At 41.9% G+C, this 144,179-nt stretch overlaps 1 protein-coding gene across 3 annotated transcripts; it reads right to left on the reverse strand.

The window, feature by feature from the left end:
* Positions 1 to 3,458: 3,458 nt before the first annotated feature.
* Positions 3,459 to 96,761, reverse strand: pdzrn3b (PDZ domain containing RING finger 3b). 3 transcript variants are annotated; one of them, XM_063911680.1, is made up of 10 exons: positions 95,929 to 96,761; positions 89,494 to 89,580; positions 87,176 to 87,283; positions 10,269 to 10,522; positions 8,842 to 8,926; positions 7,234 to 7,332; positions 7,014 to 7,076; positions 6,495 to 6,596; positions 6,243 to 6,359; positions 3,459 to 5,806 (listed from the first exon to the last, which is right to left on the reverse strand). In XM_063911680.1, exons 1-10 carry the CDS (start codon positions 96,640 to 96,642, stop codon positions 4,298 to 4,300), a joined length of 3,138 nt encoding a protein of 1,045 aa, XP_063767750.1. In that variant the 5' UTR covers positions 96,643 to 96,761; the 3' UTR covers positions 3,459 to 4,297. The 3 variants fall into 3 exon arrangements, with proteins under 3 accessions (XP_063767750.1, XP_063767751.1, XP_063767752.1); XM_063911681.1 differs by lacking the exon at positions 89,494 to 89,580; XM_063911682.1 differs by lacking the exons at positions 87,176 to 87,283; positions 89,494 to 89,580; positions 95,929 to 96,761 and adding an exon at positions 23,368 to 23,583.
* Positions 96,762 to 144,179: the final 47,418 nt, after the last annotated feature.

Genomic DNA, 144,179 nt, shown 5'->3' on the forward strand with positions numbered 1-144,179 from the left:
GAAGAAGAAGAAGAAGAAGAAGAAGAAGAAGAAGACATACTTTATTAATCCCTTACAGGGAAATTGCTTAACATCAGTGCTTCTCAGTCCGCACCGTGAAGCAGCATCAGGAGCAGCATCAGGATCAGCGGGAGCCGCCTCCTTATCAGTTAATGGATGAGTACACTGGAATGTCGGCCTGTTCCCCACGCTGACATTTAAAATGATGAGTCCCGCTCTCCAGCCCAAACACAGGACTGTCAGACGAGGCAGGGAGACAAACACTCTCATCCCCAGAGATAATAAAAAATACATGGGGGTGGTGGAGCCAAGTATGTGATCGACTAATCTCCCCAGCATTCAGTGGTGGGAGGGGGAGGGGGTTATCCCAGAATTGATTGCTAGAGCTTTTTGTTTGCCTTGCATGCCATATTGTTATCTCCCATTAAAAGAGTGTGTACAGAGACTTGTACCCAGACATAAATCACAGGGCTTGGGTTCGGTCAGGCCTTTCGGTGGAGTAATCAATTACTCTGCAGCAGACTCAAGAGGAAGAGGCTGAGCTTGCTCTCATTATCATAATTCCCCCCTTTAGAGCGGCAGAGTCAAAAATAGGAACAAGAGATAAATGCGTGAACTACCAGGTCAGACAAAAAATACAAAATGAAGAGTAGGACATCATAAAAAAGAGTCACAGACCTCTTACATTGTGTTTGTTGTAGACAAGATGAATAAGGGTGGTCTTTCAAGGTTGTGACCATGACCACTTCAAAGGTTTTACATGTCAACGTATATTTACTAGCAGTTATGGTGTGTCCATGTGAATCGGAAAGTCGGAATTTATAGGTTCCCAGTTGGAGATTTCAATATGAACGCCCCCTGAAATATCTCAGACTTGTAAAGTCGGTATAACCTCGTCAACCCCAACCTCAAAAGATGGCGGATCGCACATTGACAGAAGTCAAAGCTGTAGTATTAACCAGTTAATCAGCACATTCAGCTGTCTTCTCTGTGTATCATTTCATCAGTTGCATACATAGAAGGCTACTATCCACCTTCTATCTGTGGACATGTTGCTGCAGTGTTTCTATGCAAGAAATGTAGCGTTGTTGTCAACCGGTTCTTCTAACAAAGGCTAGTGTGTCTTCTTGAACTAGTAATGCTAACCTTTCTGTACTGAGCGATGTGGCTGTGACGTCATACTTTCCAAATTCTGAGGTCAATGGAGCGCAGCATATGTCAAAACACTTAATGAGGAAAAGGAAGTTCAATATTGATTCTCCTTAAGCTCTATTCTTGGTCTCCACCATCTCCCGGGAAAAAATGCTGGGATTTTGAGCAGCTAAACGCTTCATATTTACTAGCTCAGCGCTAACTTTGCTTGGTTCTGGCCAGATGGCATATAGTGGGTTGATCAAAGCCCGGTATAAGCTGAAAGGAGCTACCTGTTTGCTGTTTAAAGCTAGGTTGATGACAAAAGTGAGAACCAAAACAGGAAAGTGGACTTTAAATCCGAAACAATGAGCTAAAAGACACTAAGTGTACACCTTTCACCCTTATTGTACATATAATATCCTGCTTTAGAGTTTGTTTTTGTTTAGATTTTGTGTACATTCACTTTCTTTGTTAATTATTTCTTGTTTTATTGGAATTACATTACCTTGTTTTTATGCTGCTGCTCAAGAGCTCAAAGACACACCGTCAAGTGACCTATTAGTGTTTTATAAAATGTGCTTTATACTTAGAAAAGTGTGTCAACAAAGACTCTAAATGAATATTCATGCTGTCCTAATTTTGTTTACTATTCTTCAAAAAGAAAACAAAAGTTGTGTTTGATGGAGGTGAGACGACAAAAGCAGCGTATCAGCAGTCTGAGTCGCCTTTGTCCTCACTAATGAGGCACGGAGCAGTTAATTGAAGGATCATATGGGACTGAGGGGACATCTCCCTCTAACAGATGGTGGAGGTCTTGAGTCAGATAAATAAGCCATTAGCCCAGCGAGGAGATATCGCCATGTGAGGAAGCCTCATGTCAGCGTCACTAGCAATTGGTTCCAACATGTTTATTTTTAACTGATGGACCACTTTGTAAAAGCAATAAAAGCGGATGGAGGGATGCTACAACTGCTGTGAGGGAAAGACACAGTCATAATGAGAAAATAACCAAGAATACATTTTGTTTTTAGCCTTCAACCATCAGATCTGGACAGCAGGGATCTCTGCTGATCGGCTTGTTTGATGTCGATGCCAGTCTGACAGACTGTTGCCCATGGGCTCTGACAGAAAACACAGCCAATAGAACTGCTATCATTATGACAAGTTGGCACATTTTACATGAACAGAGTGCCTGATTCTGTGACTCCATTAAGAATGCATACCCTATCTTTAAAAATGCATTTAACAAGAGAGCAAGGAAGGCTCTGATTAGCCAGAGTAAACCCTACAACTGTAATGTTGAACAAGCACCAGATGGGAACATATTTCAAGCTGGATGGGAAGGAAATCTAACACTTATTTTCAAACCTCCTCTTGGGCATCTGGTCCCATGGACCCCGCTCTGATGGATTATTGGACTCGCCACGCTCAGTACTGCTCTATAAAACTCAAACATGGAGAGTTGTGTGGTGGCTTACAATATTAACAACCTCCCTGTGTGCATCCTCGCATTTATACAGAGCATCTGTAACACTGGGAATAGTAAATAGTAGATATTGAGGGTTTGATATGATACCGGTAGCTTTTGTAAACACACATTTGCAGATACAGGATTAAGTTATTAAAGTTTATTTTGAGGTCACACACACATGGGTGTCTACTTATTTGCCTGCCTGAACCACTTTCGGGGACTGTGGGGGCTTGTATGCACTTTAATGTTCATCTCTGCTTAAATGCACTCTGCTATCATCGTTATTGGCTCATGGAGTTTGGTGATATTACGCAATTCCAGAAAAAGAACTGGAAACATGTGCAACTATGGAAGCTCATGTCTGCCAATGTGAGGGGAAAAAGGAGAGGTTTTCATGTAGGTACCTTTATTGGGTTACTTAGTTATCTTCAGTCACTACTAACTTATCATTTTAGATACTAAGTCATTACTTTGGGATAGTCATTCAAGATTTTGAGATGCCAATACTTTTGAATTAAATCATTAGTCACTATTACACATTTTTTATATTTAAACTTGAATTTCTGTATTCAAAATCATAATTTTGGAAATACCAAGTCCTTATAATGACTAACAGGATATTTTTCGAACTTATTGTCAATCTTTTTAACTATTTAACTTCCTAAAATGAGCTCAGCAAGCAGTGTTTCTCTTGGATGAAAACCTTTCAGACTTCAGCAAAACAAAGTGTAACTCATCTCTATATAAAATACACTTATGTGCAGGGTGTAATTGGATCTATCTTTCTATTCAGCACTTTTGTTCCTCCCACAACTCTTACAAATGACAAATTCCAACCACATTTGAAAGCTCATCATATATAAAACAATAATTTATTATTTCTCTCATTTTACAAGACATCAAATTGTGTGGCTAACTAAGGATTTGTTCCACTGTTATTCTTTCCAATACATGAAACCCTAAGAAAGCAAAAGCGACTACAATGTGTGCTTTAACAAACACAGACATTTAAATTTTAGCGTGACAAACCGCTTTCTCTAAAGACACGTACATACACAATGATATCACGTCATGACGTCCTCTACCTAACAGATGGTACATCGCTGATGGTATTCACTTTGGGGAATCGGCACCATTAGAGAGAAATTCAAACTAAAAAAGTGGATTTGTTACAAAAATGTATTTTTTAATTTACAAAAGTCCTTTTGAAAAGGATTACGTTTTCTACCTTGCAGGAAAATAGCATTGTTTCCATAAAAGCATTACGTATGCATAACAGTAAAATACTGATAAGAGATATATAGTACAAACAAAATAATGTAATATAGTGTAAATGCTGGCTGTTTATTTATGTATGGCACACTGTCTTTACACACTTTCAAAACCCTCCAAAAAAAAGTCACATATTGTGTTTTTGTTACCAAAACTATTCAAAAGAGCAAGCACAAAGGTAGAAAAGGTTATTGTAAGAATTTGTTTCCAAAAACATCCTCATAGCCATATCCCATGTAATGTCAAGTCCAACCATCATCATAAAGAACTTCTCTTCAAGAACTTCTGAACTTCTGGTGGGAAATGTTCGTCCAGGAAAGGCGGGCCTTACTTCCTATTTACAAAACGTTGCCACATTGAACGAGGCAGGAATCTCTACACCAATCGGTAGTGTCCTATGTACAGTCCACCACTCAGGACTTAGACTGTGGTCACAGACAGAATCGAGTTGTAAACCCTTGTGCCATCTGGTGACTTGGTACCGTGGGTCAGCAGTTCTTGGATGGTCATCCAGTTGTCAAATATTTTCTTATTCCTCTTTTTCATCATCTTTTTGTGGCTGAGTTCGATGATGTTGGGCTCCTTTTTGTCCTCGGCTCCGGACTCCCCTTTCAGACAATCTGCTCGGCTCTGCTTCATGAACTCACGGCGCTGCCTCTGCTCTTTGGAGCGGACCGCGTGCTGCTTCCTCTCCTCCTTGCTCCAGTAGCGGCCCATCTTCAGCTCGCTTATGGCGTCGTCGTCCGTGGTCATGCCGCTTCGCTCCTCGTGGATGCGCAGCGCTCGCTCCCTCAGCAGCTTGTCGCGGACCGGCCTCTTAGTGATGTAGCGCGTACCGTCGCTGCGGATCTTCACCTTCCACTCCATCTTTGGATCCAGGTCGCCGGGGCTGATGGGGTCCCGGCACATGCTGACCAAACTCATCTGGCTCTGGGCGTACTCCACGGCTGATTTCTGCTGGATCAGCTGCATGTAGCTCTGGTAGTGCTGGGCGTGCGCAGGGATGTGGGCGTGCTTGTACGGCGAATGTGGCTGATGGCAGCTCCGTCCGGATTTACTGGACTCTTCCGACTTCCTCTCCTTGCTCTCGGCCTGCAGGGCTGCATCTGGATCTTTTGAGGAGCCTTTGCTTCTGCTGGGGCCAGAGGCTTCCTGCACTGGGGACTGAAGGGGTTTGACGACCCTATCATTGGAGCTGGTGGAGCTGGACGCCCCAGCCGGACCCTGATTTTCTGCGCATCTTCTGAGAGAGTTGTCTGGAGAAAGCTCCAACGTGAGCGGGGTGCTGCGGCAGCTCTCGCCGGTGTTGTAGGCGCTGGAGCTATCTTTGTCAGATTTTTCCGGGAGCTCCGTGATGTCTGAGAGCTCGTGGCGGCGCGCGTCGATGCTGGTGTTGTAGTTGCGGAAGCCGCTGTCGTGGAGCATCCAGGACTCGCGGCACTGCTCCCTCAGCTGCTGCATCTTGTGAGCGCGGACAATGTTCAGGCACTCCAGCTCGATGGTGCGCAGCTCCTCGTTGAGCATCTCCAGCTCTTTGTCCACACCGTCCTGGTCCTGACCGCCCTGGTAGTACAGTCCCTGGGCTCCGCTGTTCCTCATCTGGCACTTCAGCTCAAGGAGTTCCCTGAAGCGCTCGCACTCGTCCGCCGGGATACCCAGGAAGTCGGCGTCGTGGTAGTCCGCGGAGATGAACGACTCGCCGCTGAAGGGCAGGTCGGTGCTGCCGAGCGTGTCCTGGCTGTAGGTGAGCTTCCTGCAGCTGCCCAGCGTATTGGAGGCCGTGGTGTGGTCGTCGCCGAGGTTTTCCTGCTCCGAGCTCTCGTCGTTTCTCGTGCTCTCGTCCGTGCGACCGACCCCGCTGTCCTTCTCGTGGTGGTTGGACAGCAGCGTGGCCGTGTCTGTGGTGCCTCCGTCCTCCTCATGCTTCTTCTGAAGAAACACAAGACACATCGACTCAGAAATATAGCGTCATACCAAAGGAAAGAAAAGGCACTGATATAATGTTACCTCTACTATTAGTAAACATTTGACTTCTTAAGGAAACATATTAGTGTAAAATGGACACATTGGCAAGGCTTTACAGTTTTTTTCCTCATTCAATGAGCATGTGTTTTTCCATATGTCAGTCTCTAAAGAAAATTGTTGCCAAAAACCATCGACAACACCAGCTGGCAGTCTCTGCAAGATTGGCTCAACCAACTTAATCTATGAATGAAAGTATGTGTTGGTGCAGATTGAGTCTGCTAGTTTGTGTCTACATGCTGTGTGTGTGTGAGTGTGTGTGTGTGTGTGTGTGTGTGTGTGTGTGTGTGTGTGTGTGTGTGTGTGTGTGTGTGTGTGTGTGTGTGTGTGTGTGTGTGTGTACCTGCTGCAGCATGCTGGCGGTGAACTGCATGGCCTGATGGTGCTGCTGCTCCAGCATGTCCATGTGGAGGTCATCCAGGAAGTCGTTCCTATCATCATCCATCCAACCCTCGTCCAGCTGAGACGCAGCGAGGAGAAGAGACGCCTCATTAGATGCAGATATTTCAAACTTTTACTCAGCAATTGGAACATCAACTATTGGAAGTCCTAGATTTGTTTGTGGGCATAGAGGTTTTAACATGAGTAGTCTTACCTGGATCTCCGGTCGGGCCACCAGCAGAGTGATGTTCTGGTTCCCCTCACTGGTCAGCAGCACTACAGCATCCTCCCGGTTCTGGATCTCTACACCATTGATCTGGAGGGAAAGCAGGGAGTATTGAAATACCTTAGATTTTCAAAATAAAATACAGTCTGTACCCTCTGTAAATGTATGTTACATTTAATTCTAAGCACTTCCTCTTTAAGGTTAGTGTTTCATTTAAAAGCAAGCAATGGGGACCTAGAAATATACATTGAATAAACATCCAAGAGACACGGGAAACAAAGTAGGTCAATTACAAATCCCAATAATAGGTTTAAAATAAATAGAAAAAACAATAATATTCAAAGATTGAGAAAAAACCTAAATATCAAACATTTGAGGGAAAAAAACAAAACAATTCAAAGAGTATTTTGGACATTTTGTTCTGCTAAGTGTAAGACAATAGTAACACCATTTTTTATTCTGCAATATTACTTCCCTCCCCTCATTTTCATTTCATGAGACTCGTACCTGAATGATTTTGTCGCCTTCTCTAATTCTGCCGTCCTTTGCAGCAATGCTGTGCGGATCAATCTAAAGAAAATAAAACAAAGAAAAGATTATTGCTGACTTTCACTCTAAGATAAACATCTGCACTTCATATCTCATGACTTCATCACCGCTGACAGTCCTCGCAGCGGCTATCTACATCCTGTAGAAGTAGATTTGAGCGCTCCCCTGTAACACATACCTCACTAATGTAAATCCCAGCTTCGTCCTCATCATCAGTCCTGTAACAGATTGTCAGACCCAGCTTTTCTTGGATATTGGCTCGGTACAAATCCACTTCCTGGAAAGACATATGAACAAATAAATATCCCCTGAAAGTATAGGATTTTTTCATTTTTACAAGATTGAGTAGACAATGGTTGTATATCGGCCGTTGTTTTTTCTGGAATGGACGGAATTTATGGACTAGGGAATGGGATCACGGAGCAACAGAGATCCATTAATCACTGTAATGGATCTTTCAGCTGGACGCGGGGAGCTGTTGGCTTTCTCAGAGCGCCACTGACAGGATGAGAGATGATGCAGCGGACTGCAGATGGGCAGAGTGCCGTTTTTCACTTGTCAACACCTGTAATCTCACAGATACAGATAAAGATACGAGCGGGGCTGTTCTGGGAGGGCAGAGGACGGGCGCCGCGAGGGTGAACCGCCCTGAAAATACAGAATGCTTATCATTACCTCGGTGGATAGGTGGACATTTTCGGGGGTTTTTTGTTGGTTTTTATAAAGATATAAAAGTAATGCAGTTGTGTAATATTTTTACAGGGAGTTTCATCAGATCATGCAGTGGAGTGAGTTTCAAGGGTATAGTGTAGTTATTCCAATATAGTACAATTTGTTTTCCGTGTTCTGTATTGATTTAGGAAAAAGAAACCTATTTTAAAGACCGTGTCAACAGAGGAACATTTTGAATGTTATGTTTAAAAATGTGTAAATTTAAAATGATTAGAAAAAATATTATTTTAGTTTTATTTGAATCCTTTTATTTTTTAAAGCATTAAATTGTATCTTATAAGCTGCTTTGAGCTAGTAGTGACTTAAAATGCAGACAATTCCATCGCTGATATCCTTTGTATATTGCTCTGAAAACATCTCCTCAAAAACCAGATGGCATTAGAACACCTCATGATAATATCTCTGTTGATTTCTGTCCGTTTAATACCTACTGACACAGAAATAAATAAAACTCATCAAACATGATCAGAGCTTTTTTTTTCAGTCACTCTCATGACTTAAAGACTAAAAAATGTCATCATAGGAAAGGACACTCAGGGTTACCCATCTGCCGTTAGCCGCACAAAGCTTCACCTTTCTGATCTCAGCCTCAACGCTCCTTCATAAATATTGTCAACATCAAGCGGTAGGTGGCCAGGGGTTTGTGGTGAGGGGGTGTCCGGGTCGGCGGAGGTCATTAAAGGAGGCTTGATCATGGCCTCATCATGGCCTCATCCAGGGCATTGTTAGCGTGCATCATGTGATTCATCACCGCACAGCCCATTATCTGTGCCATGTAATTATCCACCGGGCCGGGGAAGACTTATTACGCCTTGTCACTAATAAGTAATGATGTCACCGTTGTGCATCTGCTGGAACAAACCGGCAACTCGATTCCTGTCTGGCCTACATGCGGAGAGAGAGTGCCCCATCAATAACTCTGATACATCGGGACTTGTGGCCAGCACGGCCATCGGGCTGGAGACACTGAGGCGACCTTGGGTCTGCTTATGAAGCAATGATGCACTGCTGTCTGGATGTAGATCTTCATTGAGAGGAGGAAGATGATGTTTACCTCGTATTCCAGCTCCTCGCGCTCTATGTCCTGCTGTATGACCTCCAGGAAGTCGTTGGGGTCGAAGTATGCGTGTTGAGGATGCCTGACAGAAAAGAGTGTAACATTTAAAAAACAGACACCAGTTTCTAAAGTCCTTGACTAACACATTTGTCAACCCAGATTTAATTTTGCCCCAGAGTTTGAAAAATCAATGAGAAGAAGTAATAAGAACTAAATGTAGAAATCAGTCTTGAATCAGATATATTGAAGCTACACCCCGAGGGTAATAGCAAATTAACATGCAGAGTTATTAATTTGACTCGGAAATCAATTATAGGCATCATAATCATTTGTTAAAAGGGCAACTGCTGCCGCCACGGGGTAGGAAATGCAGTCAGACTCTCCCTCCCTCTAGGGCCTAACACTAAGAAACAAAAGATGCAATTTAGGAATATGCAAATACGCATAAACCATCATTTCAATGCATCTGTGTGCCTCGGAGGAGCTGTCGTCTCCAGTCAGTGACAGGGACATTTTCCCTTCAAACTTCAGACACATTCTGCCTGATCACAGCTGTGTCGTCTGCAGAGGAAGATAAGATGTGGCTTTCTTAATCAATGTGAAATGTCTGGCTTTGAGTGAAGGGCACTTTAAACCTTGCCAAGTTTTTATGACACTTAAGAATTTTGAAGTCCTGTGCCACAAATAATGCCACATGTTTTGCATGTGTAGATTTGGGTTTGAATAGAGCAAAGAGAGTACTGGGAAGTAAGGCATGGGTGTCAAGGTGGTGACCATCGGTGGTGACGCACCGCTTCAAGTATGAATACAAATATGATATACAATCTATAAGTGCAATGATTAGTTCCTTAATTTATTAGTTTATCAACAAAAAAATTATTGGCCAACTTATAGAAATCAATCCAAAAACTAATTCATGGCAGAAAATGCAATTTCTAGCAAGATTTCCTGCTTTTTTTACGTGTTTTTTTAATCATATTAAGGTTTTCACTATTTTCTAACATTTAATATTTTAGAAAATCATTTGCAGATTCATAAGTATTGATTACAACCCTATTTTAAAGTTGAAAAGCTTACGAGACACCACAACACTACAACCTTTTTAGCTGTTATTGCAACTATTGCTGAATAAGGGGGATTTTTTTGCATGCATCACTTTTGTCTCTCTAACTAGTCTGGCAAGAAATGTCAGATTTAGGTCACAGTGGGGCCAACACACTTTGTCTACCTGAGCAATCATACATTACTATAGTAATAGAAGAGAATATTTCAGTTTTTAACCTAATTTCAAATACTTTAAAACCAATTTCAGGAAAACGTTAAACAGGACGTTTGTCTCTTCTGCCATGGCAACCCTAAATACACTTCCCCTATGCCTGGCGTAATGGTGCAGATTGGTACGTTTTAAAAGTGTTGTTACTTACTCCTCTGGTAGCAGATACTCCTCCAGCTCCGTCATGGGGGGTGAAGAAGGAGACAGCTTCGTAAGGGCCATGATGTGCTGCAGGGTGATGTCCGTCTGGGTGCTGTTGTCGGACACCTGGGAGTCGCCCGCCTGGCCGGACACTTTGGGATGCGGGGATCGGCGCAGAACCTGCACCATGATGGGATCCTTGGCGGCGCGGAAGGCCTCCACCGCCTGATCGTGGGTGGCCTTGGAGACGTCCTTGCCATTGACCTGGAAGAAAAAGCAAAAGGAGAAATGTTATAGCAACTTTGTTTAGGATATAGGACGGTTTGTTGACGGAGAAGAAACAGCAAGGTGTTGTAATCTGTGAAACTGAAGAGAAGGGTTCGGGTTAGGGTTCATTATTCCACACTGATGAAATCATTATCTCTGATTATTACTGCCTCACATGAAGCTCAGTGAGATATTCTGTCTGAGAGATGACTCATTACTGCCTCAGCTCATTTTACAGGGTGACAACCGGACCGAGTAGAATAAGACCCTTATTAGGATGAGTCTCTCTTTAATTAATCAAGGTCATTAGCAGAGGCTGCCAAAGGAGCCCTCATTTAGTTAAGTAATTTCTCAGCGGAGGATAAATCTGACCTTCCGTCAGAGACAGTAGAGAGGGTGCCGTGCGTTAATTTGAGCGAAAGGCCGCGGCGAGTCGAGCAGAAGGGGCTAATTAAGTTTGGTTGAGCCACTTAAGTCCACTGTGTGCCGATGGAGATGAGCCCAGTTCCAGCGCTGAATGGATTGTACAACGTTAAATAAAGGAGACTTTAAGTGTGCACACCGATCTATGCTGTTCAAAATGTCAGACTGAACAAGGGGGATTCAAATTTGATTTAGCTCTGGCCCAAATGTCACTATAAGTTTAACACGTACTGCGGCAAACCCAAAACAAGCATTGATCGAGAGTCTGCTGCAAGCATATTGCATCCTGGGTCATCAGACCAGCCCTCTGAATTTAAACAGGGTACACAGATCCACTGTTCCACTTTCAATCACCGCGTCGTATGGACTTTGTCGGTTTGTGGTTCCTGGATGTGTGGAAAGCTTTGATAGGATCTCAGCCTGGGGCTCTTCTCATTTCACACACACCTCCTTCAGGAACACACATTCTCAAAGCTTACTTTTAGTGTTACAGATCATTAGGCATGGCATAAATTGTGATCGACCCTCCCTCCTGACGTCGAACGTCCATGTTTTGAGGATTCATTTTCTGATAACCACGTTTCGCTTGCCTTCTGGCTACGGAGTCTCATTTTAATTCATGGCACACTTTGCAGACTTAACTGTGGTGGTGCACATAAGAGGCAGCAACAGTATTACGTTTCCTCCAGGGAATGAATGCTGTATCTCCGCACAACCTGACTTTGACCTGGACAACGTAAAAGCTGAGTACATATTTCTATAAAGGAGAGTATATAGGAACCAAAGTCTTTTGGCTCGTGTGTGTGAGTGCTAAGAGGAAGGACATGAAAAAAGAGGAAACTTACTTAAGGCACGAGTAAGAAGAGGCCCAGTAATAACCACAGCAGATTAATGCTAATCCTGGGCCTGCAGGATAATTGGATCATCTCAGAGGATTTAAACTTCCACTACTTCTTCTACATCAAACATGTATGGCTCATCGGTTTGCAGTGTGCTCCAAATAATACGACATTGAGAAAAAGTGCGTTATCATATAAAAATACTGCCTTTGATTATGAGCTGAAACAACATCACAAATCCAGACATCCAAATTCCTATCTAGCTGGTAACAAGCCTTCTTAAATCACACCGGGACCTCCCATCACCACCATCTTTGTTTCCCACAGCGAGCCACCGTGTTGTACATCAGCTGAGGAATACAAGCGCCATTGTGCTTTCTTCTCCCCGCATGCCGGCTCCAGCAGTCAAACCTGGTTGCCAGGAATCCCGAGGCTACTTGAAGGCAGTGAACCAGAGACAAAAGCCTTTAGCCCCCTTCTTGTTTGGACCGGAGCATTCTGCCTCAGTGCGCTCTATGGGGAGGGAGGGTAGGGGGAGTCTCCTCCAAGCTGTGGAGGGGGTCCCACGACCTCCATTCAACAAGCTCACCTCTGACACAGAGCGGCCCTTTGCAGCACACTGGGAAAAAACACACAACACTCCCCTGACACAACACACAATGCTCCACCACCACTGAGCTCTCCAACTATGCCATGTTAACCCTGGGCCGTAACACAGCCGCGGATCAGCTGCCTGCGAAGAACACTCATGTGCCAAAGACACCAGATTTGACCAGGTTTAGTACTTGGTAACTTCAGAAATCTTAACCTAGACCCTATTTCCCATGTTTCTTTGTCTTATTTACTAATGGGGACAACCATTAGATGACAGTGCTGAAGCAAATGAGCTATAATGTAGCGTTCGGCCAACCAAAAGTGCTGGTTTTGACCACCGACAGTCTCATTGTGATGAGAAAAGAATGCATGTTTGCTTCCATAATGTTGTCCAATATAATAGGAGCCAATCAGTGGCAAAAAGCACTTTTATTGGTTGACTGTGCTAGATAAGGCAGGATAATTACGCTCAATAATCACATGTATGTCCCCTATAAGTTAGACGACTCGAAAATAAAGTCCAGCTTAAAAATATCCTGAAGTTATAATTTAACTGTAAGAATTGATTTACCTTCGCAAACACTTCAGCTGCTGTTCATGTTGACACAACGCAATGATGACTGACACCCGGAAATGTCTCTTGCATCCTTAGAGAGGTCTCTGATAAACCCATTTTAATGACAAGAGGGCAACAGGGCCCTTCTTAAAGGAATACTAATTAGGTTTGAAATCACACAGCTGCTTTGTCGGTGTTTGGTGTGGAATCTACACAGCTGTGGCTTTTGTTATCCACGGCCTTTTTACTTTAATTCAAAAATCGCATTTGACCTCTAAAGCAACAGTGGAATGGGGAACCTGTATCTCTGCTCTGGGTTTTGTTTAAGTGTGTTTGAGGATTTCGGTTTTTATGACATATCTATGCCAGCCTTCAGCCTTCTGGGGGATAATTAGGGTCAGTACGGTTGAGTAGTGCAGCGAGCCACGGCACACTATCTTCCACAGAACGCAAATCAAGCTGGATTTTTGTGCTGAATTGGGAATCTGTATGTGTGTGTGTGTGTGTGTGTGTCTGTGTGTGTGTTCAGTGATTGCTAACCTGCTGCCAAAGATGCTTATCTGCCAGGCAGCGAGCCCCATCTCTTCTCTCATTATCGTCTTTGTATCATGGTAAATTGGGTGAGGCTGCCTCAGGTTTTCATTTATTCTTTATTTAATCAGGTAGTCTCATTGACATTCCACTTCTTATGCATGAGATGTCTGATTGCGAAAGAAAAAACAAATACAAATATCAGTCTCAGTTAAAATAGAAGGAGAATTGACTGTTCGCGAAGCCTTGCACCCCTTAGCTGCCGTTGCTATTTTTGTCAAGCTTTTGTTCATTAAGCAAAAATGCTGTTTCATTTTTGAGACAAAGGCTCCTAACTTTCCCACAGAGGTAATTAACAGAAGGTTACCTGCCAGTGTTGCTAGCTCACTAGCTATGTTTAGCTCCAGAGGTAGGTCAAAAAGCTAGTCTACAGTTGCATTACTTCCAGCTAACGTGGTTTTACAACTGCATGTAAACAATATAATGCTATACTAAAAGTCTGAACAGTTAAAGCTAATGTAGAAGGTCTATAGTTTAATTAATAGACATAATGTTACCGTGTTTGGCTGATTGCTAGTTGGACAAGCAAGTTTAGCTTTTGATATTAAAGTAGAAAAGTATTTTATGAATGGAACGTGTGTGTTCAGCTGGTAAACAGGGCTATTATGCAACCTGTAAACCCACAGAAAATCTCATAAAAGGCTTCATATCCTTAGAAGGAATGCTAGGTTACAACTCAAGGCATAGCACTAGTTAGCCAGACATGCTAACATGTGTTTAGCTGCAGTACCGCGGTTAGCCATTGGGATAAATTGGCAGCATATCCAGTTCAAGAAATAATAATCAATGTGCTTAACTATAGCAATCAATGAAATTCAGGGACGTAAATTAATCCAAAATATATTTGTGATACAGGGAAGCGGAAATGATAAACTACCATGACCTGTGACACCCCTAGTTCTGATCTCAATTTCCCTCGGGATAAATAAAGCTTCTTGAATCTTCTTGATCATTATGATATAGAAAAGCCCTAAAGATGTTTAGTCAATTCCCTGCCTGCGTTGTGTAATATTAGTCTTTGGTACGGCCATTCAACCACCACCTAATCCCTCAATAAAGAGGAGAAGAACATCATTAACGTGCCAGTGTTTCAGTTCCTCGGGGAGACGCAGTGATGTGAACAGACTGGAAACTCTGCCAGTGAGAGGCGGGCAAGAGGAAACCCTGGGAACTTCACTCTATAGACAAGTATTTTAAAGAGCCGCGCTCTCGCCTCCTCTTTCTGCTCCGATACACTTCTAAGACAAATTCTTCAAAGTCTGTATTTCGGAACAGAGAGAAGCGCTGACGTGATAGCTGGCATGAAGACTTGAAGGCTTATTTTCAGGGGGGCCTTTATAGCGTATGAGTGGCAGTCTGAATGTGGGTCATTCTGCTTGAAAAACACAGCTAATCCCTCTTTTATTTCACTTTTAACCATTTTCATAAGAAAGAAATAACATTCAAGGACCAGCCAATGATTTCTCAGTGTGTGAGTGAGTGTATGTGTGTGTGTGTGTGGCTGCGCATGCTTCCAAGTGTGTTGCAATCTGCACACGCTCCTTTTAATTGACTGGACAGGAAACTCTCCAAGGTTTGAGGCTTGAAAACACAGCAGTCTTTATTTGCCACAGTGTGCGAGCTTACTGAGGCTTACAGAACAAACAGCTCAATCTTAATGCGGACTGAAAAAGACACCACTGTTCACTGCTAATCAGATTTAGGCATTGTATTATCCACAGTTGATCATTTAAAAACCAGTGTGCTGTTCTGCTTCTTCTCTTGAACCTAATTTAAGGTGTGATGTCTGTCTCAGGGAGCAGCTGAACTTAACTTGGAACACCTTTTCTTTGTCTTTTAAGCCCCTTTACCATCTCCAGTTTCATGCATTGTGATTTTAAATAAGCTTAAAAAAGACGTACAAATCTTAAATGGTCAATTTTCTCTCTCTGAGGAACTTATCAGTAAAACCCACCAGGTAGTGAATGAATTAAAAACAGACAAAACCCCAAAATCTTAATTGGGTATGCCAATTAAAACCCCCGTAACCCTTGAATAAGATTTCAACAAATACAAATGTACGGTCCATAATATGGCCCTCATCAGTTGTCATGGCTACCATTGCAATTGAGATGAACTCAAAGCTTCTTAGCTTAATTTATACCGCTCCAAATGCTAAAGCATCATTGAAATACTTAGCAGCTTACTTATTATTGCATATAAATCCAGACTTTGTGCAGTACATTAGGCTACAATGATATTATCAGAACTAGACGTTTTGAAGATTTGGACTCCAGCAATAGGATTGGTTCCTGTATGTTTGTTACGTAACTTAAGCAACTTGCATAAGTTAATACGTACAGTATGAAACCAACAACAGTTTCCTGGGTTATCCTACCATCCAACCCCACTTCCTCCCATGTGTTTCACTCATTATATGTTCATTATATTATGTCTCCTCAGTTCTGCTCTCCTCACAATTAATACTGCAACTAAAGGACATGGCTAACTATTTTACACCTCCCTGAAGTGACCAGCTTACCAATACATGATACTGAGCCAAAGATAGGAGTAGGGCAGTTCCACCTTAAATCTATGCTCCGGATGGACATTGATAATGGCCACTGCATCAGCTGATAACATTTTGTCATTGGTGTAATTATCAACAGCTGAACATATTTGCAGCCTCCTCTAAAAGGCTACCTGAAGGACATGCCGTTCCAGCTGGAGACCATTATTTTCTGCCTCTTAACGTTTAATTTAAGGGAAGAGTTCAAGGGAAATCAGCAGGCTAAAATCTGTCTCTGTCCAGCAGCTACACACACACACACACACACACCCCCATACACACACACACACACACACACCCCCCCCACACACACACAGAGCTGATATACTCCACATTAAGAAGGGGGAGCACACATAAGTCAGGCATCAATTATGCACAAAAAAAACAACACAATAACTCTTGGTGTCCGATCTCCCTCGGAAATAACACAGCTCCTTCTATGCAGGGGGTGGGAGTGTAAATCACAGCGTTACTGACACACAATGCCAGACTTTAAATCAGAAGAGGGGCTCCTGGTCAACACACTGCTGGGAGAAGCTCCCATTTACAGCCTGGTAATGGGACATCCAGGCTCATCATCCTTAATCAGTCAAATGATGAATGCTCCGACGCCACACATGTTTTATTCACAACAGGGTGTATACAACACAGAACTAAAACACTAACAATGTGCAAATCTAATTTTATAATCAGCAAACATTAATTAGGTACCTACTGTGACACTCGAGTGAATGTACTGCTGCTCTTTGATAACAGCTAATTGATGCATATTAAGAGCATTGTACAACAGGAGACACAGCTCTCATTTGAGATAGAAAATCATCCCGACTCAAGCCTCCTTGGAATATTGAGCACCTGTGCGACAAACAGCCTGGTCTTTTAAAGATCATGCTCCAATTGAACTAAACTTTATTGTAAATATACATCGAGGGAAGCGTATTTTCTCCCAGATTACGTTTGTTTTTGACATATCACACATACCTTTCTAATCGGTCTGCAGAAGCACGTTTAGTGAGGAGGTTGGGTGAGTCACAGTGTACGTCTTACCCAGAAGACCACTGTTTGTGTCCCATGTGAAAATGAAAATGCAATGTATGTCCTTAATTTGATTGCAAACATACTTAGTTTAACCCAAACTATTTTTCTAAACAAAACCAAGAAGTGTTGTTGCACTTTTGACTTTTATCCAGGGGAAAATACTTTCTCCCTCAAAATGCAATTGAGAATTCAGTTAAAATATATGGGAACTTGACGTTTAGGAGACAGCGTGGGAGCAGATACTTGTCTAACTTACTCTTATATGGTTTTAGAGTTGCACTTATGCGTATAAGTTTGCCCTGCACATAGCAAATTAACCTGTCACTAACCTGACAGCTTGTTTGTGGAGCCTTCTCATTCAGACGATCATAAAGAGGTTATCTTTTCAATAAAGGGCCCATGGGACTTGATAATTAGGATCAAAATCCAATATAGGGACACTAAGCCATTTGTTATCGTTGGTCCATACATCTTTATGTATTGAGTGCAATGTGGGTGGGTGATGCAATCTAATGAGCCGCATCAATGTTACGTTTTCTATTTGCTCACTTATTGTTTAGCGTGCACATCCCTGCTGGTTTTTGTCAGTCCTGTCCTGCTGTACTGACGGGACGTTGTTATATCTCTGTAGTGCCTGTGATATCTCTTTGTCTGAGATCTGACGGTAAGTACACAGGCTCCTGTGACTGCTCCCCTGTGGCAGCCGGCCACCTGCTCCAGAGTTTAACAGATGTGACTGCACACCGGGGCCGATCTTAGCCGTTATTAAAAACACACACTGTCAGGCTGCGGTGGCCGCGTCGGAGCCTGTGATCCTGGCTTTGTCTCGGTACGCCTTCTGTGTCAAACCTCATTACCGGGGGCTCGGGCCGAAAATGCAAGTTCCCTCTTTTCTGGTGACATCTTTGATGATAGGGGTCTCTGACAGCGGGGGCAGAGGATTTGAAAGGATGACGGGCCGTCTTGTATAAATATTTTCATCTAATTTCTCTGTCCTCCTGACCCAGAAGATGTCACACTGAGACCATCTGGCGCTGTGTCAGCTTGGCTTCTTGAGTCAAGCAAGACATCTTTGCAGCCTTCAGATTCAGAAATAAGGCTAATTAGGGAGGGGCACTTGAGAATGGAAATGATCCAGAGAGTTCATTTGCAAACTATATTGCTCAGCAGATAAATCAATTTCGGTATAAGGGACCTGAGACACAAAGTCGAAGGTTGGCTGTAGGACAATATCAGTTAATTGGTGGGCGTCTATTGCCCTAGTTTTTGTTGTGTGTCCTGAACGGTCAGCTTTCAGCATTTTGAATCAATGGCAAAGCGAAGTAACAGAAATAACTCTGATTGGCTGTTCAGCTTAAGCTTATCAGTGCATTAGAATAGAAACTGAGGAGCAAAAAACAAGCAAACGACTCATTTCAAGAGCGACCACAGAGGATCTTTTCATGTTTCTTCCTTATCTCTTATTTACTTGGATATTTCACAATAACACCTGGAATAAAGAAGAAGTGGTGAGCTGGAGTTGTGTGAAAGATAACCCTTTTCCGATGACAAAGACAGACTTCTGCCACTTGCTGAGTCCTTTCCTCTCACACAGGTGCAGAACGTACACTTATGTAGTCTTTGTGGTGTGTTCTAGTGCAACTTTTTGGCTAAGATGCAGGCAATTTGAGGCAATGCAACAATTAGCCACCTTTCCCACCATTTCTTTAATTCAGGTTTGGTGTGTCTGGGAACAGAGAAAGATATCAAGAGAGAAAGACCTTGGAAAGCGAAGGACTTAGTAGACAAACAATAGTACAGATCAGTTGGACGTGGCTCAGCCAGCTTGTGCTGAGGCTCTAATTAAGCTTTGGGTCTAGTAGGAGCTGCTGCACGGCGCCACAGCCATTACAGAGCGCTTCTCGAGAGATTAAGAGCCCTAGGACTGTCAAACAGAGTTTCCAAGGCCTCTACCTTAAAGTCCCTGACAAAAGCAGCTGAGCTTACATCTCCACATGGTGCTTACCTTTGGCTTTGAAGAAAGCACCGAGGGGTTCGCTGCTGTCAGAAGGGTCAAGTTTAAAAGGGAGCGCTGAGCTTGCTGCTTCTCAGGCCTTTAATGATCATAACAAAAAGGGAAAACGCTTATCTAAAACGCCACGTTGGCTCTGTTTTCATAGACCTCAACACTCTTTGATCTCCAGGAAATCTCTATTGAAACTCCAAAATGTGCAAAAGAACAATTCCTCTTGAGAAAATCTTAATTAATTCTATCCAATAACACTAACGTTACCAAGTCACGTGAGTATTTATAATCCTGCCGGGACTTTTAATAAGCCTTCAGGTAAAAAATAAATAATGTGCAGTCTGTTGACTTTCACAAAATGATATAAAAGCACATTTCTCATGCTTCCAACATGGGATTTTGGAGCTTAGGTGTTTAATGAACTGGAAAGATTTCAAGTGTTGGCGGATTATCAAGTCCTCAGAGATATGAAGGGGGAGCACAGAGTGGGCGCTGTGCCAGGCTCACTATACAAGAGGATCTGCCTGTAATATCGGTAAGACCCCCAGAGGTACAAGCAAAGGATGTGCTCACATAGATTTCATTCAACACCATCTGTACCATGCACAAACATGCTTAATACAGTAAAGAAAAGGATACGCAGAGTCCTTTGGCCACAACTAAAAAAAAAGCCCATACCCTAAAATGCTTTATTATCATCAAGGCCTGATGATAGAGCTGTTTCACATCTGTCAGAGCAAGACTCAAGATACAAGTCCTTGAGGGTGAGTCTGATGCATGCAAGCCTTTTACTGCAGCTGACCATGACCGTGACTACTAAATCGCAGCACTTTGACTTTGAACATTTTTCCTTTGAGAGTGTTTCGCACCCAAAGCTGAGACCAATCGTTCCTTAGCAAACCATAAAACCATTAAAACATAGAAAAGGTTGTGCACAAATGCTTGACCAATGACAAGTGACCCTAACCCGAGTTGTACATTATGAATGCACCTTGCAGACAGAGGTATGTAATGATTAAACAAAGAGTGTCAAAGGGTTGGAGAAGTTGCATCAGCTCTGTAATGTTAGCTGTCCTAGATAGATCATTGTGGTGTAATTGGCCAAACAGCATGAAGAACTCAGCAGTTCTCATAATTCTCCAAGTAGACAAACTATTAAAGATGTTTGTTTTATTATATTTTACTGTAATTCAGTCACTCTTTGGGGTAAAGGCAAATAATTACATTTGCAACATGATCCCTAAGAACTCATCCAGGCCATGAATGATCAAGGGGTCTTTGCTTTCAAGTCTAAGTGAGTCAAGTGTTCAAGCTTCAGGTCTACAGTGCTGCCTGATGAGTTTTAAAGACATCCATACTAAAGCAGCTGACAAGAGGGGAACCTTTGCTCTATATACCTTTCTCGTACAGTTTGACACAGTAGAAGAAACACTGGCTGTCAAATTAAAAAAGGAAAGACAGAAAAAAAGAATTGATTGTTGAACCAAAAATAATTGACTCTTTATCCATTATTCAATTCATTATTACGCCATTTAATTATATGTTTTCAGTTGGGTGTGTTGGGTCATTGGTCCATTGGTTCAGTTGTCTATATTTCCAGCAAGATTACAGAAGAATCACTCGCCGTAATTTCAGGAAATTTGGTGGAAGGGTGATACATGGACCAAAAAAGAACCCATTCATCTCTGGAGCGGATCTGAAACACAAGTCTTCCCTTTTGAAAACTATGTTACTGTGCCCTTTAACTTGTGATACCTTACAAGCGAATTTGCCAGACAAGGTTTTAATGTGCTAGTATTTTATGTTAGTAAGACAAAACAAGAAATCTGAAGCCATCTCCTTAGCTGGGTTGGAAATTCACTTGTTCACTATTATTCTGATTTAAAAGACGAATAATGAATAACTCAAGAAAATAATTACCAGATTGTTGGATGGGGAAAGTCATTTTTAGTTGCAGCCAAAAGGAAAAGGCTGCCATGGCAGAAATCCAACCAGGCAAGTAAGAAATGAAAAAGTGTCCGATCCAAGATTTAGGTACAATAATGTATATACTGTAGTTCCTTCCAAGACTCTTCCCAAATCATCACTATGCTCTTTATAAATACAACATACATTCACAGTCCATCAGAAACGATCGGTTATATCTCTGCTGTCTTGTCGGCCCGGGGTGATGCTTGACTTGTCTCAGGGCAGCGACATGACAAATGACTTGTCATGTTAGACTCTCTCTTCAGAGCCTCTGTGGCAGATGTAGTAACTGACAAAATTAAAGACTGCTGTGATACAGACAGAAGAGGGGGAACAGCCTGCCAATCCAGCAGACCTGACAGCAGCAATGACACCGTGACAGCAGAACAAAACAAGTGACAGCTCTCTTCCATACACCATGTTTTTGCTTGTATTATTGGTCTGTTGGGGGTTTGAGGAGTGGATGGCTTTCTGACCCTAATATCGGCACCCATAATTCACTTCCCAACACCCCTCTTTTTCTGAAAACCTTTTAGTGTTTCTGCTTCTTGAACAGACCTGATAAAAGCCCAACTATTCTCAGGCACAATGTCAGCATCCTCCTATTATCCTCTCCTGACGGCAGGGAGAATAATGAGCGAGATCCACAGAGAGCTTTATCATTACGTTCATTTAATGCAGCCACTAGCCACCCGGCACCCTGTGCAGTAAATGGAGATGTAATTTGACGTGATTGAAAGATAACACTTGGCCAGCGTCCATTACGGATGAAAAGAACGAGGAACAAAAAACAGATTGGAGCACGGTATAGAAACCCGGTCCTTAACAGGCTGTCAGTGTCGTACATTGTCTCCTGTTAAGATGTTTTCAGTCATTAGACCGGTCTGCCACTTGAATCCAAACACTCTCAGATAAGTAAACCAGCATTCGGAGTGAGCCGTCTCAATTAAATTTGACGGAGTCACAAAGACTTTGAGGAACCGAGAGGGGAGACATACTGTAGGTTTTGTTCTGGGGCACCAAAGCAAATGATATAACTACACCCCTTTCCCCCCACTGACGGAATATCTGATCATTCAAGTTTAAATAAGAATTCAATATCAAACATCTTCCTTTTTTGGCAAACTACAATCAATTTTGAGACTACAGAAGCTGGGTTCATGATGAGTTCACCTGACAGCAGAGACAAAGATGGTTCATTGCTTTGACATTTTTACAATGTCTAAAGCTAAAGCTAAGCATTTGATTATCATAACCATCCCAAAATAAACCTTAAAAACAAATGAGGGTTAACGTATCTTTTCCAGCTAGATCAAACATGCAAATTCAAACATCCTTAACCTTATGGAATATCAAGAAATGGGGCAACAAATGATCATTTTCATCATCCGTCCAATTATTAAATGTCAATTACTATTAAAAAAAAGTCCCTGTTGAAGTCATGAGATTGCTGATTTGTCTTTCAATCTAAAATTAAATATATTCAATTAACATTGAACAAAGAAAAGTAGTACATCCTCACATTTGAGAAGCTTGAATAAGAACGTTTTGTCATTCTTTTCTTGGTAAATGTCAATTAATCAACTAATCTATTAACTGTTTAAGCAATAAATAGGGGTCTACTCAAGTATAGTAGTTTGACATAACCTATTCTGTTATTGACCCTTGTGAAAACATTCCTCCCGTGTGTTAATGATGCATCTTTAAACACGCCCGCTCTATTTTCCTTGGTGTAAAGAAAGTGCTAAACAAGCACCGGAGTGTTAAATATAAACTTTAGTAAAAGTCAAACAGGGGTTAAAGCCGGGAAAAGCTCAGAGTCAGCATTCAGTTGACAATGAGGAGGTGGGCAGGGATCGGCACACACACTAGCAGAGCTGTCACCTCTTCATCAACCCCTCCTACTCCTTCTTTAAGCAGCCACCTCCCGCTGACCCCTGTGGCCAGAGTTCAGGCTGCTCAGCTGCAGAAGAAGCTCCAGCCCACAACAACTCTACTCAAGTGACCACAGAGACAACACCGGAGCAAAGTCACAATAAAATGCTAAAACTGACGGCTGAAACAGCAGGAAGTGCAATAAAACAACCTGAAATATATACAAATATACCCTCGTGCAATTCATGGTCTATTTTTCTGTGCCAACTTTTCTATAAAACATTTAAGTGTACTCTTTTTAATTAATATGCGCGTTAGATTTCCTTGTAGCGGGACAAATAAAGGAATTCTGATTCTGTTAAAAAGAGTGCGGAAAACTCTTCCTGGAAAGGTTGCTCACAGTACCTGAAAGACTTCATAGAGTAGTTTGTATTGCTCCTCAGGCTTCTGCAGGGTACAGAGGCTGCATCCCATGGTGGAGGAGATCACACCATCCAGACTCCCCCTCGAGCCCCTCGGGACGGGAAGAGAGTGGAAGCAGAAATCTTCTTCTTCTCCTGTCTGAACTGACTCCCTTGACTTCCCCCCAGCTTGTGGCTGTATCTCTCTCCCCCGCTCAGCCTCGTCTCTCTCAAACACTCCCCCCCCCCTACCTCCTTGCCTTACATGCTCCCTCCCTCTCCGACGCTCTCCAGCCTTCTGCTGAGCTTACGGGAGGCCACTGCCACAGCCCGCCTAATATACACCCCCTCATGTTTATTAAGCGCCCCGCTCATTGATTATTCATGAGAGGGATTTGCCAATGGGGTTGTGATATAGTCTTATTAATTAATCATCATTTGGTCTATTGTGAAGAAACAAGTTGAGTCTCCCAAGTGGCCCCCCAATCTTGTTTGTTAACAGTTCCAGACTTTTAATTTTAAATCAAGGGAGTGACACATCCATCTATGACAATGTGTTTAAGGAATACATCACCACCAAAAAGACCATTTGTATGTCAATTAATGAAAAAAATATAAATAATTCCAGACTTTTCGTTTGAAATACAAAGAGTAAAGTAGAGTTTTATGGAAGGACAAGTAGCTTACTTCCTCAAGGTTCATATTGTTTCTGCAGAAGTGTTTTGAAGAGTAAGGTTTTGGTAAGAAGGCATGTGTTTGGTAAGTAAGCACCTTTCAGCACACGGCAATTCAAAGGGCTTTACAAAACTAAATAGACAACATTGAAAAGCAAATGCAGCAGAAAGACATCATAAAAATGGCATTTAAAAACAGCCATTAAGAAGCAAAGGTAGTGGGATAAACAGAACAGGTATGAAAAACATTAATAAAAACCACTCTGAAGCGTGACATGTGAACAGCTCAATCAAAAGCAGCGGTAAAAAGAAAGGTTTTCAGTCTGGTTTTAAAAATAGCAAGAGTTGACGCCGAGCTGCAGGATTCTGAGTTTATTCCAGATAGTGGGTGCATAAAAGTTAAACGCTGCTTCTCCTTTTTTAGTTTTCAGTTTTCACTCTTGGGACAGAAAGTAGACATCGTAAGACTCTAAGATTATACTTCACAAGTTGTACGACAGATTGCAATTGGATATTATATAAGATAATTATTGTCATATTTTGATATGTATTATTTTTCTGATGTCTTTGGGTAATCATTGCCTTTCTTAAAGTGATAAATGGGGGATGACAAGTTGGAAATGGTCCCAGACTGAACTCTTACCCAGCTCCTGTGCTAGGGGAACCAAGCCCCACTACATGGGCTGGCAGCTCTACCAGCTGAGCTGTATGACGGCCATCTTCTTCTTTCAATATTTACAATTTATATTCACTTTGGAGCTTTCCCAAAACATTTTCGAGGCAACACAGGAAGAGTCATTGGTTGACATATGGTCACTTTGGAGGTGAAGTATTCCTTTAACCGCTAAATATCTGTGATTTAGTCGTCCAAAGCTCTGCTCTGTCTGCAGCTTTGTTACAACATACCCTTTCCGTGCCCCAGTTAAATTAGCACTTGGTGACCTCTGGTATACTAATCCAGCGGCAAGAGACACTGAGCATTCTTTCCTCATGTATGTCTTTCCAAATACACAGACCCAAAGCCAGGGAAACAAATAAACCACATACATATTTATGCTGGCACTCTGGACTGCAACCATACAAACTCTTACCCAGAGGACAATTTTATGAGTAGGGTCATACGGTACAGTTCTCTGGGTCCTTTGTTGTAGGCTATGGTTTTATAAGCCTGACTTGGCCTCTGTCCCTCTGTTTGCTCAAAGCCAACCAAAGATAAATGTCCATTAGGGGCAAGAAGGTCAACAAATGTTGTTGCTGGCTACAGTTTGTTGGTTTTAAGGGTCAGAAATGTCAAGCTTTCCCAAACAGAAGACATAGCAAGGGTGTATTTAAACCTCACCCCCCTCACGATTCAATCTTACTATCATTGCGAAACAAAAGGATTGGTTCAATTAAGTCCATTCTGGTGCTAAGCCACATACCTGGATGGATTTCATAGCAGGAGGGGGGGGGGTTGGTCATGAGGGAGAAACCCTGCCTGCTGGTGATAGTAGTATTTCCCCCTGCCAGATGTGTCCACTGATCCCTATCTATCAGCAGCTCCACCCTTCCTGCGCTTCTCCAAGACAGACGCAATAATAGCGAGGCTCGAAGGTTTCCAGTCAAATGTCAAAGCAAATTCTATGTTAATTACCTCAAATGTCATAGAATAAATAAATATCAGAAACACAAAGCAAAATGAAAGCTGATGTCAACTACAGCCATCCAAAGATGGACACTTAAAAATAAACAATAGTTCCTTTAAAATATGTACAACATTTTTGGAAGGTTTGGCTACTTTGAATGCTCTAGCACTGGCTGCCATAATTTATGTTAAAGCAAATCAAAGTCCTGCCTCGAGCAAAGTTTTAGTATTTAACTTCATCAGAATTTTCTTCTCAGCTTCCCCTATTTTTCAAATTTACATAAAAACACTTTGTCTAATGAGATTCCACTTTCCCATTTAATCTCTGTTTGTATTATGTCCAACAGCAATTACCCAAAGTCTGTCTTCAAATAAATGCTCATCTCTTTCCCATAACCACACAGAATCCTGGACAATCTAAGAAAAAGGGAAGAGGGGATCCTTCAGGCACGGAAAAAGAGATAGCGAACAAAATATTGCCTGGGGGTAAACTGTGAAGGTATCTGTGTGAACTTAGCAATCACTCATAATTACAGCAGGCTTTGCTTGTCTGGATTCTAGGCTCAAACTTTTATCCAGAGTAGCATGAAAAACTAATTCCTACGCTCAAATTCGCTGCACTGTTGCTGCCCCGGGCTGGGATCAGTGGAGAGTTTTAGCCGGCGCTCTTGCCCGCCTTAATCTTTCTTTCACACTGAGATTATCCCATTCACAAAGTCAAAACGCAGACGGCCCTCTAATATGAATAACCACACTAAAGGTTATGGCAGCGGTTGCAGGAAGAAAATGTGTTAATGAATAATCAGCAGCTTGAAAATAAGGAGCAGAGAAGTCAACTGAGGACCGGTTCAACCACAGAGTTTCGGCCGTCATTGTGTTTAGAGATTTCATTTAGTCTGTAATGATTGAATGTCTTGCCCTCGCTGGTGACAAAACCTGTTTTTCTACATCCCTGCGGTTTGGTTTGATCTGTGAGCTCAGCATAGGAGCACACACTTCTGCTTTTATTCATTACTGGTCTAGGCGCTGACACAGAGACCAAACGATAATAATGTGGTGCTATTTGTTATTATAAACAATCAGAATGTGTGGGTTTTTTTTCATAGCCACGAGAGGTCTAGAGGTTACCACATCCCGTACCAATTAGCAATGCTGTGCTTGGATCCTGTGCATTTGATCTTTGCATTGGTTGGATCATTCATATTCATAGAGGCCGCCTGGTGTTGTTTCAGCGTCCCACTGGGCCCAGTTTAAGAGACATTGCTTTAACTGGAGCCACAGTGGGATCAGGTGGCGATGGCTGCAGCGTGCAACATCCCTGTGGTATAGAACTGTGTAACGCATCGTCTTTCCACCCTCAAGCTTTTCATTCACCTCACAATCATTAAAAACTGATGAAAAAAGGAAGGAATGTGGCTTCTAGGAAAGAAATGTGACGGATGTTACAAGCAATTACTAGTTTCATTATCTTTTTTGATTGGTTTTCTACTCAAAAAACACTTTTAATGGTTTATTGTAAAAACCAACAATCTATATTTAATCAATTATGATCTAAAGAGAGAAACAATGAAAGTTCTCGCATATGAGAAGCTGCAACCAGCGTCTATAGATACAACTTTGGTTTGTTTTTGTGTGTGTTTTTCAGCAAGATCACAGAAAAACCAGAGACCCTTTTTACATGAAACATGATGGAAGGATGTAGCATGGGCCAAAGAAGAATCTATTACATTTTGGAGTGGATTGGCCCGGGCGGAGGTCCGCTCCTTTCAAATGCCCTTCCACTTGATGAAAGGCTTAAAGGACGACTAAAGGAATAGTTTTACATCCTGGGAAATATGCTTACACACTTAATAACCGACTTATAACTTATAAAGCCTGCACACACGAGATACAGCTAGCCTGTTCAAAGACCGGCAATACACATCTACCAGCACCTGTTTGTCTCACAAATTAATGCGTTGAATCTCATTTATCTTTTTATGATGCTTGGATTTGAAGAAGAAATATAAGTGCATTTCCAGAACTTTTCTTGTTATTGACTTTCTGAAGATTTACGGTGTGTGTCTGAGGGGTAATTGCATATACATGACCCCCATTGTCTTCAGTCCACAAGACGGAGTCGCTGCAGCTCGACTGAAATTAACGTAACCTGACCTCGACATTTCATCCAGCCGCGCGTCAAATGCCAAGCCATTTATCTCTACATCGTGGGAATGGAGATCTCTGTGATCAAAATGGAGATTTTTTTTTTTTTTAAGGTGGACATAACAGGGTGTGGACACAGAGTCTGCAGAAGGTGACAACGTGGCAACATGTGAAGAAACAGGACACCGATGGCTGATAGTGATAACATAAGGAAAAGGGATGACGTCCAGATCCTCTCACACAAGTCTAATGCACTGTCCAGACGGCAGGATGAGGGAGGAGGGGGGAAAGACTGGGAATGATGGACGGAACGGGGGAAGACTAAATGGGCCACATATTGTGAATCCATGAGGAGAATGTTTAAGTGTGGCTTGTTTGTTGTATAAACTGTCATTGTTCTGTGCATCAGCAGAGGCTGGATTAACGTCAATCTTAAGTCATGTTACTCGGGGTCAGAAGAAAAAAGACGGAGCTTTCCACTGTCCTTAATCGATCATACTTCTGTGGGGTGAAACCACAAATGCTAAAGAACATAAACAGGCAGAGACATTTTCCTTTCTCCGAGATGACAGGATTCACACAGTTGTCTGACGCAAAGGATACCACTTTTGTGGCATTAAGTTTGAAAGATGTAATCATGGAAGTCCTTACAAAAGATGCTAGTAAGGAGGATTTCTTGGGGTTGTATCTGGCATCTTTGGAGCTTCACAAAAACTACAGATCCAAAGCAACCTTGAATGGCGCATTAAATTGCTCTTCAGATGCTTCCATTTCCAGAGTTCACTGATGCTATGAAGAACATATGTTGTATTTCATTACTTGTAGCTTTTAAACCACACGTTGATTTCAAGGGGGCCTTAACATACATTTTCATCTTGCAATTTTGACAACATCACTTTTATTCAACCTGTGATTTCCAATCTGCATCAAATTTGATTGTCCCAGGCTACAACCTGCCTCCAAGTAATCCTGCTAACACGGGGCAAACCAAGCAAAATGGGATGCATATTTGGACCTCTCCTGCTTTGATTTTGACCGTCATCTTTAAGTGTATCCTTTGCAAGTACCTTAACTTTATGGAAGTGCAAAACTGTTCAAACTAAGTTCAAACTAAACACAACATACAAAGGTTTTTATTTTATTTTAAAGTGGTACCAGGAAAAGTAAGCTTGAGACCAGAACAATGGCAACTTTTTCCTATACCATGAATTTTTCTCAGGCAATGGGACAGCAGCTTTGGTCCTCCATAGACGGGGATTAGAAGGACTCCACTAAGTTGATCTTGGCCACATCTTACCCTTCATATGCTTTGCTTTGAGCCCTGCAATCAACCATCTAATCTGTAGAGGATATGAGAGGAGAAGGGAGCTACAATGCCGCTGTGCTAATGGAGATACCAGATTCACCAACCGGAGCGACAAGAGGGAACGAGAGCTTACACAAAGGATGTAAAAAAAAAAGGCGTGAAGAAGACGAACACACGAGGCGTGAGACACACACAGAAGCCACAGAGGAGGGAACGGGGCAGAGCTAAATGTGGGGAGGTGTTTAATGAGTCCCCAGTCCCTCTCAACTGTACCGCTGGGGCCCGAGCATGCGAGGATCAGTGAGTTTTGTTGGTGCGAGTGTGTGTGTGTGTGTGTGTGTGTATCCACCACTGAAACACTGGGCTGTGCATAATTTATCAGACAGCTGTCAGCTTTGTACTTCTATTTACTCTGCGAGCCAGATCCAGTGCCAACAGGGAGCCCCGCCAGCAGAGCGACAGCCACCGAAACAGTTTAATTGGAGACTCAAACAACTAATAATGCCATCACTATCGCTTCAGTGTAATTACTTCGTATGAGGAGATGTTAACAAGATTGATATGATGATTAAAATCACTGTGATAGTGCTAATTTCACACTCAAACCCTAATGTATGACAATGGGTATTTTGGGGAATTTTGGATTAACAGAAGATGCAAACCGGTTTCCTTTTATTCAAGTTCCCTGAGGCAGGTTCCATTATCAACAACCTGACAGCAAGATACACAGTATTTCACACCGTGGCGTATAAAATTATCTTAATTTTTAAGGGACTTGGGGAGAAAAACAGATTCAAGCATTTGTTGTGGCGTGTTTACAAAAACATGACGCAAAAGTAATTATCAGTTTTTGTTGTTGTGTGTTCATCAGAGCGGGACCCTAACCCTCTGCCAAGTTGTGGGAACATAACCACTTTCCAGAGATTCTGTCAGGTTCTTCTGGTAAAAACAAACATCATCCTCAAAGGAGTATGGACGACAGCTTTCTGGCTCCTAAATGAGCCGGTAATGTTGCCAGGAAGATGCACCGCATGGGCAGGATGAGTTGAAGTGTAAATTAATTGGTCCTGGTGTAGACAGACAAGCTCTTGCAATAATTCTCTTGGCCCTGGTTCCTTTCAGCCTGCCACCACTTGTAAGAGACCTGTAGTTAGCTCCGTAATAAGCCAAGTAAAATTACCACCTAACCTTTGCTACTATAAAAACCTCCCCACTACTGTTTGATGGTGAGGGACAATAAAAGGGTATTTACAGCTAATTATCCAAATGCCACGACATTCCTGCAGAAGGTAACTCATGGAGCTTGTCAACACGGTTATTAAGCGGGATATTAAAAGGAGTTCATATTTCATCCCCTCTCCTGTACGGAGAGCTGGGTTTGATGATGTGAGTCCACTCTCCGCTCCTATAGGGCTCTGCCAACTCCAGAGTCCACACAGAGTTCCTGTCACCAGTTATTTCCCTAAGCCTTCATCGCTCACGGCTGCTCCAGCATGTTGGCAGCCAGAGTCACCAGACAAAGCCTCCAGCTACACTGGTTGCAGAGTGAAGAAGTGTGGGTGCACACACCGATAATACAGTAAGCAGAGGTGTGCAAACAGAGGGAAATGGCTCTGGACTGAGACTAAAATGAAGATAATCGGAAAACTTTGACAAAAAGAGTTCAATATTTACTAAATTAACTGCATCCAATTCCCAGATTGGCCCATTGTCGGCGATACCCTGTTCTATTGGGGTATCTAATCGATATCCAATATAATTGTAGGTGCATCTCAAACAGGATGCAAACACCTGGGTATGTAAGGGTTTTTTAATCTACTTTTCAAGCTTTTCACCCATTCAACACAACCAGAACTGCCAGGAGAAGAGGGAACTGTACAGATCTGGAGGATGCAACTAAAGACTAGTTCTGTGGTAACAGATGAGTTAAGATGGGACACACAGATTACATTCATGAGGGACAATAAGGAACAAACTTACACCTAATTTGTTATGTGAAGGTAGGCAATGTGTTCCCATTTCCCACAGCCTTTGATAGCCTGGTTATACTGAAGAAGGAACCTGCAACTACTTATAACCTTCTGTGCACGGCTGACATTTGGAAGGTCTCCCAAAAGCAAGGACATAACTGGAAATGGCAGTCCCCTCGACTTTGTCTACACTTTACAGTACATTTAGTTCAGTCCCTTTAGTGGAGATCTGTCAACCTGTGTGAGTGAAAGGTTCTGAAAAGTGAGTTATAGCCCAAAGGTCCATGTTCAGCCTTCAGTCTTATTACATTACAGCGCTCTTCTAAATGAAAACCTGAGCGAGAGCTGGGGTCATCGAGAGGTAACTGACTGACATGTTGGTTTACATCACTCAAATGTCTCAATACCCAGACGGAAAGCCCCGTTTAACTGCACAAAGTCAGCTGTGATGAATGAGCCCACCACCCTGGAGGTTATTTTTACACGAGTTCAAGTCTTTAGCACTTCATGGCAATTGATGAAATTGCTGGCAATGCTAACTGGATGTCTTGACCAGTCAGTAAATCTCTTTTCTACGTGACCCCCATGGCCCATGAGACAGGCCGAGTCAATGACCTCAAAGGCCTTATGGGCAGTAAGGGCCGATTCACAGCCTCCCTGTTGTTTCTTTCCCGAGCCAGTCAGTAATTTGAAAGCGAGATGTCCACTCCTCTTCAGATGTGTCATGCTCCAGTGGCTGACACTTATTATACACATTACTATGACTGACAACTTCATACATGGCTGAAAAACCTCTATATACAGAGATTAAACACAGAGAAAAGATGTGAGAGCTTTGAGCCATTTCATTTCCATGCTTTTTAATATCCAAATATTGGAAGCCTTAGATGAACACTGTCTCTTTAATCATTCCGGGTTTTAAAGAGGTGTGAAATGACAAGTTGTACATCGGCCATCGTCATTAACCGAGAAATCCCACAGGATACCAAAGAAAATCTGGTTTGACGAGGAAGGCCGACATTTCGGATTAGAGAAACCACAGAACTGGTTTTCTCTTTTATTCACAGTTTCAAAGTTAAATTGTCTTTGAGCAACACATTCAGCACTGATATGGTGTCTTCAGCTTATTTGTCCTTGCTCTTGATGCTCTATCCTTCTCAGATAGCCCTGGGGTTGGGTTTAAAAGATTGTGGTAAGACTGCATTGTTCTGAAAAATAACCAATTTCAGATTGTGAGTCAAAATGACTGTCTTCCCTGTGAACGTGTAAGCTGTAAATATACATAATTGCCGTAGAAGCAAGCACCAGTTTTGTATGTTTGAATTACTGATTATGTAAACAGTCATTAGTAGTCTGTTCTGAATTGGATTTTGCCAATAAACTCCACTCTAATGCTTCCCCTGACACATCTGCTCATGACAATACAAACGAGATTTGCCCAAAGTAAATTTAATTAACAACTCCCAGGAAATCCAAGTGTGTACAATGTCCCCATTCTCACTGCTGATCCGATGATTATCCCAAACACTGGGGCTTTTAACCAAGGAATTACGAATGCTATTAGTCAAAATGGAAAATTAATTTGTGACATACTGTATGTCAATAGATGCACTGACATGATTGTGTAAAGTGGCTCTCAGAATGCAAATGGAAGCATTTAGTGAGCCATCATGCTATTCAGACAGAGTCCTAATGCCATGGAAAGACTTTCGAATAGCAAGGGAAATAAGTCTTTACCAAACAAATCAGTAGTTCATAATGAAGCATTTTGTTTAGCATGTACGTCTTGGGAAAATGAAAAACATTATGTGCTCCAATTAGGATGGACCACCTGGCTGCCAGCACAATAAGAACATACTAATGTCAATACGAGGTGCAGGCTGAACACATTTCTGATTCAGTCAGTGTGCTCAGTGTTTTTCACATCAAACTGGAAATTGGAAAATGGCCCCAAAGTGCAGGTTTCGCCTTTGATGCCTCGAGCATCATTTACCCAAATATAATTTGTCGAGAACTGTATCCACCAACACGTCCTCAGACGGAGTGCGTTTGGTTGAAAATAACACACCAATAAGAATTGAAAATCCAACCCCCGATTCCCCCCACTTCTCCTCCTTCACATCCCATATCTTTCCAAATGGAACGAGAGCAAAATAGAAGCATGCTTTTAAGGAACCCAAGCCTGTAATTTCCATCTCGCTCCAACTTCACTTGCGCTAAAGTACCCCTGCAAAGGCTGCCTTTACAGAGCACAATGCTCCGGTGATGCTAAGAGTATCCAGTCCATTAAGGAAACGATAGAGAACTACCTTCTCTTCCGAGGAGAGCGAGAGCAAAAGACACAGACAGAGGGAAATGGTGGATGGAAGGAGCAGGGACTGGGGGTGCTAATGCAGAGAAAAGAGGAGGGAGAAATGGAAGAGAGAAGGCTTTGGTTTAATGAGGAGACAGTGATTTTTAGGGGGATGGCTTGATCTTTGACCTCTCAGATCCCTTGGTGCGTGTGACAGGCCTGAGTTCAGACGGAGGATTAAGGAAATCAAGGGTAGTAATGAGAACAGAGCACACATTCATGAGCCGAAAGCAACAATTATGCACCTTGCTCGCCTTTCTCCTGATTGTGTGTCTGTACCTTGACAATTTTGCCTGTGGGGTTTTACTTCATGACAGAAGGGGGCCACGGCAGACAGATATAGATATGTGAAATAATAGCAATGAAACCCCCCCAACCCCCCCTCACCATTAATCGGATACCTAGCCTTTGTCCCACTTTCCAAGGACATGTGTCTTTGAACTGGTACTGACGTCACAGGCTTTAAATGCTGAATGTGCAATGGTTACCAGTTACCGTGGAACATTTTTGCGTAAATCATGTTTGGACAGGAGTGAACCAACTCAGTGTTAAGAAGTCCTGAAAACATTGTTTTGGCACTTAAACCTGAACCAGCATCCAGCGTAGTTTAGTTTAGTTTGGATGGATTCAAGTAAGGATACTACATAAAGAACTACTTTATTCCAAAGAATCCAAAATAAATACCTATATTACAAAAGAGAGTTACTGGACTTTGTAGACCTTTTTCAAATCCATACACTCAGCACTGTGTGTAAGAAGGGGTAAAACAGCCTTTCTGTATCCCAGCAGACACCCTGACAAGGCCAAGAGTGAGGATGCTCCTTAAAAGGCTACGCTCTGTCTGCAGCAGCCTGGTGGAACATGACTTCATCTCGAGGTCGGCACAATCCCTTCAACAACTTCAAAAGTCCTGGCTCCGGTCTTAACACCTACAAAGGGGGACGTTTAAGTCCTCATAATGAGGATGCCACATGCCGATATCATCTTTCACAGGCTGCATTAGACCGGTGCTCCTGTTGGATGGAGTCACGTTCAGCGGTGCACATCCCTGACTTTTTTTAATCACATGTTTTCAATTACTCAGAGAGTGCACAGAACCGACTTGTTCTGTAATTCAATAAGGACACAAAGCGGCGGGTCGAGAGGGTGGGACAGTCAGGCTTTGTCCGGGGGACAGCTGAGTGACAGGGGTGAGTTGAGGACCTCAGAGCACACAGTGGTTACTTTGTACCTGTCAGTCAAGCTGTGACACGGACAGCCTGCCGGGGGACTTGGGGGGCGCCTAGAGAGGCGAGCGAGGTGAGAGGTCCTCTACCAACAGGGCAGCCCCCCACCAGCAGTTGACTCCTTCTCTCTGGGTTGAAAAAACTTCACATAGCAATAAGAAAAGCCGAGCAGCTGGCAGTGTCAGGATGAATATGCAGTACCGGCAATAAAAGACCTACAAGAGCAGCCAGGACTACACTAATTAAACAAGGCAATTAAAAACATGTTTTTCTTTTTCATTACCCGGGATCGAAAAAAACAAGTTTGGTTTTGACAAAAAATATGTTCCAGCACCCTTGGATCTCAATAAGTTTCCCAGGTGTAATTGGGATTTTGCGGTACATTTCTAAAGCTGTAATTCACAGTTTTACAATACAATGGACCATAGCAGACACAGTTCTAACAGAAGGCCTTTGAAAGTGATAATAATATTGGCAATTTGACAAAAAGAGTCTGTGAATTCAACATTTTATGCTGATTCGTCGAGAACTTATCAATGAATAAGTAAAAAAAGTTTGACATGCTGGTGGATAAAAAGGGATGGGAGAGCCCTCCACTTAAGAATTTAAACACTCAAGTTTCCCAGGTGTTGTCTTATATTCACTGTCCTACGTGTTTACATGTTTTAGCTTTTAAGGTTTTTGGTGTAATAATTGACTTAATTTCTTTTAATGCGAAATAGTTTCTTAAAAACATCTCTTTATTATCGTTGTATTTTTGGTTTACTCTTGCAACTCATTTTCTTAGATTGTTCATGTGCGCACCACCCAAGCAAGCAAATTCCTTGTACGTGTAAATGTACCTGGCAATAAACCATAGATACCTGTGCCAAATTTCGAGGCAATCATTCTTGTAGTTCTAGACACATTTTGTAGATAGAGATAGAGGCATTTGGAAAGTGAAAACCTCGGCCAAGGCCATTTCAATGAATTAAAAAGAACGCGTGTATCCCCCACTTTATAAGGATATGCTCTTAAATTAAATTGGGATTTTAAATTAAATGGGGTTAGGGTTTTAGGGGTGTTATGGTCAAATGTCCACATATGTACAGTCATGTTATTAACTGGTATTAATTGGTAACTAGAGCATAGCACAGCCAACTTAAATATACCAAACAAAACTTTTAAGAAAAGATCAAGTCGAACAAGATGCTGCTCAAACCATCACTGTTTGCTCTATCCAATCCTGCCAGAAGAGAGTCAGATGTCCTCTCCACTGACGCTCTCACTCAGAGCTCCTTCAGCCCCATCTATCTCCGTCAGAGCTTTTCACTACAAAGCACTCCATCCTCAGTCCACCATCACTGACTACTCTCTTATCTACCTCTCTCAGCTAATACACTATTATTCAGACTGCTTCCGGGCTAGTGGAAGTCCCTCAGCCAAGGCAAAAAAAAGAGATTGATTTTTGCTGCTGAGAGGTGGAGGTAAGGAGGTGACAGTCACGGCTGGCTGTGCTGCCAGCTGGAGGGAACAGCTGCAGACAGCAGATCGCTCAGAGAGAGAGGCTTCTGAATAACACTAACAAACCTGAAGATCAAAACTGAATACCAAACTGAAATGTTAAGAAGAAAATTGTCGACAGGAGGCACTGGCTGATTAACTGTTGGGGATTCAATCCAGGGAGACTGATTATTCTATCACAGAGTACATATGAGAACAACCTAATTGTTGTAATGGAAACATCCAGAGAAACGACCAACATGTAGCTTTAAGAGCATATGTAACTTGGATTTGTCTGCCCTTGAAAACTTAACAGGTTACATACTTTCAAAGTTGAAATCTTAGAAATTATGGGCTTGCGAAGACCAAAATGTACCCTATCCTTCTGGGTTTAATGGATGGGATTCTTTAATAATAATTTACGTCTTTAAAGAACCAGTTGTTCCAAAAAAAAGTGGCGAGGTTTCAGTTTCAGTATGAAGATTTGGAGAATCGATAATGACGATAAGACCTAAGTAAGTGAAGCAGATAATTGGCTGCTACATAGTCAATACAGTTACTGTGATAAGGCCAATATTAAAATCACGTTTCAGATATACACTTATTCAGTCATGGTAGGTAGTAGAGTCACATCCCTCTCTGTTGCCCACATAAGAATTATTTCATCAAGTTCAATGCAGTCGCACACAGATTTAGATCTTGGGGAAACAGTATTGAACTACTCTGAACTCCGATACGCTTAGTACAGGTATTGTGATTGAATTTATCGCCTTTGAGTGTATTCTCTACAACTGTCAAGGAGAACAATCCTTTGACACAGCTTTAAATACGACGAAAGCACTGAAACTTAACTAAACTATTCAAGTGTAAGCACTTTAAGAGCGAGTCTACTCACTTATTGTGAGAGGAAACTGGCATTTATTCACAAATAAATACACACAATTTAACTAAGGATTGATTAGATATATTTGTCCAACTGAGAGTAGGCCAGGACGCTAGAATATAAGCCTCAACAAAACCCTGATCAAAACCAAGCAGTGCAGAAAAATAGCGAAGTGGATTTGGATTTATGACCCCAAATGTCTCTTCCCATTTCCCCCTCCCAGGTCCCAGTGGACTGTCATTATCCGTCCCTGGGTAATATGTCCCCCTGCCCCTAATTGAGAGGCACAGGTTGACATGGTGTCTCACTAACCCCTCTGCTTTGATGTTGACGTTTCACCTTCGCCTCAACACACGGAGGCTCCTAATGGGAGAAACAGGGGAGCAGGGGAAACCATCAACCAACCTCAGACAGCCTCGGGAAAAAAACTATGAAGGAGCAGAGACTGAGAAATGAATAGAAAAGGTCTGGATGGTTCAGAATAATGCCGACTGGAAACGGACCAGGATCTTGACCTTGGTGAAAGAAAACCTTGTGTGTGTGTTTGATTGGAATGAAGAGACAGGCGGTGTCAGCTAGGACGGTATAACAATGAAGCTAATGCACATGCCTGGGCAAGACCCCGGTCGCCAAGGAAACACAACCTGCTTCTGACCGTCGCCATGGTAACCCGCATCCCAAAAGTGTCAAGGGCTCTTTCGAACGGAGCGACGTTTCATTGTTAAAGATGTCTCCGTCTCTCTCTCTCTCTCTCTCTCTCTCGGCCATGTGTCTTCATCAGAGTGTAAAATGTTGGTTAATATTGAAAGATGAAATATTGTGGAAACGCCACGAACCCTCCAAGGTCTCAACAGCCTCTCCACTGTGCAATTATCCTTTTATAGTCAACAGGTAAAGAATTCAGAAGCTCAAATACCACAAAATGTGCCCAAAATTTCAATGTATTTTTTCTTAAATCGAGAAAGAAACCCAACAGTTTACGTCAGACTAACCTGGTCCTTAGCTTCGGCTCTGTTCTAAGCTGCTGGGCTACACACAGAGTCATGGAAGGCAACCCGAGCCGGGCCGAGAATGTATGTTTCTCCAGCGAGCTCTTATGCTGCTCTTGATGTGTAATGAGTACGAGAGTTCAGGTTAACCAAAGCTTTTGTTCCCTTTTGTGCGCTTGCTTTGGTAATACGATTATTGGTTCAAATGGGAGTTGAAAGGATTGAAGGACTGCAGATGTAAGCTGTGTGTGTGTGTGTGTGTGTGTGTGTGTGTGTGTGTGTGTGTGTGTGTGTGTGTGTGTGTGTGTGTTGTTGGTTCGGTGAGGTTTCCACATTTGGTTTGACTACCCTGAGGGGCTGATCAGCAAGCAACAGGGCGGAGATTAACTCTCGATTACATCACAAATCCGCCCCGAGCCGCCGTCCTCTGCCAGAGCTGAGATTTGGATTGTAGAACCCATCACCCCTGGTGACACACACACACACACACACACACACACACACACACACACACACACACACACACACACACACACACACACACACACACACACACACACACACACACACACACACACACACACACACACACACACACACACACACACACACACACACACACACACTTTTACTCAAATTCCAGCACCGATGGGGAAACAAAAAACAGCTTGCAAAACATACATAACAACACTCACGGAGAGACACGCGAGGCCACGGATAGTTCAGCAGCGGCGCAGACTAAACAACACGGAGAGCGGCGATCACTTCATCCACTCTCATGTGACAGAGAGGTCATGACATTTGAGAGGGATGTCCACCTCGGGGTTACGTCAACAAGGTCAGACCCTTCACAGTCAGCGAGAAAGGGAAAAGTTGCGTGGATTTCTTGTATCGTCGTCGAACTGCAGAACATGCATGGTGCGGATTATGAGACCATTGGCTCCTGGGCACAGAGATACGAGCAAAACACTCAAGACTTCTTTTGTTTAGAAAGGTTTTGTTGTGTTATGACTCATTTTTCGTCTCTTTGTGGTTGTTTTGCCCACATGTGAAGGTCCTTGTGAATCTTATGGGTCTCCTTGCAGCTGCTTTGCATCCATTGTTGTTGTGCTGTGTTTCTTTGTGTTCATTTACAGTCTTCATTAAGTAACATTTGTAATTGAAGGCCAAGCACCTTATATTTTGAGCCCCTGGGCCAGCCCTGGTTAAGTAATCCATCCACGAGACCATGTTACATTAAACTACACGTTATATATTCATTCATTTATTTTATTGGAGAGTTGGAGTTAGGGGATGGGATTTAACCACCGGACCCTCTGATCGGTCAGCTGGGTATTAACCCCTGAGCCAAAACAGTCCTTCCTTGTGAGTATTTTCCAATACATACTGTGAAAAATGCAAGGTACAGTGTGAGAATATCCTTAAAAAAAACAGCTGCTTTGTCCACAAACACAGCTGGCCTTCGCTGCTTCCTAATAATCAATACAAAACATTTCAACCTCACAAACTACTAGCATTTCTAAAGCATGCCGGCGGTTGACAGTATGTTCTTCACTTTCAAAAGCATATTCATCTATTTAATGACAAGCAGTCGCTAAAAAAAGATGTTGGTAAAGAGTTCTGAGACATCCCACAACGCAGCAACAAGGCTGTTTTGCTGGAGAGAAGTGGGATCAAACGAGGACAAGGTAGAGAGGTAATTTATCGAAGAGAGTTTTGAAGGAGCTTCTGAAGAGCCATATCGCCACCTACTGGTGAAGTCCGGGAGGGAACCCACTGAAGCCGAGCAGCAAAAAGGAGCCTCGAGGCTTTTTCTGTTCTGCTTTCATGTCGCGTGCATGTTAAACTTAGATGCTGTAATGACTTTCACAGATGTTTGGGCACGGAAAAGAAAAATGAAACGAGTGGAGGGGTAAGGGAAAGGAAGTGGAGGAGAAAAATATAAACAAGGAGACGGACATAAAGTGAGAGTCAGGAGGAGGGGGGCGTGTGGCTTTTTGGAGAATTTGTGGAAATGGCTTCAACAAGTGGCTGTATCCAAGTGTGTGGGGGGGAAGAGGAGGAGGAGGAGGGGGGCACACTGGTGTTTACCTGCTAGATTCTACAGCATGCCATCAATCTCAATGTGGGCCCTCAAACCACCCGCCCTGACTCCTTCTGGCATTTCATCACTCCTTCTGTCCTCCTGTCAAGTACCTCTCCAATGTGTGTGTGTGTGTGTGTGTCGTGTGTGTGTGTGTGTGTGTGTGTGTGTGTGTGTGTGTGTGTGTGAGAGCCCAGCTGGTTGTGTCGGCAGTGGGAGGGCGGAAAAGGGGAAAGGAGCTCAGGGAGCCGGAGCCATGGAGCCAGTCTAGCATGACTCAGTCTGGGTGCATCCATGCCCCCGGGGAAAACACACAAAACATGTACCAAAACACACAACTGACCCCCCCCCCCACCCTCTGTAATCAGCGTGTTCAGAAGCTCACCCCCCCTAACAAGCATTTCCATGTTTCTTAGCCCAGCTGCTCGGAGCAGTAACAGCAGCAAATGACAGGAGGGAGACTGCAGAGGCATTAGTGCAGAGTCTGTTTAGGAGTATGGCTGAAACTACTGATTATTTTTATTAGCGAGTAACGTCCAGATTACTTTTCAGCTTTCAATTTTGAAAACAGTTTGGACTGTAAAATCTCTAAAATCTCAGTCATGGTTTCTAGATATCCAAGATTATGTCTCTCATTGACTTGCTTGTTACTCTAAAACCCAAAGAAGTGAACTTTTCAATGATATTTAACACAGAGAAGCATGAAAACAGGATTTTGTTCCATATTGGCATGACAAATAACCATTTATGTTATGGTTTTGTCTATAAAATATGTGAAAATTGTGAAAAATATCCATTCCAGCTTCTCAAATTTCAAGGTGATGTCCTTAAATGTCCTGCTTAGTCAGTCCAAAAGCAAAATAAATGAACTTTTATATGCTATAAAACAGAGAACACAAGTAAAACTCAACAATCTAAAGGCTAAAATCTGCATCTGCTGCCATTTTGGCATCAAGAATGACTAAGGACGAATCAATTGACAAAATCTTGCTGTGAGTTTTTCTGTCAATTCCCTCCTGGATATTTCGAGTAATCCTTGCAGCTCTCCAGGGAAGAAAGCTGTGCTCTCCAGAGGCCCGGTCGTGCAGTGGGCTGAAGAATGCGACGCCACTGGGAGAGAGCACAAACTGGACAACACGAGAAGGGGCTGAAGCGTTTGACGGGGGGGGGGGGGGGTTTGGCCCACCTGTTCAAACAGCCAGAGCTATCCCGAGGAAATGAAAACTTCCATCTCTGCAGAGCTGCACACCAAATCCCTTTCACTTCCTCACTCGCTATCTTCTGTTTCCACAGCTGGCTCAGGGACCGTCTCTCCCCTTCTCCTATCTGCACATCTAGCCCCGACCAGGAACCAAAATAAAAATCCCTAAACTCACTCAGGTGGAAAATTAAAAGCCTTTAATGTCAACATTTCCCTGCGCTACATCACATACATGTCTCTAAAAGTTAGAAGACAACCTTAAAGTGGGTCGTAGTTATAATTTAGCAGCCCTCTCACACAGAATCTGAGTTTTAGTGACCCGGCATTTAGCAGAGGTCAAAGTCCAGAAGAGAGGGTCGTGGAGGCAGTCAGGAGGACAGGGACAAACATCAACTGTGATCAACCTTGGTCAGTCTTTGCTTAGCTCACCGCTCACACCAAGGCGTAGGATGACTCAGGGTCAAGCAGGGTATGACCCTTCTGACCTTAAAGAACCACTCTGTTGGTGCTGTTTTTAGAGGACAAAGAATAGGCGCTTCATGGAGCACTGAGATCTTATGGCCGAAGAAAAACAACAGTTTTTGATTTCAAGATTCTTGCATGATTTATTGAGTCATCTCTGACCCCAACCATGTCCTGAACAGTGAATTTGAAGTGTTCCCATGAAATTGGAGGTACAGTCGATCCTCAAATTTAATACAAAGCTGAAATCCCAGGTCAAATGTACATTAGAGCAGTGCTTCTCAACTGGTGGGTCGCGACCCAAAAGTGGGTCGCAGAGCCATTTTGAGCTGGTCGCAGTTATGCAAGTGAAAAAAAAAAGTGGAGAAAACAATAAATAAAAATCCCGGAAAAAAGTCAAACTTTTATTTTGAAGCCCGAAACTTCTAATGCTGCGCATGCAGTAGCCACTTGACTGGAAATGTCAGGTACCAGAAACAGTTTGGAAAAATGCTGTCACGTAGTGATCCAGGACTGGCTCCAGGTCTGTCTTTTTATTTCATACAAAAAGTGTGTGCTATATACTGTATATATATTACATTACTGCAGTGGTTCAAAACTTTAGGTCGTGATTTATTGACGAAGGAAAAAGTAGGTCCTGAGGCTTGACCAGTTGAGAACCACTGCATTAGAGAGTCTTAAGCATGTTTCTCTTCAGGGATTGTGATGTTTTGCTAAGGTTTGTTTCCTTGTGTTTTGTCTCTAACATTTGTCCTTGTTGATATTGCAAAAGGAGCTGCTATGACGCAAGAGAAACGTCAGACTTGATCTGAGAATAATGTTCCATCGTATCGTAAGTGCTCCTGTCCCATAAACTACTTCACAAGACTGTCGGGAAATGCAGTCACTTGCTTTGCTTTTCCTCTGGACAAATGGGAATAAAGTTTCTCTTGCACAACTACAGCCTGAAGCAAAAGTCTTCCAGACTGTTGGTATTAACTTTGAGTCCCTGTCTCGGCTTTATCAGCAGACGCAGACTCCTGGCGTCGGACGGGAGCAGACGGAGTTACCTAGGAATAAACACCACCTTCACTGCACCTGATTGGAGACACCCTTCGAGGGGGGGGGGGAATGAAATACCTGACAATGTGTGGAGCCGCCTGGCAGCTAGTGCCATCAGATCTTTTTTTACGAGCGACTAATGTACTCCCTTGCTTCTACCACCGTTCACTAAGTCCTGTCAGGCAGAGTGATGACTCATGTTGGGGAGGAGGAGGTGAAGAGGTGTCTATGTATTCTGCCACCTCCTCTCTTCACCACAGGTAGAAAAGCCTGAACCTGTGGGTGTCAGAGGGGGGATGCAAATGATCACAGCTCCGCCTGGGCCCAGCATGATTTGACAGCAAAAGAGACACCCACTTTTTTTTCCTCCAAACTTCCACCGGGAACCGCAAATTACACCTTTCAGACTCATCATAAATCAGAACTTGTTGGTTAAATGCTTTTGTGTCAGGCATAAAACACAAGCATGGCAGTTGGGGGAAAAGTGAGTCAGCTAGAAAAACAAAGGGAATGAATGTAACTGCGGTGAGGATCCATCAAACAAACAAAATCAGCCACCAGTGACGGGTTCCTTTCACTTGGACTTATCTTTTTTTGAAAAGCTGCTTTTAGGGAATGATTTTGCAGATTGTATATGCGCGCTGTAGCCACCGGGGGTCGCTCCATCCCTCCTGTGTGTGTTTTACACATTAGAGCCAAGCCAGATGGACAGCAGTCAAGATAGATTTTTTTTACAGAACTGAGCCTCTATCCAGATACAAACCCCAGCCTGCTCGACCTGCTCTCTTTTAACAGACAACAGCTCCAGTTACATATAAAATGCATATTTTAGGGAGCACATAAATACTTTATGGTACTGCCACAGCTGGCACTTCGACTTGTAAATCCCTTCTCGTTTGTGGAAACATCTGCCAAAATATTCCTTTGTTTTGGGATTATTTTCTCATGTACAACTCCGGGCCTCTATTTGAGAACAATGCAAAATAAATAAAGCAAACCCAGGACAATGCACTGTCAAGGTACATTAGCATTCGTTTTGTAACGCACCTGAGAAGAGGTGGTGGGGGGGGGTACACAATGGAATAATAAGCTTAGCATGTAACTCTCCCTGCAGATGTTTAGGACAAATGTATCTGTTCTTTTTATTACAAGAGAAAATAAAGAAGCGTGGGAGGTGGGAAAGTAGAAGAGAAAAACTTGTTGGATGTTTAAAGCCCTTTTGCTGGTCCCACAGGGCATTGCAGGAGAAGCAACGGCACACAGCTCATGGTTGACTTGGTCCACCATTGGTGCATTTTCCAGACAGGAAGCACCTGGGTCCAAGGGATGGAGAAGGGCCACCCTCCCCTTTCATCATTTGCCCCGCCCAAACGCAACACATCATCAGCTCGGCTAGCAGGATCCTGTGCTGGCTCTAAGCAGCACTCCCGGCTGCCTTTGCGTAAACAAACAACCCTCCTCTGCAACACAGGGGAGATCCTTCTTTCATTCTGCTTCTACCCCTCAGGCACAGAAAAAACGCTGAGGAAAAAATGTGCATTGGAACCATTGGCTCCGAGACCTGCCTCTTCACACCCAACCAAATTAAATGCTTTTTCCAAAGCAGCGCTAGCATGCTTGGGGAGTAACGGATTAATAGGGTTACGTAATAAGGATACGAAAGAAGGTTACTGTATGCCCGAGAAGTAATCAGAGTACTGTTACATTTCAAAAAGATGGGGATTACAATGCGACGTACTGCCTGCATTTCCTTTTTGGTTTTCATTCAGGCTACGTTCATTTAAATATCATATAAAGCAGTTTTTGATAACCCAATTAACTATACAAAACACGTGTATTCTGCAGTTTAAGATGACACATTTATGATACTAAATGTCTTGGTTTCTTCTTTCCTAAGGTCACATTGTTCTGTTTCACACAATACACAATACATCTTATTGATATTTCTGTTGCATTTGACAAAGTATTCATGTTACATTACTTTTGTATTGCGATATGCAGATTACAGTAACCCTCCCAACTCTGAGTACCAGAGATCCAAACTTTAGAGAGCTGCCACTAGAAAGAGGAGGAAAAAGAGGGTTGCCTGATGGAGTTATGTTTTTTTTTTGGTGCAAACACAAGGGGCTGGGTGGGTTTGTTTTGGTGAGCAGGGTCTGACGGGTACTGGGTCGCTCCCGTTTGTGTTTTGGTGACAGTGTGGCGGCTCCTGCTGGGCTCGATTGAGGAATAAGAGGCTGGCCACAGCAGCCAGAGGCAAGTGGCCCAGTGTAAACAGCTCATTCTGGCAGTGAAGGCTGAGGAGCTGCTGTAATTACTGCTGGTCATGAGAAGATGAATAGAGAGTTAGAGAAAGGGTGGAGAAGAAGGATAAAAAATGAGAGAATGAGTGCCGGAGCAAGAGGTTAGGGCGGGTGCTGAGAGGGTGGGGGGGTGTGGTTCCAGCCCTCACATCGATCTTTATCTATCACAGATTCCCAGGGAAAGGAATTACACAGTGGAGAAGAGGCTCATGCAGTGCAGTTCACACCAACACTGTGAGGCCAAACACTTCTTGTTATATTCTCTGTTCCAAAGGCCCTCGGCAATTTAATTCTAAGGCTGCTGAGAGCCAGATCGCCCAAAATGAAGTTAGTGGAAATTTCATTTTGCTGTTACAATGGACCTAGGTTAACAAAAAAGTACAAATCTGTTCCGAGTTTTGTCTCGTGCTGTGGTTGTAGGCCTGTGACTTCATGTGCCTTAAAGAAAGCTCCATGTGTGCTAAACTGAAAACATGCTCCAGTAATCTCAACCTTAAAATAAATCTATTCATTGAGGGAAATGGAAAAGTACACCTGACTTCTGCACTTACGTTGTTGTTGCTGATGTTTTTTTTCCCGCTCGTCCTTGTCTTAGAACAACAAAGGCCCTTTCTCAACCCTGTCAACGCGAGCCAATTAGCGGCTTTTTTTGCAGCATGCAAACTTTGATCTGAAGTGAAAAACAAGTGAAAACCGCACAAGGGGCTATTATTGTTCGACGGAGCTTCTACAGCCGACAATCGCGGGTAAGTCTTTAACTCCGAATAACGCGTTACAACTTCTGTGTGAGTCAAACATTTCTCTGAAACCCTGAGTGTTTTAGAAGCCGTTAAACTGTGCGCCACAGGTAGATTCAGAGCTGTTACAATTATGCTTAACACAACTGAATATCACCTTTCTAATTGAATAAATTGGATCCTTATTTTCTATAAACCAGTGAAGAACTCTTCGAGGTATCTTACTGAAGTGATCTTCACAATAAGCATATAGGAGGCAGGATTGAGGTTATTTTTTATCCTATGTCCTTCTGTTTTAGAATCAACCACTCTCTATATGTCATAGATGCCTTCATGCTAGGTCAAAGTTTGTAACTTCGTCTCTGACTAACAACTCTGACTCATCCTCTTTCCCCTGCTAGGCTTCTATTCAAACGCATCCCTGATTAACAAATTAACAAGCTCAGGAATTTATCCAGGCCTCAGGTAGACGTGCAGGAGTACGAGACCCAACTGCTAAAGGAATTAGGGTCTTTTATACCCAGATTACACAGCACTTAGCTCCTCTGGCGGAAAGAAAAGATGGGAAAGGTTGGGCATTTGTGGGAGTCGGAGAGGGGAGGGGCATCAGGTGTGCTCATCGCAGATTAGTTTAAAGCTCCTGGTAATAAAAGAAACGTTGACCACCATTCCCCGTGTCCCCTTTGAAGTCTGATCTGACGAGGGAATAAAAGGCACTCCCCCCCCAAAAGTGAGGCCCCCGGAGGATAAGGATCCACATACAGGCTCTGAGAGGTCGGCACTGATAAGGAGCACTGGGATTAGCCCCATCCGGCCTTCAGTTCTCTCCGTCTTTCACTCTTTCCTGCCCTTACACCCTCTAATTGAATTAGATTTTTTCATCTCGGAGCAAGACAGCCAAAGGTGACAAGGGGAAAGTCTTGTTCTTAACTTTTTCTAGCTGTTGATTGAGTTTGCCAGTTACAGAAGGTCAGCTTCCACTGCTGAGATTCAGTCGTGCTAATGAAAAAAAACAGTGCTGGGATGTGATGCAAAGTTTGGGTTGATATGTGTTTTTCAGCAAAGCAGCCAGGAATATAAGGTCAAGAAAATATCTCCCACGGCGTGCTTATACACAGACCTAAAGAACAACAGCTATAAACCCAGGGCTCGCCTACGGAAGTGCAAGGGATGTCACTGATGGACACATTTGACATCGTACTAACAAGCATCCTGTGGATAGTGCAGCACACTGAACCACATATTACCCGGACACATACACATTATTGTATTTATATCCTGATGACAACATTCCATTGACCACAATTATCTCTAAACCCCAACCCCCCTGCATAAAAGACCTTGCATTATATTAAATCCCATTTCCTTCACCATTCATGGACAGCATTTCTGAGAAATAGCCACTCAATGCATGTGCAATTGCGCCTCTTGAAGTTAGTACTTGCAGAGTTGGTTGACATTCCCATTAGTAACCCCAACTGACTCTCCTGAAAATCTTAATATATCCTTTACTTACTATCCCATCAACCAATTGTATACATAAAGAGCAGTTAACTCATCACAGAGGTGCTACTGCTATTACAAAAATGGTCTCTAATGAGATTTGAATTTAAATAAATCAACTAATGATGTCATCAATGTGATCTGGGTTTGGACGTCAAGATCAAACATATAGTTTCTATAGAACATCTGCATTTCAAAACGGAGTCAGTGGAGCTAGAAAGCAATGCAATGTTATCATGCATAACAGCTGTAAGGAAAGATGCTGTCTAAGTGCATTATGGGAGAATCAGTGTTGTTGGCACTTTACCAAAACCAATTAAAAATCAGGAAATAATCGCCTCTGCAATCCTCATTTCTGCCCATTATCTGTTCAATATGCCTCTAGTAACTCCAACATCTTATATAAGAACCATACTGAAATGCTTGAATGACTGTTTCACATACAATCTAAGATATATTGATGAATCTGGATTATAACAATTGCAAACCAAGTACAACCGTAAAGAGATCCTAACTCTGACATGCTTTAAACAAGGCCTTAACCCAAAAACTAGGGGTAGGGTTAGGGTCTTCAGCCTGGTCCTCATAAAGACAGAGAGCAAAAGACACACACAAACACATTTTTCTGCCTGAGCAACTCCCACCTGATCCAAAGCTTGGTTGAGTTGCTACATGAAAGGTTTTAAATAGGGTTAAAGATCCTCGGACCAATCCCTGCCCTGGGTTAGAGGAATGCACCCTTGTGTGTTAGCCGCTATGGTGGGGGGGAGCTTACACAATGTACGGGAAGAGGATTTGTATCCTGCGAACAGGGATCCCTCCAGCTGTGCTGCAGTCCAACCGGGTGAAATAAAAGGCAGCCAGCTCGCTGTGTTGGCACTTTTGTTAAACCCAGACAACAGGCTGGCTCATTTTCAAATGATCTTCTCGCAGATAAATGTCAGTGACCCCCCGATTCATTTTTAAAAGGCTTAAACTAGCAACGCGTCGCTGACTTTTGAAGCTCAATTTGGCAGATTTGAAGGATAGAGTGGCATTTGAGCCAGAACTGTCAGTATGCTGCCAACTAGTTATGACTTGCTGCCATTTCAGGGTTGATGCCTAGCCCACCAGATATACAGATGCCAATGCGCCGCCATCATTCACCCCTGATGAGCTGAAGCTGCTAGCTCATCACGTGCCAAGCTGAAATCTCTGTTCCTCTGACCCTTTTTGAAAGTCATCAGGTGATCAGCCAATGCCCCCCTTCTTGGCATCTTTACTTGACTCTGGCTGATTGAGGGGATTTGGTGAAAGAGAAGGAATAATGGAAGAAAAATTGGGAAAGAAAACAATGGAGTAGTAAGAGAGAGGTTGATGAAGAACACATGTTTATTCGACGAGACAACCCAGAGTAGAGACGAAAGGCAGCAAGCCAGATCGTCATTGGTACTGTAGACGAAGCTCAATCAGGGCAGCAGATGGCACTGGTAGTGTGGAAGAGTTGGCGGCGGGAGGGGGAATGTGGAAGGCTAAAACAAGGCTCATTATCACCTCTCTCTGTATCACATGGCAAATCAGCCTCCACCTCCATCGCCACCCTCACTTCTCGGCTTATAACGGGCATTGGGTCTCCCAGCACGGCCTCTCGGCTTCCATGGTTGTCGCCTACAAGTTTGCCCAAACCAATTAGTAAAAGAGATACATCACTACATTTAAACAGAACAACAAAAAAGTGATTTCGATCTGATTAGGCCAACTTGAGAATTCATAGCAGATTTCTTCTCGATTTTTCTGATTTGCTTCTGAATTTGTTTCTCTTCTTCTTTCTAATAATACATTCTTCCATCTGTTTTTCTTCCTATTGACTTAGAAATAGCACTGCACGCTTCCTTATGGAGGTACAATTATATTTTAAAAAGACCAAAAACTTGCACGACAGGATCTTCGATTCCACCATGACCTTTTTACCCAACCACCGCCACCACCGCCATTATTGGTTGGCCTAACACCTCAAAAGAGGCCTGGATTTATCAGTCCTAAAATGGCCAGGCTTTGCACTTTACCAGCTGCTCACATGACGTTTTATCAGGGCCTGCTGCAGCCCTTTGTAACCTTCTGCTCAACCCATTCACTGAGCATATATTTTCTGGCAGCCCGGCCAAAACCAAACCGCAGAAACAGCATGACTTTAAAAAGTGCAGTGCAAATTCGATCTGCTCGACAGTCATGTTTCTGTTGACCTTCCAGAAAAATTATTTCAGATTATTTCATTGAGCAAATGCGATCATAACTGTTTAGAAATACTGAGGGGTACCTCAATTCGGCTCGGTTGTAAACCCTAAATGCAATTGAGGGTGTTTAGCAGCCAAGCGAGGCTGAATGTGATCCCTATCTGAGGTTGTGACTGCGCGGTTGTGTGCGGAGGATAACATAAGCAAGCCAGCAGAACTATCAACGACTAAGGATGTGTGGTCTGGCCAAAGTGGATGAAGGTTTGGAAGGGAAATGAGGTTGAATGTGAGACTGCACAACACGCTCTGTTCCTCGATCCCAACGGTCGGGCTGGCCGGCCCTCTAGAGAACCGGGTTCAAATGTTCTATTTAACCGAGGAACCGAAATACACCCTCAACGCGGTCTCTGGGTGATGCAGCTGTTTCTTCTCAAGAAAGGCCAACCTAATGGGCAAAACAGTGATGATGTCATCCATAACAGGCAATGCAGGGATAGAAAATGGCCACATTGGAATGTCCCTGGGTTTGAATTGCGGCTAGAAGAAAAGGTCAAAATGTAGAATATTAACAAGGGGTGCTTTACAAGTCGCGTGCTCTTATTCCTGCACTTGGCACCTTATGTTGAATGGAAAGACGTGTTCTGGTAGAGCAGTAATTTCCTCTTCTGCTTTGGAGACGGCACCACCGGGATTTAAGGCTTTTTCTGCGATCTACCACTACGTCATGGTTGAATCTTGATCAGCCACGCTACTGTGCTGTGTAATAACTGCCAGTTTCGGGGGAAGCGTTCAGTTTGACTGCTGTCCTGTGGTGATAAATTACAAAATCGGCAGAAAAACGTCTTGATTTTTCCCCCATTTCTTTTCTAAACATTGATTCCTCCTTTTGTATTTCTTGTTGTGAAATTCTTCCAACAACCACAACTCTTTCCATTGTTGACTTTGTTCATTGTTAATGATAAGGATGTCTACAACTTCCCCCACAATGTTAGAGTAAACAGGCTTATCTTTTACAGCCCCTTGTCATCCACCCCTCCTCCGCTCCCTGCTGCTGCCAGAATGTGGCTGAGGTCGGCGAAAGGCAGGTGGGTTATGTAAGCAAGAGTTATGGGTTTCCAGGGAAGTGTGTGTGTGTGTGTGTGTGTGTGTGTGTGTGTGTGTGTGTGTGTGTGTGTGTGTGTGTGTGTGTGTGTGTGTGTGTGTGTGTGTGTGTGTGTTGGTGCTGATGGAGCTGTGTTTGTGTCTTAGTGGTCTTTCTACAACAAAACACCCCCAGCACCCACCTCTCTTTAACCCTTTAAAGCTTCCTGTGCCGTTTGGACAGACGCAGTCAGTGTTCCTTTTTCATTTTAGACATTTATAGCTGATAAATGTATCCAGAATGACACAAAAGAGTTTTTAGATCACAAAACTTGCTTTGGTGAAATAAGAGCTGCAGAATAAAAAAAAGGAGGTCAACACACCATATTTTTCACTGACTGTAAAGACTATTTCATATATTTCTTAACCTTGTTATCCATCTAGAACCTGAGCTTGCTGCCCCTAAGTAAGGATTTACAGCCAAGTGTCCCTCATCAGTTTACCTCTGTGCTGTTAGCTTGTAATAATCACACGCTCCCAACTGGAAGTGACCACTAGCTTAAGGATTATGCAAAGCAGTAAGTCAATACAGGTTAAGTCTCCATTATCGCACAGCCAATACTCGCCTCCTGGTGCTAGATTGCCACTGGTAAACGTCTCCTTTTGTAACGTCAGCCAAATAGGAAAAAGAAGGAGAGATAGCATCGGCTTGTGCCTGCAATCAGCGGCCAGGGGTTTGACTGACGCACTGCATTATTAGCATGACACAGGGTAAGGAAAGGGAGCTCCCAGATTACAATTTAAGCGCTATCTTCTAACGCCGCTCAAGTCAAGAGCCTGTCACAACAACAGGTACCCTGGGGATCTCACACACTCCTACCAGCAAACACACGTAGCGAAGAAATGTCAGGAAGTAGGAGGACAGGATAGAGAGCCTGAAATTGTGACACACTACTTACATGGCAGATCACAGAGACTTTTTAGCACACAGCAATTCTTTCTTACCTGCAGAAAGAGAGAGAGAGAGAGAGAGAGAGAGAGAAAAAAAGAGATGGAGAATGTTAAGTGTGTTTCTTTAGCGCAGAATGTTCATGTCACTTGTCGGCCAGTTGCTTCGGGTTCATTCATCGTCTCCCTCAGGGCGACGGAGCGGGCGACTGGATGTCCATATTTGGCCATGTGGGCGCTCCTCCAGACGGTCTCTGTTTAATAACAGTGCCTGGTCTCAGCTGGTTGGGCTGATGGGCATAATTCTTTTCCCGCCATAGACTCTTATCTTCAACAAGCCCGTACACACACACACACACACACACACACACACACACATACACAGTATTCACAGGAGTAAAGTTAGCCTCCAAAACTATTGAAGTTACTACTATTGCTTCTACTTTTTTTTTTACAGTTATTTGTAGTGTCCTTAGAAGACATTAATTGGATTGCAATGCTGGAAAACCAGTAAATTAGAAAAGAAAGACGAAAAGTTGTTTTAAAGCACATGGAAATTGCATTTCAGATCTACAAATGATTTTCTTTTTATAGCTAATAAAAATGTTCTATTAATTATTTCATCCTGGCATTTAATTCTGCTATTTATTGCTTCGATGTGTGTCTGCGGGGTTGTGTTAATTACCATGTTCTACCGCCTTTCAAAACAATAAAAAAAGCTGCTGCTACAATTAAAATGCTCCGAAAAGCACCAGCGTGGTTCCACTACAGCAAGCACAAAATTCATGAGAGACACAGAGACAGAGAGAGACAGAGACAGAGACAGAGACAGAGACAGAGACAGGGACAGAGACAGAGACAGAGACAGAGAGAGAGCTGGGCTTCCTCTTAATTCCCTGTCTAATTACTCGTCCCCGACTCACCCTGGGTCAAAGACCCTGCAGGTCCCACTCTAATCCGTCTCCTCGGCCCTCTTCAAAGGGCCCTGATTACAGGGAGGAGAGGAATGAAGCAAGAGGAGGATGGGATGGAAAGACAAAAGGCATGAAAGGAAGGAAGGACCGAAGCGAGTCAGATGGAGTCAGAATGGAAACATATCTTGTTTGCCTTGTGAGGTCTGTTGAGCTCCCAGATGATGCTTTCTCCACGGCTTACCTCAGCCCTGCAAGGCATAAGCCATGCGGGACTCTGCTCTAATCTGCTGCATTTGAGAGCACTAGGCAAAAGATTTTCATCCCAGTGTGATACAAACGGCATTGATTCTCAGAGCGCCAATAAAACCAAGTAGACAAATGTAGCATATAATAGCAGCACTGTTCTGTGAACATCTGTGTATGCTTTTCAATCTCCCATCCAGACTCTCCCAACTATTACATGATTTGTGGAGCCAAAGCACTTAGAGGAGAGATAAGGAAAGGCTGTGCGAGTACATCAGGGGGAGTGAGCCAACATTTTCAAGAAGTACGTCCAGCACAATGGGACTGAGTCATCAATTTACTCATAATTCAAAATGTAGAAACAAGGGATTTGTTAAGGACAGGATTTACTGCAAAATGTTCCTTCTTGATGCTATTTGAGTATCAAATCTAGTCTTTTCTTTTGCTCAGGCATGGTGACGATTACCGCTGTTGCTAAATTACATATTTTATTTACTGCTGTTCCAAACAAAGAAATTGTGCTGCAGCTGAAACTATAAAACACATCACTTCCAGTGCGCCTGAGGTTTTCTGTGTCCTTTACTTCTGGGAAACATCCTCCCAGGTGTTCATAAAAGCAAATGAAAACAGCTTTGGTAGAAATTGAATCACTGTTATAAAGGAGGAAACCAACTGTATTTATTGTGGATAATTAGTTAAAAATGACAACGCCAAAATACAAAGTCCTGAGAACATTGAATAAGTGAATCACACCGAAGCACTATCTTTACCCTCGAAGTGTTCTAAGATATACAGCTTTTTTTCGCCCACTTCTGGAGAGTCTGCAGGCTGGAGAACACAAGTTATAAAGTATAATTTCAAAGCAGGGAGAAAACAGAGGACGGGTTGAGAGGAGTAGGAGGACAGACTTTAAAGGCCTGAGGCTCTTGCTATGACTCTCTCTCTCTCTCTCTCTCTCTCTCTCTCTCTCGCTATGCCGAGGATGACCAGCGGCTGGAATGAGGCTGGCCGCTGGCTAGACTCGTCTGTCCACAGGTTTAAATTTAGGCTGGATCCGACGGCCCTCGCCCTCGCAGCAAGCCGGCGAGTTCCTTTTGGAAGCCAATCGCTGACCACATGATCATGTCTACTCACCTCTCAGAGAAAAAGACACGGCCACCCAACTTTGACTGGATGCCTTCGAAAGTCTTGGGATTTAAGGACTGGTGTTCAATTTAAAGAGGACATATAATGCTCCTTTTCAGGTTCATATTTGGATTTGGAATGCTAGCAATTAGAAGTGCGATTGGAGTCCAATGGAGGTGTTTGAGGGATATTAGCCTTTGCAGACCATTTACATGCACTATAATCTATATAACACATTACAGTAAAGGGAAAATCCCAAAAAGCATAACAAGGACTCTTTGAAGTTATAACCTGAACTTGATACTTGAATACCATGGACGGTATTCTACAGGAGAAATATTGGGTTTAGTATCTTGCCCAATGACACTTGGCTGCATGAGCTGGGGATTGAACCACTGACTCTCGGATTAGTAGACTCCCATTTACTCCCCGAGCGAAAGCCAACCCCAGTGCCTTTTTATTTTCTATAAGACTAACCGATAGGGCTTTTAAATAAGCATTTAAGGACAATTTTTAACTCTTACTTTGAGTAATTGTGGTTTCAAATTGCACGCTTCCCACCTACAAATCTTAACACACTGTATACATTCTACTCTTTAAATTCTAGACCACCAACTACATTTCCATCTGTATATATAAACAGTCAGAGCAGCGCTTTCCTTGCCAAGTTTTTGTCTTTGCATTCACTCTGAAAACGACAGAAAAAGCAGACTCTTTGTTTGATTCTGCAGTGTGCAAACTACAGCTCAATCAGAGGTAACGATAATAGTGATGTGTGTTATCGGAGCTTGTGATGTGGAAAAGTCGGACCAGCATTCAAATCAGCAAATGGCGCATAATTACCGACGGGCTCATTCAGGTCTTTTGAGGTACATCTTTTTCCATCAAAGAACACGGGCCAGAGAGTATCTGTTTACAAGCCATTACTCACTTCCCCCCTCCCTCTTGCTTGGCTTGTTGTCCACATTATGCTATCATTTCTGTAATTGCGCCTTATTATGCCGGAGCGATAAGGGAACGATGAAACGCAGACGCCGCCTCTCGTGTAAACATTTGGATGTGATTTTAGTTGGCGCTATCTTGACTGTTCTGTGTCAGTGTCTAATGTGTGTCGGGGTTGGGAGCTGGGGGGGGCGGGGTTGTAAACCTCCGACGGGAGGCGACCTTCTCGGGTAAAGCTGAGGAGATCAGACAGCGTGGAGTCTGCTTCTCCGCGGCCGCTGAGGGGAGCTTTTAATTGATTGTGAATGCAAGTTGCAAAGGCTTTTAATTTGGCCTTGGCTGGAGAGATACCAGGGTTGGGTGAGAGGTATGGGGGGGGGGGGGGAGACATCCCAACTATCACATCCAACCCTACCCTGCTCCCTCCTTTTCCACAAACATCACACGCCTCTAATTACTAGCCAGGGGAAGGCTGCAAAACAACAACACTTTGCAACGAGACATTGTGATGTGCAAAGATCAAGCTGTAACATCCGCTGAGCACCGAATTAAATTAGGCAGCATGGACCGAGAAAAATGCAGTGAGGGAGGGAGGAAAAATAAAGCAGGCTCAGCTGTATCCTTGCATAATAAGCAGAGGGGGGGGGGGGGGGGGGGGGGACACGTGATGGATCCAGCGAGGCGTGCGGAGGTAAAGACTGTGGTCAGTGTGTGTCAGCTGCATGACAAGGCATGTCTACACTGAAAAAACTGAAACGATGACTTTAATTAAATGTAGTTTGTCGACAGATTTCACATAACTGTATGAGCTTAGTCAAAAGCAATACTATTAAGCTTTCATAACAAATATTAGGTTCAAGTAAATATTATTGCTTTGCATTTACCTAATCAGCTGTAAGTGTGTGATAACTCTGTCTGCCATGTGCTGACGTGGAGCAACCGAGGACGGCAGAGAAAAGCATTTTTTCTCTGCGGCAGAGAAAAGCATTGCATGACAAATAGAAATCAGAGCGCTTAGGTTCAGTTTTTGATTTGGTGACTCACAACGCCTGTGCGATTGGCATATGGGTTTCATTTGCACTCTGCTGTAGGTTTGAAGAAGGACGGATTTGAGATAACTAAACTTCCCTCAGCGACTTGGATTCAACGTCCTTGTTGGTTTGGCTGACTTGCATGCACTTGTAATAAGTGCAAATGCGGGGCAACAGCCAGTTGTGTTTGCTTTCTTCCCCGAAATATGGGACTGTTTAATGTCACTGATGAGCCCAGTTTGTTGTTGTAGTCCCCCACCCCCTTCCCTTCTTCCCCATTGCATATGTGCGTACACACACATAACCGCACAAACACAAGCAGACAGGCGGGGGGGGGGGAATGTGAGCATTGCGTACCCATCCATGAAAAGCACACATACTCAGTGCTGCTCCACGCCGCCGGGGCCCTGAGACAGAGCACCTTTTCAACACACGGCCCTAACTCACGGCTCTGCAGTTAAGCTGCCTCGGGCCGTGGCAGTGGTGTGAGGGCCGAAGGCATGTAAACACCAGACGACAATGAGCAGACTGACCAGAGTGCACGCTTCTGTCATTCAAAGCCTTTTTACAACCCTGTTCCCACAAGCCACAGAGCTGTGTTGGAAAACAATGAGCTTACTTTGCATCACTCACATTCTGTCATGTTAGGGCCGAGCTGAAGGATAGCGAACGGGAGGAATAAAAAAAAAAAAGAGAAACCTGTGCATGAACTCAGTGGAATGCTGCCCTGCCCGACAAAGACGAGCCTATGAGCAGAAAGAGAGCAAATTTACTGTAAGACTTATCTCTAAGACAAGCTGCATCGCTCCTCGGCAAAGAAGGAAAAAATATCATCTTAAAAGCCTCATGAGGCATTTGTTTGGACCTCTTTCAAATTACATCTGGAGATGCTTAAATGTCATTAAAATATGTGCTGGCTGAACGGGTTGGGCTCAAATTACAGCCCTGAAAAATGTCTGGAGAAACATGCGAGAAGTCTAGCATCTATCCTCATATCGCAACTTTTTCCAACACGGCTTTATCGGTCAGACTCTAGTGGTGTGAAAAACTGTTTTGCTGGTGGTGGTGGTGGTGATGGGGTAGGAGTGGTTAAAGGCCTTGTTTCCTTGTAAATGTATAAAGACAAGAGCAGAGGTGGAGAGAAGGAACGAGGCAGTGATGGTGGAAATGGTCTCAGTGGTGTGTGAGTGTCTGTGTGCGGCCCTTGCCAAGAAAAACAAGGCCGGAGAGACGCTGGGATCTGATTTCAGCACGGAGGCATGGCAGGAAACTGGTTCCTCTGGGTGGGGGGGTGGGTGTGTTGCTACACTTCATGTCCTCCCAGAGAAAAAGAGAAAGACGTTTAGAGACAGAGAACAGCCGTCCTTCTTCACTCGACAGCCATTCAGCTATGACGGCCGATGTACAGTCACCATTTGTTTCGGTTGTTCACGTCATCGGGCCAACGTTCCTGCCAGCAACACTTTCACACTGATCACAGAGTCGGGCACGAGTCGATGCAGATCCTTATGCCACTGAGAGGTCAGGCCAGTTCAGAGCTTTGTATATCTGCATCTGGATCTACTGCTCGGGGGATACTGCTCGGCACATGTGCAGAGAATTAGCATTGGCTACGCAGCGTTCGGAGGCTTAGAAACCCTTTGTTACTCAGCCTCCATGTAACACACTTCTCCGCACTAAGGTCTTGATCTTATTTGTCACTGGCTTTGTTTTAAATGCTTCTAGGCAGCTACGCAACGACAGAGACTTTCAGTGCGATCTGTGGTAGCAGCTGTTGGCACTACACCGTGGGGGCCGGGTTCAACAAGTGGTACAAGAGGGAGAAGAAAAGGAAATGGAGATGATGGAAAATAAAGGTTCAGTGTCTCAAAGGGTGCGAGGTATGGTGGGGCTTCTCAGGATATGAAGAAACTACTGTGGGAGGGAGGATGAGAGATGCCTGTGTCCCACGTCGACAAAGCAAGTAGTCTCTTGCTTTTGTTGTTGTTGCACCATATCTCGGTTGAGAGTACCAGAGTTTCTTATAATTAATCTCACTTCAGAGAGAAATAACAGAACATAACACCAGAAAGTTAGCAGTACGGCTGGGTATTCTTTAAATGTTTTAGACATTAGTGCCAATGCTATACCTGAGTTTAATTCCCAATACAAAACAATACTTTTCTTAAATCTGGTTTCTCACAAGCTGCCAAATAACAGCATTGCCTAAAGAGAATACACCAAGGCCAATGAATCACCTGGGCAATGAGAAACAAGATAAATATTAGAATTTTCAAACACTCAAAGCTATTGAGTATTGATCAAAATATAAGTAAACATGGCTGTAAATCAGACCAAGCAATGGACCAGCTATCAGAACATTGCATGTCTTTGATACAGCCCACAGGGCACTAACAAGTATTAGCAACGAGTACCGAGTCCAACTGTCCACCAAAGACTTTTGAAGGGTTCATTTTGGGATTAATGTGTCCTACTATAACTATAAACGCTACTGAGCACAAGCAACTAAGCAACAGCATTGCTAAAGAGAATACAGTTTACATGCATTATAACTGATTGAGCCAGTAGTGTTGCTACAGATTCTCATTTCTCTCACTTTAGAGATGAATCAATCATTCAATGAGTGTTAGCATGGATCACTGCAGGCAAACACAGAGGCACTTTTAGTTTGGCTACTCTGATTGCTCAATTAGGACTAGGAACTTCTGTTTGATACCTGTGTGGACACGATACCAGTTTTGGAACCAATATCTCTGTCGTTGAACAACAAAAAGCCAAACCTTTTAAAGTCTTAAGACGGCTCAAAACTCACTTTAAGCCATCAGTCTTTGGAAACAGATTCTGAAAGTGTGTCGAATGTGTTTTCTTTAAGGAATTAAGAAGGCGGTATTTGACAGACTTATGGGACTGTTTAATTTGGCACTTATATAGGTTTGAAATATAGCAAAGATCATTGGATAGCTTTTAGAAAGAAGTTGAATACTCAATTGTGATTGGTCAATTTGGACATTCCAGAGGTTGTTGATTCTCGCTAACAGCCCGTCGCTAAGGAGGACAGACTGTTGCTGAGGAGGATCAAGGGGACTATGGGCAGTGATTTCAATCCGCAGAAAGAAGTCCAGTACATTTTCATTTGGATGTGGACAACATTTGCGCCGGGATCCTGATCACCATGTCGATGTTCTTTTTGCATTAATTACCGATGACGGTTTATTATCTCTTACATGATGAACTGCACCAATAAACAATCAATAAAAAACAATAGCTTTTTAGAATTTGAATCTCCTTGGTTTAATGCACTTACTGTAGAGTTCACATGGGCATTTTCCCCAGCCCTCTGTGTATCCGACCCCAAAGAGAAGACACCTTTGAGTAAAGAAATAGAGTTGCACTGAAGACAATTTTGGGGCCCAGTGTGCAGGAGGACCTCGAGGGCAAAGAGGGCAAAAACAAACAGTGGGGGCCCGGCCAACAAACACAAACAGAGCCATGTGGCTTTCAGCTAAATCCTTACATCAGGTACCACCGCCCCCGGGAGCCCACTCCAACCCCGACCTATACCCTCCACCCCCATCCATCCTCCTCCTCCACGCTGGACAAGGTGGAAGTAATGACACCACATGTGACCAATCAAGCTGATAAAGAGCAGGGTCTGCTGTGGGCCGACGCACAGCTGTGGCTGCAGCTGTGCACGGCTGTCAGGGCCAGAAACAGAAAGGGAGGAGAAAGAGAGACAGGGGGGGGGAAGAAACAGCCGTGCTGTCCTGAAAGAATCCATGATCAAAGCATCATCTCCGACAGATTCATCACTTTAAACCCACCGAAGACTTTATCACTGTATTCCTGAATTCTCCTTTTCTTTTCTGCTCTCTTACTCTTTCATCCACTCTTTCTGTATCTCCTCCTCTTTTGTTCCAGGACAGGGCCTGCTCAACACATTAGCAAGATATCCTGTTCTGACAGCAGCTTTAGCCCAAATCCAGCCATCATGAAGAGTTATGCCATCGTAGCGAGCTGCGGATTTGGAAGATATAATACGGATCTAACCTCCAGGGACCTGGGGAAGGGAGAAGGAGAAAAACTGCTCTTGTAAAAAAAAAAAAACAAGCAACAATGACGGAAAACTGGAGGAGCCGCATATTCGGAGGCACTGCTTACAACGGGCTGACTGTGTTTGCAAGTCGTTTGATCTAATCTGATTAAAGATTGAGGCAACATTCCTCTGAATAATGCATACATTTCGGGGGGAAATGATATGCACAGCGACAAGTGAAGTTTTATGAATTCGGTCCCTTCTTACTAAATTTTACTCTGACAAATTCTGTAAAAAAGGGTCAAATTACTCCCTTATATCCAGTGCAGTGCCACATAAATTAGGGAATTTCTAACAGCAAGGGACAGAGGAAGCCAGAGGATTTAATATTAAGAAAAATATCACAAAAAAAGCCTATTTAAAAAGGGGCCACATTATGGTAATTTCAGGTTCATATTAGTATTTTGTGTCTCTACTGGGACATGTCTCCATGCTTTAATGTTCAAAGAGGTCTTTATGTTTCTCATACTGCCTGTGCTGCAGCACTTCTTTTCACCCTCTGTCTGAAACCAGAGCCCAGGCTGCTCTGATTGGTTAGCTGGCCGGCTCTGTTGTCCTGCCGCTTAGTACAATGTGTTGGAGCGCTAGCCAATAGAAGTGCGAGTGTTACTTTGAGATGTCATTAAATGAAAAACCTATATAAAAAACACACTACAGGAAAGGGAAAACCCCCCAAAAGCATAATAAGGACCCCTTTAAAATAAGTTTGCAGGCAGATTTCTTCACTTGACAGAAATAGGATTTTACAACTCAACAAAAGCTGGGATGATGTAAGACTGTTGGCACGCAGTCTGCTCACATCTTCCCCTGCCTTTACAAATGGAAAGCAGCACATGTTTGCTTACTTTTTCTCCTTTTGTTTATTTTCCTCTGGCCTTCAACCATCAGTCTCCCCCCTACTGCTTTCACTTCCCCGCCTCGGAGTTCAGCCATCTTATGAACAATCTGACCAAATTAAGACATAACTGCAGCAATCTGACATTTTTGATCAAAAGTTGTGTGATGTTTCCTTGAGGCTGAGAAAAACTCCAAACAGATATAAATCAATAGCTTCTCTTGCTATTCGAGGCAGCCATTTTTCTGTCCTGACTTTGTAAATTAAATCGACTTAAACGGATGATTGTGTTGACAGAATCTCTGCTAACTTTAACAATTAAAAGTGTGTATTTTACAAAGGTGTGTGAGGTTTTCAGTACCACATGTTTTATGTAGTAATTATGTACTACATCTTCGAGGCAATTACAGTGATTGTCATGTTGGTGCTTTAATCTAAGTAAGGTAATTATTTGGTGTGAACAACCTGATTAAAAACACCCACTTTCTGCTACATGATGAGAAATATTCACATTACCCTCAGTTTTTTTTCACCACCAACATCTCTTTTACAATAACACGTGTTTTTGTAGGTTCGTCTAAAAATGTCAGCATTTTTACGAGATGTCAGCTTAATCTAATCAATCATGCTAATGATCACCCAGTGGGCATGTACATTTAACCACTTAAAATGCTCCTTTTCCTGAGGCTTGTCGTCAGGGATGAGCGGTAAGACAGGTTTTTTAAGACAGTAAAACCTTTTATAAAGAGCACCGCTATTTAGTTCGAGGGCTTTTGTTCAGTCTGTGCAAACGCCATTCAAATGGCTCACAATTGACTCAGCATCGTCAGAATCTGAGTTTAGGGGAGGACTAAATGTTGCACACAGAAATTGGATTCATGTCCGAGGCATTTTTTAATTTTTTTTTAACGTCTCTCCCCGAAGGAGCTGACGCAGCTTCAGAGCATAACACAACAGGCGCTCTGTTGTACACTTGGCGAGCTCCTGGCCACCACTGGGCCTCACTGGATGAATGTGGACCTTTAAGAGCAAACCACACACACACACACACACACACACACACACACACACACACACACACACACACACACACACACACACACACACACACACACACACACACACACACACACACACACACACACACACACACACACACACACACACACACACACACACACACACACACACACACACACACACACACACACACACACACACACACACACACACACACACACAGTTATTTGTAGTGTCCTTAGAACACATTAAATGGATTTCAATGCTGGATAACCAATACATTAGAAAAGAAAGACGAAAAGCTACAACTTTTCATAATAAAAACCCCATGTCACACACAGGATGTTTGGATGTGAAGCGGCACGCCACTCATGACTGTCACATAAACAAACAACGCGAGCGGCTAACGGCAGCCGCACACCGTGTCTTTCACCGTACGACAATTTTTGTGACGGGAAAATACTTCAGACAGGGCCCTCTCTCACTTTCAGCCTCGCTGCTAAAAGCAGGCCTCCAAGGTGTAAGGATACAAATGACCTAATCCAGAATAAACACATGGCTGGGCGGCTGAGGAGAAGGTTTATATGTCTGCGCTACGGAGCGAACAGCATGCCAGTGTTTTAGGAGGCAAACTACCCAGAATACCTCCTGGTTGCATCCCGTGCAAATGGCATACTGACATTTTAAAGTGCCGGCTATTAATATAGGCCGTTTATGAGCCTTTCGCACCGCCTCTTGGATATATGTGTGTTTTTTTATGCACTCAGCACTAGTTTATGAAGGTGGTTATCAGGGTAAATCCACAGGAAGGCATGTGCAGGCTGGAGATGAAGTTACACGGCCATGCGCTCATCAATGCTATTAGTTTCCATCACCGTTGATTGCTTTGACACCTCATGCTGTCCAAGCGTGGCGATAAAACAGATCGGTTACACTCATGCCAAATTAAGGGCTGATATACGCCTCTTCTTACGAGATGGGGTATCAGTGCCAACCGGAGAGCGTGCGAATCAGTCGCGACTTGTAATTTCAGGCTCCGCGGAAGATAACTGAAGTCAGAAAATGACAAAAACAAACCCGGGGACTAAACCGAGTGCTCTGTTGTAACACGCAAGCCTCATGGTGAAGGGGCAGTGCACACTGAGAATAGTAGCGGCACCTGTTGGCGAGGGGGAGGGAGGGAGGGGCACACACTTTCAGATGTCCCGCCAGGGTCTTGACATAAACAGAACAGCAGCCAGACGTCATGCTAACGTGTTGCATAAATGTCATGTTTCTGTCAGGTTTTAAAGCAAGACTACTTCATGTACAGTAACTTTTACAAGAAACCTCTGAAATAGAGCATAGTACAAATAACAAGGTTGAGGTCATTGGTAATAAAAACTCACCCTTGTGCAATTTAATAGACTAGAAATCTTCGCTGCTGTAACCCTACTTGGTCTGTAGAATATGGTGGCACATGTGAGCAGTCCTGTCACAAAAACTGCTTCTATTGGACATCACATGTCGTCCCAGAAGAAGTTGAAATAAATAACATTAGTCATTTAAAGACCATTTTGCCATGGATATAATGATACTATAATTGGGTAACATGTAAGAAAACCCTTCCTTCTTTATCCAAAACAGATTAAAACTGAATTAAAAAGAACCACACAACAAACGTCCATAAATCCTACGATGAGTCAAAAGGAAGTCGGTCCATATATCATAGAATAAGTCAATACAGGGATTTAAGCCAATGAAGGAACAGTTTGGGAAATTAATTCTGTCACTTCACAGACTCTAGTCAAACTTTGTACTTATTGTCATGTGTTTATGTTTATCGTCAGGTTTTAAGAGTTCCAGTGAATTTAGGCAATTATTTGTAGGATCGTTTTCAACCAACTGGATCATCCCCGAAACCAAGCCCTCAGAATCCGATATTTCTTACATTAACGATGGGTCAAATGACTTTGTGACGAACCCATAGAGGATTATCACCAAACTCTGCAGCTGTATGGAGCTTTTTAGCCACGTTTAGCCTTTGACCTTTGCTTTGGTTTTCCAGCCCAGAAGCTCTGTCCTCATGCTGACTATATGTCACTGTCGTGTTTACAGCTTGTTCTGCCGGTCCTGAGTGTTATGCCTCCTAGGTTTATACTTATTTTATAAAATAACAATCAAACATTAAGTGAGAAAAAGAAAAGTATGAACATTTGGGAAATGTACCTCCCACACGCCAAGCTACTTTTCCTTAGTATTGTAAGGGTAAAGTAAGATTGATTGGTGTCATTACGTTTTTTAATAGAGCCCTGCCCACTTCAATGAGAAAAAACACTTGAAATCCAAAATGTATGTTAGAGACGATCTCTTCAGTCAGTTGCTGAATAAAAACATCATTATTTCAGAGCCTGCAAACAATCTTTATTTAAAACAGGTGCTAAAAACACTTGACAACAAAAGAGCCAAGATCTGAGCGAGCGGCAAGCAGAAAACTGTGCCTGATGTGTCAAAGTTTTCTTTAGTTAAGAGCATAATCTAAAGGGACAGTTTTAAAAACGCTAAAAGAGATTTAGGTCATGACTGAAGCCACTAAACATCGCTCTCCCTGATCCGACTGATGATGTGCAACTCTAACAATGTGACCGCACAGGGCACGGAGATACTAATGATGTCTCTAAATACACCTCTCCCCCGTCCGATCCCTCACACAAACGCGTCATCTGCTTCTTCGCTCAGGCCTGAGTCAGACCGGGGAGATGAGCTCAGATCCAGCTGGATGCTGAGGCAAGCTTTAAGTCAGTCTGCCACTCCCCCCCCAACCAGCCCAGAGCAGCTCAACACAGAACCCACTGCCAAGTCCAACATGGCTGCCTGTTAACTGTAAATCAGAACTGGCAAAAGACTCCTGAGAAGATGCAATATTTCATCATGTTTCCAACCGGATTGACGGAGTGGGGAAACAGAGGTTGTTTACTTATTCTGCAAATGAAATTAGTATTTGTGTGGACGTAAAATAAAAGGCTACAGTACACGGACCTCTGCGAGCTGGCCCCGCTCTGACTGGGTCGGCTTTAAGCAGATTTATGGTCTCCGGTGGGGGAACAGGGGGATTTTGGGTCCAGAACTAAATCATGACTGGAGCTACGAGGAGCTAATTAGTGGCAGTTAGGGGACAGTGTGGTTTTCAAATCGGTCAACCACCGAGCATTGTGACACATACAAACAGTCTCTTTTTTTACCTTACATGGTAGCAGTGTAAAGCGTTTTAAAATCCACACTGGGGTTTTGTTTGGAACTGGAGTGCTGATTCACCTCCAAGTCCGATTTTCTGGTGTTTATTAAGTAGCCATCTGGGCAGCTTTCAGTAGGCAGAGTGGTACCCAGGGAGCTCAGGGCTACTGGCTGTTCATGATTTTGACAAATGTTTAATGTGCTCTGGGACTCATCCCTGCATAATTTCTAAATGGCAAGGGGCCTCTTCTCCACTCTGCTATCTGAGTGAGAGGAGTAGTTTTTATCTGCACTGCGACGGATCTTTCAAACCCGCTGATTTTCTAAAGGGAATAAAAAATGTCAATCAATTACAATTTATTCTGCCATTTTTCAACAATAGCAGTACAACAATGGGAGCGAGTGAAATTATAACAAGCTGTGAATGCTTAGGAATTAAAATCAAAAAGGTATTGATTGCATGTCAGGCTCTGAAGAGTCTGTCCCCACCTCTGGCACCGACGGCAGGCCCACACCCTGCACTAACCAGGCAGCATGTGTTGCTAATTTGCAAGCAGTTGATGTTGATTAGCTGGGTTATGACACCCTGCGACCTCGGCTGTAGCCAAGTACATAGACACGCATTCTCCAATTAACCCCGTGGCGGTCGGCTATCAGGCTTTACGGGGCCATAAGAGGGACTTATGTGAAAAGTCCACAGGGCTTTAGTTGCACCCTCACACATACACAGAGGAACACCCACATTTATAGAATAGTTGCACACTCGAAATGCATGCTAGAAGAAGTGATACTGTTGTATATTCACTCATTTACGCAGATCATTTGAGCAGCTGTACTAATTTAACTTCACAATTAACTCTACCTCTAATGATGTGTGCAGCATAATGTGTTATTTTGCTAATTACAAGTTTGGATTCTCCCCGATGAACTGCTGGTATCTCGTAATTTGAACTCATAACAGCAAAAATTGTTCTTGGGTTCCTTTATTTCTTGCATGCACACTGTTTGCCGGGAGTGTGAACTAATTCAATCCGTCAGGTGGAGTAGTGGTGTGAAAGAACAAGAACATAAGGCACTGCCTAATACCACTGCTTATCCACGGCACCTGCTTGTGTGTACAACATCTGTCAGAAAAACTTATCCAGGTTATAATCAGTCTTCCGTTGCTATGGCTGCCTGGATAGTTTGCTGGTGAATCTAAAAGGCCAGTTCACACAAAAAACATAGACGTGCCTCTAGTGCTTTGAATCTAAATTTTGTGTGAGTATCCAGGTGAGATATGGTGTGTAGAGACGTCTTGCTGCTAATGGATCAAATACAAAAAAATAGAGTGCCGTTATTAAGCTTTTGGGGGTTTTCCTCTCTCATCCATAGGTATATGTGAATAATCCTCCTGTGCAACGATACAGTACATCTGGATTATCTCGATAAACCAACGTTTTTTGGAAATGTATTCTTGGTGCTTTTAGCTACAGAAGCCAAGTGCAATCTGTATCTGTTAAATCCAACAAAAGGCAGACATCTGTACCGCTGATATTTCCAACACTTAGTAACTCACACCAACAAAATCTACATTTATACGTAGCACAACAGGTGAGAGCAAAGTGTTGTTTTTTTCATTTCAGTTGTTGTGATATCGTAGCAAGAACAACAGATAGCAGAAGAACAGCCAGAGGTTTAGATTGGAGGGTAAAACCCTATAGAGTTAAGGCCAGCAGCCGTCTCCCGGCCTTAATGCACTCCCTCAAAATGACTCCATTACCGTGACACAAGGTAATATTCTAGCAACAGAGCTCCAAACTTTTTTGGCCAGCGCACGTTGGGGTGACAGATTTAGTGCTGTTCTTGGATCCTATGGAGCTGAAATGGTTTAATAAAGTGAAGTTGACATTTTGAGTATAAAACTAGGAGCTTGAAGAGGATGGAGCAGGGACGCCAGGACGGTTTCCTACCCGCTTGGACATATCCGTGAATGAACAGATCAGCAGAAAACAAACCGCAAACCTGATGGACCGCCGTACATGCAGTAACTGTCTCTTCGAGTTGAAAGGGAGGACCTTGGCAAACGCTACCATGTTCTCAAGTGCTGGAAGCCAGGAGCAACCGGGATGACTAAAATAAAAGTGGAGATCGTCTATCACAGTAGCCTACTCTACCATTTCGGGAACTAAGAAATAATTCACTGTCGTTACAGGTTTATAGAAAAATATTTCTTATACTCTTACATTAGGGCAATTTATTTGACATTTCAGAAAAACATAAATTCACTTCGAGACCAGGAATCTCAACGTTGAATAAAGCCAGGTTGTTGACATATTTTGAGGTTTTTACAGAGGGATTATTATAAAGGCGGTGAGATTTCTGGGAGAAAAGGTCTTTGAATGCATTGAAGAATTGAATGCAAGTGAATAGGGTCAACTCATAAATATCATCCTTTCATTTTCCCAGTCGATTCGATCCATTAAGAACATTTTTACTGAAAATTCTAAGTTTAACTGTGACAATAAGGTGGTATGAAGTGCTTACTTTTGGTGAATTTAGGACAAAATATATAGTTGCACATAAAGTGAAGGTAACACCTAAATGTGATTCTTGGACGTTGTTTTACTTCCACTCATCTGAAGAGGACATCCTATGGAAGCAAACTAGGCACTCAAAGCCAGTGCATGTTATGTCTCGCCCTTAATTCCCTATTCTATGTTAAACTCTTAACCCAGAGCTTAATCTTAAAATAGAACCTCACAGGAGTGGGAAGTTGCCCAGATGACTTCAACTTACAAAACTTTCTGACCTTAATGGTCTTAAGCTCAAACTGGCTCTCACTTTGATGAAAGCCCAAGAACACACACGGACATAAACCACACCAAGAAAATGTAATTCCTCATGGTTACAGACTCAAACGCAAATAAAACAGCAGAACAATACAGAGTGTTTTTTTGTTGGGCTCATACAACAAGCTCGACCAGTTCTTTGAGTGTGTGTAGGAGATTTGTACCCCTCACCCCAACCCCGCTCTTACATCCCAACCACTCCACTCCCTATACCAGACATGCTCTGATGGAGAGATAAGTTGAAGGTCATCCTGAGAGAACAGAGGCTCCGCTCAGGAATGTGTGGAATAACACTCTCTTGTTCTGTGGACAGAAAAGCATATCAGAGGCTGGTATGGAGTCATATGGACCCATGTCATCGCCGCTCTCAATGTGCATCGGGGAACTGATGACTTGATTTGCGAGAGAGCTTGCAGTGGGACACGCACAGTCAACAGCTGGTAACAACCCCAATTTTCTTTCATTATTCTCTTTTATTATGTGAACAATTGAACGAAAATGAGATGAAATGAGACGTAATTTAGGATTAAATTACTACACTGGAAAACCATCAATCCAACATTCTAATAATTCCAAAGCCTCATCTTGTGTGCAGCTGGTTATGCGACCATGGCAATTGTTTTGGTGATAAAAAACTCCAAAAAGAAGCGAGAGGCAAACCAGTAAATAAGATTGGAAGAATGAAAAAATGGGACGTAATTCTGAAAACTCTCTTGAAGGAGTCTTGTAAAAATAAAATCCCTTTTTCGTTTGGCCAAGGACTTTCGTTTCCAAAAGTGAAATACCAAATCGTGATATCACATGAACTTAATGAGAACTCTGACATCAAACTGATGAAATATGAACTCTTATCTAGTTTGGATAAGCATCAGAACAAGACTTTTCACCCCCTGCGACATCCATTAGTCTCAGGCCTCGTTACTCAAAACCGTGAAGAGATCCAGCTGACACATCAAGGATATAGACACAATGGTAACTGAGATCTCTACTGGCAGTGTGAGCCTTGCTATAAACATACACATTAATAATGTCTTCAAGACATGTGAGCCTCCCAGCTGCTCCCCTCCAGAGCTGCGAGGCTGGAATAAAATTAATATGGCTGCAGATCTGTCGTTGAGCATGAGAGCAACCTTGCCAAGCTCATTGCAGACATGTTAAGATCCAATAATCACTCAAATGCACAAGTATGTACATTTTCCTGTTAGTATAGAAGGCTTCCGGCTCAGGAAGTGCACATGTGTGTATCTACATTACAGGGAAGAAACACTTTTATAAGCAGACATACGTTGAGTAAGGAGGATAAGACAGGGTTACTTATAATTATTTGAATGCCTGTTGAGCAGCTTAATTTGACAACTAGAGATTTCCCCCGCCCCTCAGCCTATCATGTACAATGTCTTGGAGCGCTAGCCAATGGAATGTAACATCGTATTGTCATCATGTTACAGAAGATAACAATGGAGTAGAATAAAGGCGTTACAGGGAAAGTGTGAACATTGGAATTTGAGCCTTTGAAGACCATTTACATGCATCAAAACCTATAACTCTCTACAGGAGAAACTTCCTGCAAGGCAATGCCCTTCTTAGTCCATGCTACAACCCTCCGCCACGTGTCATGAAAATCTAGCCAAAGGTTTTCCGTTATCTAGCAAACAGACAAACCCAACAGAAAAAAATAGGACACGAGCCAAGCTAGCTAATCTTTTTTACATTTCTTATGTCTGATAATGGTTCGATCCATCAGACATGGACTCTTCGGTGCAGAAGTGTTAACATAGCAAAGCTAAAAGGAAAAAAATAATGCCATTGGTCATGAAATGGAACAGTGAAGTCAGTCTTTAGCGCCTCCGGTCCTGTCATGTCCTTCAAGATTCAAGCTGTGATAAGGTGGGTCTAATGTGGAGACTGCCATGTGTCTGGTCAAGCTACGATGATTCTTTATGACTTCATGATCGCCAAAAACGACATCGCCACAATCTCGTATCTCGTCTGTAGTCGGATACCAGCATTACCTCAGTGGGAAACATCCCAATAGCTGCCAGCAAATCACCCATGTAATGGGAAAGAGCATTTACTTTAAAGATTGGCCATGTTTATCGACTGAAACGACAAGACATCTCTCAGTGTCCGAACCACGTGACTGATTGTCAATTGGTAGGACTCACACGAGAAATGTAGCAAACCGCAAAAACGGGAGAAAAATACTGCAATGCAAATATGGATGATGAAAAATAAAGGCAACAAAATACTAGGAAATATTATACAAGGAAAGATGGTGTTCCACATGTTTCCTTCTGCGGTTAACACAATTCCTTTGACACGTGGATATATTTCCGTTGGGAAGATTATTAATCTAATTGCATCCGTTTTGGTTTTCCTGGACTACATACAAATACAGATAGGCCCATGGGATGTGTTTGGGGCACAATTATTCTTATCTCTAATGTTTTTTTTGGTTGCAGCTAATCTACCCAAGACACATCAAGAGTCTAAGTGTAAATAGGGTGTTTATGTTTTGGTGAGAAATGCTGCCTGGACAAAAAAAAAAAAAAAACTGTACAAGGCTACTTTAGATATTCAGGACATAACTGATGCTAATGGAAATTTGCTTTTCAAAAGCAGATGGATGGATAAATAGATGGTTTTTAATAACATGACATTTGTATTCTGGTGCTGGCGCCTGCTGATAGAGGCTATTGGGCATTTCTTTAACTTTGGTGGTCCCTGTGCTGCCAGCCTTTTACCACACTCTCAATGGACCACACATCCAGCTCAAAAGGATAAAAATATCGGGGCTGAAAGTGAGCAGTGGGTCAAAAACTGGACCAGACTGGTTGTGCTTAGATAAGCAGAACCGGAGGGATCTGGCCCTTCGAGCAATACAGCACCCAGCAGACAGCCTCCAGGCACAGCAGCTTTTGAATTAACCAGCAGGAATAGGGAGATCCTGTTTTAATTCCCCTCCCCTCTTTGTCTTCTTCATATTATCTCTTGCCAATATGTCTCTGCAGCCCTTTTTCTGTGGTCCAGATGGGAAGAATGTTTCCTCAAGCCTTCTACACCCTGAATAGACATTCAATATTCCCTCTTTTGTCCATCCTTATGTTAAAGTGTACAAAGCTCCTTTCAGCACCAATCTTTGTACAATCTAGTGATGTCACACTTGCTAATCAGTGCTCAAAAAGGCAGTTTCTGTTATTCATGACAGACAGCCAACATCTCCCCAACCCCCTACTTCCTGTTCAAAACAACATTATGTTAACCATCTGCAAAAACATCCAGTTACTAATAATTAAAAACCATTGAAACATTAGATTCCAGGGTGCTAGAACGCAGACATTTTGATAAAAGGGACGATTGAAACACAACTCATCTTTATTAAAATGTGTCCAATCTCCTATAGCATATCGTTCTTTAACCAACACATCCTGCAAATCTAAGCCTCACAAGCCTAACATATGTAAGTGATGCATTCCTCAAGCATACCTGTGCTACCTTTGGGTTAAGACATGGACAAATAACTAATTAAGCTTAACATGCCAAGACTTTGGCCCCAGGACTTAAATGGTGCAGGTTTTAAATGGTATGTACCCAAGAGAAAGTAAAAGGTTTTAGGTTCTTATCCTTCTTTGACTCTTAGCTCCAAGGTTTAGTCCTGCTGAGCTTCTGGTTTTTTCTCGATCACTTTATTCTTGACCTGTCCCCTCCCTCATTCTCTCGTCAGGGCCCACAGGCTTCTCCTCTAAGATGTACTTCTTTATGACTTACAGATAAAGCTCTGGAATTAACAGCACAAAGGCAAGATATTTCTGAAGAGGTATAAAAAGCTTTGTTGAACAAACAAGCTAATTGACTAAAGTGAATCATGTGTTTCTGAGTATGTGTTCCTCTTCTGGTTCCAGCTGGATGATTTTTGTTCTTGTGATGAGGGGAGTGCAGTTTCTACTCTCTGAGTTGAATTTTCCTCTCCGCGTAGGAGCTGGATAAACAGCTCAGTCAGCTGTGAAAGCCTGTGTAACCGTTTCCTCAGGAGACACAACAACGAGGGGAGCAGGGCGACATTACAACCAGGTGATGCAAGTGGAAGATTACCGTAATCCCCCTTTAAGTGATGTAAATGATATGCAGCTAAACGATTCTCCCCAAACGAACATTCGCTTTGGCCCTTGAACCTCTCTCATGCAAGTTGTTTTTCCTACACCACAATATGTAAAACAGCGAGCTTCATGTGGAGTGCAGAGGTGCGAGCCCGCAGACACATGCTGGGAAAATCCCACTACATTGCACTTCATTACCATGGTGTACTTTTTCACTTTCAACTTAATGGTTTGGTTTTACTGTGTGCCTCTTAATGCTTCGATGGAAGATTATAATGGTACTATTCACGATGGTCACTCCACTGGGATGACACTCACTTTTCCCCAAAGTCCAGACCTAATATTTAGCTCAAAACATTCCACACGGACAAGAAACAAAACCACAGAGTTGCATTTTTTCCTCGGAGAGTCATACTTGATTAATCAGAGGTTGGGGGAAGAGAGAACAAATGTGTGCTCAAGATGAGGAGAGAACCATCTGAGAAAACAAGGAAAGAGACACTGAGAGTAAGAGCGAAGCTATTAGAGTCAGGAAGGGCTTCCAGTCATTTCTGCTCAATGGTACAAAATCCTCTCAGAAAAGGGGAACCAGGAGAGTAATTTCACCGCCACTCACCGCTGAGTGAGTGGAGTCTCCAGTCTGGCCCCCTAGAGTTTCTGCATCATGCAATTTAATTCATAGGCCGCGAAACACAGCCAAGCGAGGCTCAAACAGAAGACACATAACCACAGCAGCCATTTATGAATGGCGTTTATTTTGTGCTTTTTTTTTTACCGCCCGACAAATGAGCGCAAAGACATCTGAGAAAACATTTCCACTGATCCATTTCTTCTTAAACTTGGAGTCTAGTAATATAAGATTTCTGTAAATTCTCACAGTTAGCTCATGCAGCGCCGGTACCAGTGGTGGCCAGCTTTATAGCCCTTGAGCTCATTGTGCTGGCAGGCTCTTCTCAACACAAAAAGGTAAAGATTTGTTTTTCTAATCCTCCAGAGCCATGTTTTAGCTATATTCTTGGATATGTTACGGTTACATAAATGGATGTTACATTTTAGGTAGTATATAAAAAGAACTAAACCCAGTAACAACTGCCAAGACATACTACTCACAGCCATTGTATGTAGACATGTGCACATGATACAGCTGAATAATTGATTAAGAAGCAGTTGAATCCCACTGCAGAGAATCTGGGAAGCACCATGTGTTCTCAATGGATTTGAACACTTCCATCCTGCCCCCATCCTCCAACCTTTCATTCCTTGTTAGGTGCTGTACTCTGAAAGGAATTTAACTTCTGTCACTGCAATGTGTCAGGGTGAAGTGAGAAGACGAGGGTAGTCGGCTAGGTAGGCCACAGGGGGGGAAGTGCTGAAGCCTTGGCCCACATGTATGAAGCTGTGCTCAAGTCCCTGTCGAACACCCAGCCTGACATCTGATTACCCCCAGCCTGGTGAGAGGCTTCTGTGAATCGAGTCAGACGAAGGTCATAGATAAAAGAAACCTTTCATCAGAGCCCCGGCGGCATGCCCTTAATGTACACCCTCACATAAATATTGACTAGATTTGGAGGGCCATGTAAATTGTCCAGTGGTACAAAAGCAGGGAGATAGCTGCAGCCTGCGTGAAGGAGTCCTCCGGGCTTTGAACATGTTTGAAAGTGTTGACTTTCACCACTTGATGAATCACTCGCACTTCAAAGGAATCCCGTGATAATGAACTGTGTTTGCTCACTTGAATGAATGTGTAACATACATGCTGATGTCCACAGTTTTGCTGCAGCCGCGGGCGACACGACGGCACTCATTTAACACTTTCACAAATGGAAAGTGATGTATGAGAAAGGCATTTGTCTAGACACATTTTGAAGGAGCCTTCAAAAGGTTGGCTCAAGTAAGGATTTGTATATTTGTCTAAAAAAACCTGCCTGATGACTCTGACAAATGAGGTTGTGTAAACAAACTAAGTAAGCCAGTGAGCGGCAATGTTCTCACTTCTGGAATGTTCTGCCTGAGAAGAGCTTAGTCTGACGGCGATAGTGAGAAGAAAAAAAAAATCTATTGTCACCCATGTTTAGCCACTAGTCTTTCCACGAAGGTTGCAAAGTCCAGCACATTTGGTTCAAATCAGGAAGGTCGTGACCCACACAGGGTTTATTTGGACCTTTGCACCATAATCACAGGCCTCTGACTCTGCTGTGACAGATATTAACAGTCTGGAACCACTTCTCTTTCTAACCCCCTACCTGAAATGAGAACTTAGGAGGATAGTCACTGCCACGAACGTTTCCTAATTATTGTTTGAATTATGTGACTTGTGGAAGTGGAAATGTTTTCTTGCAGGAGGCAAAAATGATTTTCTGAGCGCAGGAGAGTATATGTCAGTATTATGCGCTGCGGTTGCGGTTAGTCTGCAGGAGCGAGTCGCCTACTTGGAGGTAAGGGACTGGGAGGAGGTCCAGATGAGACAGAAGAGCTTTCATTTTCCTCAACCTATACCTTTATGTAAAGACGACGGCCAGACGTGGTTCTTATTTTCACAGCGAGTTAAACACGCAGTGATAATGTTGGAAAATATTATTGCAACCATCAAATCTGGTAGCTTTTTAAGAGTGAAAACAAGTTGTGGCGTACAAAAAAAAGTATCAATTTGAAAATGTTGATCTGGTCCTACACATGTAGGGGTGTGTGTCCAGGGTGGCGTTCCCAGTGGCTTTGGTTCCATGTTGTTCAAGGCTGCAGCAGTACTGTTCAAACAGCACTAACTCAAACTCTCCAAAAATCTGATAATAAAAGGTATTGATGTGCCAAGGGACAGCTGGGAGAAGGCTAACATTTCTTTGGCTCCAATTCAAGGAATTTGACGTTTGGCATAACGCACACCCTTTACCTGAGAAACCTTGTTTAATATCTCAGCCTCCATGCAGACAACACTACATGTTATCCAGACAGTCAAGGTTTCCTGAATAAATGTTTTTCTTATTCTAATAAAAGAAAACACAGACAGAGCTGGGGTTGTGTTCTTTTTCTTTAAGTCATAAGCCCAAAAATAAAGGGCCTTGTATCAGATCCGGTGTGTGTGGAAGCCAAGCCCGGGCAGTCGGCATGCCTTCGCTGAAAGACAGCAGCTGCTGGCCTGATATAGCATAGAGAGCAGAGAGGCCACAGTGTTCAACAAGCCTTGTTCGTTTGCAATCTCCCCCTCGGTAGAAATTCTGGATAGAAATTCAAAGAGGAAGGGATTTGAAAGCCAAACATATCCATACTGTTTTCCTCTCACTGTGGCCAAATTATGCTTTATCGACATCAGTCCTGACTGAATTCCTGAGCTCTCATATTTTCCATCTAGTGTTCTTTTTCTGTTATCGCCAAGAGTACATGTCCTGGCAGAATACGGCTACGTGATGCCATAAGATATGAAAACAAAAGAGAAATAGATATCTGGTGTAAATTTAGGTTGTATCTAAGAGATGGCAGTGACCTTTGATTTTGCTAGACAGAGCATGAATCAAGAATTCAAGGATTATGTGGGATATTTTTTAACCCTGACACTGATCCCAACATTCAAAAGAGAAAAGGCCCTCTGCAAAATAAATCATAGCAGATAATCTGAGCAAATGGTCACAATCAAAACCAGTCTTGTTTTGGATCCAAACCTGGGCTTAAACTCTTAGTGCCGTACATGACTGCATATCAGTAAAACCTGACAAAACCGTTTTATGGCATCATTGAAAGTCCTCTCTGACTTTAACTGGTGCACGCATGAACTGAAACACGTCAGCGCTCTGAAGGAGAAAAGGCTCCCTAATTTATTCTACAATAATTTTCCATCTTCTCTCTTGGCACTCGCAGCCTCCTTCCATTTACTTTCAGGGTAAACGGTCACTGAGTAGTGGAGTGTGGAAACGGTAGTGACAAAAAGGGCTAAATTGCCCTGTTTTAAAAGTTATCCCAAGGCAGCCGGGCTTATGGTGTTAAAAAAAGAGCAGACAATGGACTTACAAAAGGCCTATTGTCCAGCCAGTAGAGGCATGACGTTAGAGACATTAGACGTTAATGACACTTCTTTTTCTTTTCCTGGCCTGTGCCGACTTTCTGCTTTGATTCTACCGTTTTCATAAGATGGCAAATAGGTTCTTTCAAGTTAGCTAGGAGCTCTTACTCTGGGGGATATCCTTTACCACCTGCACATATCAATCACACATTTGGCCAAGAGCTCTGGTGGAGTACGAGGGCAGAAAGGGGGGAAATTTCTTTGGATCTCACTCCAAGATGCAGACAAAATGGCTGCCACTGTGCGTCCGCTGGCATACCTCTCTTAATAAATGCTGCATATTCCTACCAAGGTCCTAATCAAAGCTCCCCTCTGTTAGTGGGGAGTAAAGGTATCTTTATTGACACCTTGGCGTTGACCTTGGCACAGGGCTCTGCGCTCTCAGCCGGTGGTCCTGGGTTTCTCCTGAGCCTGCCAGTTATTTTCTCTGCCTAAGCACTATCGTATGACATGATCTACACAAATTTGTGGACACAACCGATTCAACCCCAGGTACAAGGTGTACCATTTTGATGAGAGGACAAGTGAATGGGAGAGAGAAGTTATTAAACATGTGTTTTTGATTAAGTAGTTTAATAAAACTGCAAGCTCATGCTGAAATACTGAAAATCAGCTATTCACAGGTGGGCTACGAAAAAAGTTATTCAAAATTATAGTGGCTACTTTCAAGCAAAGTCCAACAAAATTCAGTGGTGCGAGAAGCTCTGTTCTTTTTACTGATTACTTAATAATGCAGAAAATATGGCATAAATCACTGAATATATGCAGGTGGAATTTGAAGGAAGAGAAGTAAGCACTTGTAGGAAGAGAACCTGTATATACTCAGAGAAAAGGGAGTAGTGGGAGGGAGAACACTTTACTTCCCTCTATAGAATAACTCATCCTATGAGGGGAGGGAAAAAATAAGACATGAGCGAGGATGTCTGAGGGAGGCGCCTGCAGAACATCTCTCTCTGATTTTCTCCCTATGCCTGATGGCTGAAAAGCTTGCTCAATGAGCCGACGACGGCCAGTCCTCCAGGCTGTTTGTCAAAAGGAAAGAGAAGTCTTGAATGAGGCAGAGAGGTAACACTTGAAAGGGAACATCTCTCTCTGGGGAACAAGAGAAAGCCCAGAGCAAAGCGGCGTAACAGAGACGGCGAACCACGTTGATGAACAATGTTTTCTATTTGCACAAATTTGCATGAGAAAAGGTGCAGCAGCCACCAGTTCCAATAGTGGAATGGTGAATGGAAGACCTCTTCCAAAGAGGCTAGGGAGAATGGGAAGCTAGTAGAGTGAAAAAAAAAACATTTTGATAAGGGAAACCGGGTCGCTTCTTAGCTGTGGCCCATTAATGCCCATTGTACCACATACGCTTGTAGTACTAAGAGCTATCATCCAACACCACTCACTACAGAGAGTGGGTCTGCTTTCTCATCAGTTAAATGCATGTTAAGAACTTCAGAGCAATGTCTCTACGGAAGTCATGACTCAATCATTTATCCACTGATCTTGTTGTGAGCAGTTTCATGTAGGAACTATTTTATTCCAGCATAAGTGTTAGCATTAATGGTGTCCTCTTTTGCCAAGTAGGGATGCTAGCTAACTCAGGTGAACTCAGGAAAGCATTTTGTCCATGATTGGTACCTTGGAGGTCGTAGCTCCGTATAAAGAAAAGAGTTCCAACATAAAAGGGCTCACAGAAAAGTACACTCTTTCACAATTTGAGCCCGAGGGATCCTGGCATTGTCATCTTGGAACATGCCCGTGCCATCAGGGAAGAAAAAAATCGATTGATGGAATAACCTGGTCCTTCATTATATTCAGGGAGTCAGCTGACCTCATTCTTTGGGCACACTGCTGAACCTAGACCAGACCAACTGCAGCAACACCCAGATCAAAACACTGCCCCCACAGGCTTGTGACCATTTTTTTGGAAGGGGAGTGTATTTGACAGCAGGCAGATATCGGTCACAACCAGCAGCCAAGAATAATCTACACTTATGGACAGAATTACAGGAAAAACATGTATTTTTGATTTTGGGGTTAGCTGTCCCTTTAAAGTAGACAAACCAAAAGGTTTATGTACTAATTCTGCATGATTACTGTACATAAAGTCAAGGCACATGTGCAAAAGTTCTCTGAAGAAAATGTGTGTTGGTGTATTCCAATTAGCTCACGTATTACCGAACATCTGTCATGTGCAGGAGGGACAATTATGTACGGTGATGTCAACCCCGTGTGTTTTGCATCTGTTAAGTCCTAATGGAGCCTTACAAAATGAAACCCAACATCTGTTGGCAGCAGTGTTGGTCATAGCCGCAGTACAGCAGGGTGTACGGGCTGATTAGAGTAGGTTTGTTTCAGACTTGTTCTGAAGGTCAGAGTAGAACTTCGGATGGGAAGGAGTGATTGGAAAAAGTCATGTTTATTTGAACCACAAATGAGGGATAGATTTAAAATCAGGAGAGGTACTTTGCATGTCAAAGTCATAAATGCAGAGCAAGAGAAAGCACGACCTTCGGCCCAAGAGGGGGTTGGATGGACCTTCCAAATTACGAGTCTTTAAGTAACCTATATGGTCCATTCAAATGTTCTTCTTCTATAAATAGGCGGTGACTGGATACATCTTTATCTAATTTCAATCTGAAATGCCTACTTGAGGCCCAAACTCACTTTTCTGGTCAGATTTATTTGCATTAGTGTACTAGACTGCTGAAAGGTCTGCATAGCTCACCAGAGCACATTCATCATGGGTGTTGCCTGCTCTACGGTGAAGACAGCAACCTGAGGCATGTGCCCTTGCCTTGCTTAGAATTTCAAGTACCTGAATGCTAGGAAGCAGCAAGCATTAATTCTAAAATCAATAGCTCTGACCCGCCATTACTTTTTATTACCCTGTTGCTTGTTGATCGTCAGTCTGTCATCTCCTCAAGCTTACGGGAACAATTAAGTTTCATGATTTCAGAAGTTCCTGTAGTGCTTCACAATGGAATGAATTGTGACTTTAAGGGCAGACAGAGTTAGGGAAGCGTAGAAAGGAGCTACTGTATATGATTAACGGCAAGTGGAGATTAGAGTCACACAGAGCTGTGGGTGAAGAAATGAAGACCACTTCATCATTTCACTGGAGCAATGGTTCCATATGAGATGAAGACTAGTATATTTGGAGCATTTTGATTGATGAGGGAATTCTTAAGCCTATAATGTGTTGAGGGGACCAAAGTTTGATTCTACAATGCCTCACAAAACCATTTTCTAAATCACTGTCAGCCTATAGCCATTTCCGTAGAAACAAATACACGTGCCACGGCGCCTGACTGCCGCACGACCATATAGTGAGAGATGGAATCCGTTTAATAAAAACAGGAAAGTCCCTCCCTAATGCTGGCACCGGTCATAAAACAGACTCACGAGAATCCAGTTGTTGTGTCAAAAGAGATAGGCATTCTCTAACTGACTTTTAGTAATCTTATAAAGCATGCGTGTCAACATCTTGTGATTTATTTTGGCTCATATTTGGCAGCCTGTTCCTCCACTTAGTTGATTTCCCATCATGGAGCAGACTCTCAATCACTAACCCCCTTTTGGTTTCCATGTTGGCCAAATTGCCGTTATCCATAAGCTCTCAGTGGAATAAACTACCTCCATATACCTTAGTTAATTTGAAAAAAGCACCATAGTGAAGCATTTTACTCTCCAGAGTAATTTCTGCAGTCTGTCCCTAATGCTCGGACAGAAATGAGAAAGTAAGGCCTTCAGGATTTCTGTCTCCTCTGCAGCAGGAACTCATGATCAAAGATGTAATATGTCTTTAATGTAGAAGCATGGGGGTTTTGAACCTGTGGTCTACACAATGGGAATACATCTGGTAAGGACTGTCAACACTTTTATGAAGCTGCTGGTTTTAGGACTGTGCCACTGTTTTCCCATTTCTGTCCCTGGTGAGGTTCCTACTGTGTTCATGTTGAACAGAAAGAATGCCACGGGACTCAAGCTTAGCTCTGACACGTTTAACTGTCACCTTGTATCTTTAACCGGACCTTCAGAGGGTTTGTCTGAGAGGCTGTCTTTGGAAACTTTTAGGAAAAAGACAAACACTTCCCGAAAATACTTGGCACGTGATTGGATGAACATCTGTCTGATGCTATTGCACAATCTATGCTAATCTCTTTAGAAGCAGTCACACATACTGATTGGTCACAAATGCATTGCTTGAAGCTGGATGATATCATTAGAATTGAGGTGTCACGCAAGGTCAGAGTATCCCAGTCCCATATACGGTTCTTTGGTATGGGGAAGGAGTGGTGTCAATCCTCGAGAGAGATACTGGAATTTATTATATTCATATTCAAAATACACATTGAAATAGTGGAGGTAACCGTATATCTAACTAAGCCATACCAACATTCACAGGATAACTTAAACTCTCTACTTGAAACCTCAAAGTACATGTAATAGCTTTCATTGGTTGTCAGAATTGGAGCCAACATGGACAAACAGTCCTTAAAGGGGTCTGGAAAAACAAGTGTCAGGACAATTTGGCAAACGATTCTCTGATAAAGATCATATAATGTGTTTTATAACTACTTAATTGGAGCTTACGTGATATTGTTGTGTCAAATAACGTTCTAAGGTTAAGATTGACTTGATTTTACCACTTGCTGTACTTGTTCTAGGAAAAATCTGAGGTACTTCTAACGTTTCTACTTGGAATTCTTATGTAAATCTTAAATTGATCACAGGATGAAATGGCAGGAGACTCACTTTTTGTTATTAACTGAATTTCAATCTATTTATATAAATAAATAGGAGGGATATATATATATATTTATTTATATATAAATATATATATATATATATATTTATTTATATATAAATATATATATATATATATATGAATGAGAGAGAGAGAGAGAGAGAGAGAGAGAGAGCGAGAGCGAGAGCGAGAGAGAGAGAGTGGGCGATCATTAACATGCTGCAGTCAGATTGCATTTCAGAGGGGCACTGGGAGGAAACGACGGGCCATTACAGCCCAACTAAGGGTCTGTTAATCAGCTTATTAGGGTTTAATTGAGGGTAGTTAATTAGGAGTCGGTGGGTAGTCTGTGCTTGGGGGCCAGGCTGACATGAGAAGCAGCTGGTGGAGCAACCTGAGACGATTGTTACCGATCCTTTTACGCAAGGACAGTGATTGACTGGCAGGAAAATTAGCCTTAATTACAGCTGTCTATTTATGCCCTCTCTAGACCTTTTGGGAGCCGTAAATTAACCCAATAGCTCCAGTGAACAAGCATCTAGACTTTGTTGGAGCAGAGCAAACACACTTACAGTAGGCCCAGACTGTACGTCTCCACAAAAATCATCAAGCCTTTGAGGACACAGGAGTGGAAAATACACTATTCTGTGTGTGTGTGTGTGTGTGTGTGTGTGTGTGTGTGTGTGTGTGTGTGTGTGTGTGTGTGTGTGTTGAGCGGGAGAGACACAAAAGCAGCTTTCTGGCGGCAGCGAGGCATAAGCTCAACTCACACCATCTCTAGACTGACACATCTTAAAAAATGTTTCCCCCCTCCCCATATAGAGCAGTGGAAAACAAAGGTGTGCTTGTCCTCACTTCTTAAAACCAGCTCTGAATAGGGCAGCGGCTACCACCACCAGAAGCTGATTAAGGACTCTTTAAAGTTAGATTTGATTTAATGTCCTGCTCTTGCCTCAGCTGGACCACGGGGCACAGGAATGTGGCTCGCAGCTAGGATTGGCCTGCTTAGCCTGGGGTGGATTCATCCTGTCTATAAGGCCAGACAGGAGAAACAGAGCGGTGCCACATTCAGCTTGCCCATCTGGGGAATAAACACGCTGCCTGCACAGGGGCCAAATCCAATAAAGAGCCTGACAAAGGCCTGCTTCTTGCCTAAGAATGCCAAACAACATGTGATCCCCCTTAGGGAAATAAATTCTATGTCTGTTCCTGGTCGCCCTCTGGGGTCAGAAATAACGCCTGGGGAACTTTTGGCACATGTCCTGCCGAGGATGCCATGTGCAGCGACAACCCATTAGTGACAGTGAAGTCCGAACAATCATACGCTTCAGTTGTAATCTGATCTTTTCTAGGAGGACTCATGACATGCACCTTAATACACCTTCAGACATGAAACCCCTCCAGATTCAATGACATTACATGTGCCAACTAGAAAGGCACTCTGAGAGCCCAGTTTGATGCCAGTGGTGCATTCACACGCTCCTCGGATGGACTGTTTTTCCGTTGTATTGTTGAGCCTTAAATCGAGATGTTGAAAGAAGATTTGTTGTGGTTCAAACAACTCCTTGATATCCATTTTCAAGATGTTGAGACTTGAGGGGGTGTTCTTCTCAGTTGGGAACTCATTTTTGCTGGTTATTTCGACACCACATACTTGCAGCACAACTGCCCTATCCCCCGACAAACTCCGTAACTCCGATCTGCTTCAAAAAGTCTTTCTTGGCCCATGCTACAATCTTCTACCATGTTTAATACAAACATTGGGCCAATTGTTCATCCATAATCCTACTGACAGACAAACAGAGCCAACAACTTAACCTCCTTGCTGGGAGGTAATAATAACAGTCAGAAACAGTGGACTAAGTATACAATTTATTTCGGGGCTTAAACACACTGAAATTGTAAAACTACCCTTGAGAACATTGTACAACACGTACTGAATCAGCTATTATAAAACTAACCTTTCTGTCATCAGTATCTTATTTGGAATTTCCAAAGGAAACATTAATGCAGCTAAATATGCCGCAAAGGGCAGCGTTTTGCTTCCAATTCCTCGCAAAAATTGTTCAGCAATCTTACTCGGCTTGCACGGCTGGCCCTGACACCAAAAAAAGGAATAATGGCTCATTGACATGCATGCGTCGGACCCACCTCAAACGCAGCTCACTTCACATTTCTGTCAGTCACTGCTAAGTGCTATCTGGCTGGGAATTGACACTTAAGTAACTGTGGGGAGGTTTGAGGTGTTTAGTGGCTCACTGTGGGTAACCTCGCAACTCTCACAGCTAGTGATTGACAAGTAAGAGATGGCATATGTGCTTCCTTAAGGGGTGTCACTTTTTAAATATAGACGTGAAATCGCTCTTGGCAGTTTAGGATAAAATGTATTCTTTGGAGTTCTAAGTACTTTTCTCATGTTTTAAACATCTACAATGGAGTTAACTTTAGCCACAAAGCCCATTGATACGTTGGTAATTAGTATAAGCTGCAGCAATAAGGCCGTGGGAGCAGGTTGTGTCAAACACAATGAAGCTGATATGGACGTAGTGAGTTACAATGTCTCAGGACGAATGTTCAGTTTTCCTATTCTTTCCCAATAAATAATACAGTGCTGTTGTAAGAGCAGCCTATTTTGCATTTCAGAAAGGCTCGGTTGTGACCCTTGGCAATTCTCCACCACATTCCTACTGCTCAAGCTAATTACCCCCCAAAAAATCATTATGCATCTCAAACAGATTAAATGAGCAGAGGTTGCTGCCAGCTAATCCAACTTGCAATATCTGTTAAAAAACTGTACCGGCACAAATATTCCTCCTATTTTTGGTCTATTTTTTAGGGTTGTATTAAGCAGTTGAATGAAAAGGTTTTTCTACAAGTTGTACCCTTAACCCAGAGTATATATGTACACAAACATTGTCTTAGCAGGGGCGCATTCCTTCCCCCACCTCCATCCAAAAACAACCTCCATATTCCAACTGGCTGCTCCCGATGTCAGTTTATTTTAGAGTACTTGTTGCCGTTCACCCTCTGCGACCTAAGAATGTTTGCTGAGGATTTACAAGGCGACATTAACAACAGCAGCCCAGGCGTCTCCATTCTCTTCCTATTTTCACACTCAGAAAGCCCGCATAGAAAACAACATCTCCTTCGCTTTAAAAGTTCAGGCACGCTCTTTCAGGGATTGTGACATTGGCTTTGCATTGCACAAGCAAAGAGGCCTAAGGGAAGTAGAAGGTCAGGCAAGAACAACAGAGTAACACGACTTCCAACATTGCTCATTGTGTAAAGACATTGGTAGGATTGCATTTCCACGCTAAATATGTAAACACTTGACTTTCTAATAACATGTCAATCAGCTGTGTGAAAACCAGAGCTGCAAAGCAGAGGCCTTTTTTTCCACAGCGATCCCCTCGTAGCACTGAATCAGAACTTATTTATGAAATCCCGGCGGCAAACACGGGCAGATCCTGACCACAGTGCTAAGATTTTTCAGCATGTAGAGGGGCGAGTGAAAGCAAACACTGCTCCAGGTTTTTATGAGAAAAATGTCCGGTTGAACAAGGAGGCATTCATGTGCTGATTCATACCAGCCTGTAGCTCAGTGAGAGGACAGCCATCTGTTATCACACTCCCCCGCTAAGAGCCTGTTATAGAAGGACGAGCCGTGGATCATCATGTACATGTGACATCCATATAGACTTACTGGAACAAACACCTCTACTACAGGAAGAGAAAACAGCTCCGGAGCTGGGGTTTTTCTGCCTCCTCAGGTGAACTTGCTTTTCACCGCTCCGTGTAATATGATTGTTCTTTAACAGAGCGGGTTATCCCCCACGGTGGGGTAATGCAATGGCTTTTGAGGGCCGTTGAAATGATTGCCTCTGTATGCTAGTAAGTCAGATATCACCTTTTAGGGAAAATGGGAAGAAGATGCCTGTCTACTGTAATGGGAAATGAGGGTGAAATGGCAGAAACGCAGTCAACTCTCCACTCATCCATGTTTCCGCAAAAATAATCTGCATTTTAGAATCAAAGTATATAATTAAACCAGCTCATCACATGGCCAGAAATGCCAAATGAATGCTAAAGTAACAACGGGTCTGTGTTGTCAGTTTGTTAACCCTAAATCAATGCAGCTTTAAAATAACACACACACACACACACACACACACACACACACACACAACACACACACACACACACACACACACACACACACACACACACACACACTACAGTTGTGTAGAGACTGTCTTTTTTTTGGCCTGAGGTGCTCTGAAGCTGCTGCCTTTCAGAGGTGCTGTTGGAGCTAACACCCAAAAGGTAAATATGAAAGTCAAAAAACATACTTTAGAGAGCTAAAGAGCTGATTCAAGTTTAGTTCTTGTTTCCAGGTTTGGTCATTTACTTGGTAATCAATTTGTCAGGTTTTATGATTGTTTACAAGGTTTTGGACTAAATAAGAAGCAAGAAAATGGTCACCTATCATCACCTTTAGCTCACGGATCTTTTTATCCATCCTAAAACCACCTATTTTTTGAAGATGTACTTTGAAAATATAATCCCGGCAAAGATCAGTACACATGTACCAACACTTTCCCTCTAGATAAGTGTGAATGCTAATGATGCCAAACAGCATTTACCTGAAAATGAGATATAAGATACAAGATTTAAAGGCTCCAGCGTTTCTAAATTCACTGCGTCTCACACAGGATGCTGGAGAAGTCATTTTAACGATCTGTTAGTTTCAACCCACAACTTCAAAATATGAAACTGCCTTTTGGCGCTCAGGACTAAATTCTTTTGATTCACCACTGAGAACCAGAGTTCACGGACCCAATGGCCCTGAGAGTAAAGATTGAACCCGCACAATCGCAAACATGTGACGTTGAATTTCTTATTGTGGTTTAAAGAAAAACCATGACATGGAACTTTTGTTTGACCCAGCAAACAAAGAATAAGTCTTCGTAATGTGAACCTACAATCACTATCAGGTTTCCCATCCAAAGTGGAACAACAACTCTGAACTGCCTATTTCTATTTCAATGGCTGGATGATTTATTATGATACCATTTGTCAAATAATCTCTCACCTCTTGAAAAGAAAAGGTCACTTAATAGGGTGCTTTGCTACCTCCTTAGGCTCTTTGCGTCCTTTCTGCTCATGTGTTCTCTTCATTGGAGAGATTTTGTGACTTCACGCACACTGGCTTCCCCACAACTCACACACACAATAGCACAATACTCTGTCTTTTCTTTTAGGCGATAAAGGGTGAATGGCCATCCTAACACGAAATCATACACAAGATATCTTTTCAAGAAACCAAATACAGCAACATCTGGCCCGTTAATATGATTCCCAAACCTTGGCAAACACATGGAAGAACACTCATAAAAACAGACACAGCAGATACATTGCAAAGACACACACATTAGTGCCACGTTCATGTGACATGAGCTAATCGCTTCTCGCTCATCAGCTTGTGGCCCACTTGTTGGCTTCAAGTCACCAGAATCGCCTGTTCAACCTGCCCTTTGTTGAGGGATCTCAAGTTGCAGAAAAGCTGTAAGCCACTTGATTGTGATACTGGAAGTGATTATACCTGACGACTAACATGTCACATCTTGGTTATGGTCTCGCCGTACTTACAACCACAGTATTTAGAGCCGTGGCACGAGGCTTGTGCCAGAGTACTTGTGGCGTTTTTTTGCCTAAATGACAGGATAGAGTGATCAACTTGGTCCAGATGTCGAAGTCTTCTTTTTCTTGTAAACAAATATGTCCGTGCTGGTTAAAAAGCTCCGGGGCAATTTCACTGAGGTTGGACAATAAAGCCTGCGACAAACCATATTTGTCATCTTGCGGCAGGCGGTGATACACATTCGTAATGCACATAAACATCTCCGCTCAATGAAGCCATTGTGTAGGATTCTGCTCGACAACTGCTCTATAAAAGCAACCTTTGTGATGCGTGGTTTTCAACGCATCCCTCAAGTTGACCTCAGGGTGAGCCGACCTTTCCACAAGAGATTCTGTTTAAAGGAGAGAGGAGGATGCTACAAGGCAGCTCTGTCATAAGGGATTTGTCAGCTAGGAAGCGAACACAGGGCTCTTTTTCACTTGGCGAAAACCAAAGACAGACAACTTCGCCTCAGGTTAAATCCACTCTATCTGCAGCGATGCCCCACTTAACAAAGCCTTTGCCTGAGTGTTGATTGGTAGAAGTATATGTTGAAACGTTTACTCTCTGCAGGATTTGCTGAAATAAAAGCCCAAAATATAAATTTGACGTGTCACTTTTGCTGCTTTCAGCTGGAGTTAATTTTTCTAAAGTCACAGGAACATGAATATTGTTTCCTTGCTGTCATCATCTTTATAAGGTAGCCGGCAGCTGTCACAAAATCCAACCTCCCTATCTACAATACATTGACTTCCTCCTGATGAAACACATACCTCTATTATTCTGTCGTGGATTTGAAGGCCTTCTTCCTTGTCTGCCGCTCCTTCCTCGATGATCTTGGATACAAAGATCCCTTCATTCGAAGTGCTGTCATTGTCGTCCTGTGAGAATACATTTAAATTACTGTCTTGACAACAAATAAAAACACAGTGCTACGATTGTAAGAGGATAGTGGCGTACATACAACATCAAATCTGAAATGTAGTATCATAAACAAATCCCAATAAATCTCTCAATGAAAAGTTGCACGCTACTTCGTAAAACCCTGGAAACATTTTGCCGCCACCAGACAAAGAATAATTTTTAGTTTATAAGTCAGGTTGAGGAATCCCATCCTTGAAACATTTGCCAACTCAATGAAAACTGTATAAAATGTATGTGAACTAAATTCTAAGTTCAAAAAACAAACACATGTGAGATGAATAGCAGGTTTTCCCCAATTAATTTACGATTTTTCTCAAATTGATCCTCATACTTCACCGCCAACTATTTTCATTTTGGAAGTAAGACTGCATGACATACGGAAATATTGCAATAATAATACATGACTAGCAACCAATGAAATTGTTACGGCTTAAATACCACCAATTGCTCGATTATTAAAGAGAAATATTTCCGAAATTCTTTTATTGAACAAATGACAAACGTATTTAATACCATTGAACTGAACACAAAAGGCACCAGTAAAAAGTAGTGGCAGTTACATTTTACAAGTGCAGTTTTCTACTTAAACTGTCTTTCAACTAACTTACCAATGTCTGAGTGCAAAATCCCACTTTTGCAGATACAAAGAAATACAATGAAAGCCCTAATGGATTACAAGAATTGCATTCAAGAATCTGGGCGAATGTAATCACATATATCTGGGGGTTGGATACAAGTCGGGGTGAAAGAGAAAACAAGTCTATTTATAATGTGGTTGAACTGACCCTTTGACCCTGCCCATGAGTGTTGACTCAAGGGTTAGCTTTAATTGCAGATGCTTCCCAGGCCTGAAGGGACATTTCTGGCCTGCAAAAGGGCATGAGGACATGTTGGATTGATATAAGGTAGACTAAGACTGTGGCATTGACCCAAGAGTCAGAGCTAAGACTGCTTACATCTTTATCAGGACTCTCTTTAAAACCAAAAGCAAAAACACTCTACAGTCCTGTCACACAACTGCAAAGTAATGGGATACTTCAGGAAACCTCAGAAGTCACAGTGCTAATTCTAATTAATTATTTCCGCTCTGCTTCCTCTCTCAAGAGGCATCATGTACAGTGTTAACGCAGCAATGCTTTGCGACTAATTCTTACTTCTTTGCCTTACAACTATCCCCCTATCTTCAGACTTGTAGACAAACCAGCCCTTCCACAGACCACAGAATCTGGCAGCTGATTGCTCCTACCAAGCCATGCCAGAGTAATAGCCACATGAAACGCTTGTGTTTAGGCTACTGGTATATTAGCTATTTCCATTTTAATGAATAGCTTCATACACAGACTGTTGATTTGAGGCTAACAGGAAAACCAAGTATTATATCTAAGCTCTTATGGTTGGGTTTGATACATGGTCCTGTCACAAAAAGGTTGCAAATCTAGGAGACTCCAGTAAAAAAAAAAAAAGAAGCTTTTTATGTGAAGACCTTTTAATAGTTTCCTGCTATAAAAACTTTTACTGTGATAATCTATGTCGCTGCAGAAAAGTGCGTGTCTGTGTCGGTCAGGGGAAAAAAAGCCCAGTAACCATTCAGTACAGTCCCAATGAAACAGATACAGGAACACAGGAACACATTTTCAATAGGACTTCAGCTGCAGAAAGGGGCTCCATGTATGGAAGATTTGTAAGCTGTGTTGAGGTATTTTCAACCCTTCACTCAGCAGAGCGTGTGGCATCATTAACGACATTCACTTCAGAGCCCCCAGGGCGGAAAAGTGGCCGTGAAAGGTTCAGGCTGGGATAAAAAAGACCCTTTCCTCTCCTCTGTGTTTACCTCACCACCAAAATCCCCTCAATTAGAGACAAAACAACTGCGGTCAGAGCCATAATCCCAGATTTAACTCTCATAAAAGTAATTATAGTTTTTTTAATCTGTAATGCCAAATCCGCGAAACCAGACCAATATATAAACACAATAAAACTTAATAGATGCGGTGCATCAATCCACAGACTAGAAAACACATGCGTGAATGTCTAAGATGTGTATGTCAGTACAGAGAAAGTCTGTGGTGCTTCAAGTATGTGCTATTCATTCCTGGGTTGCTATATGATACTTGGCTGATCACCGGGGGGGAGATGAAATCTCCAAGACGCTCGGCTTTCAACCTACCGCGCATGGCCTTCCTCCTATGATGTTAAAACCCAGAGATCCGCCCTCACGTAGAAGGACAACCGTCACGCTTTTAGTCTCGCCTTCCTAAAGACAGACAGAGGAGAGACACGTGAACAAAGAGATGGAAGGTGGTTATGACATAATAATCCTTGATTAACTCCAGGTGAGCCAGAGAATGATTGAGCTTTTAGAAGAACACAGCAGGAATAAGCCAATATTTTACGTATTAAGGATAATAGTATCGCTCAAACACATAAATATTACATGACAAAGTGTATTGTGTTAATGAATGATAGCTCTGGACAAGGTGATCTGAAAGTGTAAATCTGAGAACTCAGCCTACTATCTGCACCAGGGCTGAAATTAATTGATTTTATATTAAAACTGCAGTTTGCCACTTTCAAATTTAATGGGCGTAATGATAATGCATATTTAACAGCTGCTTTCAAGGTGTAGGAAATTAGGGTTTTGCACAGTGCTGGCATGTTGCGTGTATGCTTGGTGTAAGCCGAAAAAACAGACTTGTTATTGACTGTTCTCTAGTTAATATTCTGTGCCTGTTTCTGTACCATTAACATTCAGCAAAATAAATATTTAAGCTAACCGGCTAACATTAGCTCTGCAGTTGTTGAGTACGATGATTGGGAGCTATAGCGTAGTTGATCAAATCTCATGGTTAAACTCTAAAAAGTAAGTGTCTTTCACTCTAAATATGTGAAGTTTATCACTCAAACACCTGAGTCTTGACTTCCAGGACTCCATGAAGCAGTTCATAATGTAGGTTAAATCTGTGAAGCTAACGTTAGCTTAAGCGGTTACAATGCTAAGCTGTCAACAGTATAATTAGGGGTCATTAGCTGGATATCAAAACACTGCTGGGTGCGACATACCATGGGTTTGTCATGAACACAGTAGTTGATATAAATAAATAGAACACCACAAATATATCTGAATGTTATTGAGAGACCAATGTTATAAATCTGGGATGAACTTTTCAGCTTTTCTATGGAAGGCTCGCCCAGTTAACTTAAATAAAAAAAATATTCTCTAGCTGACTTGTTAGCAGAAGCAGAAACAAGAATTGGATATTCAATGAATATAGAAAAAAGACAAGTATGTGATTATGCTTGGTACAAACACCCTGTAAGCCTCAAGTTGAAATTATAAAAAACTCACAATTCTGCAGAGCTCCAAAGGGGACATGGAGGAACAGAAAAAAATAACAAAATGGATAAGCAATTATTTGTTTCTTCTGCAACAGTAATTATTTGTGGTTTTCAGCTATTTATTTAATCCCTCTCCAAGTCCAATTCCGTGATTTGAACCATAATATTAGTATTTGGCAAACAACTGAATATCTTCCTCAAATCATTCAGCTCTAGCTTTGGCCACTCCCTGATGCTCAGCAAGCCTAAACACCAGCGGTGACCATTCAGAAGAGCCCTTCCCCCTCAAAAACTGTTGTCCTTTGTAAATTCATACAACAGAGGACTTCTTACTCAGTGACAACATGACATGGAAACCTCTGGGAAACGAGCAGAGTCAGCTCTTAATCGTTTTTTTTTCCAAGCAGGACTTAAAGGGAGTTATGAGGAAACATAATTTCAGCTGCCACTCCAGAATGCTGCGACATAGAACGACTAAATATAAAGCTGGGCATGTACAGTGTCCTGACTGCCCTATATTCTAAAAAAACCATCATGTGCATGTCAGGCCACTCAGGAATTTGTGTTCCTGCAATGTGTCACGGCACAGCATAAGCAACACATGCCTCCCCATTAGAGAGACTACAGCCGTTACTGTCAACAAGAAAACAGTTGGGCGTCAAGTGAAAACGGATTTGACTGAAAAAGAAGAAACAGGTCATTCATTTGAGTTAAACTGAATCGGCCACAAGCCCTCAAAACAAATTGGAAGAATTTTAAAGGGTTATTTGCATTTTATCCTCGAGAACCATTAAAATGAACTCAGAGTAATTAGGGAGTGTTTTTTCCACATCTGTGAACACTTTAGCAAGTCTCTAATCCCTAAAAAATGAGGTTCATCTCTTCAGGAGGTTGTGTATTTACTTAAACAAAAAGGTATGCCTAGGTGATAAAAAATAACATGTGATAACATGATCACATTGGAACACATGGAAGCTATGCCGAGTAACTTTAATGGGAAAAGAAGAACAAGACAGTGAGGAAGGAGAGCAAACTGGCAGGGAAGTGTTAGTCTGCTGCTCACTTGGCACACTCCTCAGCACCAGTCACACTTTCCGAGTCTGTCCTGCATGAAACTCCTTCCCTCAGTCTGCCTCTTAAAACGTTATTATTGTGAAGGTATTGTAATGCAGAATGTAACAAATTGTTTCATTGGCCTAGCATTAAAGGGAATACTTCTCACCCCCAAATCGACCATTATCTATTGCATGCCTCTGTAGTGATGGAAGAAAGACCCATTTATCCAGTCAGATGCTCACTACTTTCCAAGTGCATGCATGTTTGCTAAAATGATTTACACTTTGTGAGTTGTTGTGTTACAGTTGACTAACTGATGTTTGGATAAAGCCATGTTGTTGTTAAATGCAAACCCTTTTACTTCAATCCATTACGATTTTCCCGTTAATGGATATTTAATTTACCAAAGTAGGATGTGAGAATGACAACGTTAACTTAAGGAATGGAAATTGCGAAAGAGGATTTGAATCAAAACACATTTCAGTGAAATTATGACTTTGCATTTAACCTATCCGAGGATTAGAAGCAATGGACAGCTACTATACTGTGCCTTGGATTAACTCTTGGGATGCGGTGCCTTCTCAAAAGCAAACTGGCACCATGTACCGGTCTCGGTTTGTACACCTATTTGTTGGTGGACTTGAAATCGACGGCCTTAAACTTCAAAGCCAAGTCCCTAAACAAACTGAGCTATCTACGGCCCTGAATCAAAGTGACACAGGGTGGGTCTTTGATAAAGAAATGATCATGTTTGGGTTGAAGTGTTCCTTGAAGAGGCAGAAAGGCTTGATCCTGGTAGTTAATTGATAGCAAATGATGTTGTTATAGATTTCAAATCAATTTCCTCATTAGTGAAGCTAGCGTATAAAGGAAACAGCAACCTAATAAATGTCTTTATCTGAATGTTTACTTTCAAATAAAATACCCAGAACTTGTGTTTTCAGTGACTTCTCCATAGCTGTCAATGTGATTCATGACATATTCAATCGGCACCAATGAATTTGTGAGAACTAATGGGCTACATTACACTGTTAAATTATCCTAGATTCATTCTTTAAAATTAGACCACAATTAGCCTAATCCGATTGAGCCCATGATTACCCAAATCAAATTCAATGTGAGGCTCAATCCGTTTTATGTCCTGTGATTTTGATAGACACTCTTTATCGCATCAAGTACAAACACCGCCATCCACGGCAGCTGAAGAGAAGCTCGGTACGAAAACTGAGAGGAAACTAAATGGAAAGTGTGACAGGCCTGAAGTGAACCAGAGGAGGATCTGAGCTGCTTTGTTTTTGCTTTGTTTTATTGCTATGGCAGACATTTAAAAAAAGTGTCAGGACTATTATTGGAAACTCAAGTCAGTAATTCCACAAAGTCAGGTCACCTTGATCTCCCTCACAGTCGCTTCCTGAGATATTAAACGAAGACATTAAAATCCTCCGTCTGGCTCGGGAAGTATAAGCCGAGAAACGACTGAGTTGCAAAAACAAACTAAAGTAGGTTTTCAGTAACGATGGGACCCGTATTCCCTCTTGCACAGTAAATCGAGGAAGAAACATGTCACAACAAAACCACAACCATGGAAATGTTCCTTTGTGAAACATGGTGAGTAGTAACGGATGCACTCCATTGAGCTGTTCCAGGTTCATGGCATTATGAATGCTGGCACCGTAGCATGAATTGAAAAGTACAGAGCCATTTTAAATGTCATTACCTGGGCTTTTCCAGGTTTGACGAGCCATAATGTCCCCCATGAGAGAGGCAATGAGTGCCACCAGACCTGATAACATTTGAACACTGACATCATAAAAAAAGGGAGGCAATGTTTCGAGGGAGTTTCAGTAGCAGTCTGCAAGTCGCCCGCCCACCACAGTTAATCCCACTTGTTATGCTCCGTTTCATATAGCCATGTGTGTTGAGGCTCTCCCACCAAACAAGCCTGCTCTCTGCTTGACTGGACACAATGAATGAGTCTTTCTATAAAAAAAAAAAGCTTTCCAACAAACCACATCATCCACAAAATGTAGTTTCATCCCGAACCTGTTCTTTCTCTTATGTGACTTAGTTCTGGAACAATTCCTGCCTTTAATGTATGTTTGAGGCATTTCAGAACAAAGCACTTCTGTTACCATTAGCACAGCTCTGAACACACACTCAACATATCTCAGTTGTAGAAGTGGAACGCAGTTGTCAAACGAACTATGATAACCAGCTGTGTTTCAAGCCCAGCAAGCTCCTGTATGCCCGCATGAGGGATTTCACCATTTCCCCCGGATCGGTGCTTTTGATGCACAATTTGCCAGTCTACCGGAACAGGTTTTTCTGGGTATTGAGTTCATAATGAAGAAATAAACCAAACCAAGCGAAAAGACGACCAAAAAAAAAAAAAGAGAGAGAAGAGGGAAGATGTCACTTAAACAAGATGTGCAGTTGAGTGAGAAATTAAAACTTCAGTGTCCAAATAAAGTGAGTTAAAGCGATGGTTGGGAACTTGGGATGTAGGGTTGTATAAGGTTAATAGTGAGCGTTTTACCTACAGTGGACGGCGGTTGGAATATCCCTAGTTTGATGGAGCAGACCAAAATACCAAGCAATGAACTGCTATGGGCAGGGGAAGAATCAAAACATATTTAAGCCATATAAAAGAATCAACTTCAGTTCAGAATATGTTCACAGCTAACAGACGAAAATGGTAATTTTACCTCGCAGAAGTCTGGATTTTGCTGGTCTACCGCTGCCTCGATCGATTAGTTTGTTTGTGATATCGTGTGACTTTGGTGTTTTGAAGAGTTAGTTCAGAATCAACAAAGTCACACAAGAACAGAAACAAACCGTGAGCTAAAACAACAACAACTCTGGTGGAGTTTTTAACACAGCTTAGGTTCATATAACAGCTTCAGTCAGAGAGGGTTCTCTGTTTGCAACGTGAAGCAGTGAAAATATTCTAAATGTAAAACATACTAAAACTCAAATAAGAAACATCGCTTTGCATGCCAGTACTAATGTCTGTTTTTCCAAAACGACGGACGTGCTGACCACCATCTCCTGCACTTCAAAACATCCAGACTTTCCCCTTTAAGAGGTGTGAGTTTAAAGAGCAGTATCCATGAAGGTTCCCATTCATCCACATTATTTTATGTAACCCTGTCAGCAGTGTGTGCCCAATCAAAAGCTCCACCTCCTGTTCTTGGACAGATTTTTATAACTAAGCCTGATTATTACAGTAGGACCCCTCCCCTCTGCTGATCACAGCAGCAGTGCAACCACCATGCACTAATTCAATTCATTAAGTGACTTATGAACTCCTCCATCCTTTATGATGTTGATAATTGGTTGTTACAGGAGGCATTAGGGGTTTTTAAATTTGAGCCATAAAACACCCTTACACCAGGGCTCCTGGACCTCAACAGGGCCCCGTGTTAGCCCACAGATTTAGATACATTATTAACCAGCAGTGACCAGCAGGAAATACTGCACCTTGTATCCATTATCACAGTGTGCAGTATCTACAAAACATTGGGACTTTTAGCTCTTCAAATATGGGAAGCGATCTTCAACAACACATACAACGTTGGTGCCAGAAACATTGCTACATCCATGACTGTAATTTGTTATGATTGTCTCAGGGGGAAAGGGGCTAACACCCGATGACAGAGAGCCTCAAACAAGCATGCTGCGAGGAGGCAATATAACTGCAACCTGGCTCTTGTTGTGTACAGAACTGCAGTAAATATTTGGCCCTCCCCCATTGACTGCCAGCTGGCCAGAGGCACAGCTGACATCCATGTTTCAAAAACAGACAGTGAAGAAACAGCACTGGAGGACTCCTGAAAACTTCCAAGCAGAACAATCCCTTAGATAAATCCTCAAATAAAGTTCTATTTTTATCTGGGGTTTATTTAAGAGCTATCCAAACAACATGGAAGCCTAGTAAATGGAAGAGTGAGTCCAAGATAGCAAGCAATCATTTTGAGGGAAGATATTTTATATAAAGTTGAAACAGAAACAAGCATACATTAATGAGGAAGAAAATGCAATTTGTGCAACAGAATGAACAATCAGAACCAACATTTAGAAGTATAGGTGTACTTTTTAACACTTGTTATGTTCTTTATATCACAATGCAGGTTTTCCCTAAATGACAGGGAGAAAGTAACAGTGTACAAGAGGAGGGGGGGGGTTCTTGTACTCCTTAAAAGTAGCCTACCTTGCAAGAGAAAGCCACGGTCTTGGTGAGGGAATCGATCCTCTCGCTGTACTCGGTGAATTTCTTCTGATATTTCAGTGCTGTCATCTGCAGCTCGCTGTGCACGTCGGAAAGTTGAGCCAGCAGTGCCTTTTCCCTCTTGTTGGCTTTAATAGTCTGCTGCTTGAACTCTCTATCCAGGATGATGACTTTGCATTGCAGTGCGCTGTTGTGCGCCTTCAGGGATCTCAGGCAGCAGTGGCTCTTTAATCTCTGCTCTCTGTGAGAGAGCATCAAGCCGCAGCCGCTCTCGCATAACCCCACCGGTCTGCAGTCACACGTCTCCCGCATGTGAGCATCCATGTCCCCGAGGTTGAGGACCTCCGTGCATCCTTTATTCCTGCACTTGGCCGGGGTGTAGTCGCACATCTCGGTGTGCTCGGCCAGATGCTGCAGCTTCACCACGGCATCGCAACCCCTCTCGTGGTTGTCACATTTGATCTCCAGCTTCAGGATTAGGTTTTTCAGGGGCAGGACGTGGTTCAGCTCTTTGGTGGAGATCCGCTGACATTTGACTGGGCAGCTGCTCTGCTTGACGACCCAGGGCAGCACGCAGCCTGAGCAGAAGACGTGACCGCACGGAGTCGTCAGCGGGTCCTCCAGCACTTTGTTGCACAAGTTGCATTTAAAATCCGGGTCCACGGTGCCCTTGAAGCGGTCCAGCTCGAATCCCATGGTTTCCGAAAGTCCAAAGCCAAACTTTTTCACTCCCCACCCCCGCTGTTATGAGTCGGAGCAGTGGGGCGTTTTTAGCTGGTCATTGGTGGAGTGCTCACAGACCGACTACAGGCTCTCCTCACTGTCTAAACTCTACTAATTGACCGAGACTTTTGGTGCGTTCAGGTACCCCTCGTAAACCGATTCCAAAAGTTTGAAAAGTTTTTAAATGTAAAATATAATGAATCAAGTTCACTTTTCAAGCAGAAATAACTTTGTTTTATAACTTTTGAAAACAAAAGACAACATCTGGATGAAGTTGATTGTTATTGAAAGCAATGAACCCTAAAAACTGTCCTCACAAAAATAATAGGAAATCTACAGTAGCAGTCTATTCAGCAAAATGCTAACATTTTATTTGTTATTTATGACTCTACAGACGTTGTGATAAAAATAACACAATTCATACTCTCTTAGACGACGTTCATGTGACATAAAACGGAATAAACAATGATTCCAGCAGTCCATGAAGGCAGCATTGAGGACTTCTCTACCGTAACTACTGTATTAACTGCGCATTTAAGGTCCAGCCTATGGTATCAACTTTTTTGCTTTCAAAATATAAAAGATTTATAGATATTAGATGCATCTTACATGTTAACTTTGAATACACTATGGTTTCAAAATATGTGCATATTTTAAGTAATATTATACTTCATAGACTGACTTGTCTTACTTACTGTAGGAGGCCCTTATTTGTTTTCATACTTAGTCTGGCATTTTGATTCAGCCTACATACTGTAGAGGGATAACAATGAAATTCAATATTTCAGATAAAGTCTAACATGGATCCCTATAGCTGCACTCAAATATTTCTAAAAGATAAACTGCCAAATTCCACAATACATAATGTTACAAAGGCAGGCGACATTACTGCTAGATACTTGAAAAACACTGTGGGTGAGCGCTCAGGCATGCACAACACTTGTGAAAACAAGCAACTTTGGAAGGACACTACCAGAACAACCACAAGTGAGACGTTCAAGTTACAACATACTTTAAACAAGGAGGAGATTGGGGAAAAAGTGGGAAAAAAATCAAGCTTGATCGCGGTGTGCGGTATGAAAATTAATATCTAAGATGCCACCGTGGGATTCTTGTTCAAACACACCTCTCACCACACTATTTATGTAAAGAAAGCATGGTATTACATCATATTCTCACATTGACAATTGAGTGCATTCTCAATCCCAGCAGGAGGCCTCCATAGCCGTGAATGAATTTGAAATGTAAATTAAACTCCAGTGGGCACCCTGGTTGTGCTCAGTGAAGGAGGAGAATGGCCTTTGCTGCTAAGGCAGAAACGCTGTCGGTTCTGACCTCGCCTTGATTAGACACCCATTCCCGGGTTACCCCCTCTTTTCGGAAATCCAGTTTTATGCAATGCCATGCTCAATAAAACCTTTCCATATGTGCATTATCCAGAACTAAAAACAAGGGCTTATCAAAGACTTCATGGACAAAGTGTGACAGAGAGAGTCTGAGCTCTCAGGTAATCCTACACTGATGTTATGGGTTGTCTTAGATGAAGTGGAAGAAAAACTCCCTGTGCAGTCACGCCAAAGGTCCTTGTACTGTGTGTGTACAGCCTGTTTCATACTCACTGCACGATTACATACTTTTCATAGCAGGTACTCTTTAGATCATGGCTTGATTCTTTTTTGAAACAACCTTTAGAAAGATTTCAAAAATAAAAATGAAAGAAAGGGTTTTGCCTAAACACCTTTTCTTTGACCACTTTTCCCCGAGTTATTTCATGCACATCAGCTGAATATATCTTTTCACAGTTCAGAGATTAAAACCGATAGGATATCTAGCACATTCTGTTCAGGTTACCTTGAAAGTATTATGCTATAATATCGAGGTTAGGGCTGCAGAATCAAAACCACCAGCTACAACCAGCCTCTCGACCTCTGTGCCGACCTGCCCTCTGTGATTTATTATTTCAATCCAGGAACAAACACCCTGCCTGTCTGTGTATGGCTGTTTACTGTGAGAGTGCCTCAGTCGGGGAAATGTTTGCTCTCAAAATGGAGTGAGAATAAATAGGCTGTTTTTTATAGAGCATGTCAGAGAGTCAGAGAAAGCTAGGAGATTCTTTGTTTTGATTCTCATGTTAAAGGAACTGATATGATATCTACCGGACTTGTCTGTTCAGGAATGTTTTCCATGAAGCTTTGTGAAGTGGCAACAGAGGGGGCTTAGACGAGTCCATGTTGGGTCGAGTCCAAAAGACAGACGACGTACCAGTGCAGATAAGAGTTAACCCCAGTCCTCCAGCCTCAACTGTGAGTGTGGGGTCAGGATGGACCAGACTGAAACGCTCTTCCCAGACCTGCAGGTCAAATTGGCATCTGAAGATAATTTGCATGCAAGAATCCAAGCATCCAGGTGGTTTTTGTATATTACATCAGCTGATTCTAATTTAAAGGAATGTGCTCATTGGCTATTTTGCAAAAAGTTATGTCCTGGTGTATTTATTTGAAAGTGGCATCGGGGTGATTTAAACAGATATCAGCATAGCAAGACATTAAAAAGGAACTTTGGGCATTTACTAAATTGTCTATTAATGTGCACTGTCCCTGTTAGATAAATAAATAATCAGTAGGCAATGGGGCAAGACTTTAGAATGGGAGGTGTTCTAACTTAGATTGCAGTCTGAGCGTTTTTACCTTTCAAGTTTCACTGGGCTCTTGTTGCATGCAGCTAAACAGTTAGCTTTCACTAGCTTATAATTACCAATTAAACAGGCTTATTGTAAAACAATCCACTCTTCGACGTCGTTTATCCAACTGAATTTTATTGCTGCAGCTCAAGTTGCAAACCGGTCTGAAAAGAACAACTGGCACATGGGAGAGGAAGTGCAAGTCGACCCAATATGCTAACTCATCATCAGAAGATTGGCTTATGTGTTCGAAGATTACTTATTGGAGTCTTGCTGTTGGTTTTTATATGGATTGAACAAACACAATTTGCGAGGTGCAGTTAAGTATTGTGTTACATCTGGATCCAGGCATCCCAAAGGTCCAGTATTTTTGCTAAGCTAAGCTAATGGCCTGTTGGCTGCAGCTTCAAAGTGTAAAAACATGAAAGCGGTACTTATCCTCTTTCTGTTGAGGAGAGTAAGCAAAAAGTTTCCCAAAATGTCTTAGTATTCCTTTAACTGAGAACCAACATTTCTTTCTCATAAAAACATATAATCCTATAATAGATGCCCCCCAAAAAGTGTGTAATCCAATTGATTGACATGAAGAGATTGGTCCTGGGTTTCATTGTTGAACCCTCTTGCCTGAAGCCTTTGTTGTAAGGCAACAGAGAGATCGAGTTTTCAGCATGTGTGATGGGGGTGTTTTGTATATAGCTTTGGAGTTGGGCCATTTAGTAATCATCACCACTCTTCTTTAGATATGTCAAAGACGTGCGGGCCATGTGGGAAACTGCAAAGATGAGTTATTGCTTTTCGGGATGCCTTTTCATGTTGCGCTGAAACACGATGTACTTACAAAAGGAATACACTATCCATCTCGCTGTGGTTTCTCATGTGCCTGCAATTCCCTTGGGAGTCAGTAATATTGTCAAAACCGAGACTAGCACCCCAGTGATTTATACGCCAATAGTAGGGTTTGTTTTTCTTGCAAACATCAGTGACTTATTGTGCCTTTCACGAGGGGGGAAAAGGAGTTTTGTGGCTCCGGCGCCTTGAGTGAATAAGTAACTTTTAAAGGCTGTTTGGAAAGATCTCAGGGTGACCTTAAAGACGGTTTGGTCTAGTGGCTGGGAACCAACAATGGTATACACTGGTCTTTGCTAACAAGCCACTGACAGATGGTGTGATCCAAATAACCACTTCGGCCCTGATGGTCTGTTTTGACAGAGAACAGCAGCTCAACCGTCACAACATCCTCACAGGCATAAACATGTGAATCAGTAATGATTGCACAACACAGGTGTGAGCAATGGTGTTTTTTGAAATACACTCTTGATAGCATACCGGTTTTACACTCTTAATTGACTGTGAAAGTGTTGTGCCACACAACGACGTCTCACTGTTAATCAGAAAAACAAAAGTAGATCCACAGCAGAGATAGTGATGCACCAAATATTTGCCGTTGCTAAAGAGATCTGTATCACAAATTGCTCTGTGTGCATGAAGGGAAGCCAATAAATGTATTGCTTAGTTCCTCACAGCAGACGGCTCTGAATTCTCCCAGGGAGGTTCACAACAGGATGTGGGTCTGTGGAACCCGGATTTACCCAATAGTGAAACTGCAAGTACAGAAAATCCCCTTTTTATATGAACTGAAGTAAAGTCTCAGAAATAAATCTAACCTAAATCTGCAGTCACAAACAGAAGCTTATTAAAACATCATGGTAGAGATGTGCAGAGAGAGTAAACAGTGCCTTTGACCCCCTGAGCTGCCCTTCTGGACCAAAGAAAAACAATCATTATTATTACAACAAGTTTTATTGGTGCTGTCACTACCGCCGCCGACGCTGTTATTACAATAATTACTGTGAGAAAGCCTGCTCTTTACACCTTTTTTTGCTTGGTTTGTGCAGGAATGGACTCGTAAATCATTTATTATGATATACAGTCGGTGCTGCTTAGCTAACACTTATTGTTTAGTTTGATTGTGTTGCATGTCTGCCTTAGATTAGTTCATGACCATTAAATATATAGTTATTTGTGTTAGAAAAGTGATGTACTTAAGATTTTCCCAGGATAGGATGAGTGAAAAGAAGGAACTGATTAGGAGCTCATGCAACAAAGATTTGGGTTGTTTTTGTTTTAAAGTGCCCCTATTATGCTAACTTTCAGGTTCATCTTGTAGTATTCTTATAATCTTATACTGTGACACAAAGGGTCTTTATGTTTCTCACACTGCCTGTGCTGCAGCACCTCCACTACCCATTGTATTGAAACTGTAGCTTCCTACGTTAATGTAAATATCCACACATATAAAGAAAGACGTTTGGATCAGATTAGATTCAAATGAATTTATTCTCCACCTCATTGGAACTGTGTCTTTAGCTTCTCCGAGTACAGCAGGTTGCCAATTCACATAACAGAACACTCCATTAAAACACACAAATATAATATATAGAATAATGCAAATACAATGTAGCAGTGATCAATCATAAAGATAGTAAAAGAGAGGACATTTTAATATGGATGATAATAACAACCCATCAATCATGCTGTGGTTAATGCTGGTAAGGTATGGGGAATATGAACAGCAAACAAACTATTTTTACAAAAGTTTTTCATTATGACTGAATATCCAGCTTTTTACCACCTCTTCATATCCAAGAAAAGAATGCAAATCAAATAGTTTCTTCTTCTAAAGATGGACATACATGCACAAATAACTTGTAGTTTGATATTTGATACTCAATACAGTCCGCCGTCCTCAATTCTCAATGGCAGTTTGTTTTGTATAACATAAAGTCAATGAGTTTGTTTGTTTAAAAAACTGTTATGCCCCAAATGTCCACAAACTTCCCCTCCAACTACTAACCTACACGAGTCTGCTGCTAATAGACATGCCCCTTGGCAAAGATGAGTGAGGACAGCAAATGTTGAAAGGTTGAAAACAGGCAATTAACTGGCCCCTGGCCTCCTGTTATTTCGCAAGAGTGGCCCCCGGGCAGAGCGAGTGGAGTATCCTTGCTATGTCCTGGTGTTCTGTAATATTTGGTAGTATATGAAGCACAAGTGATCTGCCCCACCCTGTATTAAGCTTATGTTCTTTTTTCCCGTAGTTTATTTCAGACATTTCACACAACTTCCAATAAATCTAGTGTGGATAACAGTGTGTAGACAACGATCATGTACATCCAAAGAAACCCCTCCTGGTTATACTAGCCCCCATGTGGGTGGGCCCTTTTACTGTGTGGATAAGCAATATGGAATACATTTCTCATACACACATTTCTGTATACATCATGAGTCATTCTTTTGCCAAACAAGTGTTAACATAAGGTGCTCTGTTAACCCAAACTTGCTAATGGGAAAGACGGCATCTGCTACGTCATGCCACTGAAAACAAACTGTTATTTGAATCAATTTTACTATATAAATGATTAAATTGAATAAGCAAACACAAAATATAAGCACTATGCCTTGAAAATGTTTGGCAACCAATGAATACTACTAGAAAAAACTGACCTGTGGTTCCACATCTTGATATACAGCCTCACATTTGACATTGTAGGCCTTTATATTTAATGAAAATGTGCAATCAGGGTGTGTTTTCTGTCTACCTGAAACTCAGCAGAGTGTCGTAGCTGTAGATCTTGTATAAAGCCCTCAGCAGTTTTTCAGATGGACTAGCATAATGCATTCGTTGCAGAGGTTTCCAACTCACAAGTGTGTAATATTAGGAACAGATGAGTCCCTCAGCAGGGGGGACGAAGGCACTTGAGAATCTACCAGAAAAAAGTTCCCTCTGAAGCCTGTGAATCAATGCAGATTTTTCTGGAAGCTCTGTTCCCACTGCGTCCATAAATAACATCCAAAGTATACTTGGCACCTCTTATCTCAGCGTATTAAAGAAAACATCGCTTAGAAATAGAAGTTAAAAGACAAACCACACAGATGAATGGATAGGATTTCATATTCATATTAAACCCATTTAATATTTAATATCTTATATTCATTCAAGACTATTATTTTACTATGCGGTGCCTGACTCTTTGCTGACTCTCCCATATTTATTTTAGTTTCACAGTCAGACATATTTATTTTACTTATAGAGCATGGCAAATATTTATATAACATACTCATGCTTCCCAGAGGATAGACCTTTGGACACTCAGTGAACTCTCAGACTTAACAAATAAGATATTTAATAATCTAAATACTTCGAATAAAATGACTGATACTTCCAGTGTTTGCAAGCTTTTGTCTAAATCCCTAATTATACTTTTGTTTTATTGTTTGCTGCAACAATCCAGAAGGGGACACCGTAGCCTTTTCACCAATTGCCCCTCTGGTCACTGGTGGTACTGCAACCACAAATCCCCTTTGACCCCCACACACATTTCCCCCATTGACTTTCTTTATGAGGAAAGGAGTAAAACTGTTGAAACGAACGTAACTAATAACACGGTCAGTTAGTACTCTTATTTATTATCACGTTTCGAACAGAATAGGGTTTACTCTATTTAGTTGAAATTAGAAATCAGGCTTGATCAGATTATTTGTTCTGAATAGCTTACATTTGCTTAGACTTATAGATACATAGCTAATGTTTACTTGTTAGCTCGTTAGCTAACATTCACTAGCTAAATAGCACACTGACTGGTTAGTTTAGACCCCTCTCTTAAACGTTTTTATAAAACCTTTGTTAACCCTTCAGTAAGAGTCATTTGAAACTATCTGCATGAGTTTTATTAAGGAGTTCGACCGGCCTGTGTGCTTGGTTAGGTTCATAGTTTGTCACAACAGAGCCATCTACACACCAACAAACAGTACAGGGGCATTAAAAATGTCCTTATTTGAGATTTTAGGCCATTTTTATTTGCAATCCAGCTAACAAAAGAGGATAGATGTTGCTGTACATTGTCTTGAATAACATGTTTTGCTTACCTTGGTGCTAGCTCTAAAAAAACAAACACCCAACACTAGATTTATGAGTATCAGAATATTAATTTTCAGCTGACCTATTGGATTGCACATCTGTGAGATAGAACAAATGTGAAGTGAACTCAAGCCAGTTTATTACAGTTGCTCTCTACCTGTGGGATGGGGTCCCCGAGGGAGTTGCGAGACACCTTCTTGCGCCCGCCAAATGGTTCACATATAAGATAACATTTTTTCCACTCACGAACAGCAGCCTGATAACTCTGGGGAGGTGCAACTCTAACATTTGTTATAACCAAGTCGAAAATAGATGTGGTGTTATGCGCCAGAGAGAGATTTCATATTTAAGATATAACAACAGAAGCTTGCAATGAGTGTTTGTATTCAGCGTTGGTATTTCCACAGTAGTTTATATTACCATATTCAAATATAAGTAATCTAATGAGCTGCTTGTAGACTAGTATAATAAAAGCAAAAGAAATGTTGACAGTGCTCTGTAACTGTATTCAGATCCCTCTATGTTTACTGAAGATGCATTCAAATTGCATGCCAGAGTTAACACAGATACGGTGTCCTATTCCATCGACCCTGATTTCTATACAGAGGGGAAATACTGTCATCTTCATTGGCAATCGGACACAAACGATGTGTCACAAATGGACGCAGTGTAGGCATTGAACAGCTAGCCCAGAGACTGAGTGGTTGGTGAGTGGCACAGAAATATGACTTCCTCCAGCACGTTAAGATCCTCTGTTTCTGTTCAATTACAATCTGGCTTCACTCTGAGCGGGAAATAATGAAACCCTTGCTGGGTTAGTAGAGGTAACCAATCAGGAATTCCTTCTGCCTTTTAGCCTGATTTTAGGATAAAGGTAAGCTGAAAGGATAGGCAATAATTATGCTGTATAAACTGTGCAATTATTCAGCGGTGCAATAGTCATATATTTATTATTCTATTTATTTATTATTATATTTTGGTAAATTTAGAGAGTAATAATCAGATTTTTTAGTATTGATATCATTATTGATACATACTGTATACACCACTGTTTATATTATATTAAAAAATGTCCATTGTTGTTGTATATTTTGAGACAACGTGCACCTTTTTACTTTTACTTGAATACAAATTTTTATTTAATTTTCTCTTATTTTTATTGATTTTATTTTCATTGTAATATTTATTTTTTATTATTTATATTCTTATTTTATTGTATTTATTTGTATTTCATTTGTTTTTACTTTATATATTAAAATGAAGCCATAAATAGATTAAGTTTTTTTCTTTTTGCTGATTGTATTACTTAACGCTAATCAGTTTTATCTAAACTTTTCTTCACTTTAACTGTCCGATTTGGCCGTTGGTGTTAAAGTATAAAGCAATCAACAGTTGTTCGGATATCTACAGTAACAGGAATGTTCGTATCCTTCTGTCGCTCATCCACCATGCATGGGAAAGTGTGAAATATGCCGGTTGGATGACCTGCCACGTCAACACTACAGTCACAGCTTTCCAGCTCATGCTCGCTGTTCTCATTATCAACAAGCTTTCAGCATAGCAGCTTTTATCTGCAGCTTCAGTTGTGCTGTCACCTTGCTTCAGGTGTTAGAACAGCTTCTCCAAAGCCTTAGATTGTTCACTGAACAGTGAATACAACACATCGCAGAACACACTTTCTTCATAGCATTTATTCAAAACTTTTTTTAGGCACTGTGACAGCGGGGAGTCGGGTTAAATGTCTCTTTGTTTGTAAAGCCTGTCAACACGCTCCAAACAACTAATCCACGCTAGTGCCCCCTATTCACCAGCTCATAGAGTCTGTGAACCCAGAAATGTTATATTAGAAATGTATAATAGGGGTCCCCAGCACAAAGAAACTGCCACATGCTAACTTGCGTCTTGGGCAGCTCGCACAATTAGCACAAGTTGTGTTAATTACCATTAATTACCAAATGGCTTGGCTGATTTGGACCATTCTGGAGTGGTTATGGTTGTTATTGAGGGTCCATTTCTGACTTTTCAGTTCATTGTTTACATAGGCTATGATGCCATTCATCTTGTTAAACACAACTTTAATTCATTGTTTAAATTGTCCAACATATGCAAGCTAGCATCCGGCAGTTTCTTGGTGCTGGGGACCCTTCCTACATATTTCTATCATAGAAGTTTAGTATGCTCAACATTTCCGGGTTCACTATGGTAGCAACTAGACTATTATGTAGCCCCATCCTTTCAATACGCACTGTTGGAAAGTACATTTACTCAAGTACTTGTACTTTACTTGAGTATTTACATTTTCTACTCCACTACATCTCAGAGATAAGTATTGTACTTTTTACTCCAACATTTGTAGTTTCTTTTTATATAAATAACACAATGTGTTTATATGATATTTGTATACTACTATTTCACTCAAGAGTACACAAAGTATCCACACTTTGATCCACGTTCACAAAATCACAGCATAAAATAGCTGTGTATTTATATATTAGTATATTAGTCCTTGTACTGTACTGAGTACTCTTTCCACCACTGATAATATGTATTATTTCCAGATTTAAATTGCTCTAGTGACCTATATTTTATATTTCCTTATGTAGTGTTGTTGTGTCCTTTGCACATGTTGGAGAGATAACAGCTCAGCTTCTTTACCACAGTCACTTCTTCACTAAATAATTAAAGCCATGCATCCAAATATCAGTTCTCTCTCCTGGGAGTTTCCCAATGATCATTTCAGAGATCTCTTAAATCAGAAACATACATTTGGTGACAAATAATGGGTTGAACGTAAGAATAATGGTCGGCCATTGTGTACGTTATCGAGGACAAAAACAAACAGCCTGATTGGAACAGTCAAACCAGTAGCACAGAGAAGCAGGAGGGGTTCACTGAGGGATAACTCAATATACACGGAAACAAGGCAATGGCCTGTGTAAGTAACATTAGGAGCTAATCGGAAACAAGCCCCTTCTAATTAGCCATTACCAAAATAACAGACTGAGGTCATACTTGTTGCTTTCCCTTATGGGGAGCGCTGGTCTGGCTCTGACTCGATTTGAACGGTTGCAGAAATCAAGTATTTTTAGAGTTTTAAATGAAGCCTTAATCTAATCATGCGCCATTACAATCAAGAGAGGGTTGTCTGTGATGTTGTTTATTGTCATGAGAGTAAATACGGATTAACGGGTGAAATGTTGTTACTTATTTTGATCTATTGTTCGTCTCTCCGTCTTCGGCTCGTGTAGCTGTGGTGTGATTTAAGAGATCGCTTGACAGGCAATTAATATGTTGAGGAAATTGCATTTTCTGCAGATGGGAGTTGTTTGAAGGCAACCCTGTTTCCTCAATCAGTTTAGGAGCAATGTAGTCCTGATTGAACGTGGAATATTCGGCCAAAAACACAATAAAATCAAAGGGGAAAATTTGGTGTTAGGGTAAGGGAGCCGCAAACTTCCATGTGGTGATATTCAAATCAAATTGTGACGACAGTCTTTGGGTTTTTGTTTGTTTTGAGTTCAATTGAAGTTGCCAAAAAGTAAATCCTAAGAATGTTTTCTCCTGAATTTTATCTTTTAGAGTTCTTTATTAAAGAATGCATGTTTACATTATAGACCAATAATTTGATGTAGGGAGCAATACATCCAAACCTTCACAAAGAGGGATTTCTTTCCATAAAATGTAAGGCTTGAGGTGCGAAAGCTTGCTAATAATACAGAGAACTTCATGCGTTAAAAACAATTTACGCAAACTTCGTCTTGTAATTCCAGCGAGGACGTTTGCCATGAACAGGGCAGTGAAAACGTAAAGGCAGAATCAGCACAAACTACATGTATTTCATTGACTGGACACCACTGGATCAGTGAGAACCATCACTACCTTGGCGGAAAATTGTGGGACTTCAGGCCAATAATGTAGAAATGATGTTACTATAAAGGAAAACACTGTTTGATTTCTCTTACCAGTTTGTGAAGCAATCCTTTATTACAACACCATACAAGTATTGGTTTAATCTCCTTCCAAAATACAAGTAAATACTAGTATTTAAACATAATCTTAATCAATCGCAGATAACTATCGTGATTCATGCTTGACAACTATATTAAAATCTTTCAATAAGCAGAAATATATTTATAGAACTGAAATAAATTATACAAAGGGAAATACTTCACTTGATTGCAGGGCTGATTATATTCTCCTCACTGTCCTACTTCAGATGCCTGAGAGGCAAATACCTCGGCTCCATTCGGTCCAAAGCGGTGTTTGCCTGCCAATGCTGCTGCTGCTGCTCTACCTGGCCAGATCAGATGGGAATGAAGATAGCATCTGCTTATATTCTTTGGAGCGGCGTGAAAACAAACACACCTCCACTCCACAGCCCAACACAACCTTCCTGTAAATGGTGTACAAAAGGAAAAGCCAGGTCTTTTTTTATTTGAATATTTTAGATTCTGCAAAGGATCACGGTGAGAGATAATTCTCACAAAGGGAACAGTGTGTGGGCCGGGCCCAAAATAACAGGCACTAGCTTTGGTTTAAAAACATTGTGTGCGAAATTATGTTAATTCTTCCAACAAAACACGAGTCTCCTATTTAGCATTCCAGTTTCTGACCTACTTGTTTCACACAAACCCACAAAGCTTGAATAACCTCTGTATTTTGCAGAAGAAAATGTAATTATTAGGCTGTAGGCTGTCCTGGTTTGTGTCTTTGAACACATTGTGTGTCTCTTTTGGCCTCCGTAATGACATAATGTAGAGAAAAAGTGTGGTGAGGTCTAAGTATTGATAAGCAAAGTGCTTTACAAAAAGCAAAATGACAAATAGAAGCTAGACAAATAAAAATGATATGCATAAAAGGGAAACTGGGACGGATTGAATATAAGAAAATGAAGATAAAATGGGTCAAGCAGATAACAGAGTAAAAGAAGAATAGGACTATGCCTGATTCAGAGTACGCCAACATTTTTCGGCAGTTAAACCGCTTCGGAAGACGATCAATAAACAAATGTTTGGTCACACAGCTTTGAGAATGAAGCCCTGAGCTAATCTCAGCTAAAGTTTACTGGGGGTCACTACAGTCTGAAAATCAATAGAGTTTCTCCAGAACAAATAAAATTAATTTGAAAATAAATGTTTCCTTGTATGTTAAGCACATCTTAAGAATCACGGCAAACTGTGGGTGGGAAATCTATTCTTTCCTTCCAATTGTCCATGTTTTTGGACCACAAATACACAATGAAAGTATGTGTGGATATATAAATAGTGCATCACATGCGACTGCTGTCTGCCCTGTCTCTAAGTCCAATTCGCGGAATTGTGCGCTAATAAAATTACATCGCAAAAGTCTATAAATGTTCAAAGAAACTAGCCCTTTTTACTTCTGATTGCAATTATGTATATGGCAAAAAAAAACACTGTTGGCAGAACAATGGCAGAGAGAAAGAAAGAAAACCCGCTCCCGTGACCACATCACCCCTGTCCTGCAGAACCTCCACTGGCTCCCCGTCCCACAACGCATCTACTTCAAGATCCTTCTCCTCACCCACAAAGCGCTCCATCACCAGGCCCCCTCCTACCTCACAGACCTGCTCCATCACCACACTCCTTCCAGCAGCCTCCGCTAAAAATGTCACTGTAACAGCGTGTAGCAACAAGCGTATGCATGTAAGCAATGGCACCAAATATCTAATTGCTTTGCAGCATTGTTATGGGTGCAAATTGTACCCAACTACATTTGCAATGTCTTCTTTTCTTAAATTTGTGCAATGTTTTTGTTGTATAACGTTCCACCCTAAAAAGACCTTTACTTTGGAGCCCTTTCACGCCAATTTCATGCAATTGCAATTTCATATTTCTGCAAAAACATGTTTTTATCTCTAACAGATGTTTTTGATGAGCGTTGCTCAGATATCTGAGATATCTGTCTCCCAACCAACACAATGGAGGTGAGTGAAACTCTTTTGTAACGCATTTTATAAACTCTACTTTTTCCTAAATCAATGTCCCGGTTACTCAACAAAATCGACAAACCTTAACATCGCAGTGACACTATTTTGGGAAGAGATGTTATTGTTTCTTCTTGTGAGCACGGAAAGCAACACAATTCCATTCACTAGCAATGTACTGTAGAGGAAACGAACACAACAATAAAACCCCAAACTGTCTACACTAGAGGTGAGTTAGAATTCTTTATTTCTTTCCAATTTGGGAGACTGACCCATTAAGCGCAAACCGATAGTGAAAACGCATCACCAGCCCTACCGTTAATAAGACTGAGTGTTATGTGGCAAAGAATAAGTTGAGGGGTCCACCCAATCTATTACAATCAGGTTGAATGCTCAGCTCGAGCAGAACTAACAATGCTGGCAGACTCACAAATCCTTCGGGACATCATTAGTTACTCGGAGAATGGCAGCTCGAGTACTGGGATGCTTTTTGTTTTTTAAACGATGTGTGCAGCACTGAATCAATAACACACGATTCATCACACTTTATTATATGACACCTTTAGGACACACTCCAGTGGTTTTGTTTTTCTAAATGAAGATGATGAGCGTGTAATGAGCTTGATAATGATCGTTCAGGAAGCAATCTACTCTTAAGGACTACTTTTTGTTTTTGCATTTTGTGCGCTTGAAATTAAAGTTCCAAATGACTTCCTTTTGTTTTTCTCTTATCAACACATTCATATTCATGATCTTGCGATGTCTCGAGACGTTTTTAATCTACACTTTGAGAAGATAGGCTTTGATGCTCATCATCTGGGACATATGGATTGTTTTGAACTTGCTTTTTCATGAAGTTTGTAGTCTGTCAGAGGTGTCCGTCTGGCTACCCCGGTGCCCTCCAGGTCAAATGTTGACTCTGCAGCAGGTCCAAATCAGTGATCTTCAAGGAAGACTAAATAAACTGTTGTGCTGTAATCCTTTCATGCCATATATAATAAAGCTCTGAGGCTGCGTACACAGTCCTCGCACCAGATGGGGCTTAAACGGCTCGCATACCCTGCCACTTTTATCTGGACGCTCTCCAGCATAGCTTTAAGTTAGCCCATGATGTCATGCTTCTCAGGGTTGTGGCCAGACGAGAGCTTTTGTTGTGCAGAGCTATGTCAATATCTTTGCGTTGTGAGAACTGAGAAAAACCACAAGAAAGGGATGACTTTGACATGAAACAAGTACTACAGCCTCCACGTTCCAACTTACAAATCTGCTTCAATTCATCGTCGTTGTTCTTTGACTTTTATGGAAGCGAACCACTCGCTGTGCTCAAAAATCATACCATGTGTGGTCATTTATCTTTTGTGGCCTGTGAAATATGTGGCAAATTCAAGCTTTTCAGTCGTCATGATTTAAAAGTGTAAAGGGTTATGGTGACAAGCGTAACGGGGCGACGAGGGGCTGCATGAATAAGATGCTAATACAATATGATGGTAAACACGAGAATAAAGCTAAGGAGTAAGGTGCATTCCACTGATTTAACACATTCTCATTAGTCTACTCATCATGGGATGCATTAGTTTATTTAGCATTAGCAAATGTCTGCATCTGCTGTGCACTTTATTACTTATTGTTACTCAGTGTTAGGATATGTCTGTCTTATCTGTAGTGCCTGTGCACTTTACCTCTTCACTGTGGGATAGAGAGAAACGTTTTTTCAATTCCTTTGGATGTCTGGTACATGTGGAGAGATTGACTATAAAGCTGACTTTGCTAACTTTGCTAATTACTCACCCCGTTGTATAACGCCACCCTAGAGCTCTTCATAACCCTGATGATTGTATAGTGACTTCATCTTAGTTCAGAGACTATATTTATAGCAAAAGGTTATATAACAAGGCATTCACCAGAGAGTAGAGCAGAATGAACGATGCTATTTAACGACATTGTAGGAATTGTTGGGGGATTTTGCCGATTGTCACATTTGGAGATTATCTGTCGTAATAAGATCAAGGTTTCATCAAGTTTCATTAAAATTCCGTCATTAGTTTTTCCGTAGTTCTGCAGAAAAATAGACAAACATACCAAAAACTTTACCTGTTTGGTGGAGCTAAATAAACCTGCTGATGCATTTTATTATAAGCGTATTATTGTGTAAGATACAGAAACCAGTACACCCTCACAGAGCTAATGACTGGAAAGCTGGTAGAACAATAATAGCCCGCCGATTTACAGAGATTTAGACTAAAACTGTTTCAAGGCTATGTGTTTCATAAAAACACCACAAAGAAATCAGAAACTGCACTGGGAAAACAAACTGCACAGCAAAAAAGCTATATCCAAACACACTTGTGTAGTCTACATGCCAAAGGCAACACACCCACTGAGATAAAGCTTCATGCCATCTTCCTCCTATCTGTATGTGAAAGTGTTCGTAAAACTGTCTCACAAGAGAAGAACATGTTAAATCTCTCATATATACTTTTAAGGCTAGAACTGTTAGTGTCAGATCTCCACATGAAAAACAGAGAAATTGCACAAGTAAGAAATACCTAGCCTGAAAGATGCATCATTTAAATGCCAATTGTTGAAAATGTCAACCACCTCATGAGGGTGGAAAGTTAAAAGCCTCATGTTACGTAAATGTTCTTATCACAAAATCAGGCAGACTCTACGAATATATCAGACCCTCCAAAGCAAATCTAATATTACTCTAACAAATTCCATCACATTTTCTCATTTTGATATGACTCTATTATAGAATATTGCTTCTATAATACTCAAAGGGGCCCCATTATGTTCATTTTCAGGTTCATATTTGTATTTTGTCCCTCTCCTGGGACATGTCTCCATGCTTTAATGTCCAAAAAGCTCTTTATGTTTCTCATACTGCCTGTGCTGCAGCACCTCTTTTCACCCTCTGTCTGAAACCAGAGCCCAGCCTGCTCTGATTGGTTAGTTGGCCAGCTCTGTTGGGATTGGTCAACAAGCTTAGAGATGACCCGCCCCTTAGCCTATCATGTTCAATATGTTGGAGCGCTAGCCAATAGAAGTAGAAGTGTTACCTAGTGATGTCACTATGATACAGAAGTAAACAAAGAAGTCCCATGGAGGCGTTTCAGGCAAGGGGGAAGAGATACTCCCTCTGGAGGGAACAGCGAGGTTTTAGCCTTTGCAGACCATTTACATGCACCAACAAAACACAAAACAGGAAAGAGATATACCACAAAGCATAACAGGGCCCCTTTAAGACAATATCATTTTTAATAAAGTAAACCATTTTGCTCGACTCAGTCATTAATTACAGATTAGATGACCGAATTTGATGGAGCGAACAAACAAAGTAAGGATTTATAGTATAAAATGTCTTTGCCAGAAAACAAAATATGATCATTTTCCAACGATTTCAGACTCTTGGTTTTATTGATTCACAGCGGGGGATACAGCTCGGCTCAGGACACCAACACGAAGGTTCAAATTCACAAGCTTTTCTCTCATGTGATTTTTGTTCACGTGAGGCTGATTTATAGACATCCATATCCCTGTAGGATGTGCGGCAGGCCTAATTTACCTGCTGGATGTAAATCAGTGTTTCTTCACAACAGAGGAGATTTACCTTGAGGAATCCTAATGAGGTCATTAAGAATGTTAACACGTTTCCACAGACACAAGGGATTGTATTAATAGTAAATCACTGCATGTTGAACCTGCCGGGAGAAAATAGATGCAAATTAGAAAAAAATTGCAACACCTTATTAGGCATGAACACAGTTCATTGAGGCTGTTTTCCTCAACTGGATTCCTTTCAATAATCCCAATCACTTTGAATATCCCAGATGCCAATGGAAGACATGCACAGTTCTTCAGTCGAGCATCAGTTCTTGAAGCGAGTGGTGAGGGGAGGAGGGAAAGCGTACTGTTCTTCAACGTAGACGCTGCCCTGCAATTAGTGTTTGAGATTTGGCAGCTGCTTGGTTCAATGTCTCCCCCCCCTCCCACCTCAAGTTCCTTCTTTAATCTGCTTGCGCACTCCAAAACCACTTCAGCAATCGAACCGCAGAGGACGTGCAGGAAAGACGTGGAGTCCCCGCGGTCGAAGCCTCGTCGTTAACCTTCTGGAACGGCACCAGCAACAACTGAAATGCCGCCTCGCCTGTCCGCTGTTGCGATGGACGACTAGGCTCCGCAAAACAGACGTAAAAATACTTGGTCGCACTGCGTTCCTCAAGGGAAAACCAATTTTGAATGAGCTAAAGAGCTATGGATTGAATAAAAGTGTGACATTGAGTGCACTAGTTGAAAAGGCCAAACATTTGGAACCATTTTAGATGATAGAGCGCCGTTAGAAGCGTTTAGTATTCCCCCGGAGAAAAAGTGATTTGTCATTTAGGTATTTTCAGAATTGTTTGTTTGTGTAGCTTCACCAGCAGTGTGCGGAGTGTCCCTCAGATGTACCCGGGGTTAACCAGACTGGTGAAAGCAGCAAACCATCCGGCCCGAGAGTTTGTAAACTATCCCGACCACATGTGTGGAGCCGGGCATCTGCTGCTGAAATGTAGGCCCTGTCATGTGCTAAGCCCCAGGGTGATAGCATAATTAAAAGGGCTCTAATGAACACATGACATCGGTTCAAAATACGGTCCGCAAACCTGTTAGAAAGATATACCAAATGGATAAAGAACAGGGTTTGCTTTGCGTGTCACATGTGAGAGCAGAGCAGTGAGCAGACTGGGATTCGGGCCTCCCAGGGACCTCTGCTGCATGACATATGTCTTCCATTAAAGTTCATTTTCAAACATTTCTTTAGGACTTGTGGCTTCACAGTCTGCTTGAGAAAGAGGATTAGGCCCTCCTGAAATTGATTTATTTCTGCACCCTAACTGTTTATTAAATATAATTGACCATCAAAGTTGTCACAGAGAGGAAAGGGGGGAAAAAAGGGAGCTGCTACAGTACATGCGCCGCAAAAAAATGGGGAGCTTTCTTTGAAAAGCGATTTATCTAAAGAATGTCTTAGTTAGAGGCTGCACTGGGAGGCAGAAAATAGGTCATATTTCAACCACTAATACTACCACACTTGGTGGCTGCAGGATTAATTAGAGCCAAAGTCATAATAAATGTGATAAGTTGTCTCAAGTGAAATAAAAAGCCTTATACTGTTCAGCGCTCGAAAAATAGCCTCCCTAAAATAACTCTCACTAACTATAATCTCTGACGATTCAGAGAAAAGTGTTTCTCACATTACGCTAAAAGTAATTCATCTTCAGACTTTTATCAAATTCTACTTTGGGGAACATTTCATAAGCAGAACCGGAACAAGAAGAGTTAGGGACTGTTCAATTCATGTCTATATTTAAATAAATGTACATACTTTATTTACTGTCGATATTTCTGTTGCTGTATCCGTCTTTTATAGAACAATCTAATCTAAACTTGAGTATTCTTTGTGCTACATGTCTTTTCTACTGAAGATATATACTTATATAGAAGAAGAAGAAGAAGAAGAAGAAGAAGAAGAAGAAGAAGAAGAAGAAGAAGAAGAAGAAGAAGAAGAAGAAGAAGAAGAAGAAGAAGAAGAAGAAGAAGAAGAAGAAGAAGAAGAAGAAGAAGAAGAAAACATATTTCATTAATACCACAAGGGAAAACATCTCAAAGCCTCAGTGTGTGTGTGTGTGTGTGTGTGTGTGTGTGTGTGTGTGTGTGTGTGTGTGTGTGTGTGTGTGTGTGTGTGTGTGTGTGTGTGTGTGTGTGTGTGTGTGTGTGACTGAGAGCAACTTTTCCACAGATCCTGACTGACTGACATCAACCATATCAGCACTCAGAACGTGCCACAGCCACGGTGGTCTGATCCCCATTATCTGTGTCTTAAACAGACATATGTCTGGTGTCTTTTAAATGTCACACATATGCCAGACACACTACAAAACGCCAAATTGCTTTTTTTTTCCCTTTTTTGTAAGCCGACAGTTTAAATACAATCCCTCTTTAATGTCTCCAAGGCAAAACCATAAAAGCCTTAAAACAATTAACGCGTACTATGTTCCTATCATACGGATTGCTATCTTTTTTTCCCCTTCCAATGTTTGAATGACAAAACACTTAATCACTGTTATTAGCTACATGCATCTGTGGTTAGAGTGTCAGTAGAAATGAAGGAGTTGTGCAAAAACATGTAATTTAACAGTAATGCCATCGGAAATGTTGTTTACTGTTTTTTAACTGCAGTTGTCATGTCTGTTTTCAGCATTGAAACGAGGGAAGCATAGAACTTTGCTGTCAGATATTTGTTCTAGTGTTTGTGAACAACAACTGAATGAACTTAGCTGCATTATATTCATACAAATAAGTATTTTGGTGTGCTAGTTTGACAGATACTGTATGTGAAGAGTAGCTCGTTTATGGAAATATTTGCATAATGTAAACCAGGCTAACAGGCACGTCTGTTCACCAGGCTTTTCCACATCATCTCGACGCGCTTAAGAATGCCAAGCCTGCTTTCTGATACCACATCATGTCTCTACAAAACAGGAAGATAAAGTTAATAACAACACATGTATTCTGCCATAGAGGATAGAGAGTAAACTCCTATTTTATTACAGTTAAAAAGCAGCCTTCTCCTCCGTGCGTCCCTATCTATTAAGTGAAGCGTGCAGTGCGGCTGAGAAATGAAGGTACAAAGCGAGACTATCTCTAAACGGCTGGGGTCCATTAGCAATACCTCCCTCACTCACAGGTAAGGTCGATTAGATGTTGTTCTTTTCTTCAGTGTGTCTGATTGATGAAAGCTAATGGGCCTTTGGGTCACATCTACAGATATAGAGAAGAGCTATAGAAAAGCAGCATTGTTTAACAAACACAGGTACCGTTAGCGAGAGATGGCGTCGGTGAATGAGAGGAATTAGGCTTTTCGTTTCTGATGCCCACTTAGCCGCCGCTCCTTTTTGAAAGTATTGATTTCTGCAAGGAGGAGGACAGGAGATGTATTCTGTGCTATTGTGGCTGGTCAGACGAGACTGGCCCATCTTGTATTTGATTTTTAATGTGGCTTGAATTGTTGCTGGTGTTCCTGACGAGCCACAAGTCTGTCTTTTTTCTACTAGTGTTGTGCGAACTCATACATTGAGTTTGCACAACAACAAATTGAGTAAAGCCAAGGAGTTCTTTGAAGAACTTTCCCTTCTTCCTTAAATCTCCAACCCGTCTCGCACTCGAGTTGAACTATGTAGAGCTTCTTTTGGCTTCTAAGGAAACAGGAGATCTAAGGTGCCTTTGAGTAACACCGTTGACTCTTTGGTCTTAATTATCCACATTAAGGACACAGGACCAAGAGGACAGCGTCTCCTTTCGATCGTCTCTTGGCTGCGCTCACGTCGTTAAAATTAGCCGTTTTTCCCCAAGAAAGTCACATTCAACTCCTCACAATGATGAATACCATTAGGACTCTGAAATTTGTTGACAGCAGGGATGAATCAGCGTGATAGATCCTTATCCATCATCATTACCTGGTTTGCCGTTATTTTTTGGGTGCCTTTTTTTGTTTTTTGTCACAGCCTCCATTCCTGCCGCCGACACAGTAGCAAAAAGAAACTGTAATGACCTGTGTCATTGATGAAAGCTCCCCACATAACTGAGCTGCAAGCGATTTCTCAGAACACTGGCTCTCAATCATTTCCAACATCTGGAACAACTATGGAATACATAAACAAAGGGCCTGCATGGGGAGAGGGGGGGGGGGGGTTTGAGGTTGGGTGCCATCATCACAAGGAATTCAAAGGAAACCAGGGCAGTTTGAGACTTAGTTAGTTGAGGGTTTACAACAGGGAATGATAACAGTATTGACAGACGGGTCAGTAAAGTGCTCTGTTGTCCTGAGGAAGTCTGGTCAAGAGCTGCAGGTCCCCCGCTAACTGGCCAAAGCACGAGGAAATGGGATCTTTGCTCGGGGGAGAGCATTCTTCTGCTCGTGCTGCGCTCTTACAGTGTATCAAAGTCACATCTGAGGCTTCCTCTGTATGTTTTCTTCCCCCCGACATTCTGACCTATAGCCTCTCATGCTGCTGGGTTTGTAGATGATGTGCAAGGGATTTTCACACACAGGATCCCTCTTTACAAAGCTTATTTCAAAGCTTACCTCTCTTAGCCATGCTGAGGTTAACTGCCGGGGGACTCAAGCCAAATAACGGAGCGGAGAGACATTTGAGCCTGTTGCCAAATCGGAAATGATGGATGGGAACACGTATTGACAAAGGTGTGATTAAAAATGGTTTTGTGGTACAATAAAACAGCTCTGCTAAAGACATGAACTCAATATAGAGCATGGTGGAAAATCAAACAAATGTACAGGTGTTGATCGCTCGGGGTCACTTTGAAATGGTGTGAAAAGCAGAACAAAGTAAAGCATGTTAATAGACAAAGTATCAGACTGTAAATCCTTCAGCCGAGACAAGGTGTGAAATTTGAAAGTCAAACTCATGTCTGGACCAAGATATTTTGTAATGATAGCATCGCGGAAATGTCAGTCGGTCCAAGATGTTTGTCTAGACTTCAACATCTCTCGACAGCTATCTCAGGGAACATGTGGTACAAGCACTCATAGTCCGTAGAAGAGGAAACTGGCTGAGTTTGGTGACCAACTCTAAGAGATGATCTTAATGTCTGCTCTCATTCAGAGGGCTTCAATCACAACCAATGTCTTTGTTTCCTTCTCAAAGATTTGTGACGTGTTTTAAGGTCGGGTCAGAAAACGGTTCTACAAATTTGTGGTTTCATTTAGTTTCACGTTGTTGTTTGAAGTACTAGCTGCCTTTTGTTTCGTCTTGAATACCAAATGTTACAAAACACAGCTTTCTCTCTAAATGGGTTGCAGAGTTAAACAGCTGTTGCCTTTATTGCAGGGTTTTGGTAGCCATTGCTCTTAGTCCAGCATTGAAGGACTTTTAGGATGCTGATTTAAGTGTGAATGCTGTTCACTACAAATAATGATGGGAAGCCTTTTATTTTTTCTTAACTTTTAAAAAATATTCAGCTTTTTCAACATTTTTTTAATAATGTAACCCAATGGTGTTCAAAATTAAACTTCTTCAGTATTTGTTAAGCTACAGTCTTCATTCAAACTTACAAACGGTGTCGAGACATCCAGCTATTAAACTTGTATTGAGCTTTTTGATATCTTTTAGAGTTTTTGAATTATAACAGTTTACGTTTTGGTAACTTTTCAGGCCGTTTCAGACTTTATGATAATGGGTGTCTATGGGACGGACTCTTCAGGGCTAGAGGGTCTTTAAAATGTTCTGAACAAAATATTTCAAAACCGCTCTAACGTCAAGAATATACACTCTATCGAAATTATTTCAAAGGAATTTGGTAGCGAAATTTTTCAGGCCTGCTCGATGCATTCATTTTATCAAACTGACCAACCATTCTGGCCCAATAGTGATCAGAGTAACAAAAAGTCCGCCAAGCGTCCAAACCAAGCTTCATGCATGCTTCAATTCCTTTTCAGCTCAGTTAGCATATTCTGAAAACGAACACCAAATATTCCTTACATTGCTAAGACTTTTCTTAGTTGTCATTTCCTCTGTCGCTAAGCAGCCGCACATAAGCACCTGAATTGAAGGGGATATTTATTTATATCTTTGCTCTCAGGGTGCTATTTACATACCCAGGAAAGGCTTTCATGTCAAAAGCTAATTTCCAATCCAGATTTAATCAGTTCACAGGGATGTGTAAATTCTAACCCTCAGGATGACATATTAAACTTCAAGCTCAGGAGAAAGGGCATGCTGGAGAAGAATCTATCGCAGTGTTTTTTTTTATGTGGCTGCTTTGTATTATCGCCTGTCCTTATCACAGCAGGCATTTTGAGAAACATCAACACCCGCTTGTTCCCAGGCCAGAAAATCAAATGGCTTATCTGTGTACGTTATCCACGCACAGATGCTGGGATGCATGAGGGACAATTGAGGCACGTATGCTGAGCCTGAATGCTGCTTGTCAGGTAAGAGAGATCTGTGAAACAAGAAGCCATCAGTCAGGTCCTGACCTGTCTAATGAGACATTTTTGCTCCCGAGAAGTGTCAACGATGTGAATGATGAATAATGCTCAGTGTCAGTGGCCTATTTCGTTGGCCTTGTCATAAAATATAAAATATGTGCTTGAGGAGATTCAGATTTACAATGACAGGGTTGAGTGTCGGCTTCACCGTGTGCAACAAAAGGATTGTGTTTAAGACGTTATGGACATTCATGATAAAGTTGTAAATCACAGCAGAAATGTGTTTCCCGCTGATTACATGCCCTTTATCATGTGATGGCAATTTGACATTTGCATTTTAAATGGTGGCATTTGTTCTGTGTCCCACACTGGGCTCAGAGAAAAAAATCCATTATGAAGCTGAACATGTGTCCTCGTTTCTTTCCACCAGTCAATATCAAGAAAAAAAAAAAGTCCATGAATCATAAATTAGAAACTAGAACACCAAAGACGTTATATTCGAGACAAAACCTGGAAATGATTCACTCACACAAAAACTGGGGGGACTGACAGGGTGTGTTTTTTTGATTTTTCACTTCAAACCCATTTTTCGACTTTCTCGCAGCAACAGCAGTTATGGAACAGGATGTGTTTACTTTCTTGTGAGATGACAGTGGATACAGTCACTACCAATTTTCATCTTTTGTCCAGCCCTGACTATCTCCAAGGATGTCTTTTTTCTTTCTTGAAAAGAGTGCTGTGTTCACGGACGTAAATACAACACAAAAACTCCCACCTTTACATATTTCCAATGCGAAAATCTACAAAACATATTCACAATAATAGATCAAGGACATCTATATTTATATTTTTTTGTATACCCCAATTCAAATCCTTTTTTTTAGCTATGATATATACTATTTCCAAAAATACAACCAGCAAGTGTTTGAAAAGGATAAAATACCTCACAGCTCTAACTCATACATTTACTATTTCATGCATTTCGCGGTGAATGAAATCTTCCCTTGAGTCCGAAAGAAAAATCATTGTGGATTTAACAGTCAATTGGTTGTTCATGGTCAACATCATCCCAGCATGTTACCAACAATGTTATCATTTCCATTTAAAATGTGCGTTACATTGCAAAAAAAAGAAAAAAGCTTTAGGTCATAAAGTTCTGGATGAATGACAGTGTTGATGTACATATGACGCTAGATAATTCATCCTGACGTGGTTCAAAAACCCTGGCCCCAAATTTCATGGCTATCCGTCCGATGGTCGATGAGAAATTTCACTCAAAACCACAAATATGAACCTTGTGGTAGCTCAAGAGGAAAAGTCAGAGGGCTAACAAAGTCTGGAGATTCATCATCTGGGAACACGATATGTGGAAACTCATTCAGTATACATAGAGACATTCAGTTTCAACAATTATAACTAGGACAAGTAAGAACTTCAACCTGTGAATGATAGATTAAGGCTTGTGTACGCTTTATCCTCTGGGGAGCATGAATGTCTGCAGGATTATTCCCATAGATATTGAGTTAAATCCTCAGGATGAGTGAAAACCTGTAGACCTGAAGGTGTTGCTAAATGATACATCAGGGGTTTAATAAATGTAATAGCCTTCATCCTCTGGGGAGCGTGAATCTCTGTACCACATGTCTTGATAAAGAACGGAATATTTGCCAAGACATTTAATGCTCGAGTCAACCTGGGAAACAACTTCTTTGATGTTCAATTTTAGGGAATGTTTTATGTTCCAAAGCTTGCCCTGAACCCACCTAGTTCCCCTCCCAATTCTATAACACACACAGTATGTAGCCTACATTATAAACAGCAACAATCTCCTGTGTCAGAAGGGAGGAAGCGGTTAAGATGGGAAACAGATGTAGCTTGAGAGAAATTTTCGTTTTTGAGGTGGCTGACAACTGCACAAGCCATTCTAAGTTTTAATTAAAAGGAATATCAGAAGGTGAGTGATAATGATAATGTAATGGTGTATTAAAGTCTGTACTGTATATCAGATATGTACATTTTTAACGCACTTTACACTTAAACCAAGTCACATTTTACACAGAGTAACACATGTCATGGTATTCAATTGCAACAGCTCATAAGCGCAGCTATCTCTCTTATTGGGGCATCAAAGGTATCAACATTATGTATTTTTGTTAAATTTAGACACTTTGTGATTGCTTTTGATCATTACCTTGATTTGAGGAACTCCACTCGTGAGTGACACCCTGAAGGAGTAATGTTAAGCAGATGTTCTCTACTGTGCCTTGTCCAAAAGGGTTTTATTTGGGGCTTTGGCAGAGCTAAAGTAGAACATCTATTGCTACCAGTGCAAAAGGAGGGGATTTGAAGTTGTCATTTCTTTGGAAAGGTTTTTTTTTAAGACGTACTTCCCTTTCATCAGACACCAATTATTTTTTTCAGTCTGGGACGTGAAGTCATTTCTTACAACATTTAATTCAATTTCTAAGTGAAACGCTTGGGGCCAGAGAAGCGTAGTGAAACAAATTAAACCTCCATAATGACGTAATTACATCCGTTGAAGTGCAAATAGCACCTGATTCATGTGAGATAAATGTGAAATCACACTTTTGGTCCTCTTTGGCCTTAAATCCTTTAATGTAATGGATGAAAACAACGAAATAAAAACACTCTAAATCACTTTGTAAAAGTCGTATCATATGAAACATGACAGGCATTATTTTATCTGTTTAACGAGCGACAGCTGACAAGGTAATCCGCTAACCTACTCTCGAATGTGTGCCAGCGTTGTACTTTCAGGGTGAATTGTGGACACTCAAAAAGATATATATACCAACAAATCTGACAATGGATACGTTATTTGCTGGTTTAAGAAGAACATATCATTCGATTACAAGATCTAGATCTAGATTTTTGTTTAACATGCTGTTTTAAAGGTTCAAACATGTGTGTTTGTAACTCAATAACAAGTCATCAACATGCTTTGTCAAAGACTGAGCCATAAAATAATTTGGTAACACTTTACTTGAACGGGTGTTCATAAGACTGACATTACACCTGTCATAAACATGTCATAGCAGACATCCATATATGACGGTTTAATGTCGCGCTAAGATATCAAGCTAAACGTTTTTCTTAAGTTTGACAGTTCGGTCTGCTATGACATGTTTGTTGTCTTGGTTTATGTCAAGTTGTCATAACAAGGACATCTCAAACAATGTCACCTTTGCATCAAAAGTGACAAAACTTACCAAATGACACTTAACGACAACTGTCATCAGTATTCATTAATGTTTAAGACAGGTGTCGTGTCAGTCTTATGAACACCCGTTCAAGTAAAGTGGTACCAATCATTTGAACGCAAATATCAAGTTCATTTTTGTATTTTATTCAGACAAAGATCCAACTGAATTCTCTCTCACTTTGGTCAGGAAACTAATCATTTATCATATATATATAATTCCATTAATTTCTTCTTAAAAGCACAGTATACAGCAGCTGGGAAAAAAACTAAGAGACCACGCCAAATGTTTCTTAAAATCCAGTCCAGTGTCTGATGAATTTCACCTCAGAGAAAAATGGTCAGTAGTTTAAAGAATGTAATAAAATGAAATAAAAATGAACTCAAGGACATGTCTTTAAATAATAACACAAGGAAAAAGGATAATGCTGAAGTGGTCTCTTTGATTTGTAGTGTGAGAGCAGATATGTGTGCTGTACACAACATATGTTAGACATAGTTTCTAAACCATAGAACAACTACCATCCGTCACCATATGCCATTGGGCGCTTTCCCCATTAGCCGTACATAGGGAAATAGATCAATCAACTTCCAAGTATCAACACTTAAGTTGGTCCTTTTTATATCATAAGGAGCCAAAACCTATAAAATACACTCACAGCCAAACACAGGGTTATTGTCCATCCTCTGTTCATGTGAATGAGCAGAGTCAAAGTGGCTGGGAGGCGAGTATAAAGGCCCCCATGGTTGCGGAAAATAGTAATGGTACTCGGAAGTCAAACTTTTTTTGCTCCATGCGCCACTGAGAAGCTCAACGGGGCCCTGCCTCAAACGCTGCATCAGGTTCTCTTTAAACATCCATGCTGTGTTGCTGCAGAATACATAATATTTCACTCAAATTTGACTTAAATGGGTCTTACCTTTTGCTGAATGTGTTCACGTCAATAGAGACCTTTTTGTATGTAAGAGATGCTTTGAACTGTTGTATGGGGTACACGTTTAAAAATGAACCAACCTGTACTTCCAACGTGAGGCCAGATGCTGAGGGTTTTGACGCTGCACAGGCAGGTTTACTGATGCAAGGTGATGTGATCCCCTTGAGCATAACACCAGTACGCGTCTGCTTCCTGTTTTAGCTCCTCAGACCTCATAGAGCAGCATCTGTTCCTGTTTAGCATCAACACGTTAGTATATATTTAGTACTATTAGCCACATCGGACTGTTGGCTATACCTTAAAGACTGACTACCTGTATCCAATTTTAAGTTCCAGTAAAGTCATAGAAGTGAGACTTCACAAATAGAGATCTTGCTGTGTTCTTGGGTCTCAAAAAGTGCATAACAGACTTGCATTGTTTGTAAGAGCTCCTAAAATTGTCTTTCCTTCTGTTGTGGCAAAATGCTCAAGCTGCTAAGACAAACAATGGTTTGGCTTGTCAATCCTGAATCTGGCAAAACACTAATGCAAACTGCTTTTTTGTGGTCGTGCGCGGGAATGTCATTGTCTTGCATTCTGTTGCACTGCAGGTCAGGTTCACAATGACTGAAATGACCTGAGAGAACGTAGATTGGTACTCATCGTGGCCCAAAAGTGCCTGTTTAAGTTATTCTAACCTGACATGCTACACTGCAGGAAAAAGAGCCCGCGAGATGGGTTCCAAATTTCGTCTGACCTTGACTGTGGGGACTCTGTCAGCGCTGATTCATTCTGTCATGACGCAAATCTCCAAAGGACGACGCTGCTGTCCTTCTCAGACGCCACCTGTCTCGTGTCCTTGCTGACTTTCTGGCTCAAACTTCTACAGGGAAAGTAGATGTAGGCCGTTGTGTTCACAGTATTTTTTAACGTGAAAAGCTGCATTAAGACGCCGGCCTTATGACATGTATTTTCAACATGCATGCAAATTTCAGTTGAAAAACAAGTCGCATTCTTCACGAGCTGAACAGCCGTATTTACCGGAAACCCTTTGTAGGGTTTATAGGCTTAATTAAAGTGGATTTGCTGCTGTTACTTCACAAAGACTTGTACATCCAGGTCAACGTCAAGCTCCAGCCACCTCCCCTGAGCAGCGTGCATTGTAAAAAGAGATTGAACAGAGCAAAGACAGCTTAATTAGACCCTACAGATAGCGGTGCAGGGACTTTCCTCTCAGAATCAGAAGGGAAATGAGGAGTCAGAGAATCAGATGGAGTAGATTAGCGGTCCAGAAGCCAGTGCGGCCTGGGGAAAAATGTGCCTCTGATGATAATGAGTCTAACAGGGCATCCACTGCTCCCTCACCGCCACTCTGATTCCTCATGATGTTGCAGCAAAGGTATTGAGCAAGGCGGGTTTTGACCAAAACTATATCCTACAGGAGTCACGTTGTCGCTGCAGCTGCGTGTATTTCCCTCACAGAGGTACATTACGAACAGTAGACCTCAAAGCTGTCTTGTGAGTCCTTCCAGGCGTTGTTTACACATCCGAGAGTCTCCTATCTGATGAAGGAGAGTGACAGAAAAAACCCAAAACAATGCAGAGTGTAGCTTATCAGCGAAAAGCCTATGATTGTGACAAAGCTCGTTCTATCCCATCCTGGAAAGCTCTCAAAATAAACAACTCCCGACCTAAAAGCATTCTCCCTGCCATCTCAGACATCACATGGCACAGCCCAACAGAAGTCCACAAACCACTAAATTACATACATAATATTCCCTGTGCTGGACTGTTGAATGTGTTGTAAGTGAAAAATCAGCGAAATGTTGAAAGCCTTAGACAAGCAGGCACCAAATAATTGAACGTCACGACGCAATTAAACGTCTGAAAAGTCATGTCAGTGTAGGTTAGCAGCTGAGTTACTTTGAACGTAAAAACAGAACATCTGGATGAACCACTTTTTCTTGTTAACATGAGTTCTCCGCGCAGGTTTTTATGTTGTTATTTACAAGTGTGTGTCAAAGTAAAAACAAGTATTGCACCAGCCAGCAGGAGAGTGCAAGCCCCATAATTGCCAAACCACTGGAAGAGGAAATGTAATCATATACAAAATACAAATTATGGCCCAATAAAGATTAGGTAACAGCATGAACAAATTAAAGCGCTGTGAAAACGGAAGGATTAGCGCAAATTACACTCATTACACAACATCCATCGTTCTGGTCTGAGTCTGGGCTGAAAAACACTGAGAACAGGAAGGCGGAATCCATAAAAGTGGAGGAGGGAAAAGGAAGGATTGTAAGGAATGCCGGAATCTCTTAATGCACACATCCAGGTTGGAAGCAGAAAATAGGAACATGTCTGAACAGCAGTTGGAGGAATCCCGAGTGGAGCTGAAAGCTGAAGAGCTCTCTTGCTGCAGGGCTACTGTAAAAAACGTGACACCGCCGCAGACAATGGAGATAATGTTTTTAACATTCGCTCCATCAAATTGGAGTCAACACACGTGCTATCAATCTTATCTGGGCCAGGTTACCAGAAGAGCAACCACTCAGATGATGAGGAAGTTCAGGGAATAAAAGCGTTCCTGGAAGCGTGCCAGTTTTTTGTTGTTCCTTCAAATTAAAATTAGTTCTGCACAGTTAGCAACAGGGAAACCTTCCCAATCGGAGACAGCAATGACAGAACACTATTGTCTACTTACTTCTGCTGAATTCTGAACGTTAATTGCAAGACCGGCATACATAAGAACCAACCGTGCAAGTTTCACCTCAAACTTTTGTTCGTGCAAAGCGAAAAACTTCTGATGTTGTATATTGGGGCGGATGCTGATGACGCTAATGATGATGGCGGTGATGACAATCACAGTTACGATGGTAATTAAAGAGGAAGCAGAGGTGGTGACGATGGCTTTGTTGGCGAGCACAAGTGCTGATTGGGATGATGACGACGATAATGATTGGGATGATGACGACGATAATGAGGATAACAATCATTACAACAATTAACTGAAAAGGGGAAAGAGAGCGGGGCACAAGGAACAATGTTCCGCATGACCTCATCTTGTTAACACCTCATAAGGGAATGTTCAGGTTGCGCTCACTTGTGTCAGGGCAATTATTTTAACAGGTTATACACACGTGATGAAGTAGGAAGAGATGCAGATGCTGCTCAATAAAAAGCTACAGAACAACAGTGGATCACAAAGTCAGCTTCTTTGATTTCCTATTATTTTGCGCAAGCACCGTCGCTATGGCAGTCAACCACGGTGCCAAAAACAAAAGAAAAGCTTCCACAATATACTTTGAAATGTGTGATGATGAGTGAACAACTTGTCTCAAAGTGGATCTCTTACAGCCGAACGAAATCCTCCACCTACATTTCCTTTCCTTCTCTTTCTGGCCTCTCTGGTGAGATGAAACACCGGTCAAATCCAAAGTTTTTAATGGATGAGTTAAAGTGAGACGACAATGAACACAGAGGATGAAAAAGTCCTTTCTGAACAGGCAGCTGAATCGCTGGAACAGGAGGACGCTGTAGATGGATTTAATGTTTGACCCTCTCACAGGCTGAGGCATTTAAGCTCACGCACGTCCTTCAGTAGTTCAAGGGGAGAAAAAGTGAAAGAAAATCTGAACACATGACCCCTCTTAAAAGATACGCCTCAACTGGCCTTTTGTATTGGCTTCGCTTGACAGACACCAGGTGCAGAAGAGAAATTCTGTTCTGGCAATGAGGTGGTGGTGGTGGGGGGGTACTCCACTGGATTGTTAGTCTCTTGTTAAAAATGGTTTCATATTAAAAGTATTATTTCAGACATTTGGAGAAAAGTATTGAATTCACAAACAAGCCATTTACAACACTATTTCAGTCGAATCATGCAGTGATTGCACGCCCACATAAAGGTTCTATATACAGGTCAGATTTAAGACTCAGAATGTACCTGTAAATGATTTTTTTGCAACAAGAGTAGAATGGAATCGGAGGATGAAACCCTCTGCATTTAACCCATCGTAGTACTAGGAGCAGCGGGCAGCTATTGTATTTGTGGCCCTGGAGGTTAAGTGGGACCTGTCCAAGGATCAATTCATATTTTAAGTCTGTTCCGGGACCTACGATTCCCAGTTCAAGCCCCGACTGACTGAGCCACTGCCGGGCAGGTTATCCAGCTGACGATTTTAGAGTCGGAAGTTGTTAGCCGTAGCATCGACAATTGTGATGTTGATAGCTCTCTCTATCTTTCTAATGCAATCAAATCTCCAGGTTACATCAGGACTGTGTTTTCAAAGCCTGATCATTAGCTAACGAAACAAGTGGATCTCATAAGAGAGACAGACTACAATTGGGATGGGAACTTGAGATGATCTCTTCATTTGGGGGGCAAATTCCAAAAAAGGTTTACATGCATTTTGTGCCACGAAACCTGCATAAATACAACAACAAATGTAAGTTTATAAATCTCTGAACCCTGCATATATATAGGGTAAAATAGCTTATTTCCCCTATGCTATTTACACATACATACATTTGAAAATAAATGCAATAAGCCCAAAGCCTAATGTTTAGAAAATGACGTCCCAAAACTGTTGGAAATCATGAACAAAAGCTGCATTTTCTTTATAAGTTATAATTCATTAGGTTAAAGTGACACATTCAAGGATTTTCTGCAATGCACTGGTGAAAAACATCAGATAAAGCATGTGCACAAATATCCAAACACACACACACACACACACACACACACACACACACACACACACACACACACACACACACACACACACACACACACACACACACACACACACACACACACACACACACACACACTCCAACACTCCAAAGCCAAAAGAAAGACAGGCTCTAATAGGAGATAATGGATTCTGGGTCAACACCTGGTAATCCTTACATTAGTGAAAGGGAGGGCCTTGACATTTTCCAGAGAGTGCCATACAACATGCCTATAATAAGAAGGTCAACTAAATTTCAAATAGTGGGCAGGCTTGAACACAGAAAGCACACAAACAGAAAGAGTGAAGCCGTTCGAGATGAAATCGGGAAAACGAAAACACTTCATGTATTATTGAAAGCTTGTATTGAAGGAATAACTCTTGAAATCAGATTGCGTGCTTTCATGTGTGTCGGCTGTTGGAAATGTTGAATAGATCTTTTAATCACTGGGTTGGCGATTTGAACTTCTAACCAGATAATCTTGCTTTGGCTATGCCAGTAAAATGTTCTGCCTCAGCTGCATTTATAGGTTGGTTTTGGTTGCTCGTGTGTGCGCATGCACGTGCACAACCTCAGTCATTAAATGAAATAGCATATGAACTCAATGGTTCATATTATTTCTCTATTTATAGAAGTGTGGAGGATATGGTTGAGCTGACCCGAAAGAACTTCTCCTTCAGACACGTCTGTTCTATGTCGAGAGACAGCAAATTTGATTCCTTTGTAGGCAAAATGAAAATCCCAGTGTAAGTCAGATGCCAAATTAGAGCAAAGACGCTTCAAAGCAGAAGGAGCTGTAGTCATCTCAGCCTGTGGTGTTATTTTCAGTCCTCGCCCCATTCTGGTTGGCTGTGATACAGGCGGTAGAGAAAGAGAGAGGCCAGAGATGATAGAGGACTCCTGTGTTCATCTTGCTGTGAGTCTGGCAACACAATAACGCCCCCTGCTGTCTGACCGATCTCACCCCCTACTGCCCACACACACACACACACACCCACACACTGCAGATCCAACACCAGCAGCCTGGCTTCTGGCGTGGTGTGTGACCTCTCCGCTCTTCATGTAAACCCATCACAATAATGAACTCCTCGACCCCTCGACCCCTTTTTTCTTCACCACACAGACTCTCACGAAAAAAAAAAATCTGAAAAAAGCTTCGCCAGAGCTGTGCATTCCTCACGGTTTGGCTCAGAGAGAAAAACCCTCCAAACCACATCTGGTTTTGCTTTGCTGAGATCCCTTACCCAACATTCAATTGGGTCTTGAAAATACGGTTTCAAGTAATAAATGGAGCTGCTTATTTGTACACTGGAATGATGAAATTACAAGGGCCGTAATTGGTTACTTCCATAATTGCATTGAAAGTAATTTATGTACTGCCGTGGGGAGGCCAAATGAGATAAAGTGAAATGATAATAGCAGTGGAGTAAGTAAACATTTATTGGATCTTCTCTGTGGATCCTGTCATTTCAGCTCCTGAAGCATTTGTGCAAGCGAGCACTGATGGAATTGGTAAGTGCAGTGTGTGTGTGTGTGTGTGTGTGTGTGTGTGTGTGTGTGTGTGTGTGTGTGTGTGTGTGTGTGTGTGACTCGTACTATTATTAGAGAGCCACTGGAGGGCAGTGAAAGTACTCTGTGTGGCAGGCAGGATCATCACTGCTGTGCATGTAAACCCAGTAAACAATCAGCAGGGTGTGAAAGAGGGGTCATGCATCATTGGCTTATGAACACAAACATGGAGATCTGCCTTGTCTGGCCTCCGTGTTTCTCCTTGGGCTCCCCTTCGCTGCGTTTCCCCATGACCTGCTGCCGTGCAAATACAGGACACTGTTTCCGAGCCGCTGCTGGAAATATTTCAAACTGTGATCGACACATATGAAATTGGCTCTGAGCTGCGGTTGTTTGTGCCGTGATACAGCAAATGATTTGAAAAGGAAAAAGGGGTTCGGTGCTACAAAGCATATGAACAGAATTAATGTTATGGCCGTGCCCGTGTAAAAATAATAAAGGCTGGTTGCTGCTGGTCTCTCCGGGGACCGGTTCTTTTGTATGTAAATTAAGTGAGACAACTGTAGAAGGAAATAATCATGCGGTAGTAATAACAACATAATGGAGCCGTGGAAGCCGAACAGACGCCCGTATGTGAACGGCTCGGTGTGTATATATCTTTCATCGGCCTTGTATTGCCTGTTCAGACTTTCCAGTGACTGGCAGGCGCACCAAACAGTTTTTGTAAAAGCCCACCAACAGGCTGCAGCTCTCAAGGCAAGAATTATCAGTCTTATAATGGAGAAATATTACAAAGTGGGCCAAATTACCATTCACAATGGCAGCACATTTTCAGTACTCACATTGAGATTTATATATCAAAGAGGAAAATGTTTTAATATCGAGAGGAGAAATCCACACAGTTGACTACACTGCTTTCCGAGAGGATAAAGGTAGACTCATTGTATTAAAAATTCAAGGCGGTGAAGTGACATTTCATTTAGAGCCAGGGTGCACAGGGGCATGAGAACTGAGGGCTGCCGGGTAAACTGGATCCATGTTTTTGAAGCCTTAAGTGAAGACTCCACAGGTGAATGATTCATATACAATCAGGGTAAAACTTCCCCAGGTTAGAGCACAAGAATATTCTATGTTTAAATATGCAGATTTAGTATTTTTTCTTATTAACCCTTAAATGCTTTGTATAACCTAGGGGATACAGTCATTGTGTCCATGTGTAGAATGGGTGGAATAGCAGTTCAACATGGGCATACAATGGGTGTAATAGGTGTGTATTTATGTGGGTGTAATAACAGCAATATAGGTGTAGTAACGCTGTAATATTGGTGTTACCTTGGTGAAATATGGGGGTAATAATAGTGTAACATGGGTATGATATGACCATAATACAGATGTAATAATGGCGTAACATGGCTGTAATAAGGGTGCATTTATGTGGGTGTAATAACAGTGTAATATAGGTGTAGTGACAGTGTAATTAGGGTGTAATAACACGGTAATATTGGTGTTACCTGGGTGAAATATGGGTGTAATAATAGTGTAGCATAGGTATAGTAAGGGGTTTAATTCGGGCGTATTAATGATGTAATGCGGGTGTAATAATGGTGTAAAAGGATGTAATAGTGTAGGTTGTAATGTCGAAAATAGCATTCAATTAATTCGACAAAATATGTGACTGCTCATTTGCCCATTTGCGCTTATGCATACATTTCATGGACAGAAATCTGAATAATGATCATCAGGTTAACTTGTTAGATATTGTCGAAATACAAGAGTCAAAGGTTTTCGTTGTGGGAAATGTGGATATCTCTTTGTAGCATTTTGTAAATCACCAAAAAACTGTCGATAGTCATGTGTTCGATAAAATGTTATATAAATCAGGCTATTAATAAAATATGAAGAAACCCCTCAGGTATTAACGTCAGAATGTTGAAAGGAGTTCATCTTCAAAGCTTGGTAAAAGAAGAGAGTTCTGTTTTGGCCTGTAGTGTCTTACCTTAACGTTTAAAGATCCAACATGCTCATCATGTCCAGCCCTTCAGAAGTAAGTGCGTTTTATTTTTTTGTTGTGCAAATCACAGCACCGAGCTCAGTTCACGTGGCGACGCCTGCAAAGGTCACACGTGAAAAGGATGTCAACTTTCAGGAAAATCTCAATCTGACAGCGGCAGACAGCTGATCAAGTTGACACCATTTTCCTTCCCTTCCTGCTGTCATTCACCTGTTTATTCACATTACATCAATGGGAACCCCCCGTGGGACTGAATCAGAAAGTTGACAGGTAGCATCGCTGTTCTCCTCCAGCCTCGGCTAACCTTGTACTTCCCACCCTGAAACAGTGTTTGCATTGATTGAGACATCCTTGCCGAACTCAAATGTCCTTCAAAGTTGTCTAGTTTGAGTTTTTTCTTGCTATTGCGATTCAGATCTTTCTGAGCAACGACCTATTAAGATGTAATAGAAGATCCATCCTGCAAGTCGGGTATTGGATTTATTTTTTTTTAACTCTCAATCTGTTTACATAACGTGGACGCAGTAATGCTTTTGGGTCATCGCAGTTAGTTTGGCTGCAAAGCAATTTAATGTAGCTCCTAATAACACCCCTATGCCCTTGAGGCAGAAGGAAATGACAAGCACGCTTCAATTGAGAGGATTATTAGCACTCGTATTAACAGAATGCTTTTGTTTTTGATCACCAAATTTGTATCCCAGACAGATTTAGACACACATGCAACAAGGATTCGTCACATGTGAGGTAATGGTGTGTTTTTTCCAAACACAGGAATTATTGTGGTAGCAGAACATGGGGAGATCAACAACGGATTGACAACGGTGCCAAGAGGATATCTGAAGGCCAATTTGCTGAAGAAAGATCCGGCATCTCAGCAGCTGATCCCTTCAGATAAGAGCACAAAGCTCATTTTCAGCTCCTTACAGAAATATTCCACCAGCCCAGCCTTTGTCTTTTTCGCATTACCTTCTCAAGGTTATTGGGGGAACCATCGGCATTCAGTTTACAACTAACAGGTTTAATTGCTGGGGTGATTTAAAATCCATACTTAGTTGTGCAGGAAGACAAGACAGAAGAATTCCAGTGTGTACAGAGAGGTTTTATGCCCCAATCGCTTTTCAGGGAAGAAACAAAAGTTGTTTTGCAGATACTGTAGTAAACACCAGATATCTTTGTTATCCATTAACTACAAAGTTTGTATGCAATGAAACACGTATGGACATAGGAAAAATCTACATGTTGAATATCGCTATTTGATCTGAATTTCTCATCATTAAAAGGTAAAAGAATGAGTAATAGTAAGGGTTGAAGTTAGGATACACTTGCATATTTCCTAAAGCAGCTATGTCTCGTGATTTGACATGTCATGGAACTTTAATAAGCCACGACAACTTAAGCCAAACATTTTAAGTGGTTATTATATAATTTGCAAATCCAACTAAAACGAGGAAGCGCTGTGGACAACAGTGTCACGGGGAGGATGGACTCACAAGTTTTACTTTTCCCGTCAGCTACAATGGATTTAACTGGCGACAGGTTTCTTCAAACTGCTCCAGCCCCACAATCCAATCTCCACTGTGCATCTCAGCATGTGATTAGTTTGGTACAAATTGTCATGGTTTTGGCAAATATGGTGAAGTGAAGCCTTCCTAAAGCTCCGTAGATCTGAAGTGTCTGTCGCCAAGTCATGGTTTTGTGGAACTTACTAAGTCTACAGATATAAAGTAAAGTGGATTGTGAGGCAGAACAAATTTGAGAAGTTCAAGACGATATTTCAAAACATGTCTGCTGTGAAGATGAATAACTCTGTTAAGAATAATAAGTCCAGCTCTGGTTTGGCCAAGCAATGATAGCAATGTTAAAATCACTCTACTTCCTGTCAAGATCAAATGGACATTTATAACAGATTACTGGATAAGTTTATGTGTTATTTATTATTTAACGCCTGTAAAAAACGCAATTTCCAACAAGCACAAAGTCAAAGTACTTCTACTAGTGTATTTTAGAAGTGTCTCCTCCCAGCAACGTTGTCCGGCTCATCTCTGGGAAACCCCAAAGGTGTTTCCAGACTACATAATATAATTTCCCCAGTGGGCCAAAATAGTATCTTTCACCAGTTGGACGTGGCAGGTAAACCTCGAGCAGGACGATCCCAGGAGGATTCCTAATGTGACGTCTGTGCCACCGAAATGGCCCCCTTCGATGTGAAGGAGTAGTGGCTCTACTTCGAACTCCCTCTGGATGCCTGAGCTCTTAACCCAGCCACCCTGTGAGGGAAAGTCATTTTGAGCGACTTGTACCAGCAATCTCATTGTTCCAGTCAGTTCCCAAAGTGCCTGGCCATAGGTGAGGGGTAAAACTTAGATGGACTGGTACATTGCAAGCTCTTCCTTCCAGCTCAGCTCCATTTTCACAACTATAAATGGTGTCTTTCCTCATGCTTTTGTTAATTGGAAAAAGCGTTTTTCATCCCAAAGGACATCACAGACCGACTGGCAGTGCAGTACCACTATTTGGCCGCCGTATATATTTGCTTTCACACTCGGATAGCCTCATTTTGGCTCTTGAACAAAGCCCCAAGATAACTGAATCCTGTAGTTAGGAAGTCCCGGGGTAAAGATGAGCTTTTGCTCCCAGATAAGGTTTTTTGTATACTCTCAAAATATATCCTTGTTTAACTTAATTTCATAAATGTTTCAACTTCTATTTGTGCTTCAGTGGTCTGTTTGTGTGAAAGATGGAACAAATTCTGTCAGGGTTTGGGGAAATAGGGCCCAAGTGCAGCAAAAAGGGAGGCAGGTATGGGTACAAACAAAAGGCGAGCTTTATTCCAAAGCTGTTTTACAAAAATACAAAGTTAGGAAAAGTCCAGGACATGAAAAACACTTGACTTGAACGCATGAAAGACGATAACGAACTGACAACAAGACAAGAGAGACAAGGACTATTTGAACATGAGGTAGGGAGCCACAGGTGGAACCAATCAGGGGCGGGGTTTGACAATCGCAACGGAGGGAAAGCACACAAAGGGAGGCGGAAACACGAGGGCAACAGGTGACAACAATGAAACAATCAGACACAAGGAAAACCAAAAGACAGGAAATAAAACTACCCATGACACAACAGAGGGAAAACCTTTCAAAATAAAACAGGAAGTGCATGACAGGACTGGACATGAGTGACTTAACTAAACTAAAACATACAGGACCAACACCTGAAACTAAACAAGACATGACATAATATAAACATGATTAACAAATTTGACGAGACACAACACATTCTTACTGAGAGATTGTATTGAGTTACAGATGCCAGTGAAGAAGAGGCTAGCCTGGCCGAGTGTCAACCACTTTAGCTCTCTGCTCATGCTAAGTACAGCTGCTCTCTTCACAAGGTAGATGAAAGCTGTTAACTTTCACTATAGATGGCAAGTGTTTTAAGCTTCAAAGAATTCACAAGATTCAATCTCCCTCTGTACTTTTCACCTCAGATATGTTATCAAACATTAGCTTGTGTACTGGGTCCATAAATATGTGATGTAGTTTCCACCTTTGATGTGCCATGCTTCATTCGCGGTGCCCTCTTGAGAATACGGGGATTCAGAATTCCCTAATGAAAAGGGAGAAAACAAACTGAGTTGAGCCAAACATTTGTATGATGACCATCTGCCATGCATACTAAGGAGGAAGCACGGACTGGATATCCATGAGACGCTGTGATGCATTGACCACACGAGTAGTGAGGCCAGATGATAGTGGTTACCAACGGCCCTTTGATCACACACACAAACACAGAGATGTGGCCGAGCTTCCTATTTTACATTTGATCTCAGATAGCTTTCAACAGAGCCTCTCCTGGGCCGGACCACGCAGCTGCCATACTATAAATCTCGCTTCTTCATAACCAGTGGCGATGTTTGGGGCTGTCCGCGAGATGAGAACAGGGGCTCAATGGAATAAAGCTGTGAATTTGTATGTGGCTGAGTGGGTGTCTTTGGCTACATCCAGCTCAGTTCTGAATCGCTTCTTCTATCTGATGTTCTTGGATCGCACTTCCAGTCTATTCTAGGATGCTGATACCAAAGGGAACTGACAGCGATGTGGAGGAGATAGCATACAAAATATGTCATGTTTGTAATTGTGCTTAAACAATTCTTGCTTGTTGGAGTTAATTTTGGTTTGACCTGAAGGTATAGTTCTGATTTTTTGTTGTGATCTGTCTTATATTTATTTGTATAACTACAGCTACTACTTTCTTTTTTCTACATGTTTTCTTATGCATCTTATTATGAGAAAATACGTACGACGTACATTTCTGTCGTTTGCAAAAATGTATGCATTCTGGACGTACTCAATCTTCAGTGTAATCTTATTATCTTATGGAAATGTGATATTTAAATGTAATTGACACGTGTTGATTCTCTTCTAATGAGCACCTGTTTATTTAATGACACAGCTGATGGCAATCTGGTGAACCAACATGCAAAAGACTCCTGGTCTTAATGTAATATTTGTTTAAAAAGTGATATCCTTGGAAGTTTGATCATCATCATCATCGTCATCATCATCATCATCATCATCATCATCATCATCATCATCATCATCATCATCATCATCATCATCATCATCATCATCAGATCCTTTTCAATCCAACACAACTCACAGGTAGGTTGCCCTTATTTACGCAGAGTAGAAATTATTAAATGCCTCATGTCAAAAAATCTGTAGCTTTCATTACATTATGAATACAGTATTTGAAAGCAAGTATTGGAGGGTAAGTATATTTCCAATAACACAACATAGCTGTCCTTGCGTTTAAGTTTGATGAAGTCAAAGCACAGAAATGTAGGGCCTTTGAAAAACTGAGTTACCAAACCAGCTGTGCTTTGCCACAGTTATTGAGGAAATGTGAGGAAAGAGCTCCTCCCCTATCTTTTGAAGTGTCCAAGTTATGATGGAGCAAAAGAGCCCTCCCAGGCCTGGTGTGATCAACGAAGATTGAAACCTTATCGATTTTGAAAGCGAATAAAAAATATCCAGAGCAGAGAAATCTCTGAGGGAATGCTGAGCACAGTGATTGAGACTGTGGATTCCTTCCTACTCTTGTCACAGCATCCTTCTGCGCCCCGGGCCTCCTATCGCCACGCACTGTGGTGCTGGCAGTGAGTGCGACAGCTGCTCTTCATGCTTGCCTCCAATCTCTGTCTCAGAACACACATCTACTACGTTCTATCATCCAGTCCCGTGAGCCGATCCAGGCTTTCATTTCCTGACGGCTGACATCTGATGTTCCTCTACAGATGCTGGTTTAAATCATTCATACTGATCCTTCTTTGTTTCAATTTGTGGATCTCTGCTGTGCTGCTACAGTGACGTTGTCGCTGCAATTGATAATTGCGATGTCAGAGCCTTTGTCCTTATATACCCTTGGTTGTCTCCACAGGAAATCAAGCAGCAGCAAATGCACAATCTCAATGATTTACAGTAACCCTGCTTAAATCTCAAGAGTATGATATACCATTGGTATGTTTGTAGTGAATGAAACTTGCAGGGTTTTCCTTTGTTCATGCTGGCATTCATCCTCGGGCCCTTGTCAGTTTGTTATTGACATTTATACAGCTGTCTTCTCCGCTGTTGAGCCAGCCGAATAGTAAGAGCAATCCGCCACTGTGTGCACCTGTGTGTATTAATGTTTACTGTGTACCGTCATGGATGACTGGATCAGCCCTGACTTCCTCCAAATCAGCAGGTATGTAAATACATATGCCACCAGAGAGAATAATCCCTCCAATTTAGAGAACCGTGCCTCGTGAAGACTCTGCAGTGACCTCACCTGTACTGTTAAGTTACGTAGGGATTCACCGGATATAAGCCAGTGTTTTTATACTTAACAGTCATTAATTAAAGCTTGTGGTGCCCAAAGCCTGAGTGAAGCTGAACATGTTTTCACGCCCTGTAGGAGAGGGATAACGTCACTTTACTTCATCTTTGTACCAGAAAAGTAATGACTCCCAGACCGGACATAACACTGATTGTTGAACTCAACAGTGTAAATGCCACGAGTGACTATTTCACTTTATTGAGTTCAAAACAAATCGATTAGTTGGTCTGAAAAACAATCAGCTTTCCGTTGCCAAAGATACATCGTTCTCGTGGGAAGAACTGAGATCTGTATTCCACTTATTTTGTGCAAGTTTGAGGATCAGATCTTACCTAGTTCATTAGTCAGACAGTTAGGGTATTTTAAGAGTGGGCCTGCTTCCATCAGCTGTAATGCAGATATGACACAGCGCTCATAAGCCTGATGAAGCCTTGGCTCATAGCAGTAGGTTGAGAGGCTCAGGGAGATTGCCTACTGCAGAGCCACGGGGCTTTGGTAGTTTCCACTTGATTAAGCCCGACTCAATGCACTTGGCACTCGCTTTAATTCAAAAACTGCAAGGGGAAAAAAAATGTAATGAGAAAGTCAAATTCATAGATATGATGTAATTGACTTTGCTCAACATCTAGGAATCCGACGGAGTTTGATTAGTGGAACCTAATCATAGTTTAATTAGTGGACTTAGACGAGATACGGCTTCCACCGAGGATCCTATGCAACGGTGGATCTTGAAGGCGACAGAGACAGTGATTGAGATGTCATTTATGTTAACATCTCAACATGCTGCAGCTCTCCATCTCCTCTTTGGCTGATTTGATCTTCATTCCATTCTCAGATTTTCATTCACCAGCGCACACTCTTTCTTGATTGCAAGCTGCTCCGTTAATAGAGTACATTGTATCTCAAGCTGCTGCCGACAGCAGAAGAAAAGCCCTCAGCCTTACACTTATCTTGTCAGGGTTTTTTCGCTCCATCTCTACCTAATGTTTGTGATATACCATCCCCCCCCCCTTTCGAGGTATCCTGCAATGCATTTTACAGCATGGTCTGCTTCTGTCTAGTGCTTTCGGTTGTGTCTGTTTTCTCCTACTCTTTTATATTTGCTGAACATTTTCTGAGAAGATATCAAGAACCATTTCTCTTGTTGTAGTGTGTGTTTTTTTTTTACTTCAGTACAGTTTTTGTTTTTACAGCATTTCTACTCTAAGTTGGGCATTAATCATTTAGCTTCAATAAAAAGTGTATGTGGGTCTTAATTTGGAGTATTGGGCTTTGTGTGCATTGCTTTTGCAGACATGTACCCACCAAACAAATGTATTATTAGATTATTGTCGCTCTTATTTCGTGCAACATGAAGTGAGCACACATTACACGCTGGTATTCATTCCTAAATGCCGAAGAGTTTTTGTAAAATTCATTGCTAACATTATTTTCTGATAAGTTCTGTAAATATTTAATGTAAGCAAACTAAATGTAAGTACCTAAAAATGTGCCCTTGAGAAACTGGAGTTGGATAGGATTTTTTTTTTTACCAATTGCACCACCTTTGATGCTTCATCTTTTGTTACCGACCATCTTTGGCTTCATCTGCACTATGGAAAACTGTTTCCTTCCTCCACAAACAGAGAAACATAAAAGTAACCGTCCTCTGACTGTGTCTTCTTCACATGTATCAGATGAACCAATGTGGAATGGGTTTATTGGTTTATGGAGGAAAATGGTGCAATTGAGTTGCTTTCGAACTGGAAGAGAGCTGAATGTAATTACACTTTCGTCCCATACAAGGCCCGGCTAAAAGAAGGTTTGTTGAAAAATGATCGCCTGACCGCTCTTTATCCATGCCTTGCTATTTTTATAGCTCTGTCTTTGTTTTTTGCAACACTATAACCCGAGAAGAATGTGGATTATTGCTGGAAATATTACACAATTCTGCAATTCTTCAACAACAATATCGCTATTCTGTTACTTTCCATAATTGTAAGTTGGATGGAATAGTTATTCCCTTATCAACTGTGTCGGCCACTTTCCTTATTTGATAAGTATTATATAAATTGAAAGGGCAACACAAGGGAAGAGAGAGGAGAATGACCCGTGATAAAGCTCTTGCAGATTAGATTTTGAAGTTACATGGCTATAAAGAGTTTGTGCCTGACACTAGAGGGTCAAAAGAACTCCCTCTGTGTGACATTTTAACTCGTGTTAATGTAATTATCCACAGGCATGGACTGCAAAAGGTCCACCACAACAAACTCTGCTTTAGGTACTTTAAAGGCCTTTTTTTTCCCCCTTCTAAATTTACATTTGCTCCATGTGTCAGCCTCGTTTTCATTCACAACGTTACACCGCTAATTTATGTCACATCGAGAATAGATTTTTCTTTCTGCTTTCCCCATCGTCATTGTACACACGCCACCGATAGCTAATTCCAAGCCCAGTGAGGTGCAACAGTGCGCCACCGCTACTCAGTTAACAAGGGCTATTGATTTCAAAACCACCCTCCAAGTATGGTGGCTCCTCAAAAAACACACTAATTGCTATTTATTCCTTTCTTTGCCATTGTGACGGTGATCCTTACAAGATAAAAGAGCCTACTTAAAACTTGACACATTAAACCGATGAGAATATGTTAAGAGGGATGCTTTGATGAAAGATATATTTAAACAAACAAAGCTTACTCTTTCTCAAACAACAGACCACCTGTGTCTACTTGAGGAGAAAAAAAATCCAGCATCCAAGTGAGGAAATGAATTTCTAAGTGATAGGAGACATGTGTTTCCCTCTGCTAAATTTAGGGAAAGCCCAACAAGTATGTCCCACATACACAAGGCAACAATCATTTATCTGCACGCTTCTGACAAGACATCATAAACCCCTCTCGCTGCTTCACAAGACAACACCCCAATAGAGTGGCATCCTCCCTGGCGCGCCCTCCTCCCCTCACATTCATCTATCCGTGTGTGCCGTGGTCATCCATTAACCATCCCAGTTTCTGTCTCCCCCAATTTGCTGAAAAAACCACGCGGGCAGGCATCTCAAGCTGTCAGCATCAACAACACAAGCACGTAGTTCAAGGTTTCACCAGTTGCAGGAGCGACACAGATGTGCGTGCAGGGTGTATAATCGAGGAAGGGAATGAACCTTTGGGTGATTAATCCCTAGGCACCCTGCTTCTTCCAGATGGCATTTCACCAGAGGATGTGCATTAAAGTCTATGGACCTTGCTGTTACTGCCACTGGTCTAACGCCGCCTCCTCTACGGTGATTGCCCATCGAGATCCATTCACCCCTCGCCCCCTGTGGTGCTTCTCCCACCCGCTCCATCCATACAGATTTATGCCTGTGCACATATGAAGGAGGTATTGACATTTAAATCAAGCAGAAGGATTATCGGGAGCAGACAGCTGCTACTTAAGATACACACTTATATCCATAAAATCGAGACATGTATTACAGACCTCGGATATTCAGTGTTTGGACTGTTATCTACACCTCTGAGGAATGTTGGCTCTAGCATCCCTGCTGTGTGTCATGCTCCACATATTGCACATTTTCCTTGATACCTGTGACACACACATGTATGAAGGGATCATTGATACTCCCTGGTGGAAGGTTTAATACAGAAATGCAGCATTCATAATGTAGTACATAACCTAACATTCAAGCTGTGCCACTGGGATTTTCCATATTGAACATGATCATTGACACTTTACATCTTCTGCAGAAATTGGTATTTCATCCTCCTGAAGAAATTGCTTTTCCATCCAGCTGAAATTACAGACAGCTTATAAGGTGTATAGTTGATATAGTGTTGGCTGGATAACCCTATAAATCATCACACAGTTAAGCAGCAAAAGCTCCCTATAATTCGTTTTGGTGAGAAGTATGATTTTTCTCAGAAGGCAAGCCATCTGGACAACCAGAGGACATGTCCAGACAGCAACCCTGTCTCTAGAAAGCACACTCATAAAACACTTATAACACCTAAACATGTTTGGAGAGAAACAAATCCTCCCGAATGAAATCAACATAATAACAATCTATTATTTACGAGTGAATCTGCAAAGATGCCAAATGTTTACTCTGAATGTATCCTAAGGCCATTGACTGAGAATACATATGTTTTCTCTCCAACGTCCACTCATTGCAACGAAAGCAGGGTAAACTATGAACAGTTGGATAGAGTTACAATCTGTATGCCATCTTACTAAACCCAATTTGTTATACTTCTATTTGTATATTTATGTATGCTATGCTTAAGCCATTAGTTATTTAACAATTTGCATTGTTAGTGGCGCAGTCCTCCATTCCCACACTGAGGGAAGCCTGCAAATGTGTACATTCAATACAATTTGTGGTCATTCCCAGGCTTCCGAATTGTATATATCTTGTAATAAAGGACAATGGAAGAGCCAGTCTTTGGAATGCTATAGAGGTAAGTAGTTGAATACCTACGACCACTTATTAAAAAGTCATCCAATTTTCATCATGGATGATTATCTTGGAAAATATATGAGTTATGAGAATAATGTAGCTTGCTTAAGGAACTTTCCTAACCTAGGTCACTGATAAACATGTTATATTTAAGAGAACTTTATCCTGACGACGGTGTGAGCTGGACTATCAGTGACCACAGCCATCGCCATATCCACTAAAACTTAAGGTTAAGGAAGGATTGGGTTCTGGTTTACTGCTTGAAAATGTCCACTTGAAGGAAGATGATATGCTTTACATAAAAAAACACATGTTTCCCCAACCTTAACCCCAGAGCTTTTGTTGCCTAATCCTCTCCAAATGTGGGCCTAATTAGGACGTCCTTGGTTTCTCTTGAGTCATGTCTTGTACATATAACTATACATACAATACATGAACACAGTAGTTCTTTAACTGGAACACCATTGCCAGTGAACAAAATCCAAACAACAATTTTGTGTTTCTTAAAAAACATTTTGTTGGCAAAACAAATAGGTATTTAATTTCTGGGATCCAAGCTTGCAAATCCTCATTATGCTTTAAGAAACCCTGAGTCCGAAAGGCACAACCTGGTGCATTAGCATGCAAACATCACACAGGAATAATCTTTTTCTTTAGGTTACCATTATTCTAATAATGCCCATAGGGAAGTTCTTCCTAATTAGTTCAGAATGTATTTTGTGGCTGACCAGAATCCTTTGAGTGGGAGAGTTGTGTGGATTGGGGGACAACACAGGTGCGACAAAGAGGCAGAATCCAACAACAGGGGAGAGAAAAACAGCACATCTGTTGTGGGTCATAGTGTTGTCAAGCAGACCGACCATATGGGCCGCTTCCGCTCAGCGCCAGCCATATCTCAGCACCACTAATCTGACAGGAGTGACACCTTTGGAGAGGCTGTGAGCTATGTTTTAATGAACATTGTACGTTATTAAACTCATTATGTCCAGACTCTCCTTGCCACCAAGTCTCCTACAGCCTGCTCCTCCATTGTTTGTCCCTCTCGCCTTGCATGCGTATGAGTTAGTATGCGTACGTGCGCGTGTCCTTAACCTTAAGATAACAACACGCACATCTTGTTCTCTTCTCAGAAGGCTGTGTTGCACTGGCTTCCTTGCAGATTGTACATCGTTGGGGCGTAGCCTAGCCTGGTTTTATTGCACCTTTAGGCACCAAATGCAAATGTTGGTATTTCGTAAACAAGGCCTTAAATAGAAGCGATGTTAATCACATTAGTATTCA

Source organism: Eleginops maclovinus, chromosome 20 (genome assembly GCF_036324505.1).
Source record: "Eleginops maclovinus isolate JMC-PN-2008 ecotype Puerto Natales chromosome 20, JC_Emac_rtc_rv5, whole genome shotgun sequence".
In the NCBI taxonomy this organism is placed as follows: domain Eukaryota; kingdom Metazoa; phylum Chordata; class Actinopteri; order Perciformes; family Eleginopidae; genus Eleginops; species Eleginops maclovinus.

Excerpts from the sequence above, each read along its gene's own strand:
- pdzrn3b (XM_063911680.1), bottom strand. The coding sequence starts at position 96,642 with ATGGGATTCGAGCTGGACCGCTTCAAGGGCACCGTGGACCCGGATTTT. Across the intron at positions 6,597-7,013 it reads AAGGCGACAAAATCATTCAG|ATCAATGGTGTAGAGATCCA; the intron begins GTACGAGTCTCA and ends CTTTCCCTCCAG. Across the intron at positions 6,360-6,494 it reads TGGCCCGACCGGAGATCCAG|CTGGACGAGGGTTGGATGGA; the intron begins GTAAGACTACTC and ends GCTGCGTCTCAG.